Raw genomic sequence first — 103591 nt, forward strand, 5'->3', positions numbered from 1 at the left:
AAATGGCTCTTTTATTTTCTTGGAATACATTATCTTCTTGCACAACTAATGGGCGTGCTGAAAAATTGTCAAACCCTCATTCTATTACTTCATGTGGCTGCTGGTGTTGATCATTTTTTGTTTCTTGTAACAATATCTACCTCTATTATTGCCTGTGTATATTCTTCCCTATATACAGACATAAAAATAAAGACATTTATATGCTTTATATGGAGAAAGCAATGGCACCCCACTCCAGTACTCTTGCCTGGAAAATTCCATAGACCAAGGAGCCTGGTAGGCTGCAGTCTTTACAAGTCGGACACGACTGAGCAACTTCCCTTTCACTTTTCACTTTCCTGCATTGGAGAAGGAAATGGCAACCCACTCCAGTGTTCTTGCCTGGAGAATCCCAGGTATGTGGGAGCCTGGTGGGCTGCCGTCTATGGGGTCGCACAGAGTCGGACACGACTGAAGCGACTTAGCAGCAGCAGCAGCATATACTTTATAAACAGACTGCGAGGAAAAATTGTGAAAGACTTTGAAATTTGGAAAAAAAAAATTGTTAACTGTCCTGTCTAGTACAATTTTCTATTGATTCATTGATGGGGTTCAGGACATACTACCTCAAAATATGGCACCTTGGCATATTGACTATATTATGCTGAAGAAATCTGAAAGGCAGCACATGCAGGACAGGCTTTGCCTTACTCTGAAGCAGTTTGTAAGACCCTCATGTGAGGGCTTCTCTGGTGGCGCAGTGGATAGGAACCCACCTGCCAGTGCAGGAGACCTGGGTTCGATCCCTGATCTGAGAAGGTCCCACATGCCACAGAGCAACTAAGCCCACGTGGGCCACAACTGTTGAGCCTGTGCTCTAGAGTCTGGGAGCCACAACTACGAAGCCCCCATACCCTAGAGCCTCGGCTCTGCAGCTAGAGAAGTAACAGCACTGAGAAATCCACACACCACAGCTAGAGAGTAGCCTCCGCTCTCCACAGCTAGAGAAAGTCCGTGCAGCAGCAAAGACACAGCACGGCCATTAATAGATAAATGGAACAATTACAAAATAAATCCTCATGTGAATGGTACACTCTCAATACTTCGGGAAAGGAACATCCTTATCTCCAAGAGAGGAATCTGAGCTGTTTTCTATACTTGGCTCATATCCTTTTTTGTCCTATCACATTGTTGCACCACTCTCTACTCTTCATCAGACCTAGCCTCAAAACACTCAAGTACAACCACTTCAGGTCTTCATTCCCTTATGAAGTCCCATAGAACTTATATTAAACAAATTTGTATGGTTTCTCTTATGAATCTGTCTTTTGTTATAGTGGTCCCAGCAAAGAATATAGAAAAGAAGAAAAAAGTCATATTTTTCCTCCACAATAAGCCATTTTGTGGTTGTTCAGTTGCTCGGTTGTGTCTGACTCTTTGCGACCCCATGGACTTCCCTGTCCTTCACACCAGTAGTATCTCCCAGAGCTTGCTCAGACTCATGTCCATTGAGTCGGTGATGCCATCCAACCATCTTATCTTCTGTTGCCCCCTTCTCTTCCTGCCTTCAATCTTTCCTAGCATCAGGCTTTTTTCTAATGAATCAGTTCTTCCCATCAGGTGGCCAAAGTACTGGAGCTTCAACTTCAGCATCAGTATTTCCAGTGAATATTCAGGACTGATTTCCTTTAGGATGGGCTGGTTAGATCTCCTTGCAGTCCAAGAGACTCTCAAGAGTCTTCTCCAACACCACAGTTCAAAAGCATCAATTCTTTGGTGTTCAGCATTCCTTATGGTCCAACTCTCACATCCATACACAACTACTGGAAAAACCACAGCTTTGACTAGACAGACCTTTGTTGGCAAAGTGAACCATTTTATGACTGTAAGTTGTAGTGAACTAATATTTTAGTACAAAGGATTTTTTCCATAGAAATGCAAATTAACAGTTGAATGCAATTTATTATTGCTGTAGATAAACCCATTTTCATTTATTTGTAAATTTACTTTGGCATTTCTTATTGACTGTATGTGTGTGTGTGTGTGTATATATATATATCTTTTAATTCTCCTTTGATCAAGTGGTAACACAGAGCTATTTCCCTCATTAATTAATGAGTCACATAGATTTCATATCTACATAAGAATGTCATATAGAAATAATGGCTGCTTTTAAAAATTATCCTTTAGCAAGACATAGAAATTGGAAAGGAAAAACTACCTACTGTTTTATTTACTATTTAATATCACTAATAAGTAAAAATTGAATAGATCCATTCATCTTCATCATTCTTTTGTCTTGTATCCATCTTTTTTCTTACATTTTATTTTATTTTTATTTATTTATTTTTTTCTTCAGTTTTTTTTTTATTTTTTATTTTAAATTTATTTTTTATTTTACTTTACAATTCTGTATTGGTTTTGCCATACATTGACATGAATCCACCACAGGTGTACATGCGTTCCCAAACATGAACCCCCCTCCCACCCCCCTCCCCACAACATCCCTCTGGATCATCCCCATGTACCAGCCCCAAGCGTGCCATATCTTGCATCAGATATAGACTGGCAATTCGATTCTTACATGATATTATACATGTTTCAATGCCATTCTCCCAAATCATCTCACCCTCTCCCTCTCCCACTGAGTCCAAAAGTCCACTATACACATCTGTGTCTTTTTTGCTGTCCTGCATACAGGGTCTTCATTGCCATCTTTCTAAATTCCATATATATTACATTTTATTTTAATCTTTTATCATTAGAAACTTAAAAAATAATAATTTGATTGTGAATTTTTCAAAATTTTGACAATAAGTGCTAGTTGCTCAATCATGTTTGATTTTTTGTGACCCCCTGGACTGCAGCCCACCAGTCTCCACTGTCCATGGAATTCTCTAGGCAAGAATACTGAAGTGGGTTGCCATGCTCTTCTCCAGGGGATCTTCCTGAACTAGGCATCTGACCCAGGGTGGTTCAGATGCTTTACCATCTGAACCAACAAACAAGAACACCTTTAATATGGTGCCTATGCCCTTTTAGCACTAACTCAAATGTATTTTTAAAGAATTCTTGTTTTCTGGCAATAGAAGGATATTTCCTGACCCATTTCAATTTTTTTTCCTGTTTCTAATCTTGGAAACTGCTACAGTCCAAGGAGTCCAGGCTCCTTTTTGGTGCAGAAAATATCAAAGACCCAAATATTGGTATTCTAAGTATACACGAGAGTTAGTGGTGAGTGAATGCTCCTGCTGCTGGGGCACTGGAGAAGTCAGTGTCAGAAAACATATGTGTTTTTGAAGTCTTGAGTTCATACTCATTTCCCCATGTATTAAGTTGCTATGTCCTACTTTTCTTATAGGCTGAGGTTTTACTGACCCCTGAGACTCTTTACCATGTTTCTGCTAAAGAAAACATGCTAAACCCTAGAAAAACACACAAACTTAGCTTTCTAGATGCACAGAAGGTGGCTTGGGGGAGAGCTGCAAAACAAATATTTGTATCTTAATCCTAACTTATTTCCTTGTCCTAATCTTCTGCATAGTTATTCACAAATGACCAGAGGACGGAACAGAGTTGGAAATCACAAAGATTTGGGAAAATCACTCAGAGACAGAATGAGGACAAGATATGAATCAGGAACAAGAAATCAAAGATTCTGTCTTAATCTCCATTCCTCTGAGTTCAAACTGGGTTCCAACATTGGATGAAGTGAAGAAATATTCATTCTAACCTCTCCCCTGGTGGTGACAGAGAGTCAGTGTTCTCTGAGAACACCGCAACTGTGGCTTGGGCTCCCCTGGAGCTTTCTCTAAAGCAGGAAATACAATTTTCTTTTTTACTGTAGGAGGTTTTTCGCTTTGGCTATGAGAACCAAGTACCACTTGATTCTAAAGAGTTTTCCTCTTTTCAGCTCATTCCCTACTGAGCTTCTTTCCCTTAGTTGCACTTTCAGAACAAATTGCATCCTGCCTCACCCAGAGAACTGGAGCCATGACTAATGTCAGATTCTTAGATCTAAGCATTAAATACAGCTGCATCTAGTTCACAGACTGAGGCATCCTCTTAGTCCCCATGTGAGGCAGCCCAGAGGGTGAAGGGATCATAGCACCTTCCATGGATTGGTTGTGCCTTAACACGGACCTCCTGTGACTTGGGACCAATCTCTCTCTTAAAATCTAGATTATTTCTCAGACAATCGAATCAACATTTAAGTGCCCACCTCTTGCATACACATACACACACACACAAACACGCACAAATACACACACAAACACACCTCAAATAGTTAAAAGCTTTTGTGCTATAATAAGATTCTTCCTAAAACTTTATCACAGATCACCAGGTAAAGAATGGACTTGAATGATTTCTATACATTTTGTGAGAAATAATGATATTTCTTTCTTGAAAATGACTTCCTCTCTCCTTGTCTCTGTGAAGCAAGTCACAGTTAATGCCCAGTAAGTAGAAAGTACAAAGTGTTCTGTTCATTTCTGATGGCTGAGAAATTAATATTACCCCCAAAGAGAAGCTGTCCTTTAAGAACCACAATGAACCAAATTTGGGGACACATTTGATTACTATCTCTTTGAATCATTTTTGGAAGACAAAATTTGGAGGACTCAGCCTCACAAATGGAGGAAGATGAGGAAATGTATAGAAGATTTTCACTAATCAAAGACATGAAGGTGAGGGTAACAGGATACCTTATTGCCTTCAGTTCAGTTGCTCAGTCATGTCTGACTCTTTGTGACCCCATGAATCACAGCACGCCAGGCCTCCCTGTCCACCACCAACTCTCGGAGTTCACTCAAACTTATGTGCATCAAGTCGGTGATGCCATCCAGCCATCTCATCCTCTGTCGTCCCCTTCTCCTCCTGCCTCCAATCCCTCCCAGCATCAGGGTCTTTTCCAATGAGTCAACTCTTCGCATGAGGTGGCCAAAGTATTGGAGTTTCAGCTTTAGCATCAGTCCTTCCAGTGAACACCCAGGACTGATCTCCTTTAGGATGGACTGGTTGGATCGCCTTGAAATTTGAACAGGCAATTCACACACTCTGTTTAGTACTAGGTAAAGTTTACAGACAAGAAGCATTAATGTTTATAGTCTAGTTAAGCTTGTATAGGCTTACTTCATTTTACTGTTCGCCATGTTAGGACTAAGAATACAAAGATAAGAAGGAAAAACAAACCCTTGCCACCAGAATTTCACTTGGTACTGACTTTACAAGCAGTTCTTTGACTCGTTTCTTTTTAAATTTTATTTATTTTTAATTAAAGGATAATTACAAAGAGTCGGACATGACTGAGCGACTGAACTGAACTGAACTGACAGTATTGTTTTGGTTTCTGCCATACGTCAACATGGATCAGCCATAGGATACATATGTCCCCTCCCTCTTGGGCCCCGCTCCCACCTCCCTCCCCATCCCACCCCTCTAGGTTGTCACAGAGCTTGAGCTGGGTTTGAGTTCCTGGAGTCATTCAGCAAATTCCCACTGGCTATTTATTTTACATGACTCTTGAATTTAAAAGAAGCAGCTTTGGTTGTGAAGGCAGCTAGAAGGGAATGATCATTTTGCCTAAAGAGCTCTCAGTGGGGAATTACCTGGTGGATAATAGATGTTTCTGAGCAGCCAAAACCAATTTCACACGTTCCAAATACTGAAAGTCACCAGAAGAATCCCTAGGCGTGCCTCCTGGAGCCTTTATTCCTATTTTATACACAATTCTAGCCATGGTGGTACATGAAAATACTGGCTCCCTTACAAAGACACATTTTGAGAACTTTCAAAGTTAATACTGGAGGGAGATTCTTCAGTAGGGAGGTAGAGTGGAACCATGCAGTCCTGGTTTACCCTCATCTGATTCTAGTAGCTTTGTTTTCAAGGTATATTTGACCAACACCCACAACTGATAAAAGAGCAAATGGTGCCATAGCCCTAGAAAGCTGGAGGTTACCCTGAAGGATTTGATAAGGTGTTATGATTGTATAACCTTTAGAGAAATTAACCCAGAAGATACTATGGTTTTGTTACCCTGTAGAATGTTACCCAGGTTTGTATCTCACTTAGCCACATTTCCTTTTGCTAACTGTATACACGTTTGTGTGTGTGTGAAGCAAGAAGACCAACTCTATTGTTTAATTGCTTAATTCCTGATTCCCTCACTACTAAAAATTAGATGTGTGAATGCTAAGTTGCTTTAGTCATGTCCGACTCTTTGTGGCCCTGTGGACTGTAGCCCTCCAAGATCCTCTGTCCGTGGGATTCTCCAGGCAAGAATACTAGAGCAGGTTGCCATGCCCTGCTCCAGGGGACCTTCCCAGCCCAGGGATCAAACCTGCATCCCTCATGTCTCCTGCATTGGCAGGCAGGTTTTTTACCACTAGCACCACCTGGGAAACCCCAAAATTAGATACATTCTAACAAATAACTTTGTTCAAGAATTTTGCTTTTAAAGTTCTGTATTCTCGTAGCTAAGTCGGTAAATAATCTGCCTGCAGTGCAGGAGACCTGGGTTTGATCCCTGGGTTGGGAAGATCCTCTGGAGAAGGAAATGGCACCGCACTCCAGTATTCTTGTCTGGAGAATCCCATGGCCAGAGGAGAGCCTGGCAGGAGAGCCTACCGTCCATGGGGTTGCAAGAGTCGGACACGACTTAGCAACTAAACCACTACCATTTGCTTTTAAAGCTCTGTCGCACACAGTATCTGAGATACTTAGCTGCTCTTCAAAGACTGAGAGAATTTCCAGGATATCTCATCCTTGTTACTTTCTTCTTAGCTCCTACCCCATCTACAGAAGGAGGCAACCATCTCAACATTCATGCCAGAGTATCTTTTATTGGTAGTTTTGATGGCTTTGTGGCTGGGGCCAGTAGAGATGTATTCTTAGCTCATGGCAGCTGCTCAGGCCTCCCCTTCCCAGCCTCTCATCAGTTGACTGGCACTATGAAGGACCTGATCAGGACCTTTTAGATACTTCAGTGTAAGTATCTGAATGTAACAAAGTGCCAAAATTCTGTGCCAAGAAACACGTATCCAGAAGCATTTCTTAAAGAACTTTGTAATATTTGTAACTCCCATATATTTGCTGTTTCTATTACGGCTTTTCCCTGATAGCTCAGACAGTGAAGAATCTGCCTGCAACACAGCAGGCTGGGTTCAATCCTTGTTTCTCTAAAACAAATGTTAAAACTTCAAATAAGAAGAGCCTATGCTGAGGGATCATGAGAATACTTTTTCCTTTTTAACTTATGTTCTTCCTCTGTAAATAAGCACTGTTAGCAGTTTGACTTATAGTTTGGTTTCCAGACAGTTTTTCTACATATTTTCAATATGTTCTGCTATCTTTCCATATCATAGGCTGTCTCTTTGAACCACTTCCTCACAGTTATGAAAGATTTTCGCAAAAGACTTTGAATGTTGGTACAACAACGGATACTTGAAAATTTTGCTCAACCTATTTGGAGATTTAGAAAAGAATTGCTTGGAATTTTTCTGTTTTGTCTATTGTTGGAAAGATTTATGAAGTATGGGGAAAGGCTGGTGAAAACGCGGAGAAGACGATAGAAAAGAAACTTAGAGAAGCTGGAAAGAGTTACCTAGAAAGTCTGGTCTGTAAGTCTCCAGTGAGAAGGGGGTGTGGGAGCAGAATTCTCACTGTCTTTTTAGGGTCGCTCCTATCTGTGTATTTGTCAGGGAGAGGAGAGGGCGGTGACAAATGGTAAGGACAGATTAGTGCAGGAGAACACAACTGTCCTTAAAAACATGGGCGTGAGTGCAGCTGAGAAACTGAGAAAAGAGTATCAGATGGCTATTCCAGATGAGCTGGACAAAGATGCTTGTTACCAAACTCAGCTTCGGGTGTTCACTGCTCTAAAGCCAGTACTGGAGAGGAAAGTGTTGATTGGAAAAGGAAAGCTTGCCTATATTCAGGAGGCCAGCAACCTGGCGAAAAGGCAGACTCGTATCCCAGAACCAACTCCAAAGATTCTGCTTGGCCATGCAAATTTTTCACTCAAAAGACCTGAACACTTTGATGGATTTCAGGCAAGTACCTATGCGAATTATAAGCATTTGAAGGTGGTCAGACCGAGTCATATTGGGTGCACATCCAGTTAGTGTTTATAGCAGAGAAAGTTTATTCATGAGGCAACCAAGCAAGGAGATGGGAGAACAAGTCTCAGATCTGCCCTCTGGAAGGCAAAATATTTATGGGATATTAAAGCAGGGCGGGGCTTGCCTGGCACCTCAGTGGTAAAGGATCCACCTGCCAATACAGGAGACATGGGTTCGACCCCTGATTCCAGAAGAGCCCACATCCTGCAGAGCAACTAAGCCTGTGCTCCACCACCACTGGCCTGGGTTCTATAGAGCCCAGGCACTGCAGCTACTGAGGCCTGAGCACCCTAGAGCCCATGCTCTGCAGCGAGAGCAGCCCCCGCAATGAGAAGCCTGCAAGCAGAAACCCCGGAGTAGCCCCTGCTGGCCTCAACTAGAGAAAAGCCCGTGGAGCAAGCAAGGCCCAGCACAGCCAAAAATAAATAAAATAAACATGTTTTTTTTAAAGCAGGGTGGTTTTAGGTGTGGGGAAAGGTGATTGGAGGTAGGGAAAAGGTGAGATAATCATTGTTCTGCAGAGGTGTTTCTGGGTTATGTGCTTCTTCATGGGATACATGTTCAAAAATGGCAGTTTTTAGCCTCCTGATGTCAAAAGGTCATTCACTGGACACCTGGGCAGGCCCAGTCTGGGGGCTGGTGGTCCCAGCCACTCTTGACCAGTTTGAATTGGGTAAGAGTCAATTCTAGGTTTCTAGAAAACAACTTAAATCCACCTGTTACCATAGTGACCCATACATCAGAGACATTATCTATAGGGGTGGTTAAGGAGCCCTGTAATATATTATCTGGGCTACATGAAGCTTGGAGGGTAGACAATTAAGAAAAACATCAACTAAATTGGTTGTTTAAGAAAAACAACTCATTTACTAATTAGTGAAGGGAGGTTACAAACAGAGAGGGTTTTAATAAGCTATTCCCTTATCTACTGTTTTGTAAGACACACTTGGGATTTAAGATGCCAGTTTTGGTTAACCCTAGAGGGTACAGTTTCAATTTCACATGACAACAAATTATGCATTTCTCCTTTGTACAAAGAGAACAGCCATTGCCTGGGCTAGGATCTGTGGCATAATTATAGCCACTCTGTTAGGTTGGCCTGGGTCAGTAGACAGCAGCCTGAGGTTCAGGGTCAGCAAGAGCAGTGACAGTGCTGATGGTCTCTGGGTAACAACAGCTTGGGCTGGTCACGGCATGCCTTCGGTCTGCTCGGGTTTCAGAAGGCAGTGCACCAGGCATTTCAGTCCACAAGGCAACAGCAGCACGTTATGGAGTGTTACAGCATCAGGGCTGTTCTGCGGAATCCTCTGACCTCAAGGGGGCACTCTGAGTTTTGGGTTTAAGAAGGAAAAATAATAGCTAGACAAATATTTGGACATGAATCAGAACTCCCCGGGCTTCTTGTATATACAGTTCTTGGGGGAATAAAACTCAAAAAAGACTGGACTTCCTGCAGTCATGGATGCCACACTAAATTGTATAATATAGGGAAGCATGACTGGTAAGGATCATATAAGGCCATGTTTATCCAGATCACTCTGAATACTTCATTTTTTGCTTCTGCTGAATTCTTTTCTTCCTCAGGGTCAAATCTGTATTCTATTTTCCCTAGTGAGTATTCTTTTCTTGTTGGCCTTATCCTGTGTCTTCAATGACTTACTGGATATTTTATGCATATATTAGCTGACATTTAATTTGCCTAAAACCCACCTTAACAAACCATGCTTGTAGCTGAAATTCAGCCTCTGTACCCCAGTACCAAACTGAATCTCAGAGACAGAGCTCTGGGTGAAATAGAAAAGAATAGCTTTATTGCTTTACCAGGCAAGGGGAAGCAGAGCAGACTAATGCCTCAGAACTATGTGGTGGCTCCAGGGGAGGTAATGAGTTTTATAGTAACAGTTCAAAGAGGCGGGTGTGATCAGCTCATAGCCATTCTTCTGATTGGTTGATGGTGAGGTAATTGGGAGTCAGCATTGTCAATCTTCTGGTCCAACCAATCTGGGGTCTACATGCTGGTGGGACGCACACGATTAACTTTTCCGGTAGGGGTTTCAGTATCTGCAAAATAGCTCAAAGATATTGCTGTGTATATTCATTGAGGGGGTGGGGAAACCAGGACCCTGCCCCAAGGCTGTACTATTGTTTCTTGATTGCTCTTCTGTTTCTGCTCTCCTCCCTTCCTGGATTAGCCGCTCTTTGAACCTGCCCTTGGGAACTCAGGGAAGGTCATGGAAGCTGTATGAAGACTATTTCCTACAAACAAGAAATGCACAGAAAGACTTTTGTGCCCTGAAGACCCACAGGGTCCTGCTCGGTTTCATGCTTACAAATCAATAAGAAAAAAAATATCCAAAAGAAAAATGAACAAAGGACATAGACAATATAGAAAATGCATGAAATAAAAAACATAAATGACCAATAAACATGAAAAAATGTTCAGTCTCATTAGGAATTTCTAAAATAACACACACACAAAATCACTTTTTTGCCTGTCATATTGATAAAGGTTTCTAAAACCTAGAGTTCCACCGTCATAATGTTGCAGTGACAAGGAAAAGAGGAATGAGTGGTTTTTTTTTTTCCCTTTCCTGAGAACAAAGAATATAAAACAGTGAGTAGGCCTGAACATTCCTAGATTTTTAACTTCTGCATGTCTTTAAGCTTGCTTTTCTGCCCCCTAACTCTGCAGGAGTTACAATTCACCTTTTCTTCTTTGATTCTGCTAAATACATCCCCTATCTGGTGTTTACCCTTACAACACCCTTCCCCTTAAAGTTACATATCCTAAAGGAGGTCACAGAGCCACTGAACTGCCAGAATCAGATACCTGGTTACTGACATCAGTTTATGACTATCTCTGAAACAATGCAAGAGGAAGTAATCAAGATCCTGTCACCTTTGCTCCTCATCACTGATCCTGAATGCGAGCCCTTGCCTTATATAAGCCCCTAGACTCCTCGTGGAGGGGGAGCACAGTTCTTGAGGCATGAGTCTACTGTATTCCCTTCTCTGCAGGCTGAGAATAAAAGCCATCTTTCTATTTCTTCAAACTCTGTCTCCACATTTTTCATTTGGCCTCGGTGGGCAGAGAAGGCAAAGATTTTTGGCTGGCAACAATGATCCAGATTTAAAGTTCTTTTTCAGATAGTGATTCCAACGTCTCTAAGACTGAAGTCAGTTTTCTGGTCTGCCTGGGATTCTTCCCTCCCGGTGAATGAGCCCTCCATTCATTAGTTAATCTTTACAAAAGAAACAAAGGAGGTTTTCAGACATTTAGAAAAGCTAAGAAACCTCAAAATGTCATCTACAACAGCAAATTATACCTAATCAAGTTTCAAGCAATAGGGATAAGTCATTTCCAAACACTTAACATACAAGTATACTTGAGATTTTTCTCTGAGAAGGACACATTACTTGTTTCCCAAAGTAGTATTCCCAGGGATCCTATTTCAGGAGAGAGGAGGGGGATGGTTTATAGAACTGGTTTCTGAGGAACACATTTTAGGAAATTTCTGGATTAAATAACAATAGTTAATATCGTCAACTCAGTAAAGTGATACTCTTTGCCTTGCTCTGGCACCAAACTAAGTGTTACAAGAAGCACACTGACTAAAACCACCCACCCTGGCCAGGCACCATAGTAACCATTTGCATTAATTATTTTACAACAGGAGGTCCTGGTAATGAACATGGAAGTAATAATCCACCACCAACCAGGAAACTGAAGTGAAAGTCACTCAGTCGTGTCTAACTCTTTGTGACCCCATTGTAGCCCTCCAGGCTTCTCTGTCCACAGAAAATTCTCTAGCAACAATACTGAAGTGGGTGGCCATTCCCTTCTCCAGGGATCTTCCTGACCCAGCGATCGAACCTGGGTCTCTTGCATTGCAGGCAGATTCTTTATCATCTGAGCCACCAGGGAAGCCATGTGAGACACCAGGGAAGCCCCACCAGCTGGAAAAGTTCGGGAAAGGTCAAAAGGAGACACCACTGTGACCTCCCAGAATCCTTCTCGCTGACATCCATCTTGGCTGAGCAATGCACGCACCACCAGGAAGGATTCTGAGTCAGAATGATTGGCCAAAGACAACCGGGAAACTAACCCCATCACCATAAAACCTGAGACTGTGAGCCACGTGTTCTCCTGGCTTCCCTTACCCTACTGCTCTCCACCCAGGTACCCCAATAAAATCTCTTGCTTTGTCAGCACACGCGACTCCTCAGACAATTTATTTCCAAGTGTTAGACAAGCGCCCCCTTTCGGGCCCTGGAAGGTATTCCCTTTCCCACAACGTAAGTATTTTTGCAAACCTTATAACAGTTCCATGGTAAGTTTTATTTTTACAGATAAGGAGACTTAAACACAAGAGAGGTTAAGCAACTTGTTCAAAGTTGGTAGTCTAGAGAGTGGCATACTTGACTTTGCATCCAGGCAAGCCTTCTGCCTAACCTCTGTGCTATATAACTTTCATGGTCTCTTTAAGCTTTGAATCCTAAGGCTCTTCCATGACCTTTAGTGTTCCGTATTCTGCAATATGTGAAAGGACTTTTTCCGACATCAGGTAGAGAGGATGCTATTCCTTGTCGCCTACATTTCTGCCTTTGAATCCAGGATCCTTGGTGTCTTCCAAGGCCTTAGAGTAAGAAGACAGGTTTCCACTTCCTTTCAGTTAAAAAAAAAAAAGTTTAAATATACTCATTCTTCACTATTCTAGGTCATTTAATAAAGTAAACAAAATTTTCCTCTAACTCCATTAGGGGATAAATGGTTTATATTGTCAGAGTCCACTCTAAAGTCTCAAATTACAGATGATTCTTTAACAACAGGGGTCTGAACTGAGTACTGACACAGTGATTTTTATTTTAATAAGTACATGCAGTACTACATGATCCACAATTGGTTGAATCACCTGTTGCAGAACCATGGATAGGGAGGGTTCATTATGGGATTCTGAGCATTTGTGGATTTTGGTATCCCCAACAGCTTCTGGACCCAACCTGCAAATACTCAAGGATGACTGTCTTGACTAGTTAAAACAGAAGATCCAAGAACATTTAGATTAAAAAAAGTTATAAGGTACACAGAGGTATAAATGTCTTATTATTTTCTAAGAATGCTTAGAATTTTTTTTTTTTTTTGGCTGCACCTTCCTCCACCAGGAATCCAACCAGCACCCCAGGTGGAAGCAGTGGAAGCACAGTCATAACCACGGACCACCGGGAAACTCCCTTTTTTAAAGCTTTTTTTTTTTTTGCTTAGATTTTTGTTTGTTTTTGGAGGGCCTTATAAGCCACTTGCTCTTTCATTTGAATTATACTGTATTGCTTTCTCCTAATCAAGAGAAAGTATAATGCTTTGATAGAGTCAATTATTTTACTTAAAACATGTTTCTATATATTCCTATATGCATGCATGCATGCATGCAAAGTCGCTTCAGTCGTGTCTGACTCTGTGCGACCTTATGGACAGCAGCCCACCAGGCTCCTCTGTCTACGGGATTTTTCAGGCAAGAATACTGGAGTGGGTTGCCATTTCCTTCTCCCATATTCCTATATAGACCTAGGTAGAAAATCAAAGGGATATGTATAAGTTTTCAAAATGTAAATTTCAAATAATCTTATAGATATTATATGCTAGAAATAATATGATTTATAGTTACAAAAAGCATCTCATGAGTTCTATGATTATTTGGGGAAGCCTAATCGGAGATTTCTGGAGCTGACACCTGATCTTGGTTTCAAACACTGAGAAGTAAACCAGCCTAAGCAGGCAGACATTCCACATCAGGGAAACACCAATGGGGACTGTGTATCCTTGCTTTATGGCTCCCAAGCAATAAACCTTATTCTCCATGCAATAAACCTTAACTTGCAGTACATGGTGGTTTTCTCCCATTTAATATTGAGCGCCTACAGCATGTCATCTTCTGATACGGCAGTGAAGAAACACCGACGCTGGTCCTTACGGAGTTTACGCTAACGGGACGCTCTTTAATGCCTTCTATCACCCAATTATCCCCCAAAGATAATCTCGCCACGTCAGCCAAATTTGTAAAACCTGTCTTGGGCAAAGGGAAAGGAACGCGCAACTCCGGACCAGCTAGAAACCAAAACAGCCGGCGCACGGAAAAGACGTTCGGCACCCGGCCTCCAGCCGCTCGGAGCGGCGCGCGGCTCTGACGCTAGACCCCGCCCCCCACTCCTTCATAGCGGCCCCGCCCCCTCGAGCTAAGTGCGCAGGCTCCTCCTCCGGGCTCCGGTTCTGCTGGAGACGCAGCCCAGCGACTACATCGCCTTACAGCGGTTTTCTGAGCGGGTCGTCTGGCCTTGCCCTACTGCAGGGTCTGCGGTGTCCCCGCGCTTTCGCAGGCAGAGTGGTACAGCCAGCCACTCTCCCAGCCTCGGTGGTTTGGTGAACACAAGCCCCAGCGTGCCTGGAGAGTGCAACCCCTCGCCCGGCCCGGCGAGTCCCGGGCGTGAGCCGCGCTGACCGAAGGAGGATGGCAGCCTCTGGGGTAGAGAAGAGCAGCAAGAAGAAGACCGAGAAGAAACTTGCTGCTCGAGAGGAAGCCAAATTGTTGGCAGGTTTCATGGGCGTCATGAATAACATGCGGAAACAGGTACCGCCTCTGTGGGAGTGACCGTCGGCGTGGGGGAGGTGGTCTGGGGCTTGGGCCCCTGACGGACCCGGCTGAAACCCGCGCCCCGTGGATAGCGACCCTCTTCTTCCTCTGTCCTCGCCCTTCCTTGCATTTTCGCACGCCGGCGAAGCAGCTGCTGGTGGAGGGTCGCGTTAAACAGCTCTCCAGCAGAAGTGCCTCGTTGTCCGCCGATGCTGTGGCTCCCAGGTCAGACTCCTAGGGGACCTCTCGGGCTGGCGTCCGGCGTCGGGTTATCGGTTGTATAACAGCTGTGCCCTAGTTATCTCTTTGTGAGCCGAGCATCCCTCCATTGGCCAGCCGTTTTTAGATGCCGTGAGATCTCGTGCGAAGAATCCCGTTGGCACAGCCCAAACCGAAGCCCTCGAGGAAGGGAGAAGCATTGCTGGCCCTGACATCAGCTCCTCTTAAATAAGGATCCCCGCCTCCCTTCTGTGTTACCGGGGTGGAGCTAGGAGAAGGCAGAGTCTCCTGTACGTGTTAATTTAGAGCAGAAACAGTAGTGGATAAATTCCGTGCCATCCATTAAGGGCCCCTTGCGCCTCTGTTATTTAAGAGGAGTCTTTGTTCTGTCTTTGATGTGTGGCGTTTTAGTGACAGTCTTCGGCACGTCGGCGAAAGGTGGGTTGTGAAAAGAACGGGTTTTAACGCCAAAGAATGTAGACCAGAGAATCTGTTTGTTTATGAATGCCTCTTAGACCAGAAAAGTCGCTTGGTCATTTTCCTCATCCTGGAAGCTTTGTTTGTAGAAATGTGCGTCCAGGGAGATCTGTGGGAATGTTTCAGTTTTGTGTCTGTGGTCCTGTTTTTCATGACAAAAGCAGGATGTGAGTGTAACTGCAAAACCTAGCTTGCTCATTTGGTGGTGCTGAAACTGCACAAACCAGATTGGGACTTGAATTTAATTGAGAGCATACAGCTGGTCTCCGGACTTTATTGAATGTCGGTTTCTTTTTTCCTGCGGGTTTGTAGGATTAGTTCCTCAGGTAGGAATTGAACCAGCGCCCCCAGCAGTGAAAGCCGAGTCCTAACCTCTTGGCCTCCAGGGAATTCCCAAAGCTCAGTATCTTTGTCTTATGGTGGAAGGAATTCAGTGAAGTGACAGGTAAGAAGTGGATTTATTTAGAGATGCACAACCCATAGACAGAATGCAGTCTGTCTCAGTACCTGAGAATGCACCTTGATATGGTTAGTTTTCCTGGGCTGGATAATTTCATAGGCTAACGAGTGGGAAGATTATTCCAACGGTTTCGGAAAGGGGCAGAGATTTCTGGGAACTGGGCCATCACCCACTTTTTGGCCTTTTATGGTTAACCTCAGAAGAGTCAGGGCACTGGTGGGTGTGTCATTTAGTTTGTGCTAATGCATTACAGTAAGTGTGTGATGAGGCTCAAGGTCCACTGGAAGTCGAATCTTCCACCATCTTGGACCAAGTTGGTTTTAACCAGTTTTTGTCATGTCGTGTGGCTGTGCCACCCTTTTAAAGGTTGTGCCCTGCCCCCTTTCCTACCGTTTCTGTTCTGATGGGAATATGGACAGTAATAGAGGAATTTCAGGATTTTTTTTTGAAGATAATAATTGCTGGTGTCTTTAAGCAAACTCTGCTGGCATCTTGTTTTTGTTCATTAGCTCCTGACATTGTGCATGAGTGCAGTAGATGGTAGTGGGAGTGCATTTAAATCTTTCCTGGTCTTTGGGCTGAAGTAGCTGTGAATACCTGAATTCAATATTTTATGTAACTTTCATGCATAAATTTACATGTATACATTCATGTTCCTTTCATGTGAACCTTTTTTATGTTTACGACACCGCTGACTTCACATTATTGATGCATTTAACTAGTGTCTGCCTCTAAAAGGTAAATGAACCCTAGTTGACTAGCGCCCAGATTTGTTTCCAACAACCCTCCCATTCCCCCAAATGCATTTTTTTCATATGTAGACTATAGCATTGTGAAGCATTGCCTCATTCTGTAGATAGGGTGCAACTGGGCTGGAGTATCAAATGTCTGCTTGAGAAGCAGGGGATTGTCTGAGACTATGTTTAGCTTTGGGGGTTTAAAATTGATTCATAACCACTTTTTAGACTTAGCCTTAAGCAATATTAGCATCTATTTATTGTTACAATAGAAATACAGAATACTAAAGTAGCAGGATTCTGTTACTGAGTGGGAAGGGAAAAATGGACGCTGGATGAGCCATCAGGAATTTCTTCCACAATGGCCTTAATCTGCCAGTTTCTGCTTTTTGTCGATGGCTTTGCTAACAGTTCTCCAGTAGCATTTTTACCAACTTCTTGGAATCCTGCATCTTTTGTTAAGATGTGTGGTTTGACTTTTGCAGTTGATTTACGTTGTACACGTATTGTCCTATTTGACATAATACAGAAGAGGCTCACCAAGGACTGACAAGGACAGTTGATGGGAAGTGGCAGAGGAGAAGCTAGTGTAAAGTAGAGGAGGAATGTTGGAGTGAGGACCAGTTTTTAAATTGTCATTGTTCTCTGGTGAATACTTTTGTGTTATTACTATTTTTTGTATCCCCTTATGTCCTCATTACTTTGAAGATGGGATGACAAGGGCCCTTCTATACACACCCAGAAACATCCCTACAAGAATTGAAGAGCACTGTGAACTTAGAATTCCTGAATCCCAATTCCTGCTCTATCATTAAGTAGTTCTGTGGTCTTAGACAATAGGATTTAGGTCATTTCGTCTCTCTGTGACACTGCAGTCAATCTATATGTAGTGGTGAAAGGGGATGCTGCTGAGCCAGCAGCCTCAGCTTCCTGTGAAGCCTTTTCTTCCATTATCCTTTCAGTCATTTCTGGCCTCCTGTTTTTAAGTAAACTTGACAATGAAGTGTAAGATTCACAAAAAGGATCCAGATCATAAATGTGCAGCTCAAAGAATTATTGCAAAATGAACATACCCCCTCCAAGAAAAAGAACATGACTAACACACCAGAGGTCTCCCTGTTATGCCCTTCTCAGTTGCTGCCTCCTCAAAGGTAACCACTATTCTAATTTCTGCTGCCACAGATTTGCTTTTCCTGCTTTTGAACTTGCATACATGGAATCATAGAGCATATATTCATGTGTCTTGGTTTCTTAAAGCTCACATTTTGTTTGGGAAATGTATATATATTGTCATTTGTTGCTCTAGTCTTTCTGCATTGTATGTAGTTTGCATACATACAAACTTGCATGAACATTGCGTGAGCACACCACAGTTTATCCCTTCTATCATGTTGGGTATTTGGGATTATTAAAACTAGTACTACTTGGAACATTTTTGTACATGTCTTTTGATATGTACACATGTGCCTTTGTTGGGAAATACCCAAGAATGGAGTTGCTGAGTCACAAGGTAGGCTACATTCAGCTTTACTCGGTATAGGGGTACAATTTCTGAAGTTGTGCCAGTTCACACTTCAGCCAGTTCTGTATGACAGAGGCTTTTGCTCTGTCTTAGCCAACACTTGGTATCATCAGTCTCTATGACATTAGCCCTTCTAGTGGCTGTATGCTGCTGCTGCTGCTGCTAAGTCACTTCAGAGTCGTGTCCAACTCTGTGTGACCCCAGAGACGGCAGCCCACCAGGCTCCCCCGTCCCTGGGATTGTCCAGGCAAGAACACTGGAGTGGGTTGCCATTTCCTTCCCCAATGCATGAAAGTGAAAAGTGAAAGTGAAGTTGCTCAGTCATGTCCGACTCCTCACGACCCTGTGGACTGCAGCCTACCGGACTCCTCCGTCCATGGGATTTGCCAGGCAAGAGTACTGGAGTGGGGTGCCATTGCCTTCTCCGAGTGGCTGTATAGTAGCATCTTATTTTATTTGGTGGACTGCCTTGTCATTTTTCCAACTTTTTGTTTAGGTTCACATTATCTGTTACTAGAAAGGGGCTCTTCAAAGCAGGGTAGGGTCATTAGTTACTACTGCAGGTATCCAGTGCTGATGCTGTTTGTTAATGCAGTCCGGAAGATCCTTATCAATTGAGAGATGTTTTGAGAACTTTGAGTACCACTATAGTTCAGTTTCCTCAGGTTAAATGAATTAAAGAATAATTAGAATGTAAGAGCTTATGTTAAAGCCTCGTTGGGAGTGAAGTGAGAGAACTGCAAAGCTAATTTTGAGGACTGGATGCTTGCTGAGCCGTCACCTCAGTTCTCTTACTAACTATTATTAAAATAACTCACCCTCTGTATGCTCACTTCTCCAAGACTGTCAGTTATTACACGTCGGTAATCCTTAGGGTCTCCTGCAATGATCTAAGCCTTCTGCATCAAATCCTCAATAATAGAAACACTTCTCAAGCACTTACTTTGGATATAACAGCCATTCTGCAAAGTGTTTTACAGGTTTTTCTCATTGAATTTTCATAACAACGCCCATTGACAACTCCCTATTATCCAGACCTCCCTATCCTTAACTCTTCTCAATTTTCTCTTTTTGTCTGTCTGGTTTAGGAGATATATCTCTCTCTTTGCTCTCTTTTCAGTGTCCCAAGCTTTCTTGGCCCTCTGTCCTTTTTTTCACATACTTTGGGCAAACAGCATTGATGACTGTTCACCTTTGTGCAAGGCTTCCAAGCACAGCTGAAGAATATCCCATTACGGGGCAGCCCTCCACCGGGTGAGTCCTGACCTCACCTGGCCTGGCAGTACTGCTTACTTGTGAGCAATCCCACTTACCTATTTATTTTACTGTTTTCCTCTAACCTGAACCCTGTATCCTCACTTTCAGTAGATCATCCCTCTTTTGCCATCACAAATAAATATAAGCCATTAGTCTGGAACTATCTATCTTTCATCTTTCTACCACCAAATCTGTAAACTTGTTTTGGCACTTTTAAAAAATTCTGCTACAGTGACTAAGGCCATTGAAAGCTAGTACTTCCATCTGGGCCTTGACTTTCTCAGTACTAGTCTAATCAGAAAAGTTGCTGCACCGTTGATTACTCTATCCTTGTTAGGCATCATTAACTTCTCTGCTGGATTCTACTGTCAGCATTTAGGCATGTTTTAACCTTTCTAGCTTGTAAACCAACCAAGAAACCAACCCACTTATTCTTCGTCTCAGTAGTTCCCTGTAAATACCTCTCTCCTTCTTTGGCTCACTGGTTATCTATTCCCCTGTTTCAGTTTGGCTTTTTAACTCATCCGTTCAGGTGAATATCTGTTGAGAATCCATTGTGTGAGACTTACTTAACATAAAATGGCAGGTACCAGAGACTGGTAAAAGGCCAGTGAGGCTGGAGCACAGAACGTGGCGGGAGGACGGTGAAAGATGAAAATGGACACGTTGCTAGAGATCTCCCCGGGCACAGCCGCATAAGTCAAGTTAGTGGGTGTTGCCTTTTCTCTGATACCCTTTCAAATATATCTGTGAGAGGAGGAAGAGGTGTTATCAGGTTTTCTTTTGACAGAGATGATTGACTGCTCTGTGAAATAAGTGAATTAACTCAGTAGTTGCTGACCAAACAGAAGTTCCCAGTGAGATGGTCCTTTGGACAGAGGTGAGAGCAGCAACAGCAATATCAGTGAAGTTGTTGTTCAGCCACTAAGTCTTGTCCAGCTCTTTGCAACCCCATGGACTGCAGCACACCAGGCTTCCTTGTCCTTCACTGTCTTCTAGAGTTTGCTCAAACTCGTGTCCATTGATTGAGTCAGTGATGCTGTCTAACCATCTCATCCTCTGGCGCCCCCTTCTCCTTTTACTCTCAATCTTTCCCAGCATCAGGGTATTTTCCAGTGAGTCGGCTCTTCGTATCAGGTGGCCAAAGTATTGGAGCTTCAGCAAAGGTGATATATTCAAGAGATTTAGGAGGTAAGATCAACAGGTTAGGCATAATAACCATCCTGTGTGGTTGTGATGACTAAATTAGATAATCAAGATAACTTAAAACAGGACCTGATAATGCATAAGTTCTCAATAAAAGTTGGCTGCTTTTTTTTGCTTTTGTGAAGGTGGTGATTGATTGAATGCTGAAGACTTCTGTACAGGATGTCATTCACGATCCCCAGGGTTCTAGCTGCTAAGTCACTTCAGTCGTGTCAGACTCTGTGTGACCCCATAGACGGCAGCCCACCAGGATCCCCCGTCCCTGGGATTCTCCAGGCAAGAACACTGGAGTGGGTTGCCATTTCCTTCTCCAGTGCATGACAGTGAAAAGTGAAAGGGAAGTCGCTCAGTCTTCGCGACCCCATGGACCGCAGCCTACCAGGCTCCTCTGTCCATGGGATTTTCCAGGCAAGAGCATAACTAAATGGATCATGACACTGTTTACTAAGAGAGGAGATACTAAAAATGGACCACAGCTTTTATTTTTTGGACTAAGGCTTTGAGGAGAAGGTAATTTGCATTTTAATTGGTTCACAGTGCTGCTGAGACATTGAGGTATCTGAGTTGACAGGTCTGGAGAATTGTGGGTTAAAAATATGAATTTATGAATTACCTGCAGATGGAAGATAACTTCACTGAAGCTGTGGAGAGTTAAGAGACTAGGATAAAGGCTGGATGGGGAATGAGCCTGTAAGGAAAACAAAAAAGGAATGGCCAGAAGAGTAGGAGGAAAGTGAGAGTTTTGAGACACAGAGAAGAAATTGTTTCAGAACAAAGATGGCAAATTTTGAAGCCTATGAGAAGTCAGTAAGATAAGAACTAAAAATGCTTGTAGGATGTAATAACAAAGAGGGGTTTATTGAGAAATTTGATCCTAAACAGAGAGAGGGAGTCAGATGAAGGCTTTTGATGTTATTTGTTTAAATGGGAGATGTATGTGTGTTTAAAAACTAGTAGGAAGAATTCAGTTGAGATGGAGAGGTTGAGTTCTTATGAGACAGAATGGGTAGTTGATAGATAATTCCTGAGATGAAGTCCGAATTAAAGGTGAGTAACCTCATGGAGGAAGGAGGATGGTCCCCCTTTCATAGGACTAGGAAGGAAAAGAGGGTTGGTAAGTGTGTAGGTGGGTATGTTTGGAATCAAGAGACTGAGGGAGTTTCTGTCTAGAGACTTTTGGGAGCTTACTGCATTCACTGCAGGCTGGAAGCTGAGCAGGCCTGGCAAACAGGGGGAACAAGGGATTCTTTGGTAACTAGGCTGCAAAAACCCCAGAGCCAAGGTTACAATGCAGGGACAGTCTTGACGACTAGCTCATGCCCCCATAAAGACTTCTCCATCTCCCACACTCTGCCCTATCGTTCCATCATTCACTCGGGTTTCAAAATTCTGGAAGTAGATGTCTAATTGGCTGGCCTTTGATTGTTTGCCAGATTAGGTCTTTGCTAAGGACTGAATAGAAGAACTGTCTGACTTACGAGTTCCATAATGAGAGGCAGGTTCAGAGAATTGCCCTCTCTCCAGGATAGTTCATAATGAGGATTTTTTCCCCCAGAAATGAGAGTTTGGAGTTCTAAGAGGAAGGGGAAATTGGAAGCTAGAATGCCAGAATCCACAGATACCCACTATGACCTCTACCTTAGGCTGTCCAATACAAACATGCATGCTCTTATTCTCATTCCTATAACTAAAAATATGTATATATACCACCAGAATTTTTTTTCACTTATAGTGTCTAACTCCAAGATCACTTAGTGATATCCATTCCTTCTAAGTCACTTTAAGATCCTAAGGGCTATATATGATAATTGATGGTTTATATGATCTTAGAGGGGAAGGGCAACTATTATGTAAATATTTTATAAAAAAGAAAAAAAGTAGAAGCCACGTTCATTGTTTATCATGGTTTATTAATTGTTGTATTTGTGACTTCTTTCTTCACTGGCCATCCTATTCTTTGTCTTTAGCCAACCCCTCAAGTTTCTTTACCTGGTGGGGTGATGACCTGATCTTTTCTTCCTAGGTATCTTGAACCTTCAGACTTCCCTGTATAGGACTACTTTAGTCTTACACTAACATTTACCATGACATTTGGCAGCATCAGTGTTACCTCTGGGATCTGATTTTATGTTACTTAAAAGCTGACTGCGTTAGCCTGTTACTGTTGGATGGATGCTGGCAGAAGACACGAGACTCTTAGGTCAGGGGCAGCAGACTTGGCCAGTCGCTGCACAGCGTCCCCAGCGTCAGCGTGTATGCACCAGTTCCCCTTGCCCCAGAAGTACCATGAGGGTGACGTGGGGGGGGGGCCTGGATGGATATCACACACACAGTGGGTTTGCGTTGGAGCTAAGAGATGAACACTGAGTTTAAGGAATCTGCCAATTTTATAGCAAACCATAGACAGGCTTGCTTTTCATCCTGGAAGGGAGACGTTGTCTCGCTGTCATGGTCACTTTCTGCCAACAAAACCCTGAGAAATGGGGGCTTGGATAAAAAGCGACAGAACCTTGCATTCTTGGCATGTCCAGGAACTCGAGAACCATAGAGGATTGTCTCTCCCAACAACCAGAAGGAGTCCAGTGGGGGTCCCTTGAGTTCCAGTCATCTTTTGTCTCATGGAGAAGAACAACAATTTTTTTTCTTGACGGCCAGAATCAGGCACCTACCCCACTGTAGTAACTTTTTACCCAGTGGCACACGGAGGCCAAAATGGCCAGGTCACAGTTTTGACTTTGAACTCTGTGGAAATGCTGTCTTATCACTTGATGCAATGATTCTTTTTCTGGGTCCCCAAATTTCTAAACTGCTGCCAGAACCCACCTCCAGAAGGACTGATTGCTGAGACGAGAGACAAGTTTTGTAAATGAATCATTAAGCATATTAGTGAGGGGAGCCTCTGCCACACCTTGGTTGCCAGGCTAGTTCTGGCTAGAAACCACTCTGTCTATACAAATTAAATGAAATCAAATCATTTGAAAATGGATTCAGCTGCTTAAAGAAAAAGCTTTGAAAACCACTCATCCAAGGTTTTTCCCAGAAAAAAGAGTAAACTGCATGTGTCTGTCTCTCTGTGTCTATGTGGTACTGAGAACAGAATATTTCTGATCGTACTTCTCTCAAAGGAAAGGCGCAAGGTATCTTGAGTTCACATCTCTCTTCCTAATTTTACCCAACAAGAGTGAGGTTGCTAGTAAAATTAAATTAGAACAAAAGACATTGCTGTTTTATTAATGATGAGATTCCTCACATACTTCTGCTTGAGTTCCCCATCTGCTCAATAGGACAGGTAAGATGTGTCTTACGGTGGACTCGGTGTGCTGGACTTGGGCCCAGCCATCTTCCCCACTGCCCCCCTTGCAGGACACATGAATATTCAGATTATAAAATTTAGATTATTGGAATTTACAAGGTGTTCTTCTCAAGCAAAGCCTCGTCTTCCAACTTTATTTCACTAGAGAAGCACTGCCTATGGGGGATTACCAGGTAGTTGCTCATCTGTCACTAGGGTGTTGTATTATGTCTCATTTGGCTGTTGATCTTCAGATAAACTCCCTGAGTTGAGATCTTAGAGCGCTGAACCAGGCACCGGCCCTCTTCACAGACGTTAACTGGACACAGCACTGTGAGTTCGTATTCCCAGGTTTGCTTTATCTTCCAGGTGCTCTGTTCCTGGCACAGGGGGTGCTTTGTTCTGTCTCAGATGCTGACAAGGCATCCTCTATCAATTGACTCTTCCTTTGTGTAGCCTCTGAAGTACAGTTCAGGAAGTTATTTAATTTTTTTACTCCAGAAAGCTATGGAATGCAGAAAGGTGTGGAATGGGTAGATATCTGTTAACTCTAGACTTGGAAGGCCACTTCTATTTCTCATCTCAAATTGTTCTCAGCCAAGATGTCATTCATAGCTCTCTAGACTGTCTGCAGTGAACAAATGCCAGTCTAATTCCATACTAGCAACAAAATCCCCGAAGTCTCCCTGTTATGAACCCCCTTATTGTTGAATTCCCACATCTATAATCTCCCTGTCAGTTAAAGCAGTTGAAAGGCAAAAGTCTGCTCTCCCTATTTTCTTATGCTGCTGAGTGTCAGCCATAAGGCATTCACTTAAGTGTTAAGGTCAAGTCAGGATTAACTTCTTCAGCACCTTCAGTGTAGGCTGTCTTCCATCGGAATAGACTGTTAATTGAGCACTTCCAGAACATCTCCAATTTCAAAGTAGTTTCTGTCATGTTTTCAGTATGGCAGAGGGTCTCCAGGACTCTTAGGATTAGCATAGTGTCACCCCCATCCCCACAAGCTTGAAACTGTACAAGCACTCTCCCATCTCTCAATAAATAGTAAAGATGTTGACATAATACTATATGGTCCTAACCCACTGTTATTGTTACCAGCCAAAATCAGAGCAGAAACTTTGTTTCTGGTGAAACAGTTTTCAAAGAAAAATCTTGGCTTTTGATTTCGACAGATTGCTAGCTTTTGTCAGCTGTCTGTAATTGATAGACCCTAAGACTAAACTCAGCCTGGAGGAATCACTTTGATCAGGAGACTAATGGGCACACTGTTTCCTGGAGAAGGAATTTCATCTATGCATAATAATGCTTTGTTGGCATAGGATACATTGTTTTCCATGGAAATTTGCCAGTGGAGTTTCTCAGCTGCTGACTCTGCTGGAGTCTCTTTTCTCCTTGTGGTCCATCCTGCACGTTTAAGATTAATTTTCATTTTCTTATTTGAACCTTGTGTTCCTGGCAACTCGGTGCCAAAATAGTTGAGTTTTGTCTAGTGACAAAGTCTTCTCTCCTGTTTGGGAGGAGAGGGATTCACATTCCTAACGGGCGGTTGTGCAGAGCAGTTTGTGGCCTTGAATCCTCCACAGTTCTGATTCTCCTGGTTGTTTTGCACCTTTGTGTCCTCGTTACAGTCCTCACCTGCTGTGAAATTCCTTATATATTCATATATATATGTGTATAAAATACATTGAAGTATAGTTACTCTATGGTGTAGTTTCAAGTGTACAGCAGAGTGATCCAGTCTCCTTCTATGTATTAATCTTAGTTCATGGAAGAGCCTTTTCTTTTTTTCCCCTCCGTTTGTCTCAGCTGGAGTGTAACCTTTAACAGACTCTTCTAAGGCCTGTGGCCCTTTACAGCGTGCTCCTCGAAACCTTGCCTTTCTTCTTCATCTTTTGTTTGCCAGGCCTGGAAAACTTGGTGATAGCAGACACATTCCTTTCTGTTTCCTATTTGTGTCAAAGTGGGTGGTGTCTTTGTGTCCATTTGTTCCTTCCAGACAACCCCAACTGAGTTGCTAACCTGTTTAAGTTGAATACTTTCCTATCCTGTAGAGCTAACATTGCTTAGATCAAATGCCTCTTTTCCTTTTCATTTTAGCCCCAGATGTTTTGCTAACCTATTTCTTCTGCTAGTGCCTTTCAAAGTCTATAGACATTGCCATGGTAGAAAATATAAGAGGTCTGTGTTAGGTTTACTGCCAACCCTTAACCACCCTCAGTAAGGTAATTTTAATTATGGGGAAGCCCAGCGTCTAACAGGTCTGAATTATTTGGCTCCCGTTAATGTGACCTTGTACTCTCCCGTAGTCTTAATTTCCAGAAACTTCGCCAATATGTTTCACTAGAGCGTTTACCATTCCTGTCTTCTTGCCAGATCACCTTGGAGATTATTTAATAATGCATGCGATACTTTACTGCTGATCTTCATTTCCCCTTTTCAAATCAATCTGAACTTACTGTAATCACCTACTATAACTGCCCCAGTCTTTCAAGGGCAGTCCTTTAATTGTGTGTTTGATTTCTTACCTTTAGCTTTAAAAGAAATCTTATAAAAAATTCCTAGGTCAAACTTTTTTCTGAGAGAGATTGTTTAGTCTGCTCCTGAATTCTTTCTTCCTTTGTTATGTATCTCTTTGGTCCACATCACCTTCACTGAATAAATAACAACAAAAGTAACCTGTTTTCCCCTCTAATCTCATCTTTTAAAGATCAGTTGCACCAAAATTTATCTGCTTTTCTTTTCAAAGCTGTTTGACTGAGTTTGTCATATATTTCCCTTAAGGAAGGAAATCTCCTTTATTAATCTAGGTGTGTTCCTATGTTTTTCTTTTACTTTCCCACTTGCCTTATCCTGATTATACATGTATTTAAGCCCAGTGCTGTTTTTCTTGCTTTTCTGAACAAAGATTTCTAAAGTCATGTAAATTATTTTTTTCTCTTAACCTTTGGGTTTATTATTGCTTTGTTAAGGCTTTTCTGGGCTTCCCTGAGGCTTTTCTAGTAAATCTCAATCCAAAATGATGATTTATTCCTGTGTAATAAGGGTTCCATTTTCATTTATCCTTTCAGTGATTTAAATCCACCACCCAACTATAGTTGAATCTACAGTCTACCCAGGGATCTGTACCCAGGGTCAACTTGAATTCACGCTGGGAGGGACTGATTGCAGAACCTTGTTGACAAGCCACATAAATCCAAAGGTTAGTCATTCCTCAGTCCTCTCCTTGGGATACAGTGAAGAATAGAACTTGGGACTGCTGCTTGCATGCCTTCTCCTAACGCCAACACATACTGCCGAGAGCTAGAACCTCATGCAATGCTGTGGAATTTACAGGAACCTAAAGTGCCTTTTTGCAGTCCTGTCTGGCAACTACTTAAAGAGAGCGAAAGGTCATTCCACAAACGTATGTCTAAAATGCTTGCCTTTAGGGGAGTTTTGAGGGGAGTCTTTTCAAGCCAAAGGACTTTCCCCACAAAAGTGCCTAATACCTGCAAACCCTAAAGCAGCCCCAGAGTTGCTATTTGCCTTGGTTTGAGTGTCTATCCATAGTGGCTTGAGGGACCCTCTTCTTCTGGTTCTAAATATTTCAGAAATAGACACAAGAGACAAATTAAGGGTGATGACAGACTAGTGAGCATGGCCTTGACTTGAGCATAAAGAGGCTTCTTCCTCTTCTCCCCCTTAACTGAAAACTTTCCCACCCAATCTAAGGCAGAGCAGCTGAGGAATGGCAACAGTCCTCTCCTGCCATAGACGGAGGCAAGCCTGTCCCAGTGAATTCAGTTCTGCTTGGGGAGCAGATTCCTGGAAGAATGAGCTGGGAAACCTGGCTGTGTGTGGTCCGTGACCTCTGCCATGCTCTTGCTCATCCTGCAGTCACTCTTCCACCAGCGACGGATGGAGAAAAGGTCTGAGACTTCCTTCCCAGTACTTACCGTCACCAGAGGAAGAGAGAGCACTTTGAGAGAGAAAACTATTATTTATTTTCTCATAAATTGGTAACAGCCACTCCAATACCATTTTGTCAGTTATCAAATCTTTCACCACCTTTTTTAAATTAAACTTTTTTTAGAGCAGTTTTAACAGAAAAATTGAGCGGAAAGTAGTTTGCATTTACCCCTTTCATCCCCCTGCCCCAGTTTCCCCTCTTATTAACATCTTGTCTAAGTGTGAGGCATTTGTTAAAATGGATGAGGCCTTGTTACATTTTTAACAATAGTGTATCTTAGAGTTCATTCTTTCTACATTCTGTGGTTTTGACAGATGTATAAGGACATATATCCATTGTTAACAGTATCAAGCAAAATAATTTCACTGCCTTAACCGTTACCTGTGCCCCACCTCCTCATCACATACTTGAAATGGTATCTTTATCATATGCCAAATTCCCATTAATGTAGATCCCTCACATTGCTTAGGTTTATTTCTCGATATTTAATTATTTTCTTACTGCTGTGATTAGGATTTTTTTTCTCATTTGTGTGTTTTTTTTTAATGGCGTATTACTCACATCTAATTGGCTTTTCATATTTATCTTCTTTGTCTAGCCACCTTACTGACTTTCAGTATAAGTTCTAATAGTGTTAAATTGATTTATGTTTATTTCTGAACTGATATGGCTAAAAATTCCAGGAAAATGTGACAGGATGTGTGTATATGTGTATATATATATTTCAAACTTGAATGAGAATGCCTCTTCTGTTTCACTATTAAATGTGATGTTTGCTGTTGATTCTGATGAATGATCTTAAGCAGACAGACACATCATTTTCTTTATTGAAGAATCTCAGGAAATGAATTTTTAATATTATCACACACCCTTTTGTCATATATTGAACCTTTTCTACGTGAAAAATTTCTCTTTTAACCCATCAGTATGATGAATTACATTAATAGATATATTGTTCTTGAACCCTTCTTGCATGCCCAGAACAATACCCTGCTGGACTGAGTTTGCAAATACTTGACAGATCTCTATATAAGTCCCTGAAAGAGGAAAAAAAGCGAAGAATATGTGACCAAAATAACAACTGACAGTTAAAAAAATGAAGATAGCAAGGAAATAATAAATAGCATTTAAAAAGTAGCATATGTAAAATGAAATTAAGTTATTAGTGATAAACAGGATTATGTTCAACTCTATTAAAAATTATCTTTGTGGGTTACATAAAAATTATGCTTTTATAAGAGACTTAAGATTCAAAAGCTGAAAATAATAAATACAAAGATTTAACAAATATGGGAGGACATAAACAGAAATTGCAAGGTTTTTTGGTTTAATCCAGTGAAGATACGTTGTTCAAAAGGTAGTTTTAAGTTTCTGTTTTATTCACCTTGGGCTTTCATTCTCCAGCTTCCTGAGTCTCTGTCTCATTTCCTGTTTGTGCATACCCCTCTTTCCCAAGGATAGATAGCAGGAGGGAACTCTCTCTTTAGGTCAGTCCCATTTCTTGTTGAATAGGACCTGTTAATCTGTTGTAGTCCAGTCAAATAAATATACCATTTGGATGTAAATGATTGCTCCCATTTCACCTCCTCCCACTTGCTGTACACATTTATATCCAGCTAGAGATTAATCTTAGACTAAGACTAAATTGTACAAAGATCCCTCTGATTTCCCTGACTTCCTTCTGTGTCTGTTAATTCACTACACTAACATTTCCCATCCCAAGTATGCCTTGGGAAGGTTTTTTGCTACTTTTCAGTTTAACTTGACGTTTTCTGGAACTTCCCTTCAGCAGCCATAGGTCCCTCTCCTGTCTAACTTGCTTGTTAGTCTGTCGGTATTCTTTCTTCCTCTTTTTTTCTTTCATTCCCTCCCTCACTTCTCCCTGTCTTTTTCTCTTTCTTCCTCTTAAGCAAACTTGATCAAGCTTGTTTTTGATGGTAACCAAACAGTTGGCTTGGTTTTGCTACCTAGTATTTTGTGGTGCAGCAAAATCACCTGCAAGCTATGCCTATTCTGTACCCCATCCCCAAATAAATGGAAATAAAAATGTAAGACTTTATTGGAGTAACAGTGGCTTTAATTATGATCTGCATATAATGTCTAAGCAATAGTCTATAGTTGCTAGTAGTGTTAGTCGCTCAGTTGTATCTGACTCTTTGTGAACCCATGGACTGTGGCCCACCAGGCTCCTCCATCCATGTAATTCCCCAGACAAGAATATTGGAGGAGATTGACATTTCCTTCTCCAGGGGATCTTCCCGAACTAGGGATCAAACTCTGGTCTCCCACATTTGCAGGCAGTTTTTTTACCATCTGCGCCACCGGGGTTGTTCATTTCTTAGCCCACTAAGAACCCATTTTTAGGGTTCTAAAAAAAATGGGACCCATTTTTTTCTCATTCTAAGTGTTACTATCTTATTTGGGTTTTTATTCGTGGAATAGTAATGTAGGAAATAGTGATTTATCTATCAGAGTAGTTTTAGTAAAATACCTAAATTTGCAAAATTCCATATCTTCTGAGCTATTGGGCCATTATTTAGATTTGTGAGTACTGTTACTCTGAAAATATTATTTTCCTCATATTCCCAGTGCCTAAGAGAGTGCTCTACATATTTTTTTTCTGAGCCAAATCTATACATTATATCTTTAACTTCATTAAGAAATTGAAATTTTATTTGATAAGACATTTCTTTTTTTTTGAAACTCATCTTTAAGTAAGTAAAGTAAATCTTAAACTCTAATGTTCCCCATTTTCCTAACACTTTAAAGTATACAATCTAGGTTTGTCTTCTTTCAGTAACCTACAGTGACACATTTGTCCTTGGTTAGATATCACAATTTAAAAGTGGCTGCTATCCAGGTCTTATCAGAAGTACATATTAGAGAAGTGATATTTAAGGAAAGAGTGCTCAGTGGACACTTGGTTCATCTACTCTATGTTCTGAGTAGTTCCTGTTTCGGATTAGGTCTATGAAGGCAACTTTCTTGGAAAATGCAATGTGTACTCTACATTTTATCAAGGACAGTTTTTAAAAAGTATATTGTTTTGTTTGAAAAACCACCAAGGACATTGTCAGTGTCATTTAACGTCCCCGTAAAATCTCACTATGAGAAACATCTTAGAATTCGTGTCAGATTAAAAAAAAAAATTGGCTTCCCCCAAAGGTTAGTACTTTTTTTTCCTGATTTTAAAGATCTTTTTTTTTTTTCTTCCTGACTATTGGGAGCTTTAGTGCCAGATTTTGATACACCAGACTCATGACAGCAACTCTGTAAGTCCTTCGTAAATAGATTTTACACTATAAACAAGATCTGTGCTGGGGAAATAGTGGATTTAAATGGAAAATAGAGATAAAGCATTTGGTCAGCACCTGTTTTTTCCTTTGCCTAGCCATTCCCATTGAGCCCTTTTAAATTGTATTTATTTCTCTCTTGATTAGAAAACACTGTGTGATGTGATCCTTATGGTCCAGGAAAGAAAGATACCTGCTCATCGTGTTGTCCTTGCTGCAGCCAGTCATTTTTTTAACTTAATGTTCACAAGTAAGTATCTGAAGATAAAACACAATATTTTTTCTATGAGATTTAGGTGAGGTCTAAATGGAAATATGTCATTTTCATATTTAATATGCCAGTTTTAAAAGCACATAAGGCCATAGAACGGTGAAGAGATTGAAGAGTGGTCACGGTGGTGACTGCTCGGAGGAGAGCTGTCCTTTTGTTAGCCCCAAAGGCCTCTAAGTGTTTATTAATGAATATGTAGCTTCTAGTTGAATACTGGGTTTCTTTCTTAATCTCAGATGAAAAGGCAAAGGAGCAGATAGTCTTATGGCCTTTTATCTAGCAAGTTAAATGAAATAAAATGAAAAATGAAATATACTAAAAAAACCCCACATATTTTGGAGTTGAGAATTGGGTCCGAGTCCTGGTTCTTCTACTTAGTACTGCTTATGAGCTTGATCAAGTTATATAATATATTTGCCTCAAGTTTTCTCTTTAATGCCCTGGCTACCTACCAGGGTTTTGGGGAAGAATGAGAGCCTTGCTGTTGAAAGCTGACTATGTATATTTAATTGTCATGGTTTTTATAGGTCTGTTCCAGCAGTATCAGAAGCATTTTTCCCATAGCAATTTAAGAGAATGCTACCAAGTTAATTTAGGAGTTGGGGAAATACTAAATCTAGATTTATGTCTTTCTGTTTACTTGGCCTTTTTTTTTTTAAGTACACTAATTGACTAATATTTTAAGGCACATCTCAAGTATGGAGAATTAATTTGCATTTATTATAGGGGAGTGCTGGGTAGGCTTTCCTAGGGTATTTTCTTTCAGAGAGGTGTCTGTCATTCTATTTTTCTGTAACATTTAACACAGCCTAGAATGATCTGGTTCTTCAGTTAGACTCATGGAAGTACTCATGACACTTATGTTTCTTCTCTTTGTATTAGCTAACATGCTTGAATCAAAGTCCTTTGAAGTGGAGCTCAAAGATGCCGAACCTGACATTATTGAACAACTTGTGGAATTTGCTTATACAGCTAGGTAAGTTAGGGATCATTTCTGCTATGAAGGATCATTTCTGTTATGGAGAAGTAAGGTCAGGATCTGCCATAGCAAAGTATTATTATAACAAGTTGGTGTGTTCCACATTCTTCAGAATGAAAAACTATAAGGGTGGTAGGGGTGGGGTTTGAGGATCCTATGCTATACTAGATCAAAGGCTGAAAAATCTTGATTTTTTGTTTAATTTTAGGGGCCAGTAGGATACATTTTAAAGCAGCATTATTTAAACAATAAATTGTAGGAAATTAATATTCATTTCACCTTATTTACAGAATTTCTGTGAATAGCAACAATGTTCAGTCCTTGTTAGATGCAGCAAATCAGTACCAGATTGAACCTGTGAAGAAAATGTGTGTTGATTTTTTGAAAGAACAAGTTGATGCTTCAAACTGTCTTGGTAAGAAATGAGATTCCTATTAAAAAAAAAAAACAAACTTTAATTTGTATTTTAATAAAGAAAAAAGGCATGGTTATAAGTATCCTTATTTAATCTTTTTTCCTTATTTAATCTTGAGATGTTCACTAAAATATTTTCCAGGAATATATTTTAAGAGGAGGTTAGGGAGATGCCTATTAACCTCAGCAGAAACAAGCCATAAAATACTGTATCAGCATTTTCCAAAATGAAAAATAACCTCAGCAATGATTTTTTTGTATGTATAGGAAGAGGAGCAAGGATTTACTTTAGAAATGCCAGAATGATTCAGTGTTAAAAAAAAACATAATTTACTACGCTAACATGCTATACTTATATAAAAATACTTAAAGCCGTAGCAACAGATGCTAAAGATTCTTTTGTATTTCAGTACTCATTCCTATATTTATAAAAACTCTTAAACTAGAAATAAAATAGTTAACCTATATGTGTCTGAAACTGAGAGCAAATATTCTTTGCATAGAAACATGCTAGTGTTCAATTTTGCGCTGAAGGTTTCCATCAGTGCAATCAAGAAAAAATACGGTAATGATAGAAGTTTCCTTATCTGGCATAATCAGAACAGTAGTTAGTTGGCTAATTTAAATTTTATTAATGTAGTAAGTGGTTAAAGGAGGTTTTTATCAATTGTAAATATTTTATTTTAGTGTAATATAAATATAGCAATCTGCTGTTTGATGCTAAGCCCAACTCTATAAATACTGATTTTACCTACATCTGTCTTACATAAGTCACACCAATAATATACCATCTATGATTTTTTATTCTTAATTTCCTTAAATTGATAACTCAGCAAGAAGTCTGATGACAGAATCCTAGAATTTTGCAGTGTTTTCTCAGATTTTATCAATTGTCTTGGTCATGCTTGATTTGAGCTATTTCAAGTCTTTCTTAAACCTTAGTCTTCATAGAAACAACTACTTTTCACATTCATATTTTATTGATCCACATGATACTTTATTTGGTCACATAATCACCACAAATTCAACTGCCAAAAATTAGTTAATAAATAAATACTGGGTTTTGGTGAAAGTATCATTTCCCTATCGGGATCCTAAACATGCATATGTAGCCGACTGCTCACCATGAGTATATAGCATGCCATCTTATTGGTTAATACATTCCTCTCCTTCTTTCTCTCCCCTACTCTCCCTTTTTTCACAACCCTTTAAAAATAGGAAAAATATTCTTAGCTGCTGACCCTACAGCTAGAGGTGAGTGATTTGGCTCATGGACAGTACTTTGCAGATTCCTGATACAGAACATTAATAATCAATTAATTACATTGAAGATCATTTAAAAAATCTAAGTGGAGATCTGTCAACTGTCCCTAAAGTAATCCAAATATTTAGCAACCTTAATTGAAGTCATATTAGAATTTTAAAAAAGTAGAACATTATAAGCTTATTTTAAAATTTATTTGCAAGAGAAAATGTTTTACTTGTAACCAAGAAAAGTTTGAAAAAACATTGAAGAGGGTCTGTCCTACCAAGTACCGAATTCAGCCACATATAAGATGGTATCATGCTGGCATAACAATAGACAAATCAATGGAAAAGATTTATGAAATTTATTATCTCATTTTCCTAGAGTCAATTACTGTATCTTCACTGTGTTTTTTTTTAAGGTATTTTGGTTCATTTAATTTTCTTTCTATCTTCAGGTATAAGTGTATTAGCAGAGTGTCTAGACTGTCCTGAATTGAAAGCAACTGCAGATGACTTTATTCATCAGCATTTTACTGAAGTTTATAAAACTGATGAATTTCTACAACTTGATGTCAAGCGAGTTACACATCTCCTCAACCAGGACACTCTGACTGTGAGAGCAGAGGATCAGGTAACTAAATTGCCTTCCCACAATATTCTTAGTAAAAATGTTCCTATGGACTTCTTACACTTCATTTTTGGATACATGATAAAGAAAAGAATCATATTAGGAGAGACGGTATTTACACTAAATAGAGTATTCCGAATTCTGTTTCGTGGCAGCTGGATGTTAGAAAAATCAAGAAAATGGTTTCTCCTCTAGGCCTTCAGGCAGCCTTGCTGACACCTTGATTTTTGCCCAGGGTATGACCCACTTTGGACTGTGATCTCCAGAACTATCAGATAAACTGTTAGAGGTGTAAGCTGGGTGCAGGCCTTGGGAGCTAGATGGGGTAACGCTTTAATATGCAGACATTTAATCTCTATTTTCAGTTTCCCATCCTTCTCTGTAATTTAAGTCAAAAAGTTTGTGATAATGTATTATATAGCATGGAAATCAGTGATACCATGTTAATAGCACATACCCTTAGTATAATGAGACTGGCATGTCATCTCTGTCTTCCTCCCTAAAAAACTATAGCCCCAGCCTAATCATGAGATAACCTAGATTGAGAGACAGTCTATACTGATTAGAACTCACAACTGTCAAAAATCATCAGAAACAAGGAAGGTCTGAGAATTTCAAGAAGGCTAGAAGAGCCTAAGGTGATATGATGACTAAATGCAATGCATCTTCTTTGGAATTGAGGAACAGAAAAAGAAAATTAGACAGACTAAAGGATTTTTTTTTAAGTATGGACCTTAATGTATCAACATTCATTTGTTAGTTATGATGAGAGTTTTACACTAATGTACCAGTTAACATCTAAGTGCAGGGTATATGGGAACTCTCTATACTATCTTTCCAATTCTCCTGTAAATCAAAAACTATCCCAAAAAAGAAATTATTTAAAAATAAAAGACTAATTCCTATAAAAAGTTTAACTGACTCATGGGGAAATTAAATTTAGACCTTATTAATATGACCTAAAAGTGTGTGGTATATGAAATAATATATTTTTTCAGTGTGTTTAAACTAGTGATTTGTAGATCAAATTATGTTAATAAACTTGGCACTTTTTTGGTAGTTAAATGAATTATTTATTTTATTTTAGAAAGCAATTCTTACATAAATACTCTAACTTACTTTTATATATATAGAATTTTTATATCATAAAGTTTGTGGAAAGCACATAGGTCTATCAGTTCATAATTTAGGAATATTAGATTGAAACAAAATCTTAGATGACCTTCATATCTCTTGGGGCAGAAGGCCTCTGAGGAAATAACACATTTTCCTGGTACCATATAAGCAAATAATTGAAACTAGCATTGATCAATAGATTTTTTTCAGTGGGAAATGTATATCATATCTCCTTCCAAAACAGAAGTTATATTTTGTTTAAAAGCAATTTAAAAATATGTATTCAACATCCTCCTTATCGTTATATTATGCAGTAGTAATAAGTTCTATAAAGCATATTACCTAGAAGAATCACTAGAGCATTGTATAAACTGTTCTGAAGTAAAGATGGGTATTTGGGGATGAAAACAAGTATCTGAATAAGATGTTTGGGATAAGCAGTTATGTCTTAATGAGATTCTTTCCCTTCACTGTGAGAGTAAACATAGGTAATTGGAAGTGCTGCTGCCATCTAAAAATTTTACCATGCTGTTTTTCTCCCCTTAGGTTTATGATGCTGCGGTCAGGTGGTTGAAATATGATGAACCTAATCGCCAGCCTTTTATGGTTGACATCCTTGCTAAAGTCAGGTTTCCTCTTATCTCAAAGAATTTCTTAAGTAAAACAGTACAAGCTGAACCACTTATTCAAGACAATCCTGAATGCCTTAAGATGGTGATAAGTAAGTTTCCTTAATATCCATTTATAACCTGATCATCTAGCCAGTTTCTCATGGACTTAAAACCCTTCAGATTGGATCAGATGGGGCAGCCAGGGAGAAACACTTGAGACTTAGCCCTTCTGTATAGTTAATCTATTGGGATTCTCAACTGTCTATCTGGAAGGAACTTAGCCTCATCCCTTATTTTATAGAAACACCTGGGATAGAAGGTAAAAAAATTAGATTTTGTCTCCTTTCATGAATAGCAACTTTCGTTTTATGTGTTTTATTTCCTTTTTAAAATAATTGAGCCAAGTAGTGTACTCTGATCACATTTTCTTTTTTGAAGAAAAATGTTGGTTTGTTGCACCTAGAGCACATTTTTTGCCACATTCATTTTTGATTCACTTAATTTTTCCTGACTTGCAGACTTGAATTCCAACCCCCCTGTAAAATGCCACTTAATAAAATTGTATAATTAAACAATCTGTTGCTTTTCTTTCTTTGGCAGCACTGTTCATAGAGCCTTCTTTTTGCCTGTTCTAGTATGAAGTGTTTGCATTGTAGGTGTAAACTTAAGGCACAGTTCTCATCATGGGACTTCTCTGCCATCCTGGGATGTTCTTTCACTCCTTTCCTAAGTTAGATTTCACTATTTTCCTCAAACGCAGGTCTTTCCCTTCCTAAATTCTGTTTGACTGGACATATCCTTAAAAGCTTCCTGAGAAAGAGTATATGATCAGTAAATATTTGGAAATTTGACAGATCACATCTTTATCATAAAATGTTGAAGGATAGTTAAACTGGGTATAGAATTATGTTGAAAAATCATTTCCAGTTAGAATTTTAAGGCATTTTCCATTGTTTACTAGCTTCCATTGTTATTTTTGAGAAATCTGATGCCAGTTTTATTTAGTATGCCTCCTTGTAAGCATGTAACACTTTATTTCCTTTTAATCCCGGGTATTTTGAAGGTTCACAGTAATGTACCTTGGTTTTCATCTTTTTTTAGTTATCACACTGGCATTCTGTATCTATTCAGCCACAGATTTCTCAGTTCTTTATTGCTGGTATTGTGATTTTTTTTTAGGGATTGAGTCAGTAATCTTTTCTTGTCTCTCCTATCCATCTTTGCGTTTTCTATTTTCTTGGAAATAGCCTTTTCTTTTAGCACTTTTATTTCAGTTATTTTGTATTTCTGTGAGTTTTATTCTATTTCATGGCTATAATATCTTATTCCAGAGTAGCATTATAATGCCTTTAATATTTGCTTATCTTGCCTGCATTTCCTGTATTGCCTTTTTTCTTTTTTTCTGTATTGCCTTTGGTTTTTTTTTCCCCCTTTTTGTTGTTGAAAACAAATATTTCACATCATCTGTGAATCTATAAAATTGATAATATTATGTATGTGAGTGGTCTTCTCATTTATTGGGCTAAACTGTAGGATAATCAGGATAGCCAGACAGGTTTTAAATTGGGGACCCCCAAAGGTCTTTATCTGTAGTTACTTTCTCAGGTAGTTGGGTTGGAGGCATTTGGAACTAAATGGGGGAACATTTTGACTTGAAGGCTTTCACTTAATCCCTGTTTTCAGTTTTACACCCTTTTCTGTATGATTCCCTGAATCTGGACATCTCTGATTCAGAATCTCCAAAGATCAACCCTTCTGTCTCCTATAGTGGGAAAAGCATAGGTATCTGACTGAAGTAGGGAAAGGAGACCTGGCAATTCAGCGGTCATTTATTTTAGAATTTTAGAGTTCTCTTGATTTCATCCCCACTCCAGCTTTTGGGGTACTCTGTATCATTCCAGGGTTCTGCAGGATCATTTGGCTTGCTTCTCATTGGTGTCTGTTGCCGTAACTATTCAGGTCTAACATTTTGTCTGCTAGCTGTCTTCATTAACTGTTTTGGGAGTTGCAGATCTTCTAGCACTATCAGAGGTAGAGTTTGTTTGTGTCTTCTTTTCTTGTTTTTGGAGAGTGGCTTTCGAGAGAGGAAGGAAAACGTCTTGAAATGGCAAGTCTAATCTCAAGTTGTTTTTGTATTGATAAATCTTAATCAGTCTTTTCCTTTATATCCAGCTTTAGAAATATGTTTGGAAGGGTCTTTCTTGGTCCAAGATGATTTTTTTAAAATTTTGTAAATTTTCCTTTTGTGCATTTATGGATTTCTTTTTTTTTTAAATTTCTAAACCTTATATGCAACTGAGATTGATTACATATAAAATAATCTCATGCCACCCAGAATAAATAAGAGCCTAGCTTTATTTTCCCTCCTAAATGTTTGGCAAGATTCTAACCCAGTATCATTGTTGAATGATTCATCTTTGCATTGCAGGCAGATTCTTTACCATCTGAGCCACCAGGGAAGCCCTTAAATATTGTTGTACTTCATTTAAATTGTTGTGTGTCCCTAGAGAACTTGTAATTTTCTTACATTTTATATTTCTTGAAAAAAAATGTTCAGATATTTTTGTTGTTGCTATTGTGATTGTATTTTTTTTCTTTAGTCATTATTGATCTTTTTTTTTAATTTCAGTGGATTTCTTTTTTCTAGGAAATAATTCATGATCTGCAAATAATGATTTTAGTTTTCCCCCTTAATATTTATACTTTTTTCTTTTGTTATGTTGCCTAATTGCATTGAATAAGTTTTTAATTGAACAGTGTTCAATTAACTATGGTGGTGTTAAATATTAGCCTTGTCTTTCCCTTACGCTGATGGGAATACCTTTAGTTCTCACCTAGAGCCATGAACCTGGCTTTGACATTAGTTGGGTACATGTGTTGGGGTATGTAGGTGGATATGAGTGGAGTAGGTAGGAGATGTCTATAATTAAGAAATTACTTTTGTTTCCTGAATTTTAAACTTATTTCTAGTGGACACTGATACTGCTATTTTTTCTGAGAGTTTGAGGATTTTGACAAATACTCAGTTCAGTTCAGTCGCTTGCTCAGTCGTGTCCGACTCTTTGCGACCCCATGAATCGCAGCACGCCAGGCCTCCCTGTCCATCACCATCTCCCGGAGTTCACTCAGACTCACATCCATCCAATTTGCCTTGATTCATGGACCTAACATTCCAGGTTCCTATGCAATATTGCTCTTTACAGCATTGGATCTTGCGTCTATCACCAGTCATATCCACAACTGGATATTGTTTTTGCTTTGGCTCCATCCCTTCATTCTCTCTGGAGTTATTTCTCCACTGATCTCTAGTAGCATAGTGGGCATCTAATGACCTGGGGAGTTCCTCTTTTGGTATCCTATCATTTTGCCTTTTCATACTGTTCATGGGGTTCTCAAGGCAAGAATACTGAAGTGGCTTGCCATTCCCTTCTCCAGTGGACCACGCTCTGTCAGACCTTGCTATAGTGCTATTTTAAAATTTATGTGTATTTAAGCTGTACTTAAATCTATAAAGAATAATGCAAACACTAAATGTTTTTTGTTGTGTATTTTAGTGTTTTTTTTTTAACTTTTTAAATGGGACTTAATTTTTTTTAATAGTATTTAAATTTATCCATATTTATCAATCTCTTTGCATACCATTTCTTCTTGTATCTTAGACCTTCTCCCTATATTCTTGAAAAGCATCCTTTATAAAGTTCATACATTGACAGTCTATTGATTTTAAACTGTTTCAGTTACTAGTTATATTAAAATCTTTTTTTTTTCCTTTATTCTTAAAGGTGAACTGGGCATGCAGTTCTAGGTTGAACATATTTTCTCTCAATACTTTGGAGATATTTCACCCCACCTCCATCGTTACTATTGATGTTTCCTGTTAGTGTAGTTGTCATTCTTTGTATACAATGTGAATTTTTTGCCTGTGGCTTTTTAAAAGGCTTTCTGTTGGTTTTGATGTTTAGCATCAAATATATAGCTGGACATTTGTTTGTGTTTATCCTGCTCAGTGTTTGTTCATTTTCCGGAGTCTGAGGAATCCATGTTTTTCATCAAGTTTGGAAAATTCTCAGCCATTTTCTCTTCCAATAGTGTCAACTTCCTCGGGAATTTTAATTAAAAAGATGCTGTCAGTTCTCCACTCCATAATTTCTAAGCTTTTCGTTGCACTTGGGGTGATTTCTTCACATCTGTATTCCAGTTCACTATTTCTTCTTCATCTGTTTCTCTTCTTGTTGGCTGAGCTGTGTCTTCATTGCTGTGTGCAGGCTTTCTGTAGGTGTGATGAACGAGGACTACTCTAGTTGTAGCACACGGGCTCCCCATTGCGGCGGCACCTCTTGTTGCAGAGCACAGGCTTTAGGCACTCACCTGATTGTTAAATAGTATCACTTTCCCTTGATTTGGAAGTAAAGTAAAATTTCTGTTAGACTTATCACATGGCTACTAGTTAATAATATTATGGTTTTAGGGTAAGTTGACCCAATACTGTCCCCTAGTTTGGGAAAGTATTATGATATATCCATACAGTGGAATGCTCTGTATTTACTAAAAATACCTTAAATGAATATCTAATAATAAACATTTTTCGTGAGTGGCAATAGCATAAAACAGTGTATAGTATAATAGCTTTTGGTTTCAGTTAAGGTGTCGAGGGGAAAAAAGGGTATGAATCAAGAACATATCCCTTAAGGGGTGATAGGAAAAGAACTGGAAAAGGAGAGTTCACCCAGGCTGCTATCTTTAAAACCAAGGTGTAGGGAGTTTAAAGATGTAGATTTAGATAGTACCTCGTTTCTTTAAGTACAGGGAGGTGAAAGAAAATCAAGACTAAGAAGATGCCTTTAGATTAGTGCTTTCATTATGTGGATTTCATATGTGTTAATATTGGATTTTTTATTATACCCCTATTTGCATACTGTGTCATATTTCTGGTTTCACTGGGTGGAGACCTGCATCTGTTTATCCACACATGGAGTAAGCTGTTGAAGATAAATTAGCCAGTCTAAATGAAGTATAGTGTTTAGTTCTTATGTGAATTCTGAATTGACTTAGAATATTGGGATTATTCCAGAAATTCAGCCAAGTGTAGGGTTAGGCTCTTGAGCAGGAATCTTTGTTACGTTTTCTTTTTTTGTTTTGTCCTGTTCTAACAAAGAACAGTTCTAAAATTCCTTGACTAGGCACACGCAGCTTTGAAGCCTGAATAAAGCTCAGTGGAGAGAAGGCCTCCCTTCCTCCGACTGTTACCTTCCTACCATCTGACCTAGAGGCTGCCTTCTGAGAGTAGAAGAAAGACAGGAAAGATGATAGGAATATAGAATGAAACTAAACTGAGAGAATTTACAACTAAAAGAAAATGAGTCCTAAAATGAAGATCATAGTCAAAGCCACCACAAAGGGTCAGACCAAGTTCTTACTCAGAATCTTCAAATGACAGTACCTGCCTCTCAAAGGATTAACTCCCAAAGGAATAAGCCTAAGGAGCAAGGTGCTTCTCAGGGAAAGGTCCCAGAGAGCTTGTCCTCAGCCCTGTCCTGGGAGAGAAACAACCCATCAGTGAAGGAGCCAGTCTGTGCTTCCTCCAGGGGTGGCCACAGTTGGCCACAGTCGGCCCCTTGCACCCCTGGCCTGTTGACTGGAACCTTCCCCTCCTGAATCTCTCCCTCCCTACTGCCTGTGTTCTGTTGTTGGGAAAACTGTGTTCATAGATTCCACAGGACACATCCGCCCAGGGTGGAGCCCTCCGAGAGCAGTGGCTCTCAAAGCCCACAAGATCTCTTCTGGGGTAGCGTTCAATAATTGGGATTTCTAACAAGTTTCCAAGTGAGGCTGCTGGTCAGGGAACTACACTTTTAAGAATTACAGTCTTACACCTGGAGTAGGAGAGGAGGGGATGAGGAAAAGTGGTTTTTTACAGTTGTAAAGGATTGTGGAAAAACAAATCAAAAATATATGACAGAAACCAAATGTGACTTACAGAGCCCAGAATATTTGCTGTCTGGCCCTCTGGAGAAGGTTTGCTGACCCCTGACTGAGAGTAGGCACCTGAGTCTTGGCTGCTGAGTGTGCCAGCTGTTCTAACGCACAGTGGCTCTACTAATGCCCTAGAGTGGAAAGAAATGGTAGAAATACTGATACTGATTTTCATTCATTCTCAACCTGTTATCCAAAACTGTCTTCTCTCTATATTCCTCTTATAAAAGCCCAACACAGCATCATGAACAGAAGTGTTTTCTGCATGTATTGAAAATTGCTTGCATTATTTTATTTTTGGACCAGTAATACTGTACATCATACACAGTTCAAGGGTAGATAGTGAAAAGTCTCACTAGAGGTAACCATTATTATCTTGTATTCCTTCTAAAAGAAGTCTTGAGTCTGTGCATACACAGTCATTTATTGACAAATGCTTGTATAAATTATGTATAAATATATATAAATAAAGATATAAATTTTTAAAATAAATAATGTCATACTCTGTGTACTCTTCTATGTCTTTCTCCCTTGCCTTCCTTCCTGTCAGCTTGTGGGATCTTGGTTCCCCAACCAGGGAATTTTCCCATCTTGCTTTCTTTCATTCCACATTATTTCTTGGAATTCATCCTATGTATACATGTTACCCTTCCTTGTTCATCTCAATAACCATGTTTAGTATTCTATTGTGTGGATAACCATAATTTTTAACCACTTCCCTGACAGTGAACTTTAGGTTGATAAAATCCTCAAGGGGGAGATCGATGGCTAAAAGGTGTGAAATAATAATTTCACAGATAATTCACACTCATCCACATCTCCACCAGCAGTGTAGGAGAATGCGGCTTCCTTTATCATACCCTGTGTTCCAGATAGTTTGATCTTGTGCAGTCTGATGTATGAAAAAATCTGATTTTAATGTGTATTTCTCTGTCTAGAGCACATGAGCATCTTTTCATATGTTTCAGAGTTACTTGTAATTAGTTCTTTTTCTGTGAACTTTGTTCAGATACATGATCTAACTTTCTGTTATTTGATCATCTTAATATTATTGAGTATCTTTTATATGTCTTTTACATGATTTATAAATTCTTTTCTAGTTTGTCATTGTCTTTTTCTTTTAACATTTACTTATTTTTTTGACTGCACTGGGTCTTAGTTGCTGCATGTGGGATCTAGTTCCCAGATGAGGAATCAAACCTGGTCCCTCTGCATTGGGAGTGCAGTCTTAGCCACTGGACCACCAGGGAAATCCTGTCATTGTCTTTTGATTTTTTGTTTTTTCTTTTTGCTATGAAATAATTTAACTTAAAATTTTATGTAGTTCTAATTTTTTTTTTTTTTTTAGCTTCTGTGTTATTTGTCTTTTCTTAGGCTTCCTTGGTAGCTCAGACGGTAAAGCATCTGCCTGCAATGCAGGAGACCTGGGTTCAGTCCCTGGGTTGGGAAGATCCCCTGGAGAAGGAAATGGCAACCCACTCCAGTACTCTTGCCTGGAAAATCCCATGGACGGAAGAGCCTCGTAGGTTACAGTCCGTTGGGTCGCAAAGAGTCGGACACGATTGAGTGGCTTCACTTTTACTTTTAGGCTTCCTCATTCTGGGCCTATTTTTTTTTTTTTTAACTTTTCCTGTTTTTCTTTTAGTTCATTTATAAGGCTTTAAAAAAACATTTAAAAATATTCTATTGATTTGGGTTTGCTTTAGAGTAAAATATATAGTTGGGTATTTTCTTCATATCACTGTCTATCATCATTTATTGAATAATCTACTTTTCCCACACTGATTTGAAATGACATCTTAAAAGTTTTTAATTGTTGTGTGTCCCTTGACTTGGCAAAATTAAGTAATTGCTGAAAGAAAGATTTTAGATCACAGTAGTTATGAATCCTCATTGCATTTTAGAATCGTCTAAGCAGTAAGTGCTTCTCCAAGTTTTATGTGCATCTGAGTTACTTTTGGATTTTGTTAAATATGCAGATTCTAATTCAGTAGCTCTGGGATTCAGTATTTCTAACAAGTTCCCAAATAATGAAGTTGCTAATCTTTTAACCACATATAAGGGGCAGTACCAGTGCCTCCACCCTTCCACCAGAGGTTTCGGTTTAACTGTGCTGGGGTAGGCCCCAGCAATAGTTTCTGAGATTTTCTAGGTGACTCTAATGTACAGTGAAGATTGAGAACTGCTGGGTTAGGAGATCTGAATTTCAATAATTATGGCTGCTGTTGCTTGAAAAGCCAGATGATTCACTGATATTTACTAAGTGGGTAGGACAATCTTAACATTAATGGTGATGACGGAGAATGATAAATTGATTAGCACTCAGATTATTATACATTTCTCCTGCCTCATTCCCCCTCACTCTTTCCATAAATGTCAGAGAGATGATAGGAAAAAAAAAAAAAACGGTTACAGAAATGAGAGCACTGCTTTGGTTTTTTCCTTTTCAAAGTAAGTATTAAAGTGCCCGAAGTTCTTGAAGAGTTGCCATGTATTTTCCTACAGGTGGGATGAGATATCATCTCCTTTCTCCAGAAGATCGAGAAGAACTGGTAGAAGGCACAAGGCCGAGAAGGAAGAAACATGACTACCGCATAGCCCTGTTTGGAGGCTCCCAACCACAGTCTTGTAGATATTTTAACCCAAAGGTAACTAACTTTTATCCTTGTTTATGTTTCTAAAAGCACTGGGCAGATAGACTGGCACCTACCACCCATAGTGATGTTTTTCATAGACCTTATGAGATACATAGTTATATCTCATTTTACAAATAAGGAAACTGAGGCTTAGTCAGATTTCAAATGTCTCTGTGACTGCTCTGGACTGCTACATAGTAACCATTATCAAAAAGGGAAAGCAGTTCTTCTGATTTGTTAGGATCTCCTTGCATTCATCTCAACTCCTTGCTTTACTTATGTGCCATTTTCAATGAAAATCTGCTTCTGGAGCTATGGGGTTTTATTTTCCCCTTTAGTGATTATGTTTGAATATAAAATAATACAGTCTTTCTAGAAAATGTGAAAAATCTAGACCATCATGAGGAAAAAGATAAAATTACCTTTAGTCCAACCATCTAGATATTATTACCAATTTTAATGTGTTTTACATTATGCCATTTGGGCAGCAGAGTTTGAGTCACAGGTCTAGGAACACAATTTTTAAAAAGAGATTATGAGAAAGTCCATTCATATTTCTGCCGCTTGTTTCTTAGACCCTTGACTTTTGGCTGTTGGAGAGATAATACTATATTTTGCTATTGCTATATATACTGGCCAAGCAGAACACATACCATAATCCTAAAAAGATAGCACCTGACCTTGCAAAATGGTACCCATAACTGATGTTGAGTCTCAGCACTTAACAATCTCTTTCATCATCTTACAGGCCCATTTTTTGTTGATGATAGATACCTGGATGAGTCCAGAGCATCCTTTTTACATCAGGATACTTCTGATACTACTTTCTCTGAGAAGTGGGTCCTTGGAGGCTTTCTATATAATATGATAGTGGTGACACACATAGGGTAGTGTTGTCAAGAGTGCAAAAGACAGCATAGGGCAGTCCAAATCCAGAATAAATATCAATTCCAATGAGGACGGAGCTTTGTCCCTTCAATAATGGGATGGTTCCAGTGTAGTTAGCATGGCATTAGGTAACTAACTGGTTCCCTCAAGGTACGATAACAAATCAGCTTCTTAGAATCTGTCAGTATTGCCCACAAAGTGGGTGCTAGCCAGTAGTGGATAGCCACGTAGGCCTCAGGTAAGGAAGGGCCATTAGCTGGGTTTTTTTTGTTGTTTTTTTAAACTTTTTATTTTATATTGGAGTATAGCCGATTAACAATGTTGTGACATTTTCAGGTGAACAGCAAAAGGACTCAGCCATACATATACATGTATCCGTTCTCCTAAAGGTTCATTAACTTCTGTAGCCACTGACTTACGTAGATAATGCATGCATCTATCACCGCCCTGTAGTCACTCATAAGCCCACTGAGCAAGCATCACACTGGGGAGGAAAGATGCAGACACAGTCCTAACCACATGATTACTAAGACTTTGCTGCAGCTGTGGGCACTCCAGTAAGAATTCATGTGGGACTCAAACTTGTTTCCTTTTGGGAGAAGGGGTTGGCACGGGCTTCTACATTATCCTTTCTCAAATCTCCTTGTCAGCATTTTTTTCATTTTTGCTTATTTCAGGTATAACCATCTGGGTAAACCGTTAGTCACTGTCTGACAGTTGATAAAAAACTGACCCGAGGCTTCCTCTACTGAATGACATACTGAATAATTAAAGGAACTGCTTGAAAATCTGCCATATCAGGATATGTCTTTTCTGTATTATGCCTTAGTACCATTCCTGAAGGGACTGTAATGCTTAAGCTAGTACTTTTGGCTAGTACTATCACAGACGAACCAAGCTCAGGTCTCAAATTTGTCAGCTGATGTGGAAAGACTACCTCCAAGAAGACATAACCCTGGGTGAGGGAGAAGCCTACTGAGGAAGGGTTTGATTATCCCATTTGGATGTTCTGTGCCTTTGAGACCTCCAAAAGCCCAGTTCTGTGTCTAAATATTAGATCATGGATTGAAACCATGCTATTGCTGATGTGGTAGGTCATGTAACACTATTCAAAATGGGTTAACAATATGCTCACCTGGTTTCCCTTGGTGTCAGACATTTGCTATATGTCAGACTCTAGTGGCCAGCCAGGAGCTATTTCCTGAAAAAATGGTACCTGCCTAAAGTAGGTTGGCCCTGCTCTAGAATCCCAGGGGTGTGCTCTGTGGTTATACTGGGACATGCCTCAAGTTATAAGCAGCAACTCAATGCCCTAGGGTCACAGGCTAGCCTGAGCAGCTGAGGCTGTACTTCTGTCACCTGTCCCACTTAGAAAGCTGCTCCAGGTTTTGCTCACAACTGGCAGCTTTTTGGTTTGCCCAGTTAGAGCGTAAATGTAGGACACCCAAACACAGGATATGTGTCATCTGTAAAGTGTTAGAAGATGCCTCAGGCAACAAGCTGTCCTTCATTTCCAAGGGGTTATATCAACATGATGTAGATCAGGGCTTGGCTAACTTTTTCTAAAAGAGATAATAAACACTTGCAATTTTATAGTCTACATTTTCTTTGCTATAACTGCTCAACCTGATGCTGTAGCTGGAAAGCAGCCATAAATAATACATTAAAAAATGGGCATGGCTGCATTCCAATCAAACTTTATTTACAGAAGCAGTCAGTTGGTTGGATTTAGCCTGCAGTTTGCCAACCCCTGCTGCAGACCTGTGGACATCTAGGAACCCTGTTGTGAGCAACACCATACTTTAGGATAACTTTTGTTTTGGGAAACACTTGTCTTTCCAAGACATGGGGCATCCCTTCTATTTTCTGTTCATTTCTGTTTCCAGAACTGATCAGCGTTACAGGCATCCACATAGGAGACCTTTGGCAAGGTGAGATAGACCAGGGCTCCTGCAGCTGAGATTATAGCATAGAGTTAGAGTCTAGAGATCTTGAAGTCAGACTATGAAATAACTTTATCTTTTCTGTCAGTTGAAAAGAAATTCCATCTAATGATCTTGGGTAGATAGTAACAGAAATACACAGTAACCAGAGTGTAAGCTATAAACCAAGTTTTAGTGATTGCTTCAGTCTGGTCCAGTGAGGAGACCGCAACCTGGCCCTGATGCAACAATCAAGAGTCACCAGTCAGTTCAGCTGCTCAGTCGTGTCTGACTCTTTGCGACGCCATGGACTGCAGCACGCCAGGCTTCCCCGTCCACCAACTCCCGGAGCCTGCTCAAACTCATGTTCATTGAGTCGGTGATGCCATCCAACCATCTCATCCTCTGTCGCCCCTTCTCCTCTCACCTTCAATCTTTCCCAGCATCAGGGTCTTTTCCAATGAGTCGGTTCTTTGCATCAGGTGGCCAAAGTATTGGAGTTTCAGCTTCAGCATCAGTCCTTCCCATGAATACTCAGGACTGATTTCCTTTAGAATGGACTGGTTGGATCTCCTTGCAGTCCAAGGGACTCTCAAGAGTCTTCTCCAACACCACATTTCAAAAGCATCAATTCTTTGGTGTGCCGCTTTCTTTATAGTCCAACTCTCACATCCATACATGACTACTGGAAAAACCATAGCTTTGACTAGATGGATCTTTGTCAGCAAAGTAATGTCTCTGCTTTTCAATATGCTGTCTAGGTTGGTCATAGCTTTCTTTCCAAGGAGCAAGCATCTTTTAATTTCATGGCTGCAGTCACCAGCTGCAGTGATTTTGCCACCCCCAAAAATAGTCTGTCACTGTTTCCATTGTTTCCCCATCTATTTGCCATGAAGTGATGGGACTGGATGCCATGATCTTGGTTTTTTGAATGTTGAATTTTAAACCAGCTTTTTCACTCTCCTCTTTCACTTTCATCAAGAGGCTCTTTAGTTCTTCTTCACTTTCTGCCATAATGGTGGTGACTTATAACCCACAGAAGATATATGCTGCCAGATACCAAAAAGACCTCCAGGGAAGGAGTGGCAGGTTAGATTGGTTAAATATCATCATATTTGGACTGTCCCTGTGACTGGCTTTTGGGTCATATATCTATCTACAGTCAGAATATAGGCTGAATTTTTTTTTTTTTTTAACTGAAGACATCTAGTTTCCTTCCTTAGTAGAAGACTGAGTGAATGGCAGGTACCATAAAGCCTGATGGCCTGTGCAACACAGGGCAATAAGCACAATGTCAGTGCGCTTAACAGGTTGATACACCTACACATCTATTTCATACTAGGTAATGTTAAGACTGTTGACATTTCAGTAGCTATTTAATTTCATTGTTTTTTAATTTTTCAGGATCCTTCTGAGTCAGGAGCAGGAAACTTATCAGTTCTTTTTCTCCCCCAAGAAAAATCTGAAGTCATAGGAGCTTAGATTATAATTCTATGACCACAGCTTTCAGGTGTTGATGATAGTTACACCCCTCCTAACTTTGGTGTCGATTTTGACAGTTAAAAATGCAGTTAAAGTATGTTTTGGTAAATTAGTAGATGTCTGTTTTGATGTACAGAGGTACAAGGAGAATACTGATTTCACTTGGGAGACAGCATTGTTTTTAGAGTAAGGCAAATATGGAATGACTACTAGCACTTGTTTCTAGCCTGTAGTTGTAACAATTTCCTTGATTTTTTTTTTTTTTTTATTGAACAGTTGAAAAAAGATGAGTGTGCGGCACAAGCCTGGAAATGAGACTGTAACTTCAGAAATCTCATTTGATGTCTTGCTTTGCTCTTATAAATGGCACAAACTTGGTGCTCTTCTGTATATTCAATCACAAGTTCTTAGACTTATAGTGGAAAAATTTAAATAATTGAGGCTATAACTACCAATAAAAACATTCTTATTCCATCAATTATTACTCATTTCCTAATGTTAACACTGTTAGTACCCCATTATAATATTTATTAAATATTTCTGTTGGAAGTTCCACCCTCTCCTTTCTTTTTGCTAAAACTACATCTTAAAAATTTTCACCATTTACTCTTACTTAATATAAGTTGATTGTCTTTATTATTTCTAATATTTAAAGTCAGGAGGCTGATTTTTCTATAACTTATTATTTACCTTGAATCCTCAAAGTGAACATTATTTCATTTTCCATTTCAGATTTCTCTATAAGTTATTATTTACCTTGAATCTCCAGAGTGAACATTATTTCATTTTCCATTTCAAGTAGACTGCTTAATAATAAATACTGTATAGGAATTGTTTTAAAATTCTTGAATTTAATATTTTCAGAGATGTTAAAATGGTTTTAGCTATCATTAATGGAACCCATTAATATGTGTCCTATACCTGTTCCAAATGATTATTTTGACTGAATTGATCTCCTTCAAAGAGATAATTTAAGCAGTACTACTTAATTGAATTATCTAGAATTAAGCAGTATCCCTATAAAGTGTTGTCTTTAGATATTCCTTGGATATCACTCATGAGAAGCAGCAAATATTTATATTAATTGCTGATTGAAAGATGATAAGAAAAAAATGAATATTTTTTCTAGTAGATAAGTAGATAAAGTAGTAGAAATCTTGGGTTGCTATACTGAATTGAAATGATACTGTTCTTGTCGTCCTTTCATGAATTCTGCTGAGTCTCCTCTTCCCCTTCCCCTCTGTCCCTGTTGATATTTATCAAGTGTTTAATGATTACTGAAGAGTTATTTGTCTGAATCCAGTGCTCTGTTCTCAGAATTTGTGTTCTCAATTGTAGCATGGGAATGTTTTATAATACTGATGCCAAAATAAAAGTTGACTTAATTGACCAGATTACTTGGACTATTCCTGTCAGTGAAATGATAAGCTTTGAGGGCTTAAAACTTTGTAGGGGCCTTGGCTCACCACTTTCACATGGTGGAGAAATAGGAGACTCTGCCTCAGAGAAAACGGGATTCTGCATATACCTTGCTAAAACCAGACAAGGAGTAAGAACAACACAGTGAGGACCAGTCCTGGTTGCAAAGGCAGAAAACCAATGGTGCCATGTTTTACAGAACCATCAGATTTAAAAGGTTTATGCTGAGTATCTTTTTCTTTTGGCTTCACTACACAGCTTGTGGGGCTTTTAGTTCCCTTACCAGGACCCTCGGCAATGAGAGAACAGAGTCCTAACACTGGACCACCAGAGAATTGCCTCTAAGTACCTTTTCCTGCTCACAGCTCTGAAGTAGACTCATCACTGAGCTTAGTGTCTGGCCCAATGTGTACGGAGACGGTCCTACACTATCATCAAGGTGGAACTTGGCGATTATATGTTGCATATGATTTTAAAAGACTTGTGCATAAAAGAAGTATAAACCTTATAGGAAAATGTTATTACATTAAAAGATTAGAGAAGTTTTTGTAAGAGTGCATCAGTGGTGTTTGTCACCAGCAGAGTGTTTTACAAATAGTGTACTGAAGTCCAAGAGGGAGTGCTGCTGAAATGATTAGGAGCATCTGTCAGAACAGAATCTCCACAAAGGACAGCAGTAATTCCAGGTGGGTTGGACCCATAGCTGTATCCCCCAGGGACTGACATTGCTGAATACAAGTATGGGTCAACATGGATGTCCTTTAAACATTCTTAGTTGTCAGTATAATAGGTAACAGTGGTAAAACCAGTGTTCTTTGCAGCTTATGCACATTAGGTATTTCTCACACCTGATTGTTTGCAGGCAGTTTGGTGGTCCTCAAGTTCAGATAGAAGAGATTTGAACACATTCTGAGGTGAATTCTCAGTAGAGTGCCTTCCTAGAATGTTTTCCAAAATAGGAATATTGATAGCCTTTTTTTTTTTCCTTATCAAGCATCTCCATAACACACTTTTGTAGTTTTGTTCTAAAGTCAGCCTCACAGCCCTTGTACCCCACATAGGTGTGGTACCTGAAGTTCCCCGCTTTAGGAATCAGTTCGTTTTGTGTTTAATCACTGTGTCTGCACAAGAAACTTTGAAAATACAACTTACCATGGGAGGGATGACTTCAGAGTCACTCTCATAAGCCACAGTCAGCCATAATTACTACCAATTAACAGATAAGTCCCCTTAAAAGACTGAGAGAAGACAGAAACAAAGTTGTAGGCATTTGATTGAGGGCCCTAGGTGGGAAAGGATAAGGCAACTAGGAAAGATAAATCTATGTGGTGTTTCAAAGGATTCTAGTCATCCTGGAATTAGCTAGAGGGTAGTGGGTACATAAATGCAATGCTAGCAGGGCAAGAGTCAGGCTGAAGAAAACCAACTGGGAATGAAAGAAATTATCCCTATTTTTACTATATCATGTCACTTGGAAATTACTATTGGCTACCTTTGGTAATTGTTCATATGATGATCCCAAGGCACAGTAAGAACTATTATTCTAGAAGGATTAAATCGTGCTCAGATAGGTTTCTTGTGATGATTTTCTTTGAAAATTGGTAATCAGTATAAGAGATAATTGTTATAAATGACAAGAGATTGTATGACAGCGTACTGTACAGTCAGCTGGTTGTAAAGTGCAGTTTAACCAGAATTTGAAATTTTGGGGTGGGCAGCAGCGGGGATTGTGAAGGATATATATCACAGTCCTGTCCCTCAGATTCAAAGTGTATGAGGTGTACACAACCTTGAAGCAGTTAAGAGAAGACGGAGGCTGCAGTCAGTGAAGCAGCCACTGAATGTAACCAGTTAAAAGTTGTGATACTGATAGCTTACCTTGAACTGTGTCAGATTCATGATCTCTGAAGAAGAGAATTTAGCTTCTGGACCAGAGACAAGGCTTGATCACTCAGAGCTTTTGTGTAGCAGAGTTTTATGACAGTGAAAAAGGGATAGAGAAAGCTTCTGATATAGACATCAGAAGGAGGCAGAGTGTCCCATTCAGTCTTATCAAGACCGTATATACTTCTTTAACTGGTAACAATAAAAAGATCATACCAGGCCCACTCCTACAACATAAGTCTGAAAATAACACGATTGGTCAGAAGGTTCCTGGTAAGAGGGAGAAACTGTCCTTGAGCAAGATACATTGTTGTTATACAGTCATTCAGTTCAGTTCAGCTCAGTGTCCCACTCTTTGTGACCCCATGGACTGCAGCACACCAGGCTTCCCGGTACATCACCAACTCCCAGAGTTTACTCAAACTCATGTCCATTGAGTCGGTGATGCCATCCAACCATCTCATCCTCTCTTGTTCCCTCCTCCTCCTGCCTTCAATCTTTCCCAGCATCAGGGTCTTTTCCAGTGAGTCAGTTCTTCATATCAGGTGGCCAAAGTATTGGAGTTTCAGCTTCAACATCAGTCCTTCCAATGAATATTCAGGACTGATTTCCTTTAGGATGAACTGGTTGGATTTCCTTGCAGTCCAAGGGACTCTCAAGAGTCTTCTCTAACACCACAGTTCAAAAGCATCAATTCTTCGGCACTCAGCTTTCTTTATAGTCCAACTTTCACATCTGTATGTGACTACTGGAAAAACCACAGCTTTGACTAGATGGACCTTTGTTGTCAAATTAATGTCTCTGCTTTTTAATATGCTATCTAGGTTGGTCATAGCTTTCCTTCCAGGGAGCAAGCATCTTTTAATTTCATGGCTGCAGTCACCATCTGCAATGACTTTGCCGCCCCCCAAAATAAAGTCTGTCACTGTTTCCATTGTCTCCCCATCTATTTGCCATGAAGTAGTGGGACCAGATGCCATGATCTTAGTTTTCTGAATATTGAGTTTTAAGCCAACTTTCACTGTCCTTTTTCTCTTTCATCAAGAGGCTCTTTAGCTCTTTGCTTTCTGCCATAAGGGTAGTATCATGTGCATATCTGAGGTTATTGATATTTCTTCCAGCAATCTTGATTCCAGCTTGTGCTTCATCCAGCCCAGCGTTTCTCATGATGTACTCTGCATATAAGTTAAATAAGCAGGGTGAAAATATACAGTGTTGACATACTCCTTTCCCGATTTGGAACCAGTCTGTTCCATGTCCAGTTCTCACTGTTGCTTCCTGACCTGCATACAGATTTCTCAAGAGGCAGGTCAGGTGGTCTGGTATTCCCATCTCTTGAAGAATTTCCCACAGTTTGTTGTGATCCACACAAAGGCTTTGACGTAGTCCAAAAAGCAGAAGTAGATGTTTTTCTGGAACTCTCTTGCTTTTTCGATGATCCAACAGATGTTGGCAATTGATCTCTGGTTCCTCTGCCTTTTCTAAATCTAGCTTGAACATCTGGAATTCACGGTTCATGTACTGTTGAAGCCTGGCCTGGAGGATTTTGAGCATTACTTTGGTAGCCTGTGAGATGAATGCAATGGTGTGGTAGTTTGAGCATTCTTTGGCATTGCCTTTCTTTGGGATTGGGATGAAAACTGATCTTTTTCAGTCCTGTGGCCACTGCTGAGTTTTCCACATTTGCTGGCATAATGAGTGCAGCGCTTTCATGGCATCAATTTTTAGGATTTGAAATAGCTAAACTGGAATTCCATCACCTCCACTAGCTTTGTTCATAGTGATGCTTCCTAATGGCCACTTGACTTCGCATTCCAGGATGTCTGGCTCTAGGTGAGTGATCATACCATCGTGATTATTTGAGTCATGAAGATCTTTTTAATATAGTTCTTCTGTATATTCTTGCCACCTCTTAATATCTTCTGCTTCTGTTAGTTCCATACCATTTCTGTCCTTTATCATGCCCATCTTTGCATGAAATATTCCTTGGTATCTCTAATTTTCTTGAAGAGATCTCTAGTCTTTCCCATTCTATTGTTTTCCTTATTTCTTTGCATTGATCACTCAGAATACTTTCTTATCTCTCCTTTCTATTCTTGCTATAATTTGGCCTTGGAGTACAAAATGAAGCAGGACAAAGGCTAATAGAGTTTGCAAAAACCCTCTTCCAGCAACATAAGAGAAGACTCTACACATGGACATCACCAGATTGTCAATACGGAAAGCAGATTGACTACATTCTTTGCAGCCAAAGATGGAGAAGCTCTATATAGTCAGCAAAAACAAAATTGGGAGCTGACTGTGGCTCAGATCATGAGGTCCTTATTGCCAAATTCAGACTTAAATTGAAGAAAGTAGGGAAAACCACTAGACCATTCAGGTATCACCTAAATCAAATCCCTTATGATTATACAGTGGAAGTAAGAAATAGATTCAAGGGATTAGATCTGATAGACAGAGTGCCTGAAGAACTATGGATGAACATTGTACAGGAGGCAGGGATCAAGATCATCCCCAAGAAAAAGAAATGCAAAAAGGCAAAATGTTTGTCTGAGGAGGGCTTACAAATAGCTGTGAAAAGAAGAGAGGTGAAAGTCAAAGGGGAAAAGGAAAGATAGACCCATTTGAATGCAGAGTTCCAAAGAATATAATCATTAGTACAGAGCTTAAGGAAAAACATACTGCTGAGCAAGGTGAGTTGTTTTGTTGTGTAATCATTAGTTCTGGGCTTGAATAAACTTGGTCATAGGCAAAATAGATTGTTGCCATAATAACTCAGATCTTAATAAAAAAACCATCTTATGTGATTAAGGTGAAGGAATGTAGAAAAATAAAACATTTGTATAAGGAGGGCCCCAGACTCCTTATCAACCTACCTCAAAATTAACTCTCTCAGTACAAAATAGGTAATGATAGCAGTGGTGGTCTGAAAAGAAGAGATCCTCTGGGATGCATTTGTCCAACAAGCTTCATGGAACTTTGAGGGAAACTTACTGATAGAGTTTAGATAGACAAAAAGAAAAGAATATATTTAATCCTAAGTATGAATATATCTTAATTGTTAAATTTTTTCATAAAAAGTAAAAGCATACAAAATATTAACTGAATGGATTCTAACTTTTTCCTTTAAAAAAGGAATTTAGATATAGGTGTACTTTTCATGGAACTATGTCTAGGAATGCTGTGGCATCTGGCATAAACCTCCTTTCTCCCCTAGTTTTGCTTTTCTCTCAAAATGATACAAAATAAAGTTCTCAAGTCTTTATTTTTAAAAAGTTGTTTTCATATTTTACTTATTAAAATTTACATGTGTAGTGTTTCTATTATTTGAGGACTCATGTGTTTTCAGAATGCAGATTATATAAAATCAGACTTTTCTCTTAAGGAAAATATCAGGCTGTTATTTTTGCCTTAAGGCATTTGAAGAAAAATACTACATCCTATCAACTCAGGAAGCTTTTCACTTCCTGTAGCAGAGTCCTACAGCTGAAAAATCACACAAGATGTAATGAAGTTCTCTGTCGTCAACTCCAGACTTCAGTGTGGTAGGAATTCAGAAAAAGGAAATCAGAGAAGCTTGCAAAAAAAAAGTCTTGATCCTGAAAAAAGTCTAGAATGTGATATATCACAGCAAAGGCAAGAAAGGTTGACTGGGACCGGGAAAGATAGGACTTTATACTTGGGTGTGTCTCTACAGTATGTGGGGATGCATGCATAGGTGATTTTTCAAAACTTAAATCCTTCTACCTGTGTTTTTTCTAGACTTTCCAGTTTTCCCATTTTCATATCTTCTCAGCAGCTAAGCATAGAACCTTGCCTAGTTCAGTTCAGTTGTGTCCAACTCTTTACAACCCCATGGACTGCAGCACACCAGGCTTCCCTGTCCATCATCAACTCCCGCAGCTTACTCAAACTCATGTCTATCGAGTCGGTGATGCCATCCAACCATCTCATCCTCTGTCGTCCCCTTCTCCTGCCTTCAATCTTTCCCAGCATCAGGGTCTTTTCCAGTGAGTCAGTTCTTCATATCAGGTGGCCAAAGTATTGGAGTTTCAGATTCAACATCAGTCCTTCCAGTGCATATTCAGGACTGAATTCCTTTAGAATGGACTGGTTGGATCTCCTTGCAGTCCAAGGGACTCTCAGGAGTCTTCTCTTAACACCACAGTTCAAAAGCATCGATTCTTCGGCACTCAGCTTTCTTTATAGTCCAGCTCTCACATCGATACATGACTACTGGAAAACCATAGCTTTGACTAGACAGATCTTTGTTGTCAAATTAATGTCTCTGCTTTTGAATATGCTATCTAGGTTGGTCATAACTTTTCTTCCAAGGAGCAAGCGTCTTTTAATTTCATGGCTGCAGTCACCATCTGCAGTGATTTTGCTGCCCCCAAAAATAAAGTCTGTCACTGTTTCCATTACTTCCCCATCTGTTTGCCATTAAGTGATGGGACCGGATGCCATGATCTTAGTGTTTTGAATGTTGAGTTTAAGCCAACTTTGCCTAGAATCGATAATAAAACTTAACTGAATTAAATTATATTTTTAGGGTAACAATTTCCTGCTCACACATATAGTGTGACTCTAGTGCTATTCATCCATCTGTTGCTAACATGAAAGCTCCATGTGCTTTTACCTTGCCCATAGTCCATGTGTGCAGACAGCCATAAGTAATTCTTCCTCCACCTACAGGATTGGGAGTGGTCCCGTTAGTGGAATAAGACCTGGCACTCATATCCACTAAGCTGACAGGCCTGACTTCCCATCTGTTGTTTTCCCCTCTCTGCCTGCTTCTTCAACTACGCACATCTCCTAGACAGTATATAACTTATTAAAGGGCAGACATTAAATCACATTCTCTATTTTTGATGAAACGTAGATTGAAGGAATTGGGCATATTTCCAAGGGAGCTTGGCCCATACACACACAGGAAAAAATACCATAAACTCCCCTGCATACAATTTAAGCCAGATGATACAGGCGCCTGACAGATACATATAATGAGCCCAAGTATGAAACATTACTGTTTATGTGAAATGAAGTCTTATTTTTCATTCTAGGTAGAAATTTTTGCAAAGAAAGATCATTTCACTTATCTGCCTAGAAGATTAACTATTAGGCAGAATATTATATATGGCTAATATTTAGCAAGCATAGTGTTTAACATGTATAGTGGAAAAATCAGAAAAGATTTAAAAACTTTGAGGACTTCTAGAGAAATCAGAGCCCAAACTGCAAGTGGATAGAAGCATGTGCCTATTCCTGTGTCTCACACACACCATGCATACACACTAGCTAATCAGTTCCCTTGGACTTAAAGAGTTCTCAGAGAGCAGTTTATTTTAATTCTTGAGTAATAAGCATAACCTAGCCCTGTATGACTTAATAATCATCCATTCCCTACTCAGGTCCTTGAGTAGTACTGGAAGGTTAGAATTATTGTTACCAAGCTCTTTCAAATTACTTCACTCTTCTGAACCTCATGTCCTTGTGTCTATGTAGTTCATTGAGCTAAAAGAAGTAGCATTTTTGTTTTCTTAGTTCCAGCATCTGCATGGGTAGCTCTTTTTATTTTGAAGAGTAGCAGATGTTAGACACCATTTCAAAGAATGTCTGACCAACCTTCTCATCCTGAAATTAAGGAAGAGCTTGGAAACATGTTCTTAAAGATATCTTTGGAATCGTTTGCATATTATTTTCTAATATCAAATAAATTGGGTATAAGAGTGGCAAGACTTGAGGTTCACTAAATATAACATATCATTAATAAAACTGTATTTCTCTGCTATTCAACCTGGTCAGGTAGGAATTATGAATAATTTGCATAGTATGTTAGAGATTAACTTTGTTTGCTTTTGAGATATTGCTCCCTGTAGAATATTCTATTGCTTACTTTTTTCCATTCTGTACTATGCAGTTTCCCTAAGGAAACAAATTTCTAAAATATTCTTCCTCAGTTTTTCAAATCCATTGACTATAACTGAAATTTCAGGATGATGTTTACCTTACAGTTTTGTGTGCCTACCAATAAACATACCACTGAGTAGCCCATGGGGACTCAATAGACTCTACTTTGAGAATAAAAAAGGGATTAAGGCTCTGTTTCTCTGGTCACCTAAGAAGCAGAATGTTTATCATTACTGGGAGTCAAGATACTCTACATCAGGTGCTCTTTCTCCTGAAGAGATCATTTCTTATGTCCTATGATGCTTTGATGAGCTAGCATGATAGATATCAGTCAGATTTTCCCAAAGGGAACTCAGCATTAATCAATCACAGACAGTGCTTTGCTTGATAAGATTGGGAATTGTCTGGATTTCGGTCTGACCCTAATTATTTTCAGCCATTTTCAGAATGCATCCAGAACACTGTAGCTTCCTTGCTTTAAAAGGGGGAGGATCCAACAAGCTGTAACTTTGGAAGCATTCCCCCACATATTTTCATAGAAGACAGGCATGGGCTTCAAACAAAAAGTGGTGGTGCTGTGAGCAGCCTTTTTTGTGAAGTGCTGATAGGTGCTCATTTCTTCTCATTGAGAAGGAAACATTTGAGCTTTCAGATTACTCCAAGTATATCACAAATATCACAGCTTTAAGAGTCTGGCTGACTATACTGACTCAACTGAATATTTACAAAAAAAATGTCTCTCAGAAGTCTACAAAATATGCCTTCTGTCTTTAGACATCAGTAGGCTAATGGCAGTTAAGCTTCAAATTATCCATTAGTTCTTTGCATTACTATACATCTGGCAAAGAAGGGATGCACATATTTCTTTTTTAAAAAAGTCTTTAACAAAACTACTTATTTTAGAATTTTCTTATGTTATTGTTCTCAGTAACAGAAGGAATAGAAGACTGTGTTGTAGTGATGAATGCAAATGTATTATAGTTTATTTTAGAGCCAGAAAAAACCCAAAGCCATCTCTGTCTTCCTCTTGCCTTCTGCCACAATTAACCAACATTCTGAAGAAGAAATCACATGAAATTAGATAATAGTTTCAAGCCCAACATTCTTATATATACTGATAAACTAACATATTCTTATGTTTTGTATGTTCTCAACTGTATCTTTGCTTCCTCCTTTTCAGTTATATTTTTCCGTCATTGAAAGCTTCCTGTCCTTTCCTATTACAGGATTATAGCTGGACAGACATCCGCTGCCCCTTTGAAAAACGAAGAGATGCAGCATGCGTGTTTTGGGACAATGTAGTTTACATTTTGGGTGGCTCCCAGCTTTTCCCTATAAAGCGAATGGACTGTTATAATGTCGTTAAGGATAGCTGGTATTCCAAACTGGGCCCTCCAACACCTCGAGACAGCCTTGCTGCGTGTGCTGCAGAAGGCAAAATTTATACATCCGGAGGTTCCGAAGTTGGTAAGGACTTATTTAGTATTTGTATTTGTGCTTTAAAGCCAAGTGTATATATAGGCTTTTATATCTAAATAAAGAGTTGGTATTATTTGTCCAGATACTCTTTGACATAATTTAAATACATAGCTGTCATATTTTAGAGCACATTTCCTTGAAGGTTTACCTTAGTCTATATAAATCATTAAGAGAACTTCATCTTAAATTATGTTAATTATCCAGTTTCTGTCATGATAAAGCTTTTGTTGACGTCATCTGGATTTGAACTTCATTGGTGCCATGTGGATTAGTTATTTTATATACCTAATCTCGGAGAAGGGAATGGCAACCCGCTCCAGTATTCTTGCCTGGAGAATCCTATGGACAGAGGAGCCTGGTGGGCTACGATGCATAGGGTCACAGAGTTGGACATGACTGAAGTGACTTAGCACGAACGTACACATGGATGCCTATTATTTGCTTTAAAGATTTCAGAGTTTGGCTTACTTGTAGACCCTTTAAGATCTCTTTATTATAGTCAAGCTTTTAAAATCTATTATCTTTGCTTTTTTTTGTATCAGAAAAAGGTAAGACGAATCTTTTTTATTTGCTTCATGCTTTCACTTTTTAATGTAATGACTGGTAATGGTATCTTGGGCTTTTTGATCAGAACAGGATGTAGGTATGGGTATAAAAACCATTCTCATCGATAATTTGTTAGTGTCTACTAGTGTTCCTTTTCTAAATGAAAAAAATTTCTAAATCAATACTCTACACGCAGACTAGATGCATATTAGCTTTTATATGCTTTCATCTTTTCAAATTATTTAGCTAAATAATGGGCTTACAAACAAAACTAGGAAGACCAAGTAACTATAAGATATGGAATTTAAATGTTAGTCTTTTTATTTTCTTTGATGATTTTTATATTAGCCCAAAGAATGTTTTACTTTTGGTCAGCATATTTATTTTTTACTCCCCACCCCCAAATGTTTGTAAAATGAATACAAGAAAGGTTATATTTTCTAAATGTGACTTTAGGAGGTGACCTTTCCCCTCTTTAAAAGCATTCTTCACAGAATGTCTAATACAGCATATTTGAAATAACAATAAATCCTAAATGTAGTAGGAAGTGTTTTATAATTTTTGTAGAAAGTATAGTAGATAACTTCATTTCTTCATCATTTACTCTACTTAATTTTTCACTTAAATAGTAACTTTTTTTTGTATCTACTATATACTGTGTATTTCCCTTGTGTCAACTGACTGAACCTACTAGATTGGAAATGTTTGAAAAGTTAAAAAGAAGTTATTGTTAGTCATGATATTACTTCTTCCATTTGGTATTCTTTGCTCTTTGCTCTTTGTAGGCTTTGGTTTTGATAGAGAATTACAAGGGTGCTATTGTTTTTAAACATTAGAAAAGTCGAGAAAACTTGGAGATGAGCAATAATTTCATTAAGTTCTAACTTTTTTTCTTGGGAAAGAAAAACACACTTGACCTTTAATAGTATCATTTCTTAAAAAAAAAAAAAAAAAATTTACTGAGCTCCTGTAATGTACAGAAGTTGTAACACAGGACGAGTGTGTTTTACCATTAAAATGTATAATCAAAGAACACCAGAAACATACAATAGTGTTATGAGTGTATACTTAAGAATGGACTGGCATGATTTCAGAGCCTGCTTATACAACAGTATTCTCGACACAGCTGATAACAGTGAGGAAGAATAGTTTTGTTAATGATGCAGTGGCTATTCCAGAACATCACACGACAATCCTTAGGATACTCTCAAATAGTAGTTTTATAATTTAAGGTATGGATTTGCCATCTGTAAACAGCTGTTTTTCTCCTCTATAGAAACATTTGAGGTTGAGTTAATTCCTATCGTGCATAACTGGGCTGGAAGACATACATAACGTTTCTTGCTTAATTTGAAAATCTTTTGAAATCAAACCAGTTTCTTTTCTGAAAGTTTAATTACCAATTTACCAATTACCAAGGATCTCCGACAAATCCTTTTTTGGATATTTCCCAAGGTCTATACAAACAAGGATAGCTTTTTCTTAAACTATTTCTATGTTTGGCTGCTGTTGCTTGAGAATAGAAAAGACTCTACAACCCTCAAATCTTTCCTTTAGGAATTAATGATTCAGTTCCTCAGTCAGCTCACTCCAAGCTCCCCTCACCACCACCACCCCCTCCCGCCCACCACACACATACACACACACTAAGCTAATCAAGATGGGGTACTTTTCTTTTACAGGAAACTCAGCTCTGTATTTATTTGAGTGCTATGATACGAGAACTGAGAGCTGGCACACGAAGCCCAGCATGCTGACTCAGCGCTGCAGCCATGGGATGGTGGAAGCCAACGGCCTGATCTATGTTTGTGGTGGAAGTTTAGGGAACAATGTTTCTGGGCGCGTCTTGAATTCGTGTGAAGTCTATGATCCTGCCACAGAAACGTATGTATCATCAATTTAAAAATCTTACTTCACTATTAACTGTATTCTTTAAGCTCTAAGGAAGAAAATCTTAAAAGGCAGAAGGAACCCAACAGAAGGATTTTGTTCTTATATTAAGAGTGTATTAATACATACACTTTAGAATGTGCTAGGTTCAGAGGCACTTGTATAGGTTGGACCTTTCCTCTACACCTTAAGAAATGGCTTGACCTTGTATCTTGTGGGAGCCCCTCTCTTTCTTTCCTGCTTGTGCAATAAATAAATCCCTGAGGATGAGCAAGTATGACTGATTCATCAGATTCAAAATGCTTTTTTTTTTTTTTTTTGCTATATCAGGAAGTGTAGAGAGGGGAAAACAATGTATAATCAGTGGTAAATTTGCCTTTAATTATAAATATTATATATTGGTTCATAGCTTAAATGAATGATAGCCCTAAATATAACGTCTTTTTTTTTGGTAATTTGTGCTGACTAGGGTATGTTTGGATTCACATTTATTAAATAAAATTATTCTTAATCAACTGAGAAGTAAACTCCTTTTTAAAAAGCAAAATATAAAGAAATAAATGGTTAGCCAGTTTTTCTGATCTTGTTAATGATGGAACCCATCCAGTACAGCCAAAGGAAATGCACTAGTTACTGAATAGTGGGAGTGGTGGTAAGTATAGTGTAATTGACTAATGAGAAAATGAACACAGATGATACTCCAGTCAGACCTTTTATTAATAATCAGAAACATACATAGACCTTTAATAAGAAACTCCACTTGTTCATCTGAAAGGATTATTCTTCCTTTACCAGAAAAAGTTAATGGGTGAATATGTTCAACTTAAATGTTATGCCAAAGAACTGCACCAAAATTCTTGTGCTCAGGGTTTGTATTTAGAAAATACTGCCAGGCTACAGAACATACAAGTCTTCTACTCTAGCTATTGCTTTTTTTAAGTGAAGAGTAAACATTTAATTATAAAATATGATTGTCATTTGCAGCTGTTTGTGCTTCCCACCTACTTTTGAAGGATTTAAGGAAGCAAAACCATTAACTCTTTTCCCAGACAAAAGTGCAGCTGCAGTTGTTCTTTCCTCATTTTTTGCTCTACTAGTCTTCCATGTTAGGAACAGAATTGAAAGAAGCTTATCTTGAAACTTGGGGCTTCCTTAGTAGCTCAGACAGTAAAGAATCTGCCTGCAATGTAAGATAACAGGGTTTGATCCCTAGTTTGGGAAGATACCCTGGAGAAGGGAATGGCAACCCACTCCAGTGTCTGGGAAATCCCATGGACAGAAGAGCCTGGAGGGCTACAGTCCAAGGGGTCACAAAGAGTCGGACACGACTCAGCAACTAGCACTTCTATCTTAAAACTTATATTTGCTAAAGTGTTGAGACTAGGAAATCTCTTGAGATTATCAAACTTAATACTTCTCAATGTTTTTTAAAAATGTATCTTTGTACTGGCCAGGGATCACTGGGGATACCCCTTATCCTAATCCTATCATCCATCCAGCCAGTTAGCTATCCAGCTATCCAGCCCCTCTTGTCCTAAACAGTAGGAGCAGGGTGTATACAGATGGTCCTCCCTCCTCTGTCAGTCTCTACTTTGCCTCCCATAAATTCTATACTCAGAAAGCATACAGGATGGAAAACTAATCTCATTCACTCTGCTGCCTAACTATTGTTTCATTTCTTAAAAAGGTCTTAAAAGTAGAACCCATACCATATAAACTCCAGGCTTCTAAATTTTGAGATCTGTATTTAGGCAGTATCAGTGTAAATCAATATATTCTTGTTCATAGTAGTGGGGGAAATGTATAAAGGAATCTACAACATCAATATTTTTTAAAAAAACTAGGTGAATATAATCAGTTTGGGGAATATTTTTAAATTTACACAACTTATGTATTAAATTTGAATTCCATATATTTTCTATTGCATTTAAATTCCCTAAATTTTCCTAAGTGAAAAGCTAGTGTAAATTCTCTTATATCATAAAGAAGAAAGGGGTATGTGTATTGAATTTTTCCCAGTCAGACACTCTGTTTAATGCACTTGACAGCTCACTGAGTGCAGAGCCTGTCAGAGGTCGAGTACGAGCTCTCCCACTTCTGAGTTGTACACTGACCTTTTCCCCTGGGGGGCCCTGTGTGTTTATCCTGAAAAATGGGAGGTCTTTAACCAAATGCTCAGAAAATGAGAGTAGTGACTGTCAGAACTATTTTTAAAATAAACCAGAAGTGTGTAAATATAAGGCTACAGGACTGGTTGATATTTCAGAGTTCTTCATTATGCTCTAAAAAGAAGTTATAAATAACCATATTAGAGAGTTATACTCATGCCAGATTCCACCCCCTTTTTTTGGGGGGGGGTTGTCTGGAGCCTTTTGATTTATATCTTCCGTTATAGAGCACCACCTGCACAATCACAGGTGTCAGTTATATGTCTGGGAGTTTAGGCAAAAAGAGAGATTGAATCTCATAAAAAAAAAGTAACAAAATGGTGTGTGTAAAGCTACCTGTGAATTATTCTCTGACGTGTGTCCACATTATATTCTCAATCTCATTCTTTATAATAGAGCCTGTGAACACAGCAGTGTGCTAATAAGTTATTAAATGTGACAGAATGATAGTAGTACTTTAGTTACTAGAGCTGCCTAAAAGTTCTAAGTGTATATTTAAAGATGGATGTGTGAATAGTAACACATAGGCTGATTTGCTGATTGCTAGAGGCCCATGATAAATTTATGTTTTACTTACTTATGAAAATATTAATTAAAACTACATATGACAGTATTAATGCCTTATATTTCCTTACACATCTTCCTTGTTTGTTTCTGTTTTACAAGTTATTGTGAACTATAGAAGTGGATTTCTTCCAAAAACATGACAGTTGTCTCCAGATAGCCTCTACTTCCCATATTATTTTGGAGTTGAAAGAAGAAAATCTTTTCACCCCAGCTGTAAATCACTCAAAACCAGTTCACTCTTGTTTTCTAGCTTTTCAGATGTGCATATTTGTGTGTGTATACACGTATGTGAGCTGTGACTGAGCACTTACTTGGGATAACAGACCTTTCCTGTAAATTCATGTAAGTCCTTTTACTTCTTGCAAACAAGCATACTAAACACTTTCCTTAATTTTTTTCAGGTGGACTGAGCTGTGTCCAATGATTGAAGCCAGAAAGAATCATGGGCTGGTATTTGTAAAAGACAAGATATTTGCTGTGGGTGGTCAGAATGGCTTAGGTATGTGATGTTAATTCACTGTTCAACATTATCAGTGAATTTGCTGATGTTTCCTTATCCTAACTTATAAAAATGTTTCTTGAGATCTTGATACAAGCATTAATTACATACATCATTAGATTTATTTTTATAGTTTCTAGGAACTAACATTTTATGAAACGTCATAATACATTTAACATTCCTGTCCGTGAATGTAGGTAGTAGCCAGCAGTCATTGTGACAGTCTCAGATGGCTTCTATTTCCAAATACCCTCTGGGGAATGGCATCACACTAGCTTAAGAACTGTTGAGTGACAGAAATATTTGAACTTTAATACAACATTTAAAACTTTTAAATGTAACTTTTACGTCTTCTATCCAGGCTCTGAATGGCACCGTTTCCTAAACATTTTTAAATACTTCGTGAACATATCAGTATTACTCTTCTAATTGATTAAATTTGATATTTTAATTTTTATAAATAATGTAGGTCCCATCACTTCATGGGAAATAGATGGGGAAACAGTGTCAGACTTTATTTTGGGGGCTCCAAAATCACTGCAGACGGTGACTGCAGCCATGAAATTAAAAGATGCTTACTCCTTGGAAGAAAAGTTATGACCAACCTAGATAGCATATTCAAAAAGCAGAGACATTACTTTGCCGACTAAGGTCTGTCTAGTCAAGGCTATGGTTTTTCCTGTGGTCATGTATTGATGTGAGAGTTGGACTGTGAAGAAGGCTGAGCGCCAAAGAATTGATGCTTTTGAACTGTGGTGTTGGAGAAGACTCTTGAGAGTCCCTTGGACTGCAAGGAGATCCAACCAGTCCATTCTGAAGATCAACCCTGGGATTTCTTTGGAAGGAATGATGCTAAAGCTGAAACTCCAGTACTTTAGCCACCTCATGCGAAGAGTTGACTCATTGGAAAAGACTCTGATGCTGGGAGGGATTGGGGGCAGGAAGAGAAGGGGATGACAGAGGATGAGATGGCTGGATGGCATCACGGACTTCATGGACGTGAATCTGAGTGAACTCCGGGAGATGGTGATGGACAGGGAAGCCTGGCGTGCTGCAATTCATGGGGTCGCAGAGTCGGACACGACTGAGCGACTGAACTGAACTGAAAGAATCTTAAATTCCTGCTTTAAAAAAATAATTGTATTTATCTATTTTTGGCTGTGCTTGGTCTTCATTGATGTACACCCTTTTCTCTAGTTGTGGCGAGTGGGAGCTAGTTTCTAGCTATGGTGTGCAGGCTTCTCTTGTTGCGGAGCACAGGCTCTAGAGCATGTGGGTTCAGTAATTGTAGCTCCTGAGCTCTAGAGCTCAGGCTCAGTAGTTGTGGCACACAGGCTTAGTTGCTCTGCAGCATGTGGGATCTTCCTGGATCAAGGATCAAATCCATGTCTCCTGCATTGGCAGACAGATTCTTTACCACTGAGTCACCAAGGAAGTCCAAGAAATTGCTTTTAAAAATGTAGAATTTGGACTGAATCTACAGATAGATTTCACAAAGCTCATTTTAGTCAGTACCTTCAATATGTAAGAATAACGACAATGAAATAACTTCTTTTCCTTCTTCTGTCTCTTTCCTTTGCTATTTGTCATAAACTGTTGACAGATACATGGTAGAAGGAAAAAGAACATTTGAGTAATTATAATCAACCTTAATCAGAAAGAAACTTCACTGAGTGGTTTCCTTTTTAGTTTTTCCACAGCAGATAGAACATTTTTAGTTTTACAGAATAAATTTTAAGTATTTATGGTTCTAAAATGATAAATAAAAAATTAAGTTAAATTCCTATTGCGTTAAAGTCAGAATAAGAATTTAGATAGAGATATGTAAGGATTCATTGTAAAATTGTTACAACTTTTATTTTTACTTTAAGAGATCGTAGAATTGCTCATATAGTTGTTCATGTTTTATTCTTTTGAAGGTGGTCTGGACAATGTGGAATATTATGATATTAAGTTAAACGAATGGAAGATGGTCTCACCAATGCCATGGAAGGGAGTAACAGTGAAGTGTGCAGCAGTCGGCTCTATAGTTTACGTCTTGGCTGGTTTTCAAGGTGTGGGTCGACTAGGAAACATCCTTGAATATAATACTGAAACAGACAAATGGGTCGCCAACTCCAAAGTCCGAGCTTTTCCAGTAACAAGTTGTTTAATCTGTGTTGTTGACACTTGCGGAGCAAATGAAGAAACTCTTGAAACATGAAAAGCTGAGTGAACTTCAAGATTCATTGGAGACTCAAAACTATGGCCACCCGTGCTTCGTTCCAAGAGTGCAGTCACAAAGTTTTAGTTTGGTGTGTTTCCCCCCACCCCCCAAGGAATTTTCAAGTAAAGTAAGATTCATGTAAAATAGATTTTCTTTTATATGATTTCCTTCCTCAATTGAAAGACCGTATTTCAGCTGGCCATATAACCAAGAACAAATCTAGCAAGAAAACTTGTAAAATTATAAGCACTTGGTGAAAATATGAATTCTTAAATGAATTTCACATTTATAAGTATGATTATGGTAGAATGGGGGACTGACTCATAACTGAAGCAGTCTCAGGTTAGCTCTAGATTCTATTTTCATACATCATAGAAGTGCTATGTAGTTATATCTGTTTCTCTTCAGTCAAAAACTAAGAAATAGTATGAACTGTAAGTCAAAGATAGTTCTGATGGAGCAGCTTAGTCTCAATTTTGCTAGTCTTCATTTGTTCCATTTAGTGCCAAATGTATTCCATTTTAAAAGCAAGCCAGAGTGAGTCAAAGCATACACTTATATCTCATAAAATCTCATAAATACATTTTGGGAGTTAAAATGTAATCAACTCCTCATGAAATATATTCAGTACAATTAAATAATTCCATCTTTTTAACACAAAATGTCAAGCTTAGCACCCATCATTAATTTACATCACTTTTTTAACCCAGGGATTAAAAAAGGATTATACCTCTTCAGTGCTCACTCTGTTAATATTACCCAGCAAAAGAAAGCTACTTATAGCAAATTCTAGGTCACTAGAATATCACTGATAGTTATACACTGTCAATGTTGAATTTGAACTTCTTATAGATTAAAAAGGTATATAATTTCTTTTCCTTAGCATAACATATCAGCAAATTTGACCCAGTTGTCTCTAAAAGTTTTGTAATTGAGTTACATATTTGTTATATTAATTACTTATATGTGATCAGTAAATCTTTTACAAACCCAACTGTTCATTTCTTTCCTAGTAATGTTTTGCCCTTTTACATTATGAAATGTATGGAATGAGCCATGTAAAGCTGTCACCATCAATGTTTTTAAACCTGATAATATTAAATATTTTTAAACTTCAAGTAGACTGCTAAGTTCATTCTTCACTTTAAATGTGTTAGGTAGTTTTTAACTTGTGAAGCAGTGTTTCTTTTTAAATTTTTATTCTTTATATGAGGATTATAATCTTAAGACCTAAAAATGTTTAAATGAAAAGGGAATTATAAAAGATTATGGTAGATATATTTCCATTTATGTAAGGTTTTATGTACATTATAGTTGCTAATTTATGTATCATACAATTCACTTGTTTAAAGTGTACCGCTCATTGATTTTAAATATATGTACAGAGTTATGCAACCATCACCCTAATTATGGAACACTTTCTTCACCATAAAAAGAAACCCTATACTTACTAGCAGTTACTCCCCATTTTCCCTGTATTAACTTCCTAATGGCTCCTATAACAAGTTACCATAAACTTCATTGCTTAAAACATTAAAACAACAGAAATTTACTCTTTCACAGTTTGGGAGGCCAGAAATCCTAAACCAAGGTATTGAAAGGGTTGATTCCTTCTGGAGTTTCTGAGGGAAAAACTTCTCTTGCCTCACCTGTAGCTTCTGGTGGCTGCTGGCAAGCCAGGTATTTGTTGACTTATAACTGCATCACTCCAGTCATTGCTTCTGTCTTCACATGGCCTTCTCCCCTGTGTGTCTCTGTCTGTCTTCTGGTACTGTTAAAAGTCATTGGATTTAGCTCACCCTCCTCACTGGTGGAGGGCATGGCAACCCATTCCAGTATTCTCTCCTGGAGAATCCCATGGACAGAGGAGCCTGGTGGCTCGCAAAGAGTCAGACATGACTGAAGCAACTTAGCATACACTTAGCATACATGCGTGCACCTCTTTATATTTTTTAAATTAATTTATTTAATTGAAGGATAATTGCTTTACAGAATTTTGTTGTTTTCTGTCAAACCTCAACATGAATCACACACTTCTCTATCTTAACCAACAACTGTCTCCAAAATAAGGTCTTATTTTAGAATTTTAGGGAGACATTACTCAACCCAGTTCTATCTCCCAAAGGACCCCATCCCTAGGTAACCATTAATCTTTCTTTTTCTAGATTTTGTTATTCTGAACAATTTTATGTTGGGTTTTGACCTTTGCTTTCTGTTGGGAAAAATGTGTAATACTTTTGAGGGTAGAATATTGATTTGTCATATCTCAATTTGGTTATATTATGTAGTTACTTAATATTACTTAAATAATTTCCCATATGGAATATACAACTGTTTAAGGTATTTTAAATAGATTACTCATTTCTTTAGGCTATATCTGCTGACTAGAAAACACTATGATAAGTATGCAGATAGCTTTGATGTAAGTTATAATGAAGTGTGTGTGTGTTTTTCCTTAGTAATCTTAGTAATTCTAATTATTGTCTGTTTTCTGTCCTGGAAATAGTCTATGATATTGTTGATATCAGGATAATGAGCATAATATGTCAGTAAGTATATTTTCTATTGCTTTCCCACCCAAAATTCCTATCCTATAAAGTGCTCTATTTTCTTTTTAGTAGACATGTTAATGTTAATATTGTATTTTTTGCAGTGATACTACTTAGATGATGTAACAATTCAGTTTATACTTTTGAAAATCACAGTGTGAACATGAAATTTTAATGTCTTGAAAAAAGTTGTTGCTATCAAAAACATTAATTACAATTGTGATCTAGCTTTGAAAAACCTGAAAAATTTAGTCATGAAAAGGAGCCATTTTTAAAAACCAACAGTGTGTATTTCTGTTGAAATGTCACTCTTACTAACTAGAAAGCTTTTTTACTTTCCAGAGCTTTAGCCTCTTCTGATAACAAAGCTGTAAAACGGGATTCAAAATCTGGTTTATGCAGTTCTTAAGGGGATTTCCCTGTCTTCCAACCACCCATTGAATTTGTTAGCACTATCCATGTTTAATCTCCAGGAGCATTTTTCTTTTTACGATTGTCCTTTTCTACAGCATGTTGGTCTTGTTTCAGGTTGTCCTTAGGACATTTTAGTTTGCTTTTGTGTGTGTGTGTCACTCACTTGTGTCTGACTCTTTGCACACCCATGGACTATAGCCTGCCAGGCTCCTCTGTCCATGGCATTCTCCAGGCAAGAATACTGGAGTGGGTTGCCATGCCCTCCTCCAGATTCAGGGGATCTTCCCCACCCAGGGATCAAACCCAGGTCTCCTGAATTGCAGGCAGATTCTTTACCATCTGAGCCACCTTAACATTACTTAAGCTATTGGTGTGTTTCTCTTTCTTCTCACTTCTTTTTCAATTGCTTTTTTGTTTCCTGTTGGAATCTTTCCTCAAATATCTGGTCCTTGACTGTGCATTTATATTTAAAATAAGATGTTAAAAAATTGTGAATTTTCGTGTACAAGTGTGAGCTGAAGTGTAAGAGAACTTCATCATATGATAAGGAAATGGCTGCCTATATTTGTTGGAGATTGGTAAAACATCCATAGATACTTTTCTGGGATGTCTGATTCTCCAGAAAATAAAACTTAAACTCCCACCTTTTGCAAGGGGGAGGGCAAACTAGGAAGAGACTGTCCTCCTGGCTGAAGGATTTCTGAGCTCAGGCAAAGCACCATTCAACAGGCATAGTTTGGTTCCTCTTTGTCAGTACCATAACCTGCCCCTCTATATTTACATCCTGGACTCTGAAGCCTCTCTTCTTACATTTTTGTTAAGAAAAACACCTATCTCCCATCAGGTAGGGGTTAACAGTTCACCCTTTTGCAATACCTCGTGGTTCTTAATTCTTGAGGCCTCTTAATTTTCAGCCTTCTTTGGGGACACCAGTTATCCACCTTAAAGGAATATGACTCTTCCTCTAAGAAATTTACTATGTACTCTTATATGTACATTCAGTCTTCATAAATTGTGGTTTGAAATTATGGTTATCTCCTAGTATAATCAAAGACAAAGTTTTTGCTTGTTTTCCCTCTTATTTTGAGATATCTTCAAGCAGAAAGGGAGGCAGAGGTATTTTTATTCTGTCACCTTGAAATTAGATGTTTTCTTCCTATGGCCCCACTCTCCTGATTTCCATCTGCTCCTCCCCTATCACTAATGAGTTCTACATTCCTCAGCCCTTGACTCTCATCATCTCACACAGCACTTTATCTTCTCCACCCTCACCCTCATTTAAAGCTTCATCCTAACTGGTATTATTTTAGGTCTTTGATGCCAGCAAAGTCCTTATACATGCTGGCATCTGCACGGATGAGAAGTCATTGGCCACAAAGAGAGACTGGTTACCACAAGGGGACTGCTCACAAATAGATATGTTAAGAATACTGGGAGCCAAGTTTCTCACTGTGAAAGAAGAAAAAAAAAAAAAAAAAAAAACAGAAGGGAAATAAAATGAATTCTGTGATCTTGGATTGAAATTGGAGATTATCATAGTGTGAAGTCATACATATAGAAAGCAAAATGTGTGTTGATGTAAATGTGTCTGTCTATAGTATATATTCTCTAGTAATGCCCATGAAAGGATTTGGGAACAAAGATATCACAAAAGCAATGAACAAACTTAAGAGCTCAGATCTTGGCTTCTAAGTACCACCAAAAAAGACCCAGGTCTCCTTGGAGAGCAGGGAAAGTGTCAGATGACCCTGGAGCATCTTTTAGGCCAGGAAGTGAAGTGCTCAAAGAAGCATGAGATGATTTGCACATGAAAATAAATGATAGTAACAAAGAATAACCCAGTGAATAAAATTGAAAACTCTAAGTCCATACTGATAGGAATAAATGAGTGAATTAAAAGTTTGGTGAGGAATGAGGTTTTACATACTTTCAAAGTCTCTCCCTTTTGTTATTTATAACAAAGAGGAAAAGAGTTAATTTTACAGTGGAGCAGCTTGCCAGATAACACCTGAAGTGATCAAAGTGAACATTACAATTAATGGGACAAATTGATGTGCACAACTTGACAGGTGCATTGTGAAGACCATGGATGCCAAAGATGCGTAATCAAATTAACAAAACACTTAAGTCTGCATTAAGGAAATTTTATAAAATAGCTGTAAGTCAAGGTAGTGAAAGTCAAGGAGAGACTGAGAAAATATTCCAGAATGAAGAAGCCTGAAGAAATATGAGTATGGCAATGATAATTTTGAACTGCATCCTTGTCTCTTAAAGGACATTATTGGGACATTTTTAAGGCAAAATATGAATAGAATCTAAGGATTAGTAGTATGTAGCAATACTAATGTCCTGATTTTGGTTATTATATTGTGGTTAAGTAGAATGTCCTTGTTTGTAGGAAATAAAATAATTGGGCGGTGGGGCATCAAGTCTACAATATAGTCTAAAGTGGTTCAGGAAACTCTCCCACAATTTTTTTTTTCCCAAAAGAAATGAAACGAATTTAAAATATATATATACCAGATTGCACCAGTTATTCTCAGTGCTCTGTAGATTCCACTGTCTTCAAAATCCAAAGTATATGAGCAAGAACAATGGCTAATCTTTTAATTTTAAACTACCAGGGACAAACCTGTAATCCAACAGATCTATCGACTCATTGCAACCAAGGAGACAGCACACTAGAGGAACTGTAGTGTGTCTCACCACACAATGGAGAAGGTAGTTGTAGGATTAGTAGGAAAGGTGGAGTTCAGGTAAAATCTAAATGAAACAGTTTTGATACTCCAAAGCATAGCAGAGCAGTGTAATGATTCATCAACACCAGATCTTGAGTGAGAAGTGGATGTAGGGTCATGTTTCTTTGGAAACCACAAAGTTAAGAGGATATGAACTGTTTGTCGTCGTTTTTTTCCAGGAATCCCCCTATCCGCAGCTCTGCACCTGGTCAGAAATAGAAGCTGCTTCTGTGTGTCAGGTGTCTTAGATCCTCTAGACAACGAGTGGAATGTTTCATTATTACTGATAAAAGTTCACATAGCAACGTTCACGTGGGTTTTAAAAGAACAAAGTTTCTCTGTTTTAAGAATGTAGTACTCACCCAAAGATGCCGGTTGTTATGATACTTTTTAGTTGCAGTTTGTCCTTAATCTGCTTCCTGTAAACGTTACTACTGGCTTACATTGTTACCCATCCTGATGAACGGCTGGCCAGGTTTTTACTAGGCAGTTACAAATGAAAATACGACTATGCTTCTCAAATCACAGCTAATACTCCTCCCAGGGCTTAAGTCCTTGGTTTGCCTAACCAACTTTCTTCTCATTTGAGATCTCAAGCCTACCTCGAACGAGACCCGGCATGAAGCTCTTAAACGCCTTTCTCCGCAAAACCTTTCAAGCATCCCGCCCTCCCAACGTTGCGCTCTGGGCGTGCGGGGCGGGCCCACTCTTCTCAAATCTTATTGGGTAAAATCCTCGCCTCTCATCACACTATGGGCGGGATAATAGAGAAAGGGCCTTTACCAGGCGCAAGAAGATGACATCACAGTAGCGGAGCCGGGACCTCCGGTTGCTCTGGGCTCTGCTCGCTGAGGGTGCTGAATGAAGACCGCTCCGTTCGCGACACCGTCGCCATGACCATTTGTCAGTTCTTCCTGCAAGGCCGCTGCCGCTTCGGAGACCGGTGCTGGAACGAACATCCCAGCGCCAGGGGTGCGGGCGGAGGACGGCAGCAGCAGCCCTCAGGTGATGTTTTTCTCAGTCCTGCGCAGCTAGCCGAGCAGGGGAAGGCCTGCGGTGGGGCCGGGCGGGCGAGGACCCGGCGCCCCTCCTGGGGCCAGCCGCTGGGCACAGCGCCGCGGCGGACCGGTCAGGTGACGCGGACGTGCCCGCGCCGTCCCCTCGCCCGCCCCGCCCACTGACGTTTTCGCCCTTTGATTAGGAATTACGGCCGATTTTGTTAAGCGGACTGCAGCTTATTCGTGGTTACAGTGAAAAACAACGAATTTTTAAGTCGTAATTACATATCAAAACTACCTAGTCTTTGCACGGCAGTGGTTCCAGAATTGGCGTAAGTCGACCTAGACGCCTCCTTGCTGTAACATTGTACTACTTTTCTGGGTACTGGTTTTTCCCGTTGATGCTTTTAATGTAATTTTTTTTTTTTCTGAACTTTTTTCTAGGGAGAGGCTAGTAAGTGGGGTCAGAGTCAGGGCTCTTTGGGGAAGTCGTGAACTCCTTTGAAAATCTAATAAAAGCTACAGGGCCGTAAACCTCATGTAAATGCACATGCTTGTAAAATTGGAGGTAAATTCGGGAGTGTGGGCTGCTCAATTAAGAACTCTGGGCTCTGAGGTAAAGGTATGCAGGACTACGGTGACCTGTCTTCTGGTCATTCTGCCTAAGTCATTGTCAAAATTGGAATATTTCACTAAATCAATTGTGGATGATGCAAAGGAACTGTCTTCGAGGAGAGTAGGCACCCGAAGTGAATCTATAGTACAATGCAAGGTTTTAGAGGTCAGATGAATAGATTTTCTTAGAACTGAGACTTTGTTCTTAAAAAGTACCACAGGATGCTGACCCTCTCTCCCTTCTCTTTACTCCTGTAGGGCTATTCATCTGACTTTTAAACCTTTTGTTACATTGTGGTTTCACTTTCATAGCTCTTCTAGAAGACAGTCTTTTTGAATTACTCACAATTAGTCTAGTGAAATATTCCAAACCAAAAATTAGGACTCGGGCTCAGACAAATGTGAGTATTTCCAGGAACAACAAAACGTAATATTTAACATTCTGTGGAGACTTACTCTAAATACAGTACAGAACAAATGTTGAATGAATAGACTGATGGATTTTAAAAGTGTAAATAAAACTATTTAAGTAAACAGTGTATCTAATGCCCAGAAATGAATGCTTGCAGAGTCAGTAAGTATGAAGGCCAAAAGCTATATCCAGATGATGGAATGAATTTCTTCAGTTGTGAAGGAAAAAAGATCACAAAAAAAAAATCAAGCTCTAGAAAAATACAATATTATTAACCCCTACTTGTGGGATCTGGTCTAGCAATGTTCCCCCTTTCCTCTTTGGTTTCGTTAAGTAGTTTTAGAATTGGGAGATGAATTTTTTAAAGGAGTGTATCTCCCATCACTCCAGTTTTATTATACATATTTAATAGCATATCTCCTAATTCAGTTAGAAACATGGTGAATTATCTTGGCCCCAACTGAGAAGTGATGAATAAATAATATAGTTGAAGTGATAAGATTTTTTTTTAAATATAGAGACAGAAAGGAAAAAGTCCTGTTGGCTCATTTTGATAGTTATAAGAATGCTAAAAATATGCTTATAATAGAGGAAGTCAGTGCACTTTATTCATATGTAAACTACTGCTACAATTCTCATATGGAAAATAGGATGATAGGTGTTTTCTTTCTCAGAATACTGTGTCAAATAGATTTACCCATCTATCAAGGACAGAAGGTAGAATCTAATCTTTTCAATAAACTTCTTAATACATTGCTCTTTCTTCAGCTTTTACTACTATATAGGGCCCAATTGGGGAGCAAAGAATGATACAGATACAGCTTTTTATCATGAAGGAGCTTATGATATAGGTTACATGCCTTCTGTCCACTCCATTATCAAACAATTGTTTATTTAATAAACTTACGTCAATTGAACTTAGTAATATATCATAATTTTTCTATGGATTTACAGTCCTCTCAGTCTTGTTAAATTAGATCATTGTGTGATTTGTTGCTACTGTGTGTGTGTATGTGTATGTGTGTGTGTGTGCGCGTGTGTGTGTGCTCGTGTGTGCGTGTGCTCGCTCAGTTGCTCAGTCGTGTCCGACTCTTGTGACCCCACGGGCTGTAGTCCTCCAGGGTCTTCTGTCCATGGGATTTCCCAAGCAAGAATACTGGAGTAGGTTGCCATTTCCTTCTCCAGGGCATCTTCCCGATCCAGGGATCAAACCTGCATTACTACCAGGGAAGCCCCTTTGTTGATATTATACTTAATTCTATAAATTGAAAATGAAAAGTTTTTTAATTTAAAATGAGTGGGCATGTAGTGCCTGTCGAATCTTTATATAATATCTGCATATAATAAGATAAAATATAATGAAATTTTTAGATTGAAAACATGAGTTGCTAGTAAAATTGTTAATTTTGTTGTTTATTTCAGGTAGTAACAGACGAGGATGGAATACCACCAGTCAGAGATATTCCAATGTTATCCAGCCATCCAGTTTCTCCAAGCCTACACCATGGGGGGGCAGCAGAGATCAAGAAAAGCCATCTTTTGCTGCTTTTGATTCTGGAGAGTCTGCTAGCAAGAACAGGGGATTTGGCTTATCTCAGAACCCATTTGCTTCACCTGGCTCTGATGACCAGAAAGATGATAAGAAGCTTCTGTAAGTGAAAGCCTTCAGAAAAATTACCACCCATTTGCTTATTTTTTCCCAAAAACACCCGTAATATTTCCTTAAAAAAGAAGTAATCTTATTTTATTAAATTGTTATAAAATCAAAATAAGCAAAAGAAAAAGCATCCATGATCAGAGGTAATCTCTGTTTTGCAGGTGTCATGCTAGACTTTATTTCAACTTAAAATGTGATTCTTCTATATCAGTGCAATGTCTTCTTGGGGATAATTACTCTTTTTCCACTTTTCTATCGATGATACTGTACTGTGAATATCTTTCTAAGGTAATCCTGCTTATGTTAAATTATGAGTTCTTTACAAACTATGAGGTAATTTAAAGCAGTTTGTGATTTTTGAGGTCACAGCATCTTGTATTTTTCTTTCTATAATAAAACTTTTACTTCAGTTACTTCATGCAAACTGATTTCATTTGATTTCCTTCATTATTGTGGAGTATATTTCTTATCATTTATTGAGAACATTTGTAGTAGAATTTATGACTGGTGCTGAAACAGTGCCTGGCTGTATATAAGTGTTCCCTCAGCTCCCAGCAACTAGGACAGTGCTTAAATATATTCATCAGTCTTTTATATCCCATAATTAAATTAGAACTAGTTGTAAACATTTTGAGCCATGTATCATATACAATTGAGTAAGTAAAATAAAACAAATGAAACACTCCTTCCTATATTTGATGATATTGTAAAAATCCTAAATTTTAGTATTATTTTATTATCAACTACCATTATTACTTCATTAATTGTGCCATTCTGGGTAAGAGGGAAATATTTAATTTAGAGCTGAATATATCCATGACTTTGCTAATGTTAGAATTAGACAAAATGATCTTTGAAGTCCTACCTATTTAAATATTTTATGGTTCTTTATTACTTACTGGTTCTTTCTTTCCCAGTTAAATGATCATTGATGTTAATTATAATGAACAGACAAAGTTAATATTGTGTATTTTATATTTCAGTTCTTTAAGATGTATATGTATCTAGTGAGTTCTCAATAAATATATTGATTAATGGTTCAGTGTACTGGAAAACCAAAATTATAAATGTCTTTGATATTATTCATAATCATGAAGCACAGCTCATATTTTTGTAAACTTCTGCTTTGAAGGACAGAAAATATAGTGGAAAAATCTAAAATTATATATTTGCTATAACAATCACTGAAAATTATCAATGATAAATTTTACCAAGCAGAAGAAAAAGATCTTTTGCCATTTTTTTTTTTAGGGAAGGTATTGTTAAAGATATGGAGGTTTGGGAATCATCAGGGCAGTGGATGTTTTCTGTTTATTCACCAGTGAAAAAGAAACCCAATATTTCAGGTAACTAGAAATTATGTGTTTTTAAAATGTGTTTTACCGCTATTATTTTCTAAAACCAAGACCAGATCAAAAAAAGAAATTAACCAAAAATTTAGCTACAGTTAGGGGAGTTTGGACATTGTTTAAAATACCTGAGTATTCTACCAGAACTTTGTAATTCAGAGATTGAGTTTGGAAGATATAGTTCAAGATATATTGATCCCTTGAGAAAACCAGTAAAATGAGGACTCGCCACTGGCCGCATTTCTAATTCTGTAAGCCTAAGAAGAGGCTCTACTCCCTTGGTTCCCTGTAGATACTACTTTGGAACCTTTAGCTGCCTGCAGAGAATAGAAGAGTCATATTATGCCTGCCATTAGGCTTTGATTCTGTTCTCTTTCCTTTTTTTTTCTAAGGATAGTTATTTTTAATAAAGCGTGTTGGTACCTCTTCTGGAGGTAATGTTTGAAGTTAGGGAGCCTTAGAATACTCCTTTCTTTCCCACTTTCTTTTGTCCATAGCTCATTTGGGCTGAAAGCTAGACCACCACAGTTTTCTAAGCCTGCTCTGAGTGGTCCTAGGCCCTATGAAGTTGAACAGGAGGTCATTGGAAAACGAGGGCCTTTTCAGTCTCTCAGAACTCTGGAATTTCTGTCTCTGCTCTACCTGCTCATTCTCTGTGAGCATTTGCATCACACCACTCCTTAGTCATTTATTTACTAATCATTCAACAAATACTTACTGAATTTCTTTTTTGCCAGGCCTCATTCTAGGTGGTAGGGATATAGCAGTGAGTAAGATAACTAAGATCCATCCCTCATGAAGTTTATGTTCTTGAGGGACGGAGGCAATAAGCAATACAAATAAATAATTTTAAATAATGATTTTTCTGTAAAGGTAATAAGTGTTCAGCCTTTTTTAAAAAGTTGAGAATTGGACATGATGCCTAATGTCCTAAAGCAGTGGTTCTCAATTTAAAATATAGATCCCTCAGCAGCATTGTTAGATAAAATATAGGGCATCCAGTTAAATTTAAATTTCAGATAAGTAATTATATTTTCAGTATGTGGATATTCCATGTACTATTTGGGGCATACTTATACTTTTTTGGTTTTTGGCTTTGGCATTACCATATGGCTTGTGGGGTGTTAACATTCCCTGACCAGGATTTGAACCCAGGCCCATGGCAGTGAAAGCGTGAAGTCTTAACCCCTGGACTGCTAGGACATACTTACCTTTTGAAGTATTTGTTTGTCAAAAATTCCGATTTAATTGGGTATCCTTTTTTTTTTTGGCTAAATCTGGCAACCGTATTCCTGAGATCCTTTTTAGGGACTATACAAGTTTAGAAATATTTTCATAATAATACTAAGACATTAATTGCCATTTTCATTGTGTTGAGATTTGTACTGTTGGTATAAAGCTGTTGATAAGGTACAGGCAACAAACTACTAGTAGATTATAGTAGTCAATAAAAAAAATTTTTTTAATGACATTTTCACTTAAGAATGTCCCTGATGAAGAGGTAAAAGTTATTAATTTTATAAGGATACACCTTTTAAGTATTCTGTGTGCAAATGGGAAACACACATAAAGTAACAAATATGAATTTTTTTTCTATTGTAAGATGACAAGTGCTAACATTTGGAAATTCTGGATAACTCAGTGAACCAGTATTTTCCAAATGACCAGTATGTGAAGTTACAAAATTGTACATGGTTGAAAATTCATTCTAAGTGAAGTAATGTGAAAGGCACTCAGTTGTGTCCGACTCTTTGCAACCCCATGGACTGTAGAGTCCATGGAATTATCCAGGCCAGAATACTGGAGTGGGTAAACTAATTAATAGTTTGGTTCATTAGTATGATATCATTAATATGATTTGAGTCCACATTATAGCTAATCTTTAAGAAACTATTGCCTGTCAAGTTTTGGTATTGTACCAAAGAAGAATATCCACAATTATCTGAAAAGACTACTAAAGTCATCCTTGCCCAGCTACATATCTGTGTGAGAAGTTTTTCTTTATATACTTGAGCCAGGCAATGTATTGAAACAGATTGAAGCAGATTAAATAGCAGAAGCAGATATTATAATACAGCAGTCTTCCATTAAGCCATGCATTAAAGAGATTTGCAAACATAAAACAATGCCACTTATATACTAAATTTTTATTTTTTGTTTTGGAAAATAGTTTTTTTATTTATGTTGACACATTGATTTCTTATTTTTAAGTGAATTAATATTTTCTACATTTTTCAGTTTTCATTTCAAATATGGTGAATATTGATTAATGTAACCTATGTAAGCAAAAGGTCTGGAATCCTTAATTATTTTTAAGAATGTAAAAGGGTCCTGAAGTCAGAAAGTAGGAGAATTGCTGTCTTGTAGGCATCCTTTATAATGAATGAATTTTTCTTTTGCCACTAGAATGATACTGTATTTATACTTACCTTTGAAAGAATTGAGAAAATAGTCACCCAGATCAATTTCTGTCTTTGTGGTTCACCATGAGTGACTGATAGAAGGAAGAGAAAGTAACCAGAGGGACAGTGTTTCTTTACTTAGAGTGGTTATCTCTTTTTAGGAACCAGTATTGAAGCTGAGTCCTGAATGAAGAGATGTCTCTTCTGGGAAGATTTGAGGGGAAATGTTCCTGGCAATATAATAGGTAGTGCAGAGCCCGTTGTGCAAACAGGATTGGCATACTTGTAGATTAGTGAGGCCTGAATAGCTGGAGGAGAGGAAACAAGAGAAAGAGTAATATAATGTTAGGCCAGAGAGAGGCAGCCAGGGGCCAGATCATGTTGGGCCTAATTGCACTAGGAAGCCACAGAGAGTTTTGAGCAGGAGGAGGGATGTGATCTGATTAGAAAAAGCTTGCTTAGACTGTTACGTGAAAAGAAATGGTTTGCTGGGAACAGGGGTTAGGGGCACAAAATAGAGGAAGGGAAATGAGTTAGGAGACAGCTGCTGTTGACTGAGAGTTACTCACAGTGGAGACAGAATGGGTCAAATCCATGTTCTGTTTTGGAGCTAGAACTGGCAGGAGGCTTATTAATTAGATACGGACAACAAGAGAAATACAAGGTGATTCTTGGTTTTGTGGTCTGAGTAGTTTGTAAAGATGGTAAAGATAAGTTGTTAGAGAGCATTGAGGGTTCTGATTTGAATGTTTTAGGTTTTTTTATTTGAAGGTACGAATCTTTGGAGTTAGTGGTATCTGGTTACCAGTAATTCTCTGTAGAAAAATATCCTGAGCAATTTTCTTTCTTCTTCTTCTTTTTTTTTTTTTTTTCCTCAAAAAGTTTTCCTATTATGAAAGTTATATCATAGAAAATTTGAAAAATACAGAAATATGTAAATAAAATAAAGATCAACTGATTTCAGAGTTAATAGCTGTAACATTTTAGTGTATTTCTTTCAAAACATGTACACACTTATTTCTTATTATATATATAATTAGCAATCATAACCTAGTGTTGCAGAAGCCTTATTGTTTTCAATGTCTCTATTACTAGAAATACTAGAATGAACATCTTTTTAATGTAACACCCTTTGTTTACATGTTCAATCATTTCCTGAGGTCAGATTCTAGAAATTCTGTTAGAATCAAAAGATATGAGTATTTGTAAGGCCTTTGACATTTATTGACAATTTTCTTCCCAGAAAAGTTTTACCATGATTTCCATAATGGCAACTTAGAAGAATGTCCATTTCACCACATCCTTAATAACAATCATCCATTTTTAATTTTTGCCAATCTGATAAATAAAACATTGTATCTATTTTAAGTTGTATTTTTATTTTAAAAAAAGTTTGTATCTACTTATTTTTGCCTGTGTTGGGTCTTCATTATTGCAAAGGGGCTTTTTCTAACTGCATTGAGTGGGGGTTGTTCTCTAGCTGCGGTGCATGGGCTTCTCATTGCAGTGGCTTCTCTTGTTGAAGAGCACACGTCCTGGAACATGCAGGCTTCAGTGGTTGTGGCATGGAGGCTCAGTAGTTGCAGCTCGAGGGCTCTACATCTCGGACTCAGTTGTTGTGGCACATCAGTTTAGTTGCCCTGTGGCATGTGGGATCTTCCCTGACCACCAGGGAAGTCCTAAGTTGTAATTTTAAACTGAACTTTTCAATTTCATTTGTATACTGGCTATTTGAGTTGTTTTGTGAATTGTTTGCCCATTGCTCATTATCTTTGCCCATGTTAGCTTATTTTTCTTACTGATTTGTAAGAGCTATTAGCTCTTATACATTCTCATTAACTCTTCTGTCATATATGTTGCAGTTATGGTGTTCCCAGTCTACTGTTTGCCTTTTAATTTTGCTTGTTACAGTTTTTGACATACAGAATTCTTTTTATAAGTTCAAACGTATATGTAATCAACTCTTTTTCTTTTCTGTTATTATTCCTTCCACTCCGTTTATCTTTAGAAAATTTTACCCCTTCAATAATGAACTATATTTTATTCTAATTTTATACTTTATTAAATAGTCTAGTTTTTTAATTCTTTCCTTACGATTATGAAATTTTTCTAATGATCAAGATTAGCATATTTTCCTATCTAGCACCTCTCATTTTACTATACTATCAAAAGTATTGATATTTAAAGATTCCAATTGATTCCTCACTTCAGGTTTTACAGACATTTCACCAGAGGAGTTGAGACTTGAATACCATAACTTCTTAACCAGCAATAACTTACAGAGTTATGTAAGTTTGTTTCCTATTCATCTAACTAACAGATTAGCTGTTAATTATTGTCTTCTCTATAGTGGCTCACTTGTGTGTTGGCAAAGTGGATGAGGTCTATATTTTTTTTTCAGAAAACTATATTCTAAATTATTTTCTTTACAATTGGTTGGTTATCTAAAGTGATGAGAGTATACTTTGATTATAGTAACTACCAATGCTTTTATTTTTATTACCAATTATCCAGCAATCAGTCCCAGAAATCATACCCTTTCATCATTTGACAGACATTTATGGTGCGTCTCTTAAATGCAGACACCATGATGAATGCTAGAAAAACAAATAAGATGCACTGTTGGGTGCAGATTAGCCTTCTCATGTATCAGGTATCAAAAAACTGAAAAACTGGGTGAGAATAAGTTTAGTGCTTAAAGGAAATGACATAAACTGTGTATTTTCCTATTGTCTACCGTCAATATCATATCAACCAGTACACGTTTGTCTCCCATCCAAACATAATTATTAATAACTCTGTGCTGCCAGGTACTTGGGATCTTAACTAGGTGAATCAAGGAGCTGGAGGAAAGGGAAAGGGGTCTACAGCAGGAGTGTCTGTGGCAAGTAGGGGTAGATCAATGAAAATTTTACAAGTTATGGGCCATAAAAATGTTTTATAAATTTATTGTGACTTTGGAAATAAAGACATGAAGTTGTTGAAGAGATTACCTTAAACACTCAATACTGACACATTATTTTTCTGTCCTTTTTCTTCAGCTAAATTCTGTCCAGCAGTTAATAAATCAGTGGAGGAACAGGGTGAATGAACTGAAAAGTCTAAATACATCAACTGCAATAGCTTTGGTGAGTATTGGAGAATCTCCTACAAGGAAGTATCTTATCTGTTGCCTTTTTGCAGAATTTCATTTTGGATTTTAGCTTTTTGTGAAACAAAGCTAAAATTCTCTATCAAGAATTATGATACACATTCTCAAGAACCATAATATATTATCATTTAGAATCAAGGTTCTGGAATTCCCTTCTCTCTGTTCCTTAGTCAGAAAAGCACAGATAATTATGCTTTTCTAAAACTATTCTTAGGATTAGGTTTTTAATTTTGGTAGTACTAGTTTTGAAAATTGGGACATATTATATAATATAAATTCAAATATTCCAGGTTATCAGCATTTGAAAAGAAATTGCTTTGAAAAATGATATGAATACACATTTTAAAATTTATTTATTTATTTATTGACTGCATTGGGTCTTAGTTTTGGCACATGGTATCTCCATTTCAGCACGTAGGCTCTCTGGTTAAGGCATGTGGGCTTAGGTGCCGCATGGTGAGTGGGATCTTAGTTCCCCAACCAAGGACCAAACCTGCATCCTCTGCATTGGAAGGTAGATTCTTAACCACTGGACCACCAGGGAAGTCACATGGAGACTAATGCACACTTTGGTGACTGAAGGACACTTACCATATGTTCCTGTCTTATACAGAAATGCTGTTAGGAGATATATACGCACTGGTCCCCAAAGATACTTGATACTACTGTAGCATGTTCTTTATCTCTGTTGATAAAGTTTATTTTTCTGTCCCCAAAAAAATGTTCTTAAGAGCATTATTTTTAAATAAAATATTTACGTTTGGAATTTAATATTTCCAGTTTCCTAGGTGATTTTTCTTTGTACTTTCTGAAAAAAGCTATGAGAGTAGTAGCTGCCTGAACTTAGTGAATGACCGAAAGTCCCAATACCCTACTCCTTAAATATCTGCTTCTAAATGACTAGACTCTTGTGCAAGCTAGTTTCTTCTGCCTTTCAGTTGTTGTCATGCCATTTGAATTCAGTAGGACTTCTTGGAAGTATTTTTTCTCTAGATGAGAGGTGGCCCACCATCACCAGTGCTAATGTGTAAGGGGTAACTGAGTTCAGAGAACTACAGAGCTTCCTTCAAGGTTGGAAGTTCTGTGTTCTTTGACAGCTTCCAAGGGAACCTTCTGTAGGTGAGAATCTTGGATAGCCCACCTACAGCTGGCTTCAGTTCGGTTCAGTCGCTTAGTCGTGTCCAACTCCTTGTGACCCCATGAATCGCAGCACGCCAGGCCTCCCTGTCCATCACCATCTCCCGGAGTTCACTCAGACTCACATCCATCGAGTCCGTGATGCCATCAAGCCATCTCATCCTCTGTTGTCCCCTTCTCCTCCTGCCCCCAGTCCTCCCAGCATCAGAGTCTTTTCCAGTGAGTCAGCTCTTCGCATGAGGTGGCCAAAGTACTGGAGCTTCAGCTTTAGCATCATTCCTTCCAAAGAAATCCCAGGGTCGATCTCCTTCAGAATGGACTGGTTGGATCTCCTTGCAGTCCAAGGGACTCTCAAGAGTCTTCTCCAACACCACAGTTCAAAAGCATCAATTCTTCGGTGCTCAGCCTTCTTCACAGTCCAACTCTCACATCCATACATGACCACAGGAAAAACCATAGCCTTGACTAGACGGACCTTAGTCGGCAAAGTAATGTCTCTGCTTTTGAATATACTATCTAGGTTGGTCATAAAGCATCAATTCTTTATGTCCAATTATTCTTTTAATTCATTATATGGATATAATATAATTTGTTTATCCACATTCCTTATATGATAATTTGTTTATCACACAAGCTGAGAGAGAGAAGCTAGTCCCCCCCCCAAAAAAAAACCCAAAAACTGTAAACTGTATGATTCTATTTATATGAAACTCTAGAAAAGACAAATCTCATTTCTAGTAATAAAAAGTGGATGAGTGGTTCCCTGGGACCAGAGGTTGGAAGAGGGTTGCCTGGAAATGGACACACGAGAACTTTTATGGGTGATGGAAATATTCTACATCTTGATTGTAGTGATGGTTGTAAATTTATGAAAACCCATTGAAAAATAAATTTCTCAATGGATGCATCTTATTTTATGTAAACTATACCTCAAGACATTGAATTTTAAAAAATGCTGGGGACTTCCCTGGTGGTCCAGTGGCCAAGACTGCATTCCCAGTGCAGGCGGCTGGGGTTCTATACCTTGTTGAGGAGCTAGATCCCACAGGCCGTAACTAAAGGATCCTGAGTGCCACAACCGAGACCCAATGCAGCCAAATAAATAACTATTTTTTAAAAACAATGCCAGTAGGGTTTTCAAATGAGAGAAATAATATATGCTTGTATTAATGAGGAAGGACTTATTAGAGGTCAGGATTAAGTGAAAAGTTCATTGAAAAGGAGATTAACACTCACAATTCATGAGCCAGACCATCACTCTGAACTCCTTGAGAAAGGCCCATTTTTTCTATGCATATTCACTTGTGGGCATTTTTCTATGTTAAACAAAATGAAGACATTTTAAAGTGCACATTTGAAAAATTAAATTTGGCTAAAAGTGTACAGAAAAAGTACTTGAGTTATTCACTTGCCTACTTCTTTTTTAATAGCTGTCCGATTTACAGGATGGAGTGAATCAAGCAGCACCTTCATTTGGATTTGGCAATAGGCAAACAGTAACATTTGGGTCACCAGGTAAGTGACAAAGTCATGCAAGACTTGACTGATTTAGAAAAATGGAATTTTATGGGTTTCAAATACAAAGTCTGAAGGTGTCTCTGTGCCATTTTAAGTCACCCTTGCAAATTCTACCACCTTCCATAATAGCGCTTCAAAGAATTTGGCCTATCTAGCATTTGTGATTCAGAGAAGGCGATGGCACCCCGTTCCAGTACTCTTGCCTGGAAAATCCCATGGACAGAGGAGCCTGGAAGGCTGCAGTCCATGGGGTTGCGAAGAGCCGGACACGACTGAGCGACTTCACTTTCACTTTTCACTTTCATGCATTGGAGAAGAAAATGGCAACCCACTCCAGTGTTCTTGTCTGTAGAATCCCAGGGACGGGGGAGCCTGGTGGGTTGCCATCTGTGGGGTCGCAAGAGTCGGACATGACTGAAGTGACTTAGCAGCAGCAGCAGAATTTGTGAAATGGTGTTCAGGATGGGCACGTTCTTTGAAAGACCCTATGGCTCAGGTTTTAGATGTATATTTTAGGAATGGTTTTTCTAGAGTTTCATAGGACTACATAGCTACGGTAATAGCACCTATGAGGACTTTCTTGTTCCTGTACATAACAGCGTAGTTTTGTCTTCAAGTGACAGCTCCACCGAGAGGAGAGGACAAGTGAAGGTCCACTCCCTAATCCCTGAGATTTCTCAAGAGCTACCTTCTTAAGTGAAGGTAAATTAGAGTGGGAATGAGATCAGTGTAGCAGAAAGACAGGCCAACAGGGTTTAGTGAGTTTGTCCTAACTTCTCATTTTCACTTTTCTTCCTTCCAATAAGTTTCTCATCATCTAAACATGGCAGAAATAAGAAAAAGAAAAGGTGGGGGCAAGGTGGTAATATAGCTACATTTTTTGACTAATAGTTTCTTTTTTCTTTTTCTGGTTTTTGTAGGTTTTCCAGTGAATAACAGCAGCAGCAACAGTGCTCAGAATTTTAGTTTTAAACCAAGCTCTGGATTTGCTACAGCCCCTTCTGGAAGCCCTCCTGTGTTTGGGAATACTCCTGCATTTGGAGCTGTACCCACTGCCAGTTCTGCCATCGCTGCTGCTACTCCAACTTTTGGCCTTAGGAAACCCGAAATCACATCTGCTGCTTCATTTTCATTTAAAACCCCTGCAGCTTCTGGTTTTGGATCATCTGGGTTTTCAGGATTTTCACCTTCTATGGCAGCAAGCCCTGTTGGATCTCCAGTGGCCCCAGCTTTTGGAAGTGGCAGTTCTGCAGCTGGTTTTGGTAGTTCAGGCTCACAGCCTCACACTGCTTTCTCTAAGTCATCCAGTGATACCTTTGGAAACAACAGCGTACCTACTTCGCTCTCATTCTCGCTTGGCAGCACCACAACAGATAATGCATTATTCACACCCAAGGATCAACTAACAGCAGAAGAACTGGAACAATTTCAATCCAAGAGATTTACTCTGGGAAAAATTCCATTAAAGCCACCACCTGTGGAACTTCTAAATATTTAAAAGGGCAATTTTAAATACAGGAAGAAAAAAAAAACAGCTTTTAAAATTGTTTTGAGTGGTTCATATGAAAGAGGAGGTATATATATATATATAAAAGTGTATATATACACACACACATACACGTGTATATGCATATATATTACATGTATATTTATAAGAAGTATAAATTTTCAATAATAACAGGAGTTCTTAAATTTAACATTTTTCCTTGAGTCTAGCTATTTAAAACAACAAAAAATAGCAACAGTTTTTTTTCTTTTTTTTTTTTTTTTACTGTAATGATGAACTGAAAAAACTGTCAGGGTGCACTGAATAAAGTACTTTTCTCATTCTGTATCACTTTATACTGTCTTACCGTTTAAATTTTTACCTTTAAACTTTTTTTTTTAAGGAAAGAGATAATTTCTAGAACCAGTAGGGAAAAAATGCTTGTTTAGTCTACCTACTGAATAAACATCAGTAGCATGGTGACTTTCTTTCGTGTAAAGAAGATTCTCTTAAAGAGAGAAATATAATTTTTAAAGGGTAAAAGCTTTTATTTTTAGTACCTAAGAAGCATTTTCGCCTCATAATTTTTCCTCAGTTTTGGCCATCTCATGAACCATTTGAGTTTTTGTCAACAGTTTCATGCTAGTTTCTATCTTGGCCTGATTTTTATGTAATTCTGTTTTTCCTCACATTGTCTTATCAAGTGGATGGATTGTAAGAGGACTAGAAATTATGATCTCATATAGATGAAGAGCATTTGTGTATATATATATCCTTTGTAGATGCATAAGACATTTCTGGAAGAATAAGAAACTTGCTAATAATGACTACCTCTGGTAAAAGAATTGGTGTCTGTTAGGAGAAAAACTTTATATACCATTTTGAACTGTTTGCATATTTTACAATGTACATGTGGTACTTTGTTTTTTTTTTAGTTAAAAGAAGATCACGGAAAATTAGGAAGCTTTTTCCAACTAAACATTATTGGCAAGTTTAATGATACTATGATCAAGCTAGTTTTTCAAGATGCATTTTTGAAAAGCATTTTTATTTTAAACAAGTATTCAAGATGCATCTTTTGTAGGCTTTCTTCTTTTCAGGTAACAGAGAAGTAACTTTATAACTGGAAAAAGGTCATTGAAGAACAAGTCTAGGCTTTCTTCCACCTCCATTTACATTATTAAGGTATGCTCATTCCTTTTGGTGTATTTCTTAAAACCTTTCTATAAAATGTTTATTATAACAACTTTGGAAACTTAAAACAAGGAAATTAAAATTATCAGTAATCTCTTCCCCCGCCCAAGAATAGTGTATATAGAGGGTTGAAGACTCACCAGCTGTTTGTAGAGTTTTTATTAGAATTTTCAGATCTGTTTGGGTCTCCCTGTGTCCTCAGATTGAAGGAGTAATATCTTATATATATGGTTGATCCAAACAGCCAGAGACGTCATTAGTTGAAGCATATGTGTCAAGAGTTCTGTGTTCCTTTTTCAAGCCTCAGAAAATTATATAACTAGCACTGTGAGAACAGTTTCTTTACACAGATCAGGTATTGAACTGATTTTTAAGTGAAAATTTACCTATTAAAGATATATGCTCCACGTGATTTTAGCATACATACAAAGGACTTGGTCCTCAGGGGATCCAGATTCTCTGTTACACTTTTTGAAGAACTTTATGACTCAAACTTAAGTTTTGGAACCCCAGCATTCCAAATAAGAGGTGTATGTTTGAAACCATCCTTGGTATAGAGATGATAAATAGACCCTAAGTTCCTGTTTGATTTCAAGTTCTTTATAAGTACTTTCAATGTTGTTTTTTTTTTTTCCCAACTTACAGTTGACTCCTAGAGTTCTACTCATGGTATGAACCCTGCATAAAGGTAGATTAAGCTTCAAGACCTTAAAAAGGAGTGGAAGGGAAGAGGCAACCAAATGGTGCAAGAGCAAGTGCTGCCATCTGGATTTATTCAGTGAGGCAAGAACCAATTCTGACAGAGCTGGTCACATTGAACGTATACTCCCGAACAAGCACAGACAGCCCCATTTCACAGCTTCTACAACAGCTGCCTCAATTCTGACAGCTGGTCACACTGAACGTATACTCCCGAATAAGCACAGACAGCCCCGTTTCACAGCTTCTACAACAGCTGCCTCTTTTCCCTAGGACTTAGAGGACGGGACAGAATTCCATATAAGGTTTTATTACAGGTAAAATGATCTAACTAGCTTGATCACAGAAGGATAGAAGTATAACAGCTGAGAGCTAATTAGAAAGGGAGAGGGAAGCTGATATTAAAACTATTTAAAAGGTATAATATGATTTAGCTACAGAGTATGTATTGTTCAAGTATTGTTCATAAGAGTAAAAGAATCCAATCTGTTGTCCAACAACAGGAAATTGGTTAATCTGGTAGATTCATATATTGGAGTACAGCTTTTCTAAATGACCTGGGTTTTCACTCTGTAGTCAATGGACAAAAGCTTGTTGTTATTTATTATTTTATTATTATTACTCTAATTGCACTGACTGGGACACTCAGTACTGTGTTGAATAGTAGTGGTGAGAGGGGGCATCTTTGCCTTGTTTCTGATCTTAAAGGAAAAACTTTCTTTCATGATTGAATATGATATTAGTTGTGGCCTTTTCATGTATGGCTTTTATTATGTTGAGGTAGTTTCCTTATTTTCCCCAGTTTCTTGAGTGTTTTTATCATGAAAAAGTTTTTACTTTGTCAAATGTTTTTTTATGCATCAGTTGAGATGATCATAGGGGTTTTGTCCTCCATTTCGTTAATGTTGTGTATTTATACTGATTCATTTTGTATGGTGAACCATCTTTGCATTCCAGATACAAATCCCACTTAATCATGTGTAAATACTTTTAACGTGCTGTTGAATTCAGTTTACTAGTATTTTGTTGAGGGTTTTTATGTCATTATTCATCAGGAATATTTGTCTATAGTTTTCTTGTATCTTTTTCTCTGGTTTTGGTATCAGAACAATGCTGGCTTCATACCGTGAGTTTGGGGATGTTCCCTCCTCTTCAGTTCTCTGGAAAGATTGGTATTAATTCCTTAATTGTCTGATAAAATCCTTCAGTGAAGTCATCTTGTCCTGGTTGGCAGTGTTTGATTACTGCTTCAATCTCCTTATTATAGGTCTGTTCAGATTCTTTACTACTTGATGATTTAGTTTTGGTAGTTTGTATGTTTCCAGGAATCAATCCATTTCTTCTAGGTTATCTAATTTGTTGATATTTAATTGTTCACAGTAATCTTTTATAATCCATTTCTATTTCTGTGACATCAGTTATAATATCCACTCTTTTGATACTAATTTAGTTATTAGAATCTTTTAGCTCTTTTTCTTAGTTAATGTAACTAAGGATTTGCCAATTTTTGTGGTCTTTTTAAAAGACCATGTCTTAGTCTGCTCATTCCACCATAATAAAACACCATAGACAGGGTGGCTTACAAAACAGACATTGATTTCTCTCAGTTTTGGAGCCTTGAAGTCCATGTCAGGGTGCATGGTCAGTTCTGGTGAGAACCGTCTTCCTAGCTTGCAGATAGCTGCCCACTTGGGTACTAAGATGGCCTTTTCTTGGTATATGTGCATGAAGAAATAGATTCCTCTCTCTTCCTCTTCTTACAAGGCTACTAATCCCATCGTGAGGTTGCCATCGCATTACCTAATTTAAACTAATTATCTCTCAAAAGACCCCCACCTCCAAGTACCATCACTTTGGTGGTTAGGGCATCAACATATGAATGTGGGTAAAGGACACAAACACTCAGTTGGTTTTATTATTGATTTTTTCCCACTTTTTCTATTCTCTATTTCATTTACTATCCTTTCATCTTTATTATTTCTTCTGCTAAATTTATTTTTTTAAGGTATAAAATTATATTATTGATTTGAGATCATCTTTTTAATGCAAGCATTTATCTCTGTAAACTCCTGTCTTATCACTGCTTTTGCTTTCTTATCACTGCTTTTGCCTAGGTTTTGATGTGTTGTATTTTGTTTTCATTTGTCTCTAAGTATTTTCTAAGTTCCCTTGTGGTTTATTCTTTGACCCATTGGTTGTTTAAGAGTGTGTTGTTTAGTTTTCACATATTTGTGTTTTTACCTTCTGCTCTTGACTTCTAGTTTCATTCCATTGTGGTCAGAGAAGATACTTGGTATGATTTCAGTCTCTTAAATTTGTTAAGACTTGTTTTGTGGCCTAATACATGGACTGTCTTGCAGAAAGACCGTGTGTACTGGAGAAGAATGTGTATCCTGCTGTTCTTGGGTGAAGTGCTCAGTATATGTTTGGTTCAGTTATTCTGTAGTGTTAAGTCCTCTCTTTTTTTCATGGATCTCCTCTTTGTTCTATCCATAACTGAAAGTGGAGTATTGAAATATCCTGTTGTTACTATGTTGCTGTCTGTTTCTCCCTTCAGTTCTGTCAGTGTTTGCTTTATATATTTGGGGGTTCTAACGTTAGGTGCATGTACATTATAATTGTTATATCTTCCTGGTGAATTGACCCTGTTATCATTATATAATATCCTTCTTTGTCTCATATGATAGTTTTGGTCTTAAAGTCTATTTTATCTTAGTATGGCCACTTCTACTGTCTTTGGATTCCTGTTTTCATGGAATATTTTTCCATCCTTTTAGCCTATGTGTATCTTTAGATGTATAGCATACCTCTTGTAGACAACCTATTAGTTGGTTCTTATTTTTTATCCGTTCAGCCAATCTGTGCCTTTTAATTAATATATTTAACCTATTACATATAAAGTAATTACTGACAGGAAAAGACTTACTATTGCCATTTTGTTTATTGTTTTCTGTATATAACTTTTTTTTTCTTTTCTTCCTGCTACCTTATTTTGTGCTTTGCTGATTTTTTTTTGTAGTGACACATTTTGATTCCCTTTCCATTTCCCTTTGTGTATATTCTATAATTTCTCTGTGGTTACTGATGTAATTACATAAAGTGTTTTAAAGTTATAATATATTTTAAACATAATTTAACTTCAGTGACATAAAAACTGCTCCATTTCAGTTCTGCCTCACCCACTTTATGTTTTTGAGACAGATTACCAGATTATTTTAATATTGCATGTTTGTTAACATAGATATATAATTACTCTTTATGCTTCTTCTGTTTTTTAAATTCCGTACCAGATTTAAAAGTGATTTATGCACTTACATTCCAACACTACATAATTCTAGATTTATATTTTTACGTTTATGAAGGAGTTTTATGTTTTTGTCTGGTTTTTGTTGCTCTTTATAATCCTTCTGTTTTAACTTGAAGGATGCCCTTCAGCCTTTCTTTTTTTTCCAGCCAGTTTGTTTTCTGTTGATACCCCAGTGGTCAGATCTTGACCTTGTACTTCCACAGTGGTCACAACCATTCCTTCTGCTGCTGCTATGTGGTTTTCCAATTCTCCTCATGTATGTTGAGCTGGCAGTGCATAGCACATATTGGGCTGCAGTTCCAGGGGCTTGTACTTTGTGCCCTTGTAGAATTTCCTGATTCTCTTTCTGAGTCTGGTTAATGGCAGTGAGAACAAAGGCAATAGATTTGCAAACAAGTCGAGTCTTAGAGAGTTTGGATGCTGTGCTGCCTGGCAGTTCAGAAACATGCAGCTGGGACAGCTCCACCTTCAGGTCATCCATCTGTTTGAGCAACTTGTCTTTCTAGCCTGAAAGTCTCAAGACTTAATCTTGGCTATGGCTGTACAAGGTTGTTTTTAAAGTACGAAACAGATGAATGAAGACGTTTTCTTTACCCAGACATTAGTTTATGTTAAAAATTATTGCAGAAGAAGCTCAAGAGATCTGACTTCAATATTATTCATCAGATTAATATAATTTGATCAAATCAATAATACTTGGCAAATTAATATAACAAAATACCACTTCCTATCCATTAAATTGGCAAAAATCAGAGTCTTGCAATGATGGTGTTAATAAAGATGTGGTATTTTGGAGACTGTCGTGAGCTGCTGACAGGAGTGTGGATGGGTGCAGGCACTTCAGAGACGGTTTGGCAATATCCAGTAACGTTAAAGATGATCATCCTCTACAACCTAGAAATTTTTACTCCTCTGCAAGGCTCTTGCTCCTCGAAGTGTGGTCCTAGGACCAGGAGCATCAACGTCATCTGGGAACTTAATGCATATGTAGAATTTCAAGCCTCATCCCAAAGCTACCAAATCAGTCTCCATTTTTATGAGATTTATGGGAGGATGGTATGCACATGAATATATGAGAAACTACTGCACCTGGGAAAAGGAGACATATAAAACTAGTATTTTTCATAGTAGCAAAATATTGGAAACAACCAGAAGTTCATGCACAAGGTAACAGATACCCTTTGGTATAATGTGGTACATCTGTACAACTTGAGTTACACATATAAACAGCCCAAAAAGCACAGGTGGTATAATATACCACTGAAAGTGCAGAGTAGAAAACAATGCTATATATTGTTTATAAATTTATAAACATAGTAAAGGAATAACAGCCTGAGAAAATTAGCACCAGATTTAGAATAGAGTTTGTCCAGGAAAGGGGAAAAAAGAATGAGATTTAGAAGGCATATATAGGGAGCATTATACCTGTGATTTTTTTTTAATTTAAACTTATTATGACAATAGTAGAATTTTATAGAGTGGGTGATGAGTACATAGCTATCCATTATATTATTGTCTATGTTTTCCCATATACTTTAAATAAATTTATAAATTTTTAAAGATTTAATTTAGAAAAAAAAAGTCTTTCCTACCCTAAATTGTATTATAAAGTAGCTTTTAGATTTCTGAAGTAATCACTATGAATCGAGTAGTTTGTCAAATTGTTTCCAAATCTTGAATTAAATAGTCCACTCTGATGATACTTGTCATTCTAGTACTAAAGTACAAGGAGTACAGCTGTTCTAAAGAACAACCAACTGTGGATGTAGACCATGTTATTTTTGCTGCTAATGAAATCCTGAAAGTAATTCAGATATTTGTGGAGCAAAATAGAAATTATTTTTGATTCACTTGTTTGGGAAAGAGTATGTGTTTGTCTACTTATACCTGATGAGGAAGATAATCTAGAATCAATATGATAACTAGTTACCTTGAGGTTCTTTTCTCAACCACATATTATCAACCAGCTGGAAATCTATTCTTATTTATTTGGTCATTTATAACGTAAACAGCATTTAACTCTGTCAGCACTGAAACAGAGAAATAGAGGAATTATATATATATATAATTATAAATTTTATATATATATATATTTTGTAAACATAGTAGTATCAAGCTTTTTCATTTGGAAACCTTCTAGTGATTCTATATGACTCTCACCTCCCCTACACTAAAAAAAAAAAAAAGAAGACATGACTTTACTGGAATTATTAATTCAGAAGCTACTCAACTGAAGGACATTTATATACATAATTCAGTAGAGAAAACATAAGAGTGCTGTGTAAGAAAAGGTTTGCTTGATTTACAGGAATTGATGATCGTTAATATTAAGGATCCACCAAATGCAAGTGTTACATTAAAGATTCAGTCCTAAAATCTATTGAGAAGGTTTAGAAACAGCCTATGAAGGATTATCATAAGTTCTAAATGAAGTGTCAAGTTCCTCACCTGGAGCCCATCCTCAAAGATGAATGAGAATCAGTTCAGTTCAGTCACTCAGTGGTGTCCTATTCTTTGCAATCCCATGGACTACAGCACACCAGGCTTTCCTGTTCATCACCAACTCCCAGAGTTCACTCAAACTCATGTCCATTAAGTCAGTGACACCATCCAACCATCTCATTCTCTGTCATCCCCTTCTCCTCCCTCCTTCAATCTTTTCCAGCATCAGGGTCTTTTCCAATGAGTCAGTTCTTCGCATCAGGTGGCCAAAGTATTGGAGTTTCAGCTTCAGCATCAGTCCTTCCAATGAATATTCAAGACTGATTTCCTTTAGGATAGACAAGTTGGATCTCCTTGCAGTCCAAGGGACTCTCAAGAGTCTTATCCAACATCACAGTTCAAAAGCATTAATTCTTTGGTGCTCAGCTTTCTTTATAGTCCAACTTTCACATCCATACATGACTACTGGAAAAACCATAGCTTTGACTAGACGGACCTTTGTTGGTCAAGCAATGTCTCTGCTTTTTAATATGCTATCTAGGTTGATCATAGCTTTTCTTCCAAGGAGCAAGTGTCTTTTAATTTCATGGCTGCAGTCACCATCTGCAGTGATTTTGGAGCTCCCAAAAATAAAGTCTCTCACTGTTTCCCCATCTATTTCCCATGAAGTGATGGTACCAGATGCCATGATCTTAGTTTTCTGAATGTTGAGCTTGAAGCCAACTTTTTCACTCTCCTCTTTCACTTTCATCAAGAGGCTCTTTAGTTCTTCACTTCCTACCATAACGGTGGTGTCATCTGCATATTTGGAGTTATTGATATTTCTCCCAGCAGTCTTGATTCCAGCTTGTGCTTCATCCAGCCCAGCATTTTGCATGATGTACTCTGTATATAAGTTAAAAAAGCAGGGTGACAATATACAGCCTTGGCGTACTCCTTTCCCAATTTGGAACCAGTCTGTTGTTCCATGTCCAGTTCTAACTGTTCCTTCTTGACCTGCATACAGATTTCTCAGGAGGCAGGTCAGGTGGTCTGGTATTCCCATCTCTTTCAGAATTTTCTACAGTGATCCACACAGTCAAAGGCTTTGGTGTAGTCAATAAAGCAAAAGTAGATGTTTTTCTGGAACTCCTTTGCTCTTTTGATGATCCAGCAGATGTTGGCAATTTGATCTCTGGTTCCTCTGCCTTTTCTAAAACCAGCTTGAACATCTGGAAGTTCATGGTTCACATACTGTTGAAACCTAGCTTGGAGGATTTTGAGCATTACTTTGCTAGCATGTGAGATGAGTGCAGTTGTGCAGTAGTTTGAGCATTCTTTGGCATTGCCTTTCTTTGGGATTTGAATGAAAACTGACCTTTTCCAGTCCTGTGGCCACTGCTGAGTTTTCCAAATTTGCTGGCATATTGAGTGCAGCACTTTCACGGCATCATCTTTTAGGATTTGAAATAGCTCAACTGGAATTCCATCACCTTCACTAGCTTTGTTCCTAGTGGTGCTTCCTAAGGCCCACTTGATTTCACACTCCAGGATGTCTGGCTCTAGGTGAGTGATCACACCATTATGGTTATCTGGGTTGTGGATATCTTTTTTGTATAGTTCTTCTGTGTATTCTGTGAATGAGAATAGAACCATGCAAATTCAAATGGTAGAAAATGAAAGTGAAAGTCGCTCAGTCATGTCTGACTCTTTGCAACCCCATGGAATTCTCCAGGCCAGAATACTGGAATAGTAGCCTTTCCGTTCTCCAGGGGATCTTCCCAACCCAGGATGGAACCCAGGTCTCCTCCCTTGCAGGCGGATTCTTTACCAGCTCAGATGGTAACATATATGCTAAAGCACAGTGGTGAGTACATCAAAATGCTACAGAGAAGTTAATGAGCCAGGAGTCTGTGGTAACTTCCCAGAGGAAATGAATTTTAATAGTTGTGAGAGGAAAGTGAAGTCACAATGGGAAGGAGAAATAGCCAGAAGAGCCAGCTTCTAAAAAAAGAGAAGCTGAGCCTGGGAAGACTATATTCACTGTATGATACATAGTTTGAAAAGATTATCTCTTTAAGTAAAGAATCTAAACTTGAACTTGGAGGGATTAACTTTCCTAATCCTCTTATCTGTAGAATAGGTAATATACACCACCTACTCATTGTGTGACCAATAATTAATGTAACATGCTTAGCAGAGAAATTATGTTCAAAAATTCCATTAGTCACTAAAAGTATGCTTGTTCACTGTAGAGAATTCAGATCGCATAGAAATACATAGAATGAAAAGTACACTCCACATTCCTGATAACATTGTCTTTAACACTTTTGTGAACATTTCTTCAATCTTTATTCCTTATACATAGTCTAATAGTAACTATCGTTATCAATGCTATAATACTATTTTGCATCTTTACACTGAACAGAATGTTGCGAAGAAACTTCCGTGTCAGTACATATAGGCTTACCTCACTGTTTTTTTTTTTTAATTAAGAAGTGAAAGTGAAAGTGAAGTCGTGTCCGACTCTTTGCGACCCATGTATTGTATCCTACCAGGCTCCTCCGTTCATGGAATTTTCCAGGCAAGAGTACTGGAGTGGGTTGCCAGTTCCTTCCCCAATATACGAAGTAGGTTTATTAATATAGGATACTAGTGAAGGATAGAAGCAGGCAGGGAAGAGAGCTCCTCCCCAAGAACTAAGTGGGCTACATTTTTATAAGAAAAGGAACAGTGGGGAGGGAGAGAAAACCACCTTCTGCTTCCTTTGTAAAGCTATTACAGGAAAATTGGTCCCAAGGGGATGGTCATGTCCCAGGTCTCTGACAAGTTCCTGGGATGGTCCCCCAAGTGAGACTCCTTGGCTTTACACAGGAAGGAATTCAAGAGCAAGCCGTAGAAAACAAAGCAGAGATGCGCATTCCATGGGCAGCCTGTGGGCCGTTGTAGAAGGCAGGAGCAGCTTACTTCACTGTTTTTAAAGGCCATATAGTGTTCCATTGTGTGTCTACTCCTTAATTTACCTAACCAGGCCCCTCTACATGGGGCAACAGTCTTTTACTAGGACATTCTAGAACATACATCTTTGCATTGTGGGAGTACTTTGTAAGAAACGGAAATGCCGAGTTAAAAGTGTGAAAAGTTTTCATTTTAATAGAGTTTGCTAAATTATTCTTTGAAATGTCTTATTGATTTATCCTTCCCTGCTTTCCTTCCCACAATATAGGTCCAGAAAACAGAAGACAACCTATTCACATTTCAAAGCATAGTAGATGATGTATTTGTTATCATTGAAAATGCACATTAATAAGAGCCATGAAGACTGGGAGCTGGCTTGATCAGCAGCATTTCCGTAAATCCCTTCCAGTGAACCCCTGGACCAACCAGTCCAGTATGGACATTGCTTCAGCTCTTATGTGCTTTTTTTCATTAGAACAAGAGATCCATATACATATATATATAATATACATGCATAAGCATACATTATCAGATACATTATTATTATTATTATTTTATTATTATTATTTTGAACAAACATAACTGTTAGATCAATTAACAATAAGAAAAATAATTATTTTACTTCCAAAAACAAAGAAACTGGGAACTTCCCTGATGGTCCAGTAGCTAAGATTCCATGCTCCCTATACAGGTGGCCTGGGTTCCCTCCCTGGTCAGGGAACTAGGCCCCACATGCTTCAACTAAGACCCAGAGCAGACAAATAGATACATGAATAATATTAAGACATACAGACAAAGAAACAATCCAAAGACCCAGAGAGACAGGATTCCCAACTATTATGAAGATGCCATCTGCCCTGTATACTATTTTTTGTGCTTGACCACAGAAGCTAAATCTCATCAAAATGAAAAGGAAAAAAAAAAAAATCACTTATTGGCAGAAAGTACCACCTTAGGCAGCTCACTGGTGGGGGCAGAAGTGGACAGAGATGGCTTTAAGAAACAACTCCAGCTTTCTAACTGACTAAGCAGCTTCTAACAAGCCCAACCTGAGACAGAAATGAGTAAAGGCTGTCAAAGGGTGAGAAAATAAAATTCTGTCAGGAGGAGAGAACTATCCCCAAGTGACTGAGGCACCTTCTGACCTCATGTACTTCCTTGTCTAGCTTAGATCCCAGGGCCCATCAATCAGTCAGTTTTTTTTTAACATTTTAATTTATTTATTTGACTGTGCTGAGTCTTAGTTGCAGCATGTGGGATCTAGTTCCCTCAACAGGGATTGAATGCTGGCCCCCTGCATTGGGAACTCGGAGTCTTAGCCACTGGACCACCGTGGAAGTCCCCAGTCAGTCACTCAAAGATATGTACCTCGTGCACCCCCTTCCTCTAGGCGCTTGCGAGGTCAGCCTGAACCCCTGGGAGCCCGTCTTCCGTGACCTTGACACCAGCAGGGTGGAGTGCTGCTACAGACAGCTGCACTGTGGGTCCTGACCTGCGACCTCAGTGACGCTGCCCAGGAACCCACACAGTTCCTCTTGGGTGTTGGGCACCTGTTCCCACCTAAGCTGTTCTCCACTGTCGCCTAATCTATTTTCTCTCTGAAGGAGGGATCCCTCCTCATGCTTCACAGAGAATTCAAAGCCATCCAAGAGGACAGCGGTCATTCTCTTCTGCACTCCAAGTTCAGTGCTTCACACATGCTATGTGACACTACTAGTTATCCACTCCCCAGCTTTCTGGAGTCTCCCAGAAATGTCCCCCTTGCTGTAGCATCTCCTTGCTTGAGAGGGTGAGGAAACAGATGCAAGTGCTCTCCATCTTCTCGCCACCACTCCAGCTCTCTACTCCCTGTAACAGCCATGCTTCTCTGAATGTTCGCTTCACTTGATCGCTCCCCTCCCCGACCCAGTCTTGCCGCACTCTTCAACCCATTCTGATTTGCCTCCCACCCACCATTCCACTGAAACTGACCTTGCTAAGATCTTACTACCTGTTAGGCTTCTTTTCAGACTACCTTTACATCTGACAGCATTCCTGCCACAGCTCCCAGACTCTACTTCTTCTCTGAGAGTCAGTGAAGAAAAATGATCCCCAGGATTCCTGACACAATTCTCACAGCCCCTGATCCTGGATCACTCATGGAACACAGAGGCTCTTCTGATATCCTAGCCAAAGAGTTTCGTATGTACATATGATATGTAACTTTTTAACAGTTACCTAGTTTTCTGTTGCATGAATGTGTCATAATGTATTCAACTTCTCCTTTGATGGCTAGCATAAATAATGCCGGGATGCGCTTTCTTGTACCTTGACCCCCCACATGCACTCTCATACTCATGCTGTTCTTTCTTCACCAAACTCATCAAGCTCATAACTGCTGAATTGTGATTTTTGTGTTTTTAAGGAACTTTCCATCACACCACCAACGTGTCACATTGTATGTTCCTGTGACCACTTTGAGGAAGGGAAGGGGGGAGGGGACACCAGGGGCTGCAATATCTAGACTTTGTCTTCATTCTCTTCGGTTCACCAAATATAGTCCAGCTGTAAAGACATGAGCTCTAGACTGGCGATTCGTTTCTTATATGATATTATACAGGATGCTTGGGGCTGGTGCACTGGGATAACCCAGAGGGGATGGTATGGGGAGGGAGGTGGGAGGGGGGTTCAGGAGTGGGAACTTATGTACACCCGTGGCGGATTCATGTTGATGTATGGCAAAACCAATACAGTATTGTAAAGTTTAAAAAAAAAAAAAGGCAAAAAAAATAATAATAATTTCTCACGAAAAAAAAAAAGACATGAGCTCTATGAAGTTTACCCTAAAATTAGAAGAAAGAAAAGGTTCGATTTTCTATAGAAGCCCCACTTGCCTTCTCATCTCCCTGGGCCACCTGGGAGTGCAGAAGGGGTACCTTTCTCCTAATCTGTTCTTCCTCATAGCCTCTGCTTCCACCCTATCAATTCACAAGAACTGTTAAAAACCTTGACGTTTTCAGTTTCCTTTCTTTTTCCATTGTCTAAGAGCTGCAATGCCCCCAAGCCAGAGAAAGTTCCTATCACAAGCCTTCAGCCTCAAAGAGGTAACATTGCCCCCAGAACAATGCCTGACTTCTTAGCCCTTGTCTTGGTCTTCTGCTGGATGATCCTGTCCTTGCCCATCCCATACTGCCTCTGTCCTGCCAATCCATCACTCTGAAGCTATAAGTCAGCACTTCTGGCTAACTAAATGCAGCATCTCTCAGAAGAATGGAGATGTGTTCTTTCTGCTTCTGATGCCTGATATTTTAAAAATAATGTCTTTACAAATGCCATTTGTAAAAATAATGTCATTTACAAAAATAATGTCTTTACAAACCTCTCTGGGCTAACTTCTATTTAGAAGTCCTAGAACTCGGCTCTAACACCCTCCAGATCTCCAGGTACTACCTGGTTACACTTTCTGTCCTTTCATTGCTGATAAATAAGCTTTCTCTTCTTCAACTTGCAGAAAAATTTTTCCCCATTTTTTTTTCTTGAGCTTCCACATTCTCAGTTCCATGACAACATACCACCAACCCCCTTTCCAGTCCTTAGAACAGCAGTTCTCTTCCTCCTCCTCCCCGCCATGCCCAACAGGGAGTGAAAACACAGACTGAAACTGTCCCCTCTCCTACCCCTGCCCTTCTCCATCAGCATTCTCAACTCCACAGGGGCTCCCAGGAAAACTCCCAGTCCACTTTGGAGTATAGTCTGCCTTCAGGTCACAACATTTGCTGATGTTTCATAAATAAAACTTTCTTTTACTGGTACTTGGTAAACTGAATGAACAAGTCGTTGTTTAGTTGCTAAGTTGTGACTGACTCTTGTGACCCCCTGGACTGTAGCCGGCCAGGCTCCTCTGTCCATGGGATTCTCTAGGCAAGTCCACTGGAGTGGACTTCCATTTCCTTCTCCAGGGGAATTTCCTGACCCAGGAATTGAACCTGTGTGCCCTCCTACATTGCCAGGTGGATTCTTTACAACTGAGCCACCAAGGAGGCCCGAAAGAACAAGTAACTACTCATAAAATATAGGGGGAACTTGTAACTGCCAGCATTCAGTAAACAGTCTGCCTGCAATGCCGGAGACCCTGGTTTGATCCCTGGGTTGGGAAGATCCCCTGGAGGAGGAAATGGCAACCCACTCCAGTATTCTTCCCTAGAGAATTCCATGGACAGGGGAGCCTGGCAGGCTACCATCCTTGGGGTTGCAAAAAGTCAGAGACAACTGAGCGACTAACCCTTTCTCTTTTCACATTGTTCTAAAGGGTATTACAAATGCTGCACTATTGGCATTAGTAGATACATTTGCTTTAAAGACTCAATTTTACCACAAGCTTCGAAACAGAGTCAGGAATGGTGTACAAGTTATGGTCCCTACCTCATGATTTTTTTGGTTTTCCCAAAGCCTAATTTTTTTTTTCCTAGATCTGTGTACATAAGTGATTCTTTATCCTGTGAAAGTAGCATTTTATCTCTGCATGGGTCCCTAATTCCTATTTACTCATGGGATTTAGAAGAAAGGAGCTCAAGAAGAATGTTATTCAACTTGAAACAATTTTTACTAAGAAAATAAGGCTTGAAGCAGAAGAAATCCCAACTGGCCTATTTCCATTACCTAATTAAGAAGGTAAATCAAGGGAGTTACCGTGCTTCCCTAACGGAGCTACTAGGGAAGCCCTCCAGT

At 38.6% G+C, this 103591-nt stretch overlaps 2 protein-coding genes across 5 annotated transcripts; both read left to right on the plus strand.

Annotated features, from left to right (window-relative positions):
- The first annotated feature begins 13929 nt into the window (after nucleotides 1-13929).
- On the plus strand, nucleotides 13930-68997 carry KLHL7 (kelch like family member 7). Of its 2 annotated transcripts, XM_040260657.1 has the most exons (12): nucleotides 13930-14725; nucleotides 26970-27100; nucleotides 31291-31393; nucleotides 32297-32390; nucleotides 32684-32808; nucleotides 34511-34686; nucleotides 36346-36520; nucleotides 44889-45031; nucleotides 59751-59991; nucleotides 62232-62433; nucleotides 65576-65673; nucleotides 67593-68997. In XM_040260657.1, exons 3-12 carry the CDS (start codon nucleotides 31315-31317, stop codon nucleotides 67874-67876), a joined length of 1617 nt encoding a protein of 538 aa, XP_040116591.1. In that variant the 5' UTR covers nucleotides 13930-14725; nucleotides 26970-27100; nucleotides 31291-31314; the 3' UTR covers nucleotides 67877-68997. The 2 variants fall into 2 exon arrangements, with proteins under 2 accessions (XP_040116591.1, XP_040116590.1); XM_040260656.1 differs by lacking the exon at nucleotides 26970-27100.
- A 1364-nt stretch (nucleotides 68998-70361) lies between these two features.
- On the plus strand, nucleotides 70362-101442 carry NUP42 (nucleoporin 42). 3 transcript variants are annotated; one of them, XM_040260658.1, is made up of 9 exons: nucleotides 70362-74585; nucleotides 77028-77256; nucleotides 78514-78608; nucleotides 83225-83301; nucleotides 84055-84141; nucleotides 86732-86816; nucleotides 87740-89490; nucleotides 97699-99278; nucleotides 100275-101442. In XM_040260658.1, the coding sequence occupies exons 1-7, from the start codon at nucleotides 74474-74476 to the stop codon at nucleotides 88315-88317; spliced, it is 1263 nt and encodes a 420-aa protein (XP_040116592.1). In that variant the 5' UTR covers nucleotides 70362-74473; the 3' UTR covers nucleotides 88318-89490; nucleotides 97699-99278; nucleotides 100275-101442. The 3 variants fall into 3 exon arrangements, with proteins under 3 accessions (XP_040116592.1, XP_040116593.1, XP_040116594.1); XM_040260659.1 differs by having other exon boundaries at nucleotides 86747-86816; XM_040260660.1 differs by lacking the exon at nucleotides 70362-74585 and adding an exon at nucleotides 74766-74910.
- The last annotated feature ends 2149 nt before the right edge of the window (nucleotides 101443-103591 follow it).

The sequence above is a fragment of the Oryx dammah genome, unplaced genomic scaffold (assembly GCF_014754425.2).
Source record: "Oryx dammah isolate SB20612 unplaced genomic scaffold, SCBI_Odam_1.1 HiC_scaffold_18, whole genome shotgun sequence".
NCBI lineage: Eukaryota > Metazoa > Chordata > Mammalia > Artiodactyla > Bovidae > Oryx > Oryx dammah.

Excerpts from the sequence above, each read along its gene's own strand:
- KLHL7 (XM_040260656.1), top strand. The coding sequence starts at position 14,606 with ATGGCAGCCTCTGGGGTAGAGAAGAGCAGCAAGAAGAAGACCGAGAAG. Across the intron at positions 31,394-32,296 it reads TTTTAACTTAATGTTCACAA|CTAACATGCTTGAATCAAAG; the intron begins GTAAGTATCTGA and ends TCTTTGTATTAG. Across the intron at positions 62,434-65,575 it reads TATGATCCTGCCACAGAAAC|GTGGACTGAGCTGTGTCCAA; the intron begins GTATGTATCATC and ends AATTTTTTTCAG.
- NUP42 (XM_040260658.1), top strand. The coding sequence starts at position 74,474 with ATGACCATTTGTCAGTTCTTCCTGCAAGGCCGCTGCCGCTTCGGAGAC. Across the intron at positions 78,609-83,224 it reads AAAGAAACCCAATATTTCAG|GTTTTACAGACATTTCACCA; the intron begins GTAACTAGAAAT and ends TCCTCACTTCAG. Across the intron at positions 86,817-87,739 it reads AGTAACATTTGGGTCACCAG|GTTTTCCAGTGAATAACAGC; the intron begins GTAAGTGACAAA and ends TGGTTTTTGTAG.